The following is a 144,179-nucleotide window of genomic DNA, read 5'->3' on the forward strand; positions in this document are numbered from 1 at the left end:
TTGTTACCAAATCACCTTATACCACCCACCACTGCGACCTGTATGCTCTAGTCGGCTGGCCCTCGCTACATATTCGTCGCCAGACCCACTGGCTCCAGGTCATCTATAAGTCTATGCTAGGTAACGCTCCGCCTTATCTCAGTTCACTGGTCACGATAACAACACCCATCCGTAGCACACGTTCCAGCAGGTGTATCTCACTGATCATCCCAAAAGCCAACACCTCATTTTGCCGCCTTTCCTTCCAGTTCTCTGCTGCCAGTGACTGGAACGAATTGCAAAAATCGCTGAAGTTGGAGACTTTTATTTCCCTCACCAACTTTAAACATCAACTATCTGAGCAGCTGTACATAGTCCATCTGTAAATAGCCCACCCAATCTACCTACCTCATCCCCATACTGCTTTTATTTGATTTACTTTTCTGCTCTTTTGCACACCAGTATCTCTACTTGCACATCATCATCTGCTCATTTGTCACCAGTGTTAATCTGCTAAATTGTAATTATTCGCTCCTATGGCCTATTTATTGCACACACTGAATATAGACTTTATTTTCTCTACTGTGTCATTGACTTGTTTGTGTTATTGGCTTGTTTATTGTTTACTCCATGTGTAACTCTGTGTTGTTGTCTGTGTCACACTGCTTTGCTTTATCTTACAAATGAGAACTTGTTCTCAACTAGCCTACCTGGTTAAATAAAAGTGAAATAAAAAAATGTAAAAAAAAAAATACTCCTTAGCCAAATTTAAACTCAGTTTTTCACAATTCCTGACATTTAATCCTAATAAAAATTCCCTGTCTTGGGTCAATTAGGATCACCACTTTATTTTAAGAATGTGAAATGTCAGAATAATAGAGAATTACTTATTTCAGCTTTAATTTCTTTAATCACATTCCCAGTGGGTTAGAAGTTTACATACACTCAATTAGTATTTGGTAGCATTGACTTTAAATTGTTTAACTTGTGTCAAATGTTTGGGTAGCCTCCCACAAATTTGGCCCATTCCTCCTGACAGAGCTGGTGTAACTGAGTCAGGTTTGTAGGCCTCACGCTTTTTCAGTGCTACCCACACATTTTCTATAGGATTGAGGTCAGGGCTTTGTGATGGCCACTCCAATACCTTGACTTTGTTGTCCTTAAGCCATTTTGCCACAACTTTGGAAGTATGCTTGCGGTCATTGTCCATTTGGAATTCACAAACTTTAACTTCCTGACTGATGTCTTGAGATGTTGCTTCAAAATATCCACATTATTTTTGATCCTCATGATGTCATCTATTCTGTGAAGTGCACCAGTCCCTCCTGCAGCAAAGCACCCCCACAACATGAGGCTGCCACCCCCGTGCTTCACGGTTGGGATTGTGATCTTCAGCTTGCGACTCCCCCTTTTTCCTGGTCATTATGGCCAAAAAGTAATATTTTTGTTTCATCAGACATTTCTCCAAAAAGTACGATCTTTGTCCCCATGTGCAGTTTCAAGCTGTAGTCTGGCTTTTTTATGGCGGTTTTGGAGAAGTGGCTTCTTTGTTGTTCATCTGCCTTTCAGGTTATGTCAATATAGGACTCGTTTTACTGTGGATATAGATACTTTTGTACCTGTTTCCTCCAGCATCTTCACAAGGTCCTTTGCTGTTGTTCTGGGATTGATTTGCACTTTTTGCACCAAAGTACATTCTTCACTAGGAGACAGAACGCGTTTCCTTCCTGAGCGGTATGACGGCTGCGTGGTCCCATGGTGTTTATAATTGCGAACTATTGTTTGTACAGATGAACGTGGTACCTTCAGGCATTTGGGAATGGCTCCCATGGATGAACCAAACTTGTGGAGGTCTACAATTTTTTTCTGAGGTTTTGGCTGATTTCTTTTGATATTCCCATGATGTCAAGCAATGAGGCAATGAGTTTGAAGGTAGGCCTTGAAATACATCCACAGGTACACCTCCAATTGACTCACATTAGCATATCAGAAGCTTCTGAAGCCATGGCATAATTTTCTGGAATTTTCCAAGCTGTTTAAAGGCACAGTCAACTTAGTGTATGTAAACTTCTGACCCACTGGAATTGTGATACAGTGAAATAATCTGGCTGTAAACAATTGTTGGAAAAATTACTTGTGTCATGCACAAAGTAGATGTCCTTACCGACTTGGCAAAACTATAGTTTGTTAACAAGAAATTTGTGAAGTGGTTGAAAAAGGAGTTTTAATGACTCCATCCTAAGTGTATGTAAACTTCCGACTTCAACTGTAGTAGAAAGTCTACATGGCTACTTGATTATTTTTAGTGGCAGTTTAGACCCGAAACAGACATGTAAGTTCGCCGCACTCTACCTTCTCAGACTGTTATCTTACGTTATCTTAGTCGTGGCTAATACAAAATAAGTTGAATATGTTAGCTAACGTTCGCCACCATTCACAAACGTTTTACCTTGTTGAATGCAACTCTGTAGGAAACGTAAGGCTGCACTACAGACATTTCCACAGAAGAACGTTATTTCTTAACGTTCTATGAACTATTTGAGAGTATTCCCAATGTCAAACCAGTTAGAGAACGTTCCCAGAACATGACCAACATTTTTATGAAATGTAACCATATTTTAACTTTTAGGAAACGATCTGTTAAAGCAATGAAATACCAAGAAAATGTTTTTTTTTTTTGTCAAGTTCCTTAAATGAGAATATGAGAATATACCAAAGCCAAGCAACTATCCTGCACCATTACCTGAAAATTGTGGGAAGGTTGTATGCAAAATAACCATAGGACAACCACGTTCTCACCCAGCTCTAAGAAACATATGGTTTTTAGAACGTTATATGCTAGTTTGTTATCTTGGGAAAATGGGGGCAGATATTTGTGTAACCCCCAACATTTGAAGTTAGGGGGAGGAATTGTGTGAATTGACTCAAACTTTAATATTGCACTTACTGTTCCTGTTCTTAATATAGCATTTGAAGAGGGGAGCAATTGAGTGTGTGGTTTATGTAAAAACAGAAAAGTCCGTTTTCATTTGTTCATCAGTAAAGTTATCATGTATCTATGACATTGAAACGATGTACAAAGAGACTACAAGCCACAAGGTTTGGCATCACTCTGTTACCTTGGAATTGCCCGTTTCTCATCGTTGGCTCACACCTTGTGGTTGTGTGGTCTCTGTACAACAGTATCCTTTCAATGTCATAGATAAATGATAACATTACTTATGAATAATGAAAACTGACTTTTCTGTCCGAATACATCATTCTGAGGCAGAGAAATGGATGGCTAAAGCAGGAGATCTAGATTCTAGTACATACATTTATACAATGTCTACACAGTCCTTTCTAGAAAACCTCCAGCTAAAACAGTATTGTCAAAACCTGAAGAAATCACCAAACTGATCTATAGATTGTAATACTAAAGCTGGATAAACAAGTCAAATTGATATTATCATTTTCAACAAAAAGTATGGTATAGTAGGTCACTGACCTACGCACGCACACACGCACACACGCACGCACACACACACGCTATGTTTTCCAACCTATAAACACCATTGATAGTCCAGAGATGAATGCAGTATCTTGCATTGTGTATTTGGCTCTTGCAGCATGTGGGAAGCTGACAGGGATCAGTGATCCAATTACCATTAAGACGTCTGGATCAAGGTTTGGATCCTGGATGACTGACCCCCTGGCTCCTGAAGATGACACTAGGGTAGGTCTGGTCCTGCAATGCCTATGCTATTCATTATACAGTTTACACAGACTCACAAAAAAACGTTCTTATCAATTATGCAAATGGGAGGACACTCAGTACAGATTTGTGGTGTTGTAAAATATAATCTGTAAGATGTTAGCTTGTATGTTTGTATTAAAAGGTTTGTATAAACCAGTGATTATTGACCAGATTGGATCACAACTTTAGTAATGTGTTCCCATGCCTCACTGTCTGGGATTTGCTCACTGGCCTGAAAAGAGACCTTAGTACCACAACACATTTTGATGCTAATCTGGAAGGTAGCTACATCTCCTGGTTGTCATTGCAATAAACTATGTCATTCTAGGGAATGAAAGACATGAATCACAGGATTGGATAAAAGTTGGATAAAAGCACAAACTAAGATATCACTGGTTGTCCTGCAGGACTTGTGTTGATTCATTGAGGAATACCTCTGACATTGGGGTGTACACATACTCTACCCATGTACTACCTGTTCTCTTGCTAAATTCAATATCATACTATACCAGAGATGTACGACTTTCTGATGCTCTTGTATTCATTTCTAGGTGTGGTACATGGATGGCTACCACAACAACCGATTTGTGCGGGAGTACAAGTCCATCTACGACTTCATGAATTCCGACAACTTTACATCTCACCGCCTCCCCCACCCATGGTCAGGCACTGGCCAGGTGGTCTACAACGGCTCCATCTACTTCAACAAGTTCCAGAGCCACACCATCATCAAGTTTGACTTCAAGACCTCCGTCATCAGCAAGTCACGCCAGCTGGACTACGCCGGCTACAACAACATGTACCACTACTCCTGGGGCGGCCACTCAGACATCGACCTCATGGTGGACGAGGGCGGGCTCTGGGCCGTTTACGCCACCAATCAGAACGCAGGGAACATTGTCATCAGTAAACTGAACCCCAACACCCTGCAGATCATCAAGAGCTGGACTACCAACCACCCCAAGAGGAGCGCAGGAGAGGCCTTCATGATATGTGGCACGCTGTATGTCACCAATGGCTACTCCGGTGGGACCAAGGTCTATTATGCCTTCAGCACCAACTCGTCCACCTACGAGTACATTGACATACCGTTCCAGAATAAGTACTCTCACATCTCCATGCTGGACTATAACCCTAAAGACAGAGCACTGTACGCATGGAATAACGGTCACCAGGTGCTTTACAATGTCACCTTGTTCCACGTCATTCGGTCAGAGCAGGAGCAGTAGATAGCTAGCCATGCTGTTACCTTCTCAGTCACCGGCAGACCTGGGTTAAAATACTATTGGATATCTTTCAAATACTTTTAACATTTGCAGCAGCCTGCCTGGAGTGCCAGATGGGCAGAGTTTGCAGTTTTGCAACAATTGTATTAATTCCATTATACCAGTCAAGCCTAATCAAGCCCGGCTAAATCAAGCAAATTTGAACCCAGGTCTGGTCCACGGATGCTTCAAAGTAAAGGAGATACTATATGTAACTGTGGAAGGAGAGAAGTATCCTATATTTTAATCAGTAACAAGAAATACAGTACCTAATGATATATAATGTATAGAAACAAAGAGTAGAAAAGGAACCGAAAAGGTCATGCCTTTCTTGTTTTGGATGACTTCAAATGTCTTATAATGATTGTGTTTTTACGGAATTACCCACTCTTGACTTGTTTTTTATTTGATCACAGATAGTGCAGCCTATTGTATCATAGTTTTGAATTGAATTACATTTGGAAATGAAGAAAGTTTATATCCTGGGCCTTGTTTATCAACCTGTATAAAGCCAAACTGTAGAACACAAACACACAATCATGACCATTTTCCCCAGGTGAGTGATCCTCATTTATTAATTAATTATATTACATGATCAGATGGTAAAGATGGTCAAATGTAGCAGCAATTTTCCATGTAACTCGATTCCCGCTTCTGTAAAGGTGGAGACTAGTGATCGTCCCAAAACACAGAGCCATGTGCAGAATAGAAAGCCAATTCTATCCCCATGTGTTGGTAGCAAAATATCTAATTGGAAAATGTGTAATGGTACCTCAAAACATGTACTCAGTCTTTCCTGCGCAATACAACCTCTCAGGAACCAATATAACACAACCTGTCGTTTGCATGGAGTCATCTACACGGACATTATAGGATCTGATTATGATTGATAAAGGAGGCCCAATGGAGCACAGTTTCAAGAATCCAGTCAAACCACGAGTCAATGACAAAATACTGTATATCTGGGAACACTGACTACAGACTGTTGGAAGCACCCTGTTTCATTTCTGTGTCTTTGTGATGGTACAACATATTTTCTCTTTTTCTATCTTATTTTTGCATGGGCATTTTTACCGACCAAAATGGTTTTCTTCTCCGGATGTATTTTGCAATATTTGATGCTGTAGTGCAGGAGACTAGTTTAGCACTGTTAGGAGACAGGCTTTTTACTTTCTTATTGTCATTGGGGTTGATATATGTTCTTATTGTTGGAATTGATATTTACTGTGATAGCCTGTCTTTGTAGATTGGATTGTATTGACATAATTTGTCTAGCTCATATAGTTCTGTCTGGCAAAAAAATATATAACTAGAACAATCACAAGAGAATGTACCAAACAATGTATCTATGAGCCAGTGACATACACACTGGCAGTTTTATTCCATTTGACTTCACAAGTCTACTGTCTGTTTCTTAGAGAGATCAATTGTGACATCTTATTCTGTTGAGCTTGCATATGTGTCGTATCTGCAATAAAATTCATATAAATGAACAAGATCTTTGTTCTACCATTGACTCTCTCAATCTCTGAAAATAAACTTGTGAATAAGATGAATTGATTCAATCGAAACCCTTTTTGCAATGCAGCTTTTAAAATGCACAGGTTTTCAGTTTAAAGAAGTGTGGGAAAGGGCATCAACCAGAGGATGATTCACCTTTGAATGAGCAGGTTACTTGTCAAAACAATGATTATCTGAGCTATTGTCTCCTATTTGCAATTTGTTAATTTCACATATATTTAGATAAGTGCTACAAATCTCAATGTCCAAATTACATGTTCAACTGTTTGGTCAATGAGGCATAGGACAATCTAACACAAAAACACAGTACAACCAGATGATAAAAAAATAGGACAGAAAGTACATTAAAGATGTAGTCCAACAGGGCACATAACGTTATTTCAAAGTGTATAATTTTAAAACGATTTAAAAGCACAACCAAATGAAATCAACTATACCAAAAATCAGACATTGCTTTATCTAAATGTGTAATTACAGATATCTCATCATGATATAGGAATGATAGAGTATGGTCACCGTTCATTTGCTCTGTTAAACCTACATTTTGGAATGACTTTGATAGCAACAGTGAATCTATTTCATTTTTAAGTAGAGCTCCTCTCACCAATCACGCCCCTGATCACACATTGGTAATAGTCAGTGACAAACCTCATAGCTAAGCAGGGCTGGGCTTGGTTAAAAACCTGGATGGGAGACCACATGGTAGCTGTACTGTAGATAGATAAATTCTCTAGTATAAGGTGCTGCCCAGCCATTGTTTTTTCCAATAGTGGATATAACGTTTTAAATGTGACGTTGTTTTAAAGGTACAAAGGTACAACGAACATATTTTGTCTATGTTGAAATTTGGTTAGCATGATGACATAATCCTGTGGTAGAATCTTTACCCTCAAAACAACAGTTGAGGGGGCGCTAGAGAGCGTGCTATGGAGTAGACGTGATTTGCTAGAGCTCCGCTCCATTTTGAAAGAAATTAGTATTTATCTTAACCTCTCACGACCTATATCTTCAAACAAATATGACAAAGGGAAAAGGCACCAGAAAAGGGAGCGCTAAAACAAGATCATTTGAATGAGATAGACAACGAACCAATTTCAACGTCGCCAACCCACGAGGAGTTAGCTGAAGAGGCTAGCTTCCAAGAGGCCCCCACAGAGCCTACGCAAAGTGACATACTGGCTGCCATAAACTCACTAAGCAAGAAGGTGGACACAAGGTTGGCTGATATCTCAAAAGAGTATTGGGACTTTGGCCGAAACTGTGAAGGCAACTCAGAGAAGGGTGCATGAGGTTGAGCAGATGACAGTCGATCACGAGGCCAGGCTACAGGACATAGAGAAACAGTGCGCAACATTCAAAAATGACAACAAAACCCTGAAAGCCCGACTGGAAATGCTTGAGTCGCATTCAAGACGCCAGAACATCCGAATATGTTGCATCCAGGAGGACACTGAGAAAGGGAAACCCACTAAATTTGTCTCGGAGCTGATACCGGCCCTGCTGGGGAGCGAACACTTCAAAACGGCCATCCTGATCGACCGCGCACACAGATCTCAGGCAACGAAGCCGGCCAAGGGCGGGCCACCAAGGCCATTCATTGTACGGCTGCACTATCCCCAGACCAGGGATCTCATCCTCAAGCTGGCTAGTCAAAAGTTCCCCCTTAACTTCAACGGAGCCAGGGTGTCTTTCTACCCAGATCTTACCTTGGAGGTGAGGAACCAACGGAAAGAGTTTGATGAGGTACGCAACAAATGCAGGGCGGCCAACATCCGATATGGATTCCTCTTCCCAGTCCGGTTTAAGGTGACAGTCGAAGGATCAACACGTACGTTTGACAACCCAAAAGAGGCCGATCTGTTCTTGACAAGCAAGCTCCCTGGCTGAGGATACAGAACGGCTGTGTCAGCCGGCTAAATGACCAAATACAGGCCAGGAATGTGTTTGGATTTCCGGACTATGTCTTTTCGATTAGAAGATCAGAATTTGGGACTTATGATTGGTGAGATGTTGTGGCTAATATAGCATTGTTTGGCACATCATGTTTTAGCGCTACTCACCCCCTAACGTGAGAGTTAAGTGTTAAGTGTTATTTAATATTAGCGTATATGCGGAGCATCTATAGACGACGAGTTAGTTCAAGCTGTATGTCTAGACACCCTAAAGTTTGTGTGTTAGCCAAGGAGTGCTTCGTTTGGGGAAGTCACTCAGTAAAGGGACGGGAGGGGGGATGGGGTATGTGTTTTATGTTCACATTTATTATTAGTACAGGTGGCATGACAAGCTCCCGCACGGCGGGACGTTTTTCTTCTGAGTTTTGTATGACAGCAACAATTTGCTCTAAAATAAGAAATGCCACATAGTGACAGAGCACAGAGTAGACCAGGTGGAATAAAGATAGTCAGCTGGAACTGTAATGGCTTAGGGCATGTGGTGAAACAAGCTAAGGTTTTCTCTCATCTTAAATCACAGGGTGCTGACAGTGTTTCTTCAAGAAACTCATATTAAACGCTCCACTCAGGCCAAGCTACGAGTCGGCTGGATCGGTCAGATATACCAGTCTAACTTTGATGCAAAAGCGAGAGGGGTAGCAATCCTGATAAGGAAAAACATTCCGTTTGTTTACTCATCCTCGATTTCAGATCCTAATGGTCGGTATATTATTGTGGCTGGTACACTGAATTTGAAACCAGTAACCTTGGTCAATTTATATGGATTTATATGGATTTATATGGATTTTCGTCAATTTATATCCAACTTCGATGATCCATTATTTTTTCAAAGGGTATTTAAGGACATACCAAATATCTCGGATACAAGTATTATTGTTGGAGGGGACTTTAACTGTACGTTAGATCCTCTTTTAGATAAACAGCTATCAAGGTCACTTCAACAATCAAATGCCAGTGTCTGTCTAAATACATTGATGACAAACCTTAACATTGTCGATATTTGGAGACTGATGCACCCAACAGACAGGGATTATTCTTTCTTTTCATCAGTTCATAAATCATATTCCAGAATTGACTATTTTTTGTTGGACTCCAAACTAATCTCAGCGGCTGAGTTGGTTACCTATCACCCTATTCTAATTACGGACCACTCTCCTGTGTCCATGGTGCTGAAACTCGACAATATGTCGACAGGTCGGCGACCGTGGCGCTTAGACGCATACCTGCTGAAAGATGAGGCTTTTTGTCAGTATTTGAAGGAGCAGATTGCCTTTTTCCTCGGAACTAACGACACGGGGGATGTTGACGACTCCACCCTTTGAGAATCTCTAAAGGCTGTGATTAGGGGTTACATTATTTCTTATACATCAGAGAGGAAGAAACGCGCCAATACTAGGCTAAGAGAAATTGAAAGAGAGTTAGGGGAACAGGAGAACGTTTTTAGGACGAATTCCTCGTATACAGTCCTTGAGAAGATCACAAAGTTAAAATATGAATACAATACCATCCTTTCGAAACGGGTAGGCTCTTTACTTGCTAGAACGCAACAAAGTTATTTTGAACTGGGTGACAAACCACATTAATTATTAGCAAGACAGCTAAGGCATGTACAGGCATCTAGAGCTATTCACAAAATAAAAGACAAGAAGGGTAAAATAGTAACAGATCCGCAGGATATTAATAAATGCTTTGCACAGTTTTACTCAGAGCTATACCAATCAAAATGCGATGCTACTGATCCACAAACTATGGAACGCTTTCTGGCTGAATGTGAACTTCCTAAACTAGACAGGGGGGCAGCTGCTGCACTCGATGCAGGGATAACTTTGGAGGAAATTAACACAGCGACGGCACAATTTCCAAACAGCAAGGCCCCTGGGCCCGATGGATATGTAATAAAATTCTATAAGAAGTACTGCGCCAGTCTAGCTCCGCTTATGTTGCGAATGTTTAAACAATCCAAAGAAAATGCCAAAGTCCCGCAAACACTGTATGAGGCTACAATAGCACTGATCTTGAAAAAAGATAGGGATTCCATGGAGATGTCATCTTATCGCCCCGTGTCGTTACTCCCCATAGAAAACAAGGTGTTGACAAAGATATTGGCAAACCGATTGAAAACATATATTTCCGACATCATACACCCTGACCAGACAGGTTTTATCCCGGGCCGACATATACACTACAATTTGAGACGTCTTTTCAACGTAATGTATCACGATCATAAGGTTGAGGCAGTGGTAATAGCTCTTGATGCAGAGAAGGCGTTTGACCGGATTGAGTTGAAATATATGATGTCGGTTCTGGAGCACTTCGGATTCGGAAAGGAATTTATTAATTGGATAAGAATTATTTATGCACACCCAATGGCGTCCGTGGTAACCAATCAAGAAATGTCGCAGTCATTCTGCTTGTTCAAGGGGTGCCGACAGGGGTGCCCTATTTCGCCTGCTCTCTTCGCTATAGCCATGGAACCCCTTGCTACTCGCATTCGGGCATGTGCCGATATAGCTTCTGTTAAAATAAAGGACACACAGCACAAAATTTCCCTATATGCAGACGATGTTCTTTTGTTTTTGTCCAAGCCTAAAACTTCTATTCCACCCTTACTTAACTTGATAAACACATTTGGCTCCTTCTCTGGCTACAAGATAAACTGGCAAAAAAGTGAGTTGATGCCTGTGGTTGGTCGTATAAACGCTATTAAAATGGTTGTCCTACCCAGGTTTCTTTACCTCTTCCAATGTCTACCCAATTTCATACCACAAAGCTGTTTTAAGAAACTGGATTCAATAGTAACTCCATTTTTATGGGATAACAAGGCAGCCAGAATTTCAAAGAAGCATTTATGCAAGTACAAAATAGAGGGGGGCTATGGCCTTCCTCACTTTAAACTGTATTATTGGGCTGCTAATCTGAACATTGTGTCTTCCTGGAGGGAAAGCTTACCTGCGATGAGACAGAAGGATATGCCTGCATGGCTTTTGATTGAGCAGGCCACCTGTCAACGTTCCTCACTCCCTGCACTTGTTAATAGCCCATCATATGTGAAAAAATCCACTTATGACTCTAACCCAGTCATTTGTCATACGCTTAGGATCTGGAAACAGATGAGGTATTTTCTTAACATACCCACTGTATACATTGACAGCCCAATTTGCCTGAATCATGCTTTCTACCCCGCATTGGATGATGTGGTGTTTTCACAGTGGAGGGAGAAGGGGCTCACAACAATTGGTAATCTATACATAGATGGTCAGTTAGCTTCATTTCAACAATTACAGGGAAAGTTCAACATGCCAACAACACATTTTTTCAGATACCTCCAAATCAGGAATTTCGTAAGGACACATATCCCACAGTATGGCATGAAGGCAAATAGTCCTACATTAGATAGCTTTATCCTTGTCAAACCCCATTCAAAAGGGTCGGTCTCTAGATTGTATGATGTGCTACAGGCCCACATAGAGGTATCCACAGACACCATTAAAAGGGCTTGGGAACAAGAACTTGGCTCAGAAATCTCAGATGAGGACTGGGTAGAAGCTCTCAGGAATATAAACCACAGTTCAGTGAATGCCAGACACAACCTTGTACAGTTTAAGGTGATACACAGGTTACATTACTCAAAAGTAAAACTGCATAAAATATTCCCGGACACCTCACCACTGTGTGAGAGGTGCAAGCAGGATGAGGGGACGTTGACCCACTTATTCTGGACATGTCCTTAGTTACATGTTTACTGGCCTCTCATTTTTGATTATTTATCTAGAGCCTTTGATAGAGTTCTAGCCCCAGACCCATTGACCGCTCTGTTTGGCACAGTTGATGGGAATAATCACGAAGGGAAAGCTGTCTCTCTTTGTACTCTATTAGCCAAAAGGCTCATATTGCAACTTTGGAAACTGGAGACTGTACCTACCTTTGAAATGTGGTTACGGGATTTAGGAAATGTAATACATATGGAAAAGATTCGATACAATACCTCCAATAGAAGTCCAATATTTTACAAAATATGGCAGCCGATACTGGATAAATGGTCTAGTCCCGCTTCATAACTGGGTTGATGATCTGCTGCTACTCTGTGCTGTACTCCACTCAATATTTATTTTTGGCTTAACTACACTGCTTGTAATGACTATATGCTGTCTTCCTATACATGTACCACCTAATAGGATTTTGTTTTACTTTGTGTATGTGTGAGTTAAGTTTTGTTTTGTCCTCTACATTGGCCATCCTATTCAACAGTACAATGAATGTCATTGTTAGTATTGCTGTCTTTTTTATTTTATTTTTTATTGTAAAATAATAAACATATTATAATGTTTTTTTTTAAAAACAACAGTTGATTACATTTTTCAAATCCAATGTATTTTCCATGTAGATTCCATATCACAATATATTGACAAATTGCGTTGACAAAATGCATTGAAAAAATCATTGATTCAACCAGTTTGTGCCCAGTGGAGTTTCTCATTTTGCTATTGTAGCTCATCTGGACCCACAATTACCTCTCCATGGCAACGGAGATAGACTGTAATAACATCTTTCCGTCTGGCAGAGGAGAACAGCTGGTCTGGACACAGTGCCGTACATCGCTGACTGAACTTCTGCCACAAAACACAACACGCTTTATTAGCTGTCCCCACTTCTCCCAACACTGAGAAAATGATTTGTTTCAGTTTGTGAATAATGATGATGAACAACACAGAAGCAACGATGCCTATGAATGAAGACATCACACATCAGCATCTCTACCTCCAGGTTGTTGCACACCATTCACTGCAACTGTTATGTGGGAATGTTGAATCTTATGTAATATCTTGAATATGGTTATTTGGTTAATACATGATCATTCCTGATGCTCCATGAATTCAGTGCAACCATCTCTTTCTCTAGAAAGAATACCTTAGAATACTTTATCTAATGCATGCTGAGTGAACTCTAGCAGGCCATTATAAATGTACTGACCACGTCTTCATATTCTGCTGTCTGCCCATTACATAACCTATCCTGTGGTAGCGGTCTTGTTTTAATAACACAATCCGGACACTTATAAGAAATCCCGCCATGCCCTCAGATGAACCATCAAACAAGCAAATACATGATTAAGATTGAATCCTCCTGCACTGGCTCTGACGCTCGTAAGATATGGCAGAGCTCGAAAACTATTACGGACTACGAGCTGCCCAGTGACACGAGCCTACCAGATGAGCTAAATGCCTTTTATGCTCGCTTCGAGCCAAGCAACACTGAAGCATGCATATGAGAGCACCAGCTGTTCTGGATGACTGTGTGATAACGCTCTTGGAAGCCAATGTGAACAAAACCTTTAAACAGATCAACATTCACAAAGCCGCTGGGCCAGACGGATTACCAGAATGTGTACTCACAGCATGCGCGGACCAACTGGCAAGTGTCTTCACTGACATTTTCAACCTCTCCCTGACCAAGTCTGTCATACCTCATGTTTCAAGCATACCACCATAGTCCCTGTGCCCAAGGAAGCGAAGGTAACCTGACTAAATTATTACTGCCCCGTGGCATTCACGTCGGTAGCCATGAAGTGCTTTGAAAGGTTGGTCATGGCTCACATCAACAGCATCCTCCCAGACACCCTAGACGCACTTCAATTCGCAGACCGCCCCAACAGATCCACAGATCCGCAATCTCAATTGCACTCCACACTGCCCTTTATCACCTGGACTAAAGAAACACCTATGTGAGAATGCTGTTCATTGACTACAGCTCAGTGTTCAACACCATAGTGCCCACGAAGCTTGTCACTAAGCTAAGGACTCTGGGGCTAAACACCTCCCTCTGCAACTGGATCCTGGGTGTGTACTTAGTCCCTTCCTGTATTCCCTGTTCACCCACGACTGTGTGGCCAAAAACACGACTCCAACACCATCATTAAGTTTGCTGACGACACAACAGTGGTAGGCCTGATCATCGGCAACGATGAGACAGCCTATAGGGAGGAGGTCAGAGAACTGGCAGTGTGGTGCCAGGACAACAACCTCTCCCTCAATGTGATCAAGACAAAGGAGCTGATCGTGGACTACAGGAAAAGGCGGGCCGAACAGGCCCCCATTAACATCGACGGCGCTGTAGTGGAGCGGGTTGAGAGTTTCATGTTTCTTGGTGTCCACATCACCAACAAACTATCATGTTCCAAACATACCAAGACAGTAGTGAAGAGGGCATGACAAAACCTTTTTTCCCCTCAGGAGACTGAAAAGATTTGGCATGAGTCCCCAGATCCTCAAAAGGTTCTACAGTTGCACCATCGAGAGCATCCTGACCGGTTGCATCACCGCCTGGTATGGCAACTGCTCGGCATCTGACCATAAGGAGCTACAGAGGGTAGTGCGAAAGGCCCAGTACATCACTGGGGCCAAGATTTCTGCCATCCAGGACCTATATACTAGGCGGTGTCAGTGGAAAGCCAATAAAATTGTCAGAGACTCCAGTCACCCAAGTTCTAGAATGTTTTCTCTGCTACCACACGGCAAGCGGTACCGGAGCACCAAGTCTAGGACCAAAAGGCTCATCAACAGGTTTTACCCCCAAGTCATTAGACTGCTGAACAATTCATAAAAATCGCCACCGGACAATTTACATTGACACCCCCCTCCCCCTCCTGTACACTGCTGCAGCTTGGTACAGGTGCCCCCTGTATATAGCCTCGTTATTCTTATTCTTATTGTGTTACTTTTTATTATAACTTTTTTCTGCCTACTTGGTAAATATCTTCTTCTTCTTGAACTGCACTGTTGGTTAAGGGCTTGTAAGTAAGCATTTCACAGTAAAGTCTACACTTGTTGTATTCGGCTCATGTGGCAAATAAAGTTTGATTTGATTTGATTGATTTGACCAGAGTGTAGTGGGTAATCAATCAAATGTATTCCTAAAGCCCTTCTTACATCAGCTGATGTCACAAAGTGCTGTACAGAAACCCAGCCTAAACTCCAAACAGCAAGCAATGCAGGTGTAGAAGCACGGTGGCTAGGAAAAACTCCCTAGAAAGGTCAGAACCTAGGAAGAAAACTAGAGAGGAACTAGGCTATGAGGGGTGGCCAGTCCTCTTCTGGTTGTGCCGGGTAGAGATTATAACAGAACATGGCCAAGATGTTCAAATGTTCATAGACTACCAGCATGGTCAAATTATAATAATCACAGCGGTTGTAGAGGGTGCAACAGATCAGCACCTCAGGAGTAAATCTCAGTTGGCTTTTCATAGCCAATCTTTCAGAGTATCTCTATCGCTCCTGCTGTCTCTTAGAGAGTTGAAAACAGCAGGTCTGGGACAGGTAGCACATCTGGTGAACAGGTCAGGGTTCCATAGCCGCAGGCAGAACAGTTGAAACAGGAGCAGCAGCACGACCAGGTGGACTGGGGACAGCAGGGAGTCATCAGACCAGGTAGTCCTGAGGCATGGTCCTAGGGCTCAGGTCCTCCGAGAGAAAGAAATAAAATTAGTGAGAGCATGCTTAAATTCACACAAGACACCGGATAAGACAGGAGAAATACTCCAGATATAACAGACTGACGCTAGCCCCCGGACACATAAACTATTGCAGTATAAATACTGGAGGCGGAGACAGGAGGGGTCAGGAGACACTGTAGCCCTGTCCGATGATACACCCGGACAGGGCCAAACAGGCAGGATATAACCCCACCCACTTTGCCAAAGCACAGCCCCCACACCACTAGGGGGATATCTTCAACCACCAACTTACCATCCTGAGACAAGGCCGTGTATAGCCCACAAAGATCTCCCCCACGGCACAACTCAAGGGGGGCGCCAACCCGGACAGGAAGATCACGTCAGTGACTCAACCCACTCAAGTGACGCACCCTTCCTAGGGACTTGGTAATCCACTTGAATTTGACGCCTCCCCACACGACAACATGCTCCTCCATCGATTTTGGCCTGATTGCCTTCCCTTTCATGCCTGTTACTGTGTTGTACACACAGTTTATTGCAATGAACCCATATTTAAGATGGAAACAAATCATCAATAAATAGTTATTTTAAAATATTTATTTAGGAGTATGGTAGCTTGTACTCCACATCCCATACCACCCATGTGGATAGGCATATCCTTACACCTTGTTGGTGTCCTACGAACAATGTTCTAGTCATTCAGGTCTGAGTAATTACTGTACATCAGCACAGATGGTGTGTTTGTATTATGGATCCTCCATTAGCTTCCTGGGGTCCGGTAAAATATTTGTTTAAACTTTTTTTTAACTAGGCAAGTCACTTAAGAACAAATTCTTATTTACAATGACAGCCTACTAGGGAACAGTGGGTTAACTGCCTTGTTCAGGGGCATAACGACAGATTTTTACCTTGTCAGCGCAGGGATTCGATCCAGCAACCTTTCAGTAACTGGCCCAATGCGATAACAACTAGGCTACCTGTCTCGGCACAATTTCAAAAACGTTACAATACATTCATTGATTTCACAACACTCTGTATGCCCTCAGGCCCGTACTCCATCACTACCACATATCTACAGTACAAAATCCATGTGTACGTGTGTGTATAGTGCGTATGTTATCGTGTGTGTGTATGCATGTGTCTGTGCCTATGTTTGTGTTGCTTCACAGTCCCCGCTGTTCCATAAGGTGTATTTCTGTTTTTTTTATCAAATTTTACTGCTTGCATCAGTTACTTGATGTGGAATAGAGTTACATGTAGTCATGGCTCTATATAGTACCGTACTAGTACTAGTCTGTTCTGGACTTGGGGACTGTGAAGAGACCTCGTGGCATGTGTTGTGGGGTATGCATGGGTGTCCGATCTGTGCAACAGTAGTTCAAATAGACAGCTCGGTGTATTCAACATGTCAATACCTCTCATAAATACAAGTAGTGATGAAGTCAATCTCTCCTCCATTTTGAGCCAGGAGAGATTGACATGCATATTATTCATATTAGCTCTCTGTGTACATACAGTACAAGGACCAGCCGTGCTGCCCTGTTCTGAGCCAATTGCAATTTTCCTAAGTCCCTTTTTGTGGCACCTGACCACACGACTGAACAGTATTCCAGGTGCGACAAAACTAGGGCCTCTAGGACTTGCCTTGCTGATAGCGCTATTAAGAAGGTAGAGCAGCTCTTTATTGTGGACAGACTTCTCCCCATCTTAGCTACTGTTATATCAACATGTTTTGACCATGACAGGTTACAATCCAGGGATACTCCAAGCTGTTTAGTCACCTCCACAAGCTCAATTGACATTTTATTTAACATAATTTAGTTGAGGTTTAGGGTGAATGATTTCTCCCAAATACAATGCTTTTAGTTTTAGAAACATGTAGGACTAACTTATTCCTTGCCACCCACTCTGAAACTAACTGCAGCTCTTTGTTAAGTGTCAAAGTAATTTCAGTCACTGTAGTAGCTGACATGTATAGTGTTGAGTCTTCTGCATACATACACACACTGGCTTTACTCAAAGGTATGTCATTGGTAAAGATTGAAAAAAGTAAGGGGCCTAGACAGTTGCCCTGGGGAATTCCTGATTCTACCTGGATAACGTTGGAGAGGCTTCCATTAAAGAACACCCTCTGTGTTCTGTGAGACAGATAACTCTTTATTCACAATATAGCATTGGGGTGTAAAGCCATAACACATACGATAAATGTCAAAAGCCGCACTGAAGTCTAACAAAAACACCCCCACAATCTTTTTATCATAAATTTCTCTCAGCCAATCATCAGTCATTTGTGTAAGTGCTGTGCTTGTTAAATGTCCTTCCCTATAAGCATGCTGAAAGTTTGTTGTCATTTTTTTTGCTGTGAAGCACTGTATCTTATCAAACACAATATTTTCCAAACGTTTACTAAGGGTTGGTAACAGGCTGATTGGTTGGCTATCTGAGCCAACCTCTTAGGGCGCTAGCAGGACACCTGTTGACAACATCCAGTGAAATTGGAGTGCGCCAAATTCAAATGACAAAATCGTATGAACATACAAGTGTCTTTACTATTCTTAGGTAGCGGAATGATTTTTGCTTCTCTCCAAGCCTGGGAGCACACTTTCTAGTAGGCCTAAATTGAAAATAGCAATATCATCCGGTATTATCCTCAGTATTCACAATAACAATGCCTACAAAGGCATTTCCTTTCAGAGCCAGAAAAGTTCAATCCAATTAATTTAAAATATTTATCACCAGGATTGAGTCTTGCATCTGTTGAATTTCCAGATATCAATGTGAAATAGATTCTGCTCTGGATATCAGCTTGTCAGAATGTCCACAGTGTACATAAGCACATTAAGCCTTCATAGAATCTGTGCAGTTGTTTATGAAAAAAGACGACATCAAATATAAATACGGTATCAATGCCTAATGTATACCTCCTTCAAGTCTTAGTTGTCTGGAAATTATATATTTTATTATTAGAGGCTATGCTACAATATGTTACATTAGAAAGAGTTACAGTGCTTAGAAAAGGAGGTCAGCACTAACACATAAATCTCTAAAATACAGAGTGAATCTCTTCCCTGTGGAAATGCCTTAAATGTGCACTTTGTTTTTCCAATCCTCACAACATCAACTGTACTGATTTTACATGCTCTTCATCCTCTTATGACCTGGGATGGCAATCACTCATTCATTCTGGATTTTCTACCATTTCAAAGTATCATCTCTAAATGTTCAATCCATAACAGTTTACGTAATTTATAAATGGATATGTACTGTACGTGGAATATAAAACATTACATTTTAAGTAATGCACACTAGTTCAGGCAAAAGTTTTTCCTGCTTTTTCACCCATATTCAGCCTTACTACTTTCTCTAACACTTCTGTCATCATCCAGCTATCACCTTGAGCTTTGTCAGTGTGGTAAAGTGTTAAAAGGACGTCTCCAGAGCCACACCTCAGACTACTGATAATGGCTTGGGGTAAAAAATAAAATAATGTATTTGCTCTGTCTATTATTACCTCTTTCACACATCTCCCTGTGATGGTTTTGACTGGGGGGGGGGGGGGGGTGGAGAGGAGCACAGAACCTTCAAGACATGCAAAGAAGCTAAAGGAGGCACGCAAGGAAAAATAAGTAAGTTCTCTTGCCACTAATAAAGAAGCTCCATGCAAATTTTCCCGGAGATTATGGTCAATGTCATGGCTTCCCTGAAAGATCACTGCGTATTACAGGAGGGGGTTTGTGATGCAAAACAGTAGTGTGTGTGTGTGATGCAAAACAGTAGGGTGTGTGTGATGCGAAACAGGAGGGTGTGTGTGATGCAAAACAGTAGGGTGTGTGTGTGATGCAAAACAGTAGTGTGTGTGTGTGATGCAAAACAGGAGGGTGTGTGTGATGCAAAACAGGAGGGTGTTAGTGATGCAAAAGAGTACGGTGCGTGTGATGCAACACAGGAGGGTGTGATGCAAAACAGGAGGGTGTGATGCAAAACAGGAGGGTGTGAAGCAAAACAGGAGGGTGTTTGTGATGCAAAACAGTACGGTGTGTGTGATGCAGCACAGGAGGGTGTGATGCAAAACAGGAGGGTGTGATGAAAAACAGGAGGGTGTGATGCAAAACAGGAGTGTGCGTGTGATGCAAAACAGGAGGGTGTGATGCAAAACAGGAGATGCAAAACAGGAGGGTGTGTGTGATGCAAAACAGGAGGGTGTGTGTGATGCAGATTTGTTTTGTGTCACGTTGATGTTAAAATATTATTTCCCACAAGGTGTGAGAAATGAAACTTCTATCCAATTCTCTGTTCAGCCTTATACATGTGAAAGGTCTGTACTTGTATGATATCTCTAAGGGCTTGAGTGAAAATCTCAAATCTAAAGGAATTTCAGATGATGATGTACAGTACAGAGCTGTGATGTTGATGTCTTGGGAGAGTCAAAGCACAGACTACAAAGGCATACCGACAGTCAGGATGCTAAAGATTCTCACAGAAGGAGAAGTACTGTAGGAGCTGCTGCTCTTAATCCTCTTGGAAACGTGTCAGAGAACTGGGCCATGTCTACTTAATAGCTGTGAAAGCTTCTGCAACAACATGTAAACTATTCAATAAGTGACAATAGTGAACATACACCTCTGTGTCAGCCACCACATCTCTTGTGATTCTAAACATGGGGTTGGCATATTAAGTATGTTTCCCTGTTATGCAGTAAGTCACATGGGGACTTCAGACATTGAAGTAACAAATCCTTATGAAATGCAAATGTTGGTATTTCGCTGCACTAAATGTTGGTATGAATCAGTAATTAGCAGTAACATACAAATAATTCATTTTCAAAACTAAGACAACCTAGTATACTGTATGAAATACTTTCTCCCATTCCTCAAGTCCACACTAAGAGAAAAAACAATGCCATGATTGCAGCCTCATTCACTGCCATCCATCAATACTACAGCATGCAGGTAAACTACTACATGCAGGTAAACCACAAAAGCGTGATAAAAGTCAAACATGTACGACAGTGGCCTTTACAGTGACATTGGGAAGCTCAATACAAGTGTTTATTTTAACAGGGAAGAGACGTAGGTCTCCTTTCCAAATTTGCCCTGAATAGTACAATATAAAAATACACATACTGTACATATTAATAAAAAACAGGCATGGGAAGCACAAATAAAACATCACAAATCACCCAAAACAGTTACATTCCTCCACAAGTAAGTCCCCAATCAATACTTTAAATTGTTCGAACGGCACCAGAACATCAAGATAAAATGTATTTATAAGTTTGTTCCAGCAATACGATGCATTAAAACTAAAAGCAGATTTACCTAGCTCGGTGGAGACCCTAGGAACCCCAAGAGTTAACCAATCCTGTGAACAGGTTAGGAAATTCAGGTGTCTATAGGTCAACAGCCAAATTTGATAAGAAAGAAGTTTATGAAGCAGGGCCTTGTAAACAAAATGGAAGTAATGTAGAGATCAATGGGTCTTTAGCGAAATCCAGCCAACCTTTTGATACAGTGATGAGTATCAAAACTGTCGCCTGTAACAAAACGAAGAGCACTATGGTAGATGGCATCCAAAGATTGAAGAGTAGTAGCAGCTGCACATAATAAATAATATCACTATAATCAACAGCAGATAAAAAGGTTGACTGAATAATCTACTTCCTACTGCTTAGAGAAAGGAACGATCTGTTTGTAGAAATAGACAACTATAAACCTTAGCTTCTTAACCAGCTAATCTATATGTTTTTTAAAAGTCAAATCTATATCAAGTATTTCTTGCGAGAACACATTAAATTGGAGAACCATCTAATGAGTGAACATTTAATTAATCTGAAACATTCTTACGAGAGTTAAAAAACAATGTGAATTTTGTTTTGCCCGTATTAAGCACAAGTTTTAAATCAGCAAGGGATTCCTGCATAGCTATACAATCTGACTGTAGTTTTGACACAGCCAGATCAAGTCGGGGCAATAGCATACATAACAGTATCATCCGCAAATAGATTATTTTTCATTTTTTACAGATTGACCAATGGTGTTTATATAAATAGTGAAGAGAACAGGTCCCAAAATCAACCCCTGTGGTACACCTTTATGGACTTCAAGAAATTCAGACTTAAACCCATCAATCACAATGGCCTGAGTTCTGTCACTAAGATAATCATAAAACCATGAACAGGCGTTAGAGCTGAGGCCTATCGAGGACAACTTATTCAATAAAATAGCCTGATCAACAGTATCAAAAGCTTGTGACAGGTCCATAAACAAAGCAGCACATTTTAGCGTCTAAAGCATGAACAATAAATAGTGCTATGTAATAGTAATAGTGTTATTGTCACGTGTGCTCCCTCTCAGGCTGCTCGTTATGGCACACACCTGTCACCATCGTTACACGCACCTGCGCGTCATCACTCACCTGGACTCCTTGATTACCAGCCCTATATACAGTATGTCACTCCCTTTGGATACTTCCCCAGGTGTCATTGTTTCTTGTCTGTGTGCTGTTCAAGTTTCTTGTTTTGTATTTAGTTGCGTTTATTTATTAAAACACTCAATCCCTGAATTTGCTCCCCGACTCTCAGCACACTCATTACAGCTATGCCCAGGTCTAACCCTACAAAGGTGTACATTTACCAAGAATTTGAGAATCTTAGCTAGACAAGGAAGCCTTGAAATGGAACGACAATAATTAAGATCACTACTATCCCCACCATTATGGAGTGGCAGCATCAGAGCTGATTTGCATATTTTTTGAATATTTCCTAATGACGATGTTAAATAAAAAAATGTGGGTTATTGAGCCAACAATGCACACTTAATGTCACGTTTGTGTGGAGAGACGGACCAAGGCGCAGCGGATGTTGAGTTCCACATAATTTATTAATAAAGTTAAACTTTATATTTTTTAAACAATAAATCAATAAACTAACAACGAAATGTGACTACGTGGTGCACATGCACAAAACACAAAATAATATCCCACAAAACAGGTGAGAACAGTGAACCCTTAAGTATGATCCCCAATTAGAGACAACGATAATCAGCTGCGTCTAATTGGGAACCATACTCAATCCCAAAACATAGAAACAAAATGACTAGAACACCCCCCTAGTCATGCTCTGACCTAAACCCCCCCCCCCAAGGTGCGGACTACGGCCGCAAAACCTGAAAACAAATGGGGAGGGTAGGGGGGGTGCCTAGTGTCGGTGGCGGCTCCGGTGCGGGTCGTAGCCCCTGCCCAGACCCCGGATCCGGCCATGGCACCGGGCTGAACGCTGTGTCTGGACTGGGCATCGGCGCAGAGGAATGCTCCGGCCTTGGAGGCACAGGACGTACCGGACTGGGGAGGTGCTCTGGAAGCCTGGTGCGTGGAGCCGGCACAGGTGGCACCGGACTGGTGACACACACTTCAGGGCGAGTGCGGGAGCAAGCACAGGACGTACCGGACTGGGGACACGTACTTCAGGGCGAGTGCGAGGAGGAGACACAGGACGCACCGAACTGGGGAGGCGCTCTGGAGGCCAGAAGCGTGGAGTCGGCCCAAGTTGCACCAGACTGCTCATCGGATCCTCTGGTCGGATGTTGAGCAGAACACACTTGCACAACATCTCTCTCATCTCTCTCTCTCCCAACTTCCCCATTGCCTCCCTGACACTCTCTGGCTCTTCAGGGCGAGTGCAGGGAGCAGACACAGGACGTACCGGGCTGGGGAGGCGCACTGGTGGGCTGGTGCATGGAGCTGGCACAGATGGTACCGGGCTGAGATGGCGCTCTTCAGCACACTTGCGCTGCAGCATACTCCTTGCCAGAACCTCTCTCTGGTATCTCTCATTAAATTCCTCTATCGACTCCCACACAGGCTCTGGCGCTCTCCCCTGCTCGACCTCGAGCCCCCTAGTCACGCTCTGACCTAAACATCATAGAGAACCAAGGGCTCTCTATGGTCAGAGTGTAAGCAGACCAGGATCCAAATGGTCTGCTCCTGTGGATTTCTTGTTGTCGATTGCTAGCAAAGCATCCAGGACTTATTTTTCTGTAAATTTCCGAAAATAAATGCTTTGACTATAATTTCTCTGATCATTCATCAAGTTTTCCTTATCAGCATCCACCCCAATATCATTGTGAATAGGCTTAGAAGTTATTTCAGAGATAGTCCTCTGAAATAAAATGGTGATTAAATGCATTAATGATGTAATTTTTTCCGTAATGAGGCCAGTGCCTGAATTAATTTGTTGTGGCAGAGAGGAGGAAGTAGAACCCTTCAGGGATTTGACAGTTTTCCAGAATTTTGCCCGGTTCTCATTACAATCTGAAAGAGCGGTTACATAATAATCAGATTTAGCCTTTCAGATTTATTTTACACAATGATTAATCAGTTCAGTTTTCCAGTCCGGGCCTATGCCTGTGTTCCTGGCCTTAACCCAAGCATAATATATTTCATGAATGACTTCTGATAATTCCGGAGTATACCAGGCATTCGATCTACCTTTAACCCTTCATTTTTGGAAGGGAGAATGTTATCCACAATAGTACTGAAGACATCTGCAAAAAGGCTCAAAATCAGGTTCAGGGACAGCTGAAATACAGTCAAGGTCACAGAAATAAAGATTGTGTAAAAAAGCCTGTTCACTGAAGTTTTTTATGTTCCTCTTTGTGATGACACAAGGCTTAGATTTTTGTATTCTCACATCTCTAACACTTACAACTGGACAAGGATAACTAATGTCTTGGGTGAAGACACCAGTAGATACATATTTATCTGGTGTATTCATTAAAATAAGATCAATCGGAGTTTAGAGTTTACTTGAAGGGTCTTTAGGGTTGGGCCGTGTAGGCTTAGTCACCATCCGGGTCAGGTTTAGATCCTTACACATGTTTTTTTTTATTGTAGATTGTCTGAAGCCTGCATTTCCCAATCATAATTCAGGTCACCCAGAATTATAACTTCTGATATCGTGAGAGAAGGCAACCAACTAGTTAACCCCTATAACAGTTATAGATACGTTTTTCCTCAGATAAAGGCTTAAAGATAAAAGGTTTAAAAAAAATGGGCAAGGGAAATGGATTTCAGTAAAGAGACAGAGAAAACATGTTTTAAATAAAAATGGCCATTCCACCACCTCTACCTTCTACCATGTAACCTTCAATATTAATATCCAAGTCCAGAATGTCCCCAGAGATCCAAGTTTCAGTCAGTACCAGAATGTCCGGATTTGTCTGCATAGCCCAGATCTTAATGTAATCCATTTAGGAAGTAAGCTCCCAATGTCCAGATTCATCAAGTCCTTTACAATTTTTTAAGTCACATGCAAGCAAGCAACGTTCAATAGGCAGTTGCGGGCCCTGTCTCATGGTTGATATTGATATACTGTAGTTGGTATGGCTATAAGATTGCATAGAACTACACCATTTGGTCTATCCCTATTAGTATTAGAGGAAGGACAAAACATTTGAATGACTTTTCTAAAGTTAGCACCAAAGGGCCTGAGGCCCCAGCCAATGTCAATATGAGGATCTCTCGGAGTAACCAATGATAGAATGTTATATTTGGTTGCTATCGTGCAACAGCCCACGCCCTCTACGTGATTTGAAAACCGAGGCGGTATTCAAGTTTATGGAATTCACATTTGAACTAAAAGCACTGGGTAAGCAGACCCCAGTTGGCTTCTCTTTTGAGCTAACAATAGCAGATCTAAGAGTGTGGTTCAAAGAAATGGGTGCAAGATTACTGCTGACAACACCCCTGGCAGTATAGATAACAGCACGACGATAACGCTTAGAGAGGATTATTGCCTGAGCGGTTTTGGTCTGTCTCTGAAGTGACCGCTGAAGTTTTCTAACAGAGGTGTACATTCTCTTTGATCTTTAGCATTACAGACCATATCAACAGGGCATTGTGCATAATGCCTTACTATGCCAGGCCACATCTGCTTAGTGACAGCAAACAACACGGCAGGCAGTAACTCATTAGACCTCTCAAGTGATTAGGATATTTAGAAACCCCCAAGAGCGACAGAGAACAAATTATATGATAACATGAATGGAAATGAACTGACTGAACTACTGTTTTATCAAAGCTTTGTAAAAACTCACATAGGGGTGTTCTTTTCAGATAAATAGCCAGCTTAGCCTATAGCTTAAGGGCAATAACTGTGCTGCACCTTCCAAACAGTATATTGTGAAACAAATTAAGGAGAATGAACAGTATTCAGTGAAAGCAATGAGCTTCTCTTGCTCTAAGGGGGATGCATCAAAGGCAAAATCAAAGGGGTAATATGGAGATATACTTGGGGGAAATTAGAATGCTCAGATAATGTGAGGATGGTTACACGGAAGAGGATGGAATATAGGAAACTAGAAATGAGCTGTTTAACGCAGGGGCTCAACTCATCATCCACAATTATAGCCTGGACTGACAGTTGGAACACATGCAAAATGTGATCCCTTCCAATATATAAAAACATGATGAATACCGATTATTATAAATAAATGATACATGTAGTATTTCTGTTTTGGCCGAAGTCTGCTCATAGTTTCTCATTTGGTTGACATTCTGGATGAGCTCCAGTATTTGCCTACTCAACTGAGGAGAGGAGCAGGGCAATGTGCCATAGAAGGGCTAAGGCCCAGATGGTCTCTGCACTTCAAATGCCATATGTCAGAGGCTCAAGTCCTGTGGTATGTGCAGGTTGGCACTCTGAATTTCTGGTGAGTAATAGGATGAAAAAGGAAAAACATTAACGATATGAAGGAATTGTGGAGGAGACCAACAATGTTCTGTCAGGAATCAAACATCACCTGCCGCCTATCTATCAAAGATTGTTACAAAAACTGACAGCTGAGAAAACTTATTTTCACATTATTCCATTCAAGTGGGTTTTTGCATATTTTTTTATAAGGTTTTCCATTCCACCAGTATTGACATTGAGCTAGTTAATCACAAAAATAGCAACAATGCTTCCAATTTCCAAATGTAGAAAAGGGGTAGGTAGGCCAACAATATAACGGTCAAATCTGATCAGTCTTTTGGCCCTATATTCACTCAGAATACATAACCAAAGAAAGGGCCACATTGGCAAACGATGCCCTGTGGAAGGGAACACAGTCATTCATATTTTAAAGGCTTCCAAGAGAAAGGAGACAAGTACTGGGGAGTGCTCTCTCTTTTTGCTTTAGCTGAAGCCAAGACAATGAGAGCTAAGGACACTTTAGGCACATAGAGACTACCCTGGCATGGCATGGTCGTAAGTGTATTCCACAGCTTCTATTCCTGTGTCAAGAGACTGAGTTCTCCTCAAATAACCTAGTTGACAAGCACAGCACAGTTCTCCATGGGGGAAAGACTGTTGCGAAAATCTACATTTGATGTTTGTAATATTCTATACTACAGCATTTGCTGATGGGTTTTGTTCAAAGCTATGTAGCCTAAGGGTTGAGAACAAGTCATGTATTTTCCTTGGTAGCCTAGTCTTTTGCAATCATATTATGCTGTCCAACATTGTAGACATACTCATCCAGCACCAGTACCACTAAACTCATGTTGTCAATACATAACTAGTGTATCCACAAAGGCAACTGAAAGTGCATTTTTAAGGGTTACATGTAATGCATTCAATAGGGTGGTGCCAAAAAATCTAATCAAAGGAGAGAAAAACCTGCTTTGAAGAAACCCTCTCTCTATAAATAATAGAAAGATTATTATAAATTAATTGATGTGACTCCAATCCCATTTCCAGTTCATTAGGATCAAGACAGATTTAATTGTCTGACTGAGGAAGTGCAGATGTTGTTGTTTTTTTGTCAACGCTACAGGGAGCTATAATACAGGACTAGTAAAGGGTCAGTGCACAACTTTTGTGAGAAAATCCTTTTCTTGATATATATATATATATATATATATATATATATATATATATATATATATATATATATATATATATATATTGTTTTAAATATATATGTTTTTACATTCTGATTGTTCGGGGGGGGGGGGGGGGGCACCCCTACTTCCTGCGGCTAGGTGACTGACTCACATTCCGCAGCCAAATCAAAGAGGTATTCCATCCACATATTGGCACAATGCAGCCTGCAGAGAGTCAGCTGTTTATTCACCCGCACCTGCCCACAATTGCTAATAACCCATCTGCAAACCCCTGCTATGTGTGATAAAGTGGAAATCTGAGGCCTGCACCTGATCCTAACCCGCTAACATAGAAAATGCGCTGTAGGCTAGTCAAAGCAATTTAACAATAGTTTGACAGGGGGTGCATGATTTTTTTGTTGTTGCCCGATTTTTTTTCCCCGACATTTTGGTAGGGTATTTGTTAGTCAACTTGTCTATAATTAGGTACATGCCGCTTATACTGTATGTTGCCCTAGAAGACTAAATAAGCCCTTGCTCACCAGATTGTCATAAAATGATTTAATGAATGCTTCAATCTACAACAAAAATATAAATGCAACATGCAACAATTTCAAAGATTTTACTGAGTTACAGTTCATATAAGGAAATAAATTAATTTAAATATATTTATTTGAACCCTAATCTATGGATTTCACATGACTAGGAATATAGAGACCTTTAAAAAAAGTAGGGGCGTGAATCAGAAAACTAGACACATCTCCTTGCATAGAGTTGATCAGGTGCTAGATTGTGGCTGTCCCATTCCTCTTCAATGGCTGTGCGAAGTTGCTGGATATTAGTGCGAACTGGATTATGCTGTCATACACGTAAATCCAGAGCATCCCAAACATGCACAATGGGTGATATTTCTGGTGAGTATGCAGGTCATGGAAGAACTGGGACATTTTCAGCTTCCAGGAATGGTGTACAGATCCTCTTGTTACGGTATCTCTGTGCATTCAAATTACCATCAATAAAATCCAATTGTGTTTATTGTCCGTAGTTTACACCTGCCCATACCATAATCCCACCACCACCATGGGGCACGCCGTTCACAACATTGACATCAGCAAACCGCTCAACCACACAACGCCATAAAAGCCATGTCTGCCATCTGCCCGGTACAGTTGAAACTAGGATTCATCCATCAAAAGCACACTTCTCCAGGGTGCCAGTGGCCATCGAAGGTGAGCATTTGCCCACTGAAGTCACGATTCTAAACTGCAGTCAAGTCAACACCCTGGTGAGGACAGAGAGCATGCAGATGAGCTTCCCTGAGACGGTTTCTGACATTTGGACGTACTGCCAAATTCTCTAAAATTACATTAGAGGTAGCTTATAGTAGAGAAATGAACATAAAATTATCTGGCAACAGCTCTGGTGGATATTCCTGCTTTTATTGTCCCCAGCACAAGGTGTACCTGTGTAATGATCAATCTGTTTAATCAGTTTCTTGATATGCCACACCTGTCAGGTGGATGGATTATTTTGGCAAAGGAGAAATGCTCACTAACAGGAATGTGAAAAAATTTGTGCACAAAATGTTAGAGAAATAAGCTTTTTGTGCATATCTGGACAGTTCTGACTTAGAATACGTGGACAACTACAAATACCTAGGTGTCTGGTTAGACTGTAAACTCTCCTTCCAGACTCACATTAAGCATCTCCAATCCAAAATTACATCTAGAATGGGCTTCCTATTTTGCAAAACAAAGCATCCTTCACTCATGCTGCCAAACATATCCTCGTAAAACTGACCATCCTACCAATCCTCGACTTCGGCGATGTCATTTAGAAAATAGCCTCCAACACTCTACTCAACAAACCGGATGCAATCTATCACAGTGCCATCCGTTTTGTCACCAAAGCCCCATATACTACCCACCACTGTGACCTGTATGCTCTCATTGGCTGGCCCTCGCTTCATACTCGTCGCCAAACCCACTGGCTCCAGGTCATCTACAAGTCTCTGCTAGGTAAAGCCCCGCCTTATCTCAGCTCACTGGTTACCATAGCAGCACCCACCCGTAGCACGCGCTCCAAAGCCAATTCCTTGTTTGGCCGCCTTTCCTTCCAGTTCTCTGCTGCCAATGACTGGAACGAACTGCAAAAATCACTGAAGCTGGAGACTCATATCTCCCTCACTAGCTTGAAGAAACAGCTGTCAGAGCAGCTCACAGATCACTGCACATAGCCCATCTGTAAATAGCCCACCCAACTACCTCATCCCCATACTGTATTTATTTATTTATCTTGCTCCATTGTACCCCAGTATCTCTACTTGCACATTCATCTTCTGCATATCAATCACTCCAGTGTTTAATTGGTATATTGTAATTACTTCGCCACCATGGCCTATTTATTGCCTTACCTCCCTTATCTCACCTCATTTGCACACACTGTATATATACTTTTTCTACTGTATTATTGACTGTATGTTTGTTTATTCCATATGTAACTCTGTGTTGTTGTATGTGTCGAACTGCTTTGCTTTATTCTTGGCCAGGTCGCAGTTGTAAGAACTTGTTCACAACAACTAGCCTACCTGGTTAAATAAAGGTGGGAAAAAAAAGTAAAATAAAAATATATGGGACTTTTCTGGGATATTTTATTTCAGCTCATGAAACATGGAATCAACACTTTACATGTTGCGTTTATATTTTTGTTCAGTATAGTTGACATCTTCTTTCATAGAGCAAAGATACTTAGGGACCTTGGACAAAATGCTGTAACAAAAACAATATGGAAAGGTTTTCTATGCAAAATGTCCAGATTACATTAGTTTGACCGGTTGTATTGAAATAGAAAACTGTGAAAATGACCCAACATGTTTCTGATAAGATTTCAGTATGGCTTGGATGCATATTTTATGTGGTTGAAATACTATCATGAGTTTGCCTACATTTGATATCTCATTTCACTGCAGGAAATGCTTCATTTTGCAGTATTAATATTAAGGCTATGTGAGAGGTTATAGACCTACAGTCAGCGTCCAGATTTTAGTTTCCACTAACCCATCTGAACAGTAGAATACAGTTCCATTAAATTTCAGAATTTGAAGTCCCATCTTTTGACTGTCACGATCATCACACATAGGCTTAACATAGCTAGCTAGCACTGCTATCATCCTCTTTTACCACTTCACCAAACATGACTTTTCTGGCCCTCCCTTCTCTTTATTTTCAACTCTCCATTTCACAGCTTTTCTCTTACTGAATTAAACCCAACATTGTCCTTTTTGCCTCCATGGATTGATAACCTTTTCTGCCCGTTCTGAAAAGCATTTGGCGATTTGCATGTAGGCTACTTGGCACACATACAGTTTGGCCCTAAAGCTTAGGCTTATGCATTAATGCCAGATAGCCTCAATGTAGCCTATAAACAGAAATTGCACTATAATGATTTTTTAAGGTATTGTTTTCTATTTACTCAAACTGCCCACCATCCACCAGCCCTTCATCCACACAATATTTAATGACCCTAAACCTGTCTGTTGTGCTATGCGGGCTATGAGTCAAACAGTGCATCACTACAGTCTAACACAAAGGTGGCCATTTTGAAAGATACATAAATCCCCTTTGTCTGCTTTCTGTAATACCTGATTATGGCACTCTCCCAGATACGTTGGTTATAACAATGGGGCGGCAGCGTAGCCTAGTGGTTAGAGTGTTGGACTAGAAACCGAAAGATTGCAAGATCAAATCCCCGAGCTGACATGGTACAAATCTGTCATTCTACCCCTGAACAAGGCAGTTAACCGGCTGTCATTGAAAATAAGAATTTGTTCTTAACTGACTTGCCAAGTTAAATAAACAACAAAATGTGTATTTTTTAAGAAAACTTCCACTGTCCTACCAAGAGTTACAATATCTTTCATCTTCAGTTTGCTCCATTGTTCTTGCATCTGTAGGCAAGCACTTTCTAACCATCCATAATGCTAGCCCACTGGGCACACCACATCATTTCAGCATGGACATTTGGGTAATATTTAGTGGAAGTATTGATCAATGAGATTTCAACCTTTATTCACCCACTCAAAAAGACAGCCAGAAGTTTGTTAAATCCTCACTATGCTTTTGACCATCTAAAAGCACAACCAAATTCCAATGGAAAAACAATGTCAAATATTTGGCTTAGTTGTCATCTAAATGTGTAATTACTGCGCTTTCAACCATTTAAAAGCACAACAAAGTTTGAATGGAAATACAATGTCAGATATTTTGTATTTACAGTATACAATAACTTAATGTGTTATCACTGTGCTTCATCTAATGATCTGGATTGCATTTGAGATGACATTAAAAAATGAAATATTACTGCAAGTGATCAATGCTGTTCAATATTCTGTGCAGATTTTTAAAGCAATTGGGAAGATTTCCACAGAACTGTGACCTGCATGCTATCTTGAACACGTTTGCTTTCTATGATTACATAAGAAGACATTTATAGTTACAGTAGGCTAATCTCAAAATGTAGCCATGGATGTGTTACTCATTTTAAGGTTGAATAAATACTGTTACATTAGTTTGTAAGCCTTAACTTTAGGCTTTTTAATGTATTACAAAAAAATAATTGAATTTTGTTTAGTTGGCAACTTTTAAAGGATATCTAATGCTTGGATAGTTTCATTTTAGCCACTGGCGTAATCCTATTCTTAATCCTATCCTAACTGTTTCGTTTAGTTGGAGATGTGAATCCAACATATCATTTATTAACTTGTTAATTTGTTAAAGTACTGCAAAAGTGATATTGAATTGTGTTTTGTTGTCAACAAATTCCACTTTGTCTACAAATGTATGATTTATATATTGGATTCACATCTCCATCTCAACCAAGAATCAAAATTGAAGAATAAGATTAAATTAAATCAAACTTTATTTAAAGTGCATTTAAAGTTTGAAATGATTTGATTTAGCCTATTCTTTAATCCAACATATAATTTATTAATTTGTGCAAACTGGAATTGAAGTCAGACTAAGTCAGTGGTACAGATGGCACTGTCCAAGCGAAGATACATCTCCTTCAAATGTTGATATTTGGTTGTGTTAACAACTAAACACAATTCAATACCCAGTTTGTCTGCAAATTAATAATTGATATGTTGGATTCATGTCTCCATCTTAACCAAAATTCTAAGTTAAAGAATAGGACTAAATCTAATCACTTTAAATGCACTTCAAATAAAGTTTGATTTGATTTGGTGTTTTTTTATTTTATATTTGGTTAAGATGGAGACGTGAATCCAACATATTAATGATACACTTGCAAATTAAATTTGAAATCAACCAAAGCTTGAAACACTAGGCCTATATGTATTGTCTATTTTTATTTGTACCCTGGGTTGAATTGAAACTGTCACACCCTTATCTGTTTCACCTGTCTTTGTAATCAACCATCTTCCCTATTATCCCCCGTGTATTTATACCTGTGTTCTCTGTTTGTCTGTTGCCAGTTCGTCTTGTTTGTCAAGCCAGACAGCATTTTTGTCAGCTCCTGCTTTTCCCCAGTCTCTCTTTTCTTGTCCTCCTGGTTTTTGACCCTTGCCTGTCCTGACCCAGTACCCACCCACCTGATTACTCTGCCTGCCAGACTCTGAGGCTGCCTGCCGTCCTGTACCTTTGCTCCACCTCTGGATTACCAACTTCTGCCTGACCTGACACTGAGCCTGCCTGCCATCGTGTTCCTTTGCTCCTGTTGCTGTAATAAACATTGTTACTTCGACACGGTCTGCATCTGGGTCTACCTTGATTCCTGATAGAAACAATAGCTGTTGATGACTTTGCAAATGCAATATCAATCTAAGCAGTTTCATTGATGATATATGACTTATAAAGTATGGTACATTTAATTTGCTCATTTGCCCTTTGGAATGACTTCGATAGCAACAGTCAATATATTTAGATATTGAGAGGTCTCTCAATAATCTCTCTCATGATAGCACATTGGTAGTAGTCAGTGACAAACATAAAAGTTGGACTTGGTTAAAACCCTGGATAGGAGGCCAAATCAACAGCTGAAGATCAACTCTCCAGTAGGAGGTGCTGCCAAGGCTATTATTTGTATTTTATTTTATAGTGTATATAATGTTGAAGATCTGATGTTGTTTCAAAGGTACAAATTCAGCAAAATTTCAACTGAACTTTATATGAATCAACAATATTGGATCAAAATGCCTCAGCTTACAGAAGGAGACATCCAAAACAAATGTATCCATAATTAATAATAGTGGCCAGCCATACTGTGTTATCAAGTATCCTTATTTTCACAAAATCTGCTGGATTGGATCCAAAGCCTAAAAACATAGTTAGCACTGGTGTAGAGAGCAGCAATTGTGGGAATGGCAGGATTAGTTTTCAGGAGATCAACCGTGCAAGGACAAGCTGACAGCTCCATCTGCTTCCTTATCACACACAGACAAATAGTTGTAGGATGTCAGAGGAGTCTCTAGTAAAGTGCATCTGTGTATAGCCAGTGTGTGTGTAGGTACTCAGACAGATTTGACAGGAGGTCAGTTTAGAGGTTAACAAAATGCAAAAGTATGATCAAACCTGATGTGCTTAGATTCCTTGATGCATTCTTCCAGGGCACATTCTGTGCCACTTCTTTAGTGTTTCAGTATTTAACTCACCTGTCGTATCTTTGGGAAACGAACCTTGCAAAATTACTTCCTCTGATGTGTTTAGATGACTGCATAATCTGTAGTGCAAATGGTATGTCTTATCTATAGTATAATCAAGGTGGAAAGTTACACCAAGTCAAGGGATAACAACTGTTATAACTCCTGGAACCTTGAAGGGTTCTAGTCAGCAACCACAGTCCATTGATGTTGTAGCAGGATACCAAAGAGTATACGCAGCAGTATACGCTGGGAAGGTGACATCTATTTCCACCTCCACTTCCCTGTACACTTTTTCGGTTTTTGACCGAACTTGAAGTTAGCACTGTCATGGCACTGTCCAGGGTTCTGAATGACAAGTGATTTCCGCAGGCTAGTTAGATGTCTTCATTTTACCTGTGGCTTCCACAATGTAAGGGACAACAGATGTGTTTACTAAGGATTGTCTTACAATGCTCTGCCTTCTTGTGTCTGTGGCTTGGCACTAGACCGTAACCAAGATGAACGTAGCTGGGGCTATTTTGGCTGCACAGACCTCCGTTGTTCCACTTCATCAGCATTCAGTGTGAGAAGCTAGCAAGCCTCCCATCCAACCGCATCAACTCTTCATTATCAGCGTGGATTAAATCCAAAACCCTTTACAACTCTACACACAGCCTCACAACCAGTGTCGGTTAAAGAAATAATAGGCATTTCATGCAGTCTGACACTGACCAACTGAGATAAATATGGTCATGAATTCAGTAGGCTACTAAATAACATGTGAGTGGCGTGTATTCATGGATGCCAAGGGAAGCCAGGCTTCCCCAAATATTTGACCAATAAAAAAATATTTAATAATAAAACAAATCTCTTTTGTCTCTCTATGTTTTCATAATTTTCCCATCAATTCGTAAGTGTCTGAATCTCACCTGAGAAATCATCCAAGCGAGGGAAACAGCGCCCCTCTGTCTCAGTTGTTCTGTAGCATTTGATTGATTGATGCCAGCAAGTGCATGGCCTCCCTTTATAAAACAAATTACATAAGAATTAGCCAATCAGTGTTGAGCTGAGCAAAACCTAATTTTAATTTCTGCTCTGCTTGTGTTGATGTCCTGCAGTAGCTAGCTTGTGTTGATGTCCTGCAGTAGCTAGCTTGTGTTGATGTCCTGCAGTAGCTAGCTTGTGTTGTTGTCCTGCAGTAGCTAGCTTGTGTTGATGTCCTGCAGTAGCTAGCTTGTGTTGATGTCCTGCAGTAGCTAGCTTGTGTTGATGTCCTGCAGTAGCTAGCTTGTGTTGATGTCCTGCAGTAGCTAGCTTGTGTTGTTGTCCTGCAGTGGCTAGCTTGTGTTGTTGTCCTGCAGTAGCTAGCTTGTGTTGTTGTCCTGCAGTAGCTAGCTTGTGTTGATGTCCTGCAGTAGCTAGCTTGTGTTGGTGTCCTGCAGTAGCTAGCTTGCTAAATCTGCCCTTTCCTAAGCCATGGATTTGAACTTGTGGTTTTGACTTAATTCCCTGTACAAGCCAATGGTTATGATGGCGATTCTGATTTAACCATAAATTCATATGTTGTGCCACTGTCCTGAGACGATTGAAGGTCAATATGTAGCCTAAATGTAGACTAGTAGTCTCATGTTAACTAGCTAGATAACTTAGCTGGTTCATTGTTGCCCCATGCAAGGAAGTTATAGTAAGCATTTTAGCTAGGTAGTCTAAGACAACAAAAACTAAAGCTTGTTTTTTTTTTACCTGCGTGTACCCGCACGCGCACACAAACACACACACAGAGGCAGAAATCAGTACCATAGACAGCCACATCATATTTAGCAACATTGATTGGACTAAATTGTTTTTGGTATCTTTAAGTTTGTTTTCAGTGTATTAAACTGAGTATATATAGCATTGTTGATTTGATTATGTTTAAATGTTTAAAATGAAATGTTGCTGAAATAGCGGCTGCAGTGCTCCGATTGACTTTGTGCTGATTTGCAGTAAGTCTGTACTTCTAAATCAATAGTTTAGTAACTTTCTTGACCATGTTGCAGGTCATGTAATACTTATTTTCCACCATCATTTGCAAATAAATTAATTAAAAATCCTACAATGTGATTTTCTGGATTTTTTTTCTTCTCATTTTGTCTGTCATAGTTGAAGTGTACCTATGATGAAAATTACAGGCCTCTCTCATCTTTTTAAGTGGGAGAACTTGCACAATTGGTGGCTGACTAAATACTTTTTTGCCCCACTGTATGTATATATACACAATTAAGCATAATGATTATGTTTTAGGTATTTGAAAAAGGCTAAATTCTCTACCCACCCCAGAGCCCTCCTCACGTTTTTTTTGCACCCTCAGATTTTGGGGGTGCATGATGTCCCTGATAGCAGTAGCATTGCCAACCCAAGCCTGTCAGATTTCTGACAGTCATTACTGAGCTGAAAATGGGTCTAGTCTCTGTGGAGAGTGGGAGAGCTCTACACTCTAAAACAGAGGAAAATGTGTCTGTGACCGTGCTAGGGCTTTTGGGACAGTTTCCTCTCCGTGCTACACCTAATTATAATCTGTAGCAGACAAAGGAAGCATTTAATTTGAGATGGTTCAAATGTGCCCAGAAATAAGCTTTTGGAGAACAGGAGTTGTAAGGAGAAATGGCAATTGTAAACTTAATCTTACACTGTAAGGGGAACTACTATTAGAAATAGCAGACAAAGACATGCAGTCTAGTTGTGCAATGTGATATATTGTATTGCACACTGAGTATACCAAACATTACAACCCCCCCCCCCCCCCCCCCAGGGATGCTGGCCCATGTTGACTCCAACTTTTGAGCATGAAAAAACAGGCGTCTTTAATGTTTTCTATACTCAGTGTATATTGATATGTGTCTACAATTAATATTGAGCACACATTCCACTCTTAAATATGTGATCTATGATATAAGGGATCGATCCCCAGATTTACTCAGTGGGCCTCAGAAGGGAAACGTTGCTTACATTATGCTAGATAATAATACTAGCATTTAAATAATGCTTAGAAAAAAGCTTTCCAAAAGGGTTCTGCGGCTTTCCCCATAGGATAACTATTTTTTATATCAGGTAAAACCCTTTTTGGTTTCAGGTAGAACTCTTTTGGGTTCCATGTAGAACCCTCTGTGGAAATGGTTGTGCATGTAACCCAAAACGCTTTTACCTGGAATCAAAAGGGTTCTACCTCTCACTGGGCGCATACTGGTTGGGACATTTTCCTCTTCGTGATACATCTAATTATAATCCGTCATGTGTTGCTGCCATGTTGTGTTGTTGTCTTAGGTCTCTCTTTAAGTCTTTCTTAATTGTTGTGGTCGCTCTCATTATGACATGTGTTTTGTCCTACATTTTTATTTTTAAACCCAGCCCCCATCCGCGTAAAAGGAGGCATTTGGCCTCGTGGTAGGCCTTCATTGTAAATAAGAATTTGTTCTTAATTGACTTGCCTAGTTAAAATAAGGTTAAATATATAAAACATGTTTAATCAATGTTGACGTTGAACCAACGTGGAATAGACTTTGAATTGATGTCTGTGTGGGCTGGAACCAAACGGGGTTATTCTCCTATTGGGACAGCCGAATAACCCTTTCAGGTTCTAGATAGCAATTTGTTTTATAATTGTGTATGGCTTCACAGATACGACATGGCTTCATTGAGTCAAAGTATAGGGTGTACAAGCATTTTTTTGTATTTTGCATATTTTTTTAGATCAGCTTTAATATTTCAGATTGTGGGTTCCATCAAATGTAATTGTCTACATAATTTCCAATCCCCCATATATATATTTTTTGTAAATATATATATATATATATATAAATATTTGTTATATATTCTCCCCTAACCCTACTACCCCTCCCCTAATTGACGTAAACTAATAGACCACAACACTTAGGCATCTATTTCCAGCTTATACAGTACATACTATGTACATTTTATGGACACAGCATATTTTACAATAGTTATCTTTTGTTTGTTTTTTAGTTCCATCCTCCAGCTCCCCTCAACCCCTCCAAGCATTACTCAAAAGGAGCTAACGCACAGATATACCTACTCTATGCTGTTGTACACTTCCCTCAAAATAGCCCTGTGAAGAGGGCATTTCACTACTATTCTCTTATTTTAACATTTACACCGTGTACATTAGTTAATTCATGTTCATCAAACAAAATGTCTTAATATCGCCTTGGATTATTTGCTAGTGATTTATTTTCCTTCTGATACGGTCTTGGTTCACTAGTTTCCTAGCAACCACTTTAAGACACTATTTTGTGTTACTTGTGTTACCATGACCCAGTTTTCTGGAATAATTCAAGGTGGTTAAATATAATTTGCAGGATCAATTTAAACTTAGATAGAATATCTATCGAATTCCAAAAACTTGTACAAATCTTCTGTTTGAAAGGTACCAGGAGTTGGATCAATTCTTATCCTTTACACAATAATAGAGAAATAAAACAGACTAAATGTACAAAACATTATGAACACCTGCTCTTTCCATGGCAGAGACTGACCAAGTGAATCCAGAGGAAAGCTATGATCCCTTGTTGATGTACTTGTTAAATCCACTTCAATCAGTATGGATGAAAGGGAGGAGACAGGCTAAAGAAGGATTTTTAAGCCTTGAGGCAATTGAGAGGTGGATTGTGTATGTGTGCCATTCCGAGGGTGAATGGGCACGAAAAGTGCCTTTGAACGGGTTATGGTAGTAGGTGCCAGGCGCACCAATTTTGTGTCAAGAACTGCAACGCTGCTGGGTTTTTCATGCTCAGCAGTTTCCCGTGTATATCAAGAATGGTCCACACATTGAATACTATGTGGGAAGCATTGTATTCAACATGGGCCAGAATCCCGGTTGTACGCTTTCGACACCTTGTAGAGTCCATCCCCCGACAAATTGAGGCTGTTCTGAGGGCAAACTCAATATTAGGAAGGTGTTCTTAATGTCTTGAACACTCACCGTATATAAAAACCTTACCCCAACATCAGTCTTGGCCACAAGGTGGACATCTAACATCTTGCTGACTCTTTTGCTGTGCGTTAGCTCCTGCATGTGCCAGCAAAATAGTCAGCAAGTTGTTAGATCACCACCTTGTGGCCAAGACTGATGTTGGGGTAAGGTTTTTATTGAACCAATCACCAATGGTAGGTGGGGTCTAATAAAACAAGGTGAATGTTCTGTATGATGTTTAAATACTCATTATAGGAATTGATCCTTATAAAAGGCAAATAGAATGAATGGCATACAAATGTAGCAATGAAAATGAATTAAGGTAGGTGGAGTAATGTTTTCAATTCCTTGGACCATTCCCACTGTCGTATGCATAATTAAAGTTGATCCTGTCTTGAAACATGGGGATGGTGTCGTGTCCTGTGATTTTGCTCTTCTCAATGGACGTGTTGAAACCGTTATCTCTGAACATCCCACTTTTCAGCATGTGTTCTGAAAACTTCCGATAACTGCCATTAAAAGTTGTCTGATGGGATAGGAAAAATGAAACAAAATCAGGTTCAGACAGATCAGTGCAAATAATCATGTTTTTTTTGTTTGTTTTAGATTTCCATACGGTTTATGGCATCTTTCTTACAGGCATTTCATGAACGGTTGGTCTCTTGCTTCCATATATTTGGCTTGATGTCTGGTAGAATGGGTGGTTTTTCTTCGTACTGAAATAGACAAATATTATCTCAGTGCATTGATCATCAAAAGCAAACAACCTTTTTGGTGCATAACATTTTTAGCAAAATGGTTAAAGGACCAATGCAACTTTTTATTTCTCAATCTGTTTGTAACATATTCTAGTTTTGGGAACATATAACTGTATTGAGATCAAATGTTTAATCGATGAGAACATGTGCAGAATGTTGGCCAAAAACCATCTTGCATCATCTTCTCCGACTACCGGCCACTGGGTTTCCTCTCATCACCATATTTGGTGGTGAGTGGAAATGCCAACTGGATACTTCAGATTTATACATCCGGTGAAACATCTGGCTCATTGTTCTATCTGTGACAGCAGTGATTGTCAGACCAGGAGACATTCAGAAAATCTTCTCACTAAAACATCTGTAGCGTCCGACCGGTTTGGGCTACACCAGGGATTCTGATTTTCCATGTATGAAAATGTTATTCGATGCATTTCTATGGGCTAATAGCAGTAAGACCAAATTCAATGTTCAATTAAATATATTTTTATTTTCTACCCACAGGGGTCCTAAAATTCTAAATCAAATAGGAAAACTATCCTTGGTGACCATCTAAAAACAGTTCCATATGTTAGCTTAGTAGAAAACCCTCCGATATGACTTTCTTTAGTAAAATAAATGTGCTGCTGATAATACTGCTATAGTCGTCAAGGAAAAGGCAGAGGACATGTACAGTTGAAGTCAGAAGTTTACATACACCTTAGCCAAACACATTTAAAATCAGTTATTGACAATTCCTGACATTTAATCCTATTAAAAATTCCCTGTCTTACGTCAGTTAGGATCACCACTTTATTTTAAGAATGTGAAATGTCAGAATAATAGAGAACGATTTATTTCAGCTTGTATTTCTTTCGTCACATTCCCAGTGGGTCAGAAGTTTACATACACTCAATTCGTATTTGGTAGCATTGCCTTTAAATAGGTTAACTTGGGTTAAACGTTTTAGGTAGCCTTCCACAAGCTTCCCACAAAAAGTTGGGTGAATTTTGACCCATTCCTCCTGACAGCTGGTGTAACTGAGTCAGGTTTGTAGTGCTCCTTGCTCGCACACGCTTTTTCAGTTCTGCCCACAGATTTTCTATGGGATTATGTTCAGGGCTTTGTGATGGCCACTCCAATACCTTGACTGTGTTGTCCTTAAGCCATTTTGCCACAACTTTGGAAGTATGCTTGGGGTCATTGTCCATTTGGAAGACCCATTTGCGAACAAAAGCTTTAACTTCCTGACTGATGTCTTGAGATGTTGCTTCAATATATCCACATAATTTTCCCACCTCACGATGCCATCTATTTTGTGAAGTGCACCAGTCCCTCCTGCAGTAAAGCAACCACACAACATGGTGCTGCCAACCCCCGTGCTTCACAGTTGGGATGGTGTTCTTCGGCTTGCAAGGCTCCCCCTTTTTTCTCAAAACATAACGATGGTCATTATGGCCAAACGGTTCTATTTTTGTTTCATCAGACCAGAGGATATTTCTCCAAAACGTACGATCTTTGTCCCCATGTGCAGTTGCACACCATAGTCTGGCTTTTTTTAATGGCGGTTTTGGAGCAGTGGCTTCTTCCTTGCTGAGCGGCCTTTCAGGTTATTGGTGTATGTAAACTTCTGACCCACTGGAATTCACTACAGTGAATTATACGTTAAATAATCTGTCTGTAAACAATTATTGGAAAAATTACTTGTGTCATGCACAAAGTAGATGTCCTAACCGACTTGCCAAAACTAGAGTTTGTTAACAAGAAATTTGTGGAGTGGTTGAAAAATGAATTTTAATGATTCCAACCAAGCTGTATGTAAACTTCTGACTTCAACTGTAGGTGTTGCCCATGTATCTGATGCTCTCTGGCCAAAAGGAGTATGGCATGTCATATTCATTTTGGCCAGACAGCATCAGATACGTGGGCTACCTATAGTAAGCCAGAAGGGTGCTCTTTTGCTCACTCGGATGCTTTTTCTAATGAGATCGTTTCAGCCACTTGCGAATTGAAGGAAAGTTGGCGGGTGCACAGTGCACTGTTAGAATTAGAATTATTTTGGATGAACGTGTGAAGGTAACCTACATTTTCAAGTGGTTTGTCATCAGATGAAAACATGACTGGTTGTGTTCATGGCACATGACTGGCCTCTGCCTGGGGCCTCCAAATCACTAAGTCCGCCCCTGCTAATGGGAGGGATATGTAACCTGAAAACTAGCTGTTACTGGCAGATATGTTTGAAACTCTCTTTGTTATTGGTCTATTAAAGAGTATCCTGTACTTTTCAATACTTTTTCGCCTGTAGTTCTGAAAGTAGCACTCATGAGCCGAAAGTGGTCCCCGACAATTGCACATCTCTGTCTGTCTGTCTGTCTGTCTGTCTGTCTGTCTGTCTGTCTGTCTGTCTGTCTGTCTGTCTGTCTGTCTGTCTGTCTGTCTGTCTGTCTGTCTGTCTGTCTGTCTGTCTGTCTGTCTGTCTGTGTGTGTGTGCATGGGAAACATTGCCAAAGCAAGTAAAATGGATCAACAGAAGTGATGTAAATATTGCACTCATCCAAGTTCCAAAATAATAGACTTCAAAATGTCAAATTATGTCTATATACCGAGCTGTTACAACATGCAAATAGTTAAAGTATAAATATGGGTTGTATTTACAATGGTGTTTGTTCTTCACTGGTTGCCCTTTTCTTGTGGCAACAAGTCACAAATATTGCTGCTGTGATTGCACAATGTGGTATTTTGCACAATAGATATGGGAGTTTATCAAAATTGGATTTGTTTTCTAAATCTTTGTGGGTCTGTGTAATCTGAGGGAAATATGTGTCTCTAATTTGGTCATACATTTGGCAGGACGTTAGGAAGTGCAGCTCAGTTTCCAACTAATTTTGTGGTTTGTGTGCGCATAGCCTGTCTTTTCTTGAGAGCCAGCTTTCTCAATAGCAAGGCTATGCTCCCTGAATGTGTACATGATCAAAGCTTCCCTTAATTTGGGGTCAGTCACAGTGGTCAGGTATTCTGTTGAAGCAGATGCTAAGCTACAGGACTGTTTTGCTAGCACAGACTGGAATATGTTCCGGGATTCTTCCGATGGCATTGCGGAGTACACCACATCAGTCACTGGCTTCATCAATAAGTGCAACAATGACGTCGTCCCCACAGTGACCGTATGTACATAACCCAATCAGAAGCCATGGATTACAGGCAACAACTGCACTGAGCTAAAGGGTAGAGCTGCCACTTTCAAGGAGTGGGACTCTAACCCGGAAGCTTATAAGAAATACCGCTATGCCCTCTGACGATCCATCAAACAGGCAAAGTGTCAATACAGGACTAAGATTGAATCGTACTACACCGGCTCCGACGCTCATCGGATGTGGCATGGCTTGCAAACTATTACCGACTACAAAGGGAAGCACAGCCGCGAGCTGCCCAGTGACACAAGCCTATCAGATGAGCTAAATTACTTCTATACTCGCGTCGAGGTAAGTAACACTGAAGCATGCATGAGAGCATCAGCTGACTGTGTGATCACACTCTCCGTAGCCGATGTGATTAAGACCTTTAAACAAGTCAACATTCACAAGGGCGCAGGGTTACCAGGACGTTTACCAGGACGTGTACTCCGAACATGCGCTGACCAACTGGCAAGTGTCTTTACTGACATTTTCCAACTCTCCCTGCCTGAGTCTGTAATACCAACATGTTTCAAGCAGACCACCATAGTCCCTGTGCCCAAGAACACTAAGGTAACCTGCCTAATGACTACCAACCCGTAACACCCACGTCTGTAGCCATGAAATGCTTTGAAAGGCTGGTCATGGCTCACATCAACACCATTTTCCCAGAAACCCTATACCCACTCCAATTTGAATACCGCCCCAACAGATCCACAGATGATGCAATCTCTATTGCACTCAACACTGCCCTGGACAAAAGGAACACCTATGTGAGAATGCTATTTATTGACTACAGCTCAGCGTTCAACACCATAGTACCCTCAAAGCTCATTACTATGATAAGGAACATGGGACTAAACACCTCCCTCTGCAAATGGATCCAAAACTTCCTGACGGGCTGACCCCCAGGTGGTAAGGGTAGGTAACAACACATCCGCCACACTGATCCTCAACACTGGGCCCCCACAGGGGTGCGTGCTCAGTCCCCTCCTGTACTCCCTGTTCACTCATGACTGCATGGCCAGGCACGTCTCCAACACCATCATCAAGTTTGCCGATGACACAACAGTGGTAGGCCTGATCACCAACAATGATGAGACAGCCTATAGGGAGGAGGTCAGAGACCTGGCTGTGTGGTGCCAGAACAACAACCTCTCCCTCAATGTGATCAAGACAAAGGAGATGATTGTGGACTACAGGAAAAGGAGGACCGAGCACACCCCCATTCTCATCAACTAGTTGAAGTGGAGAATGTTGAGAGCTTCAAGTTCCTTGGTGTCCACATCACCAACAATCTAACATGGTCCAAACACACCAAGACAGTCGTGAAGAGGGCAAAGTTTATTCCCCCGCTTCTTTAATTAGAACAACAGTTTTCAGCTGTGCTAACATAATTGCAAAAATGGTTTTCTAATGATCAGTTTGCCTTTTTAATAAAATGATACACTTGGATTGGTTAACACAACGTGCCATTGGAATACAGGAGTGATGGTTGCTGATAATGGGCCTCTGTACGCCTATGTAGATATTCCATAAAATAATCTGTCGTTTCCAGCTACGGTAGTAATTTACTAAATTATCAATGTCTACACTGTATTTCTGATCAATTTGGTGTTATTTTAATGGACGGAAAATGAAAATTCTTTCAAAAACAAGGAAATTTCTAAGTGACCCCAAACTTTTGAACGTTAGTGTACATATTACCTCGACTAACCGGTGTTAGTCGCACATTGACTCTGTACCGTTACCCCCCCCCCCCCCCCGCTAAAGCCTCGCTATTGTTATTTTACTGTTACTTTAATTTTCTATTTTTTACTTAACACTTTTTCTTCTAAAAGCATTGTTGGTTAATTAAGGGCTTGTATAGTAAGCATTTTACTGTAAGGTATACTACACCTGTTGTATTCGGCGCAAGTGACAAATACAATTTGATTTGAAATAGTATTCTAGTTTGCTCAGTTTTTTTGTTCATTCGTACCAATGTGTCAAGTAATTATCTTTTTGTTTTCTCATGATTTGGTTGAGTCTAATTGTGTTGCTGTACTGGGGCTCTGTGGGGTCTGTTTGTGTTTGTGAACATAGCCCAAGGACCAGCTTGCTCTTCTCCAGATTAATCTCTCTGTTGATAATGGCTTTGTTATGGAAGGTTTGGGAATCACTTCCTGTTAGGTGGTTGTAGAATTGAACAGCTCTTTTCTGGATTTTGATAATTAGCGGGTATCGGCCTAATTCTGCTCTGCATGCATTATTGATCTCTCTCTCACACTCCCTCTCTCTGCTGTGTCCACTGAGCAGTTGGGCTAGCCCTGCAACCTCATTGGATAATACTTGGCCGGCCTCTTGCTAGCTGTCACTCAAATGCTAGGGGCTCATTGGCAAGAACTCGAATTGCTAGGGGGCTGGCCCACATTTGGGAAAATGGCACAGCAGTTTCAAGAAAACAGTTGCTTTCAAACTAGGGATTCCATGGCTAATTGAGGTAAAACAATAATTCTGCTCATAGATTATGCATGTATGAACTACACATTGACACATCTGGTACAAAGCGGTTGGTTTAAAAAAATACTTTGTCACCAAAACATATTGACATTTCAGGCAGTCTTTTCCATACAGCAATTACACTAAAAGGGCATTATCATTTTCACAGTATTATTCCAACCTCATAGTGTATACACTAACCTACCAGGCGATATTATTTAAAATTAGGTTAGTCTTGTTATTGTGAACGTCTAGTTTCAGGCAACTGAATTGCTGTGAAATTTCAATGTTGCCCACACACAATTTTCCTGAAAATTGGAAACATCGAGGCTACCATGTGAGTGGTGATATTGCAATGGGGGGACACAGCGTGCATAACCGCATTGCGGGTTCGATTTAAATGAGCACTTTAACATGCTGTAATTAGGATTTACCTGTAGCCTTGAAAGCAATCGGGGTTATTAAAACGCTTAGGAAGATTTTTGTCCACTTTGTAAACGTCACTGGTTTTCATAGCTTCATTGTCGTCTGATGGATGAGTTTCCACATAGTTTTCAGAATCCATGATTATGAGACGAGGGTTTCGGGCCCGATGCACACGACAACAAGGAGTAGGGTACTGTTTAAGTTAGTTGCTACCAACACAACTGTAACGAGGTGACGTCGGAGGGTTGGAACCATAGAGATCCTATTTCACGTGCCATAGAAGTAGGAATTAGAATACTAGAATGATCATGAACCTTATGATGATATAAAAGTCAGGTAGTTGGTCAGCCATGGTTTGCCAGTGCTGTGATAAGATATTGTGTGAAACAATATATTTGAAGAATTATCTGTACTGTAAATGTTTCCAATTAACTGCCAATATGACAACATTCCATAAAAAGAAATGCAGCCAATCCACAGCCATACAGTGGCTTAATAATTTGATGAAATGATTTAGACAAATTGTAAATGCAACAAGTGATGATATTGTATCATATAATAGCACTCACAGCTTTCCACAAAAAATACAACATTTAGACATTTATGGTCTGTTTACATATGCTGTATTTTAGAGGCTATCTATACAGAACATTTGTATAAAATCCATATAAACTGTATTTATAATTATATAACAATATTGTAGGTTGACAATAATTATATTACACAATTTCAGATATATCCCATGCCTTACTTTTATTTTCCTGTATAAGTAAAATCAGGAAATGCATCACCTCTGCCTCTACTGCCATTCATTCCAATTGGTTTGGATTTCTCCCTAACCACAATAGGTTTGGATTTCTCCCTAACCACAATAGGTTTGGATTTCTCCCTAAACACAATAGCTGCCATTTTCACTGCATTCTGGAACTTTGAGGGTTTATGACATAGCCTCTCTATTAAAAAAGTGTCAATGGGTGCATCAGGGTCACTTTGTTCAGAGACTGATTGTGTATTCAATTTCGTCTCTTAGTGTAGAATTGAGTTGTCAATTGTAATGACCATTTATTAAACAGACAATTACATTGCAGTGCCTATTTCAAAACATGTCCAATTAGGAGAGTTGGCTATAATGTTTCTGAACTTTATTCAATTACAGGCCCATTTTTTGATATTTGAGAAAAAAAATGTTTTTCCTACAAAAAATTAAGACATAATAATAGGCTGTAGCCTAATATGACTGTTTCATTGTACTAAAACAAGACATATGTAGTCAACATAAATATAACAGTCACAAGGCACAGGGAATTTCTTTTGCAAGTATAAATAAGATTTACCATTTAGAGTTAACATTTTCAAATGTCAGTGTAACATTCAACCACACATTTAAAGTAAATAATTCAACAATAATATTTAAGTAAACTGGCTAGTCAATTTCTTCACTGGATATGAAAGTATCCTAAATGATTATATTTAAATGCTGTCATTCTGACACAAGGGCTGAGTTTTCATCACATTTCCTGCTTCACATCTGTCTATACAACGATGAGATGCATAGGATTATGGAGAACTGAGGTGCTGTCCGTCTCTCGTTGGCAGTGACAGCCACAGTGCATTATTACTCACGGTACGAGTTTGAGACTGGCCGAGCGCGTACCAAAAGTAATAATGGACCGTGAAGCAGGCAGAAACTCTTATCTTCGGTTTATCTGTGGGGGAAAAAATCCCAGGTTTGATCTGGCTATGAGAAGCCAACAATCCTGTATATCCCATTGTACAATATTGTAAAATTCCATTGGGCATTGAGGTTGGGGTGTGAGATTGTAGCTTCCATCTATCTGAAACAAGAGAAGAAAAAATGTAATATTAGCCAACACAACCCACTGGGCACATACTGGTTGAATCAACGTTGTTTCCAATTCACTTCAATGAAATGACGTTGAACCAATGTGGAATAGATGTTGAATTGACATCTGTGCCCAGTGGGAATTTGCTGAGCTTTACCAATATCTAGCCTATATTATTGGGCTGCATTTTGAATAGCAGAACTATAGCAGAACTAAATAAATCAGTCCTAGAGGGCAGCATGCATAGCCTAATACAGTGGTTCCCAACCCTTTTCCGCTACTGTACCACCAACAGTATTTTGCTCTGCCCAGAGTACGTCTGTTGTACCCCCTCATGTGCATTTTACCATTAGGAATAAGTCTTCTCAAGTACCCCCTGTGGATAGGCCAAGAACCCCCAGGGGTCCTTCTCCATAAAGCCTGCCCACTGTTCACGCCATGTTCATCTAGTTTTGAGTTACATTTGGATGAGTTTTCAACTAATGTCAATTCAATGTGAAAAAATAAATAAAAATTAACAAGTCATTGGGTTTAGGTTAAAAGTTGGCAGAAAAAAACACGAAATGCCCTTAAATTGATTACTTTTTGTGAATCCAATCAGTTTACCACGTTGATTTTGTTAAAATGACATGTTTGAGGGTAGGTCAACTGTAAAATCACAAACTTTTTTTGCATCAAGGTGGGTGTTTACATCACTGGCTTCAATTCAAAACAGGCCAATGTATGATCATTGTAATGTCTAATAATAGTGTATGACCTGAATTCGTTGATGCTTTTAAGCTTTAAATGTTCAATATATTGTGCTTATCAATGGTCTAACAAGTTCCTTGGTTTATTAGGCCAGTGGTTCCAAGCCTACCCTCAAACACAAATGTCCCACTAATGACTTCACACTATTGCAATAATACCTTGAAAATGCAAACATCATTCTCCTCCGGGCAAACACTGGTTGAATCAATGTTGTCATTTGAACAAAATCAACGTGGAAAGCTGATTGGATTCACAAAAAGTAATCAATTTAAGGGCATTTCGTCTTTTTTTCTGCCAACTTTGAACCTAAACCCAATGACTTGTTGATTATTATTATTTTATTTCACGTTGAATTCACGTTAGTTGAAAACTCATCCAATTGTAACTCGAAACTAGACGAACATGACGTGAACAGTGGGTAGGCTTCATGGATAAACATTTCAATGTTTCAGGTAATCAAAGGACAAATCACAAATGTAATTTTCTGAATTAAAAACCACAGAGTACTAGTTTTGAATATATGTTACCTTTGCATATCACAACTGCATCATGATAATACTGACTCTTATGTTTTCTCTGGGAAAAATAAAGTATAATCTATAATGGTGAAATGTCCTCCCTACTTACCATAGAATGGAGAACACAATGCCAAGCCTCTTGAGTCTACCTGGTTGCAGCTGCCACATCACCTCTATTCACTTGACTGACTTGTTGGGCTATTTTGCCATCGCGACCATCTCCCAATATTAGTTTAATCACAGTATAGGCTACAAATATGTATTTCCCTTCTGTTCCGTTGCTGCCGAATGGAGTGGAATGGTATAGCCTGCCCGTTTTGGAAGTGCTTTTTATGCATACCTTCCTGTTGCGGCCGGGAACTGGACGGTCATTCCCAAGCCGGAATTCCTGTGTGTGTTTCCAACTGATAAAATAAGTTGTAAAGCGCAAACACCCTCCATCCTGCTGAAAATGCTTCACGAATGACATCTTCAAAGAAGTACGTGCTTTCTAGCATCCATGTGTAAAGCAGCTTGAGTTATAAAATCCATTGTTTGTGTTTGTAAAAAATCAATTAATTAGATCATCCCATTGCATATTGCCATTAATTAGGCCTAAAGATGTTCAGAATGAGGCTGATTATGAAGGCATATAAAGGCAACTTAATGTGTCAACTGAAATGACTTACTCTACATTAAAATACATATATGGTTATACATGCCATAGCCTAATGCAGCATTGATCCAATAAGACACAACCGTGATTGTTATCACCAGCGTGGACTATTTAGCTTTTTACCCACTAGCACATTAGTATAATCGTGTAGTAAGTCGTCTACTTGTGTTGTGTAGAACATTAAGTAGTTTTGAGTTTGCAAGAAAGGCATTTCACTGTACTTGTGCATATGACATTAAAACTTTAAATTTGAGACTAGTACACTATAAAGGCCTAGTTAACATATGCTGCTAAGTCATTTTTTCTAAAGGACGTTTTTACTACAAGTCTGGGGTATAAGTGAGTGTGTGGATGAAAACAGTGATTTATCCTGCTTCCTTAGGGTATGTGCCATTGGTCTTTATAAAACTCTGTCAGGCCCCCTCTTTGACGCAGATCCGTTTCCTGTGTGAAGGAGACTTTGTATTGTTCTGAGGGCCCACGATGCAGTATCACCATCCTCCAGTCACTTCCCGCTTCCTCTCAACCAGGAAATGCTGCATTGCTATTTTCCCCCAATAATCCAGATTTAAATTCAACATTTTAAGGAGAGGATTTGTAAACCTATTGACCGTTAAATGGTGAAGGAGTCTCCCATTGTAAGCGTTGGTGTGTTAATACACCTAGGCCTGGGCCAGATTTACTAAGCATTCAGCAAGGAATAAACACCAAATTGAAAGGCTAAACCATGACACTTCATGTACACTCTAGCTTGATACAGTGCATTCGGAAAATATTCAGACCCCTTGACTTAACACATTTTGTTACCTTATAGTCTTATTCTAAAATTAATTGAATTGTTTTTTTCTACTCATCAATCTACACACAATACCCCATAATGCATTTTTTCTAGTCATCAATCTACACACTACCCCATAATGCATTTTTTCCAAATGTATTTAAAAAAACAAAAACTGAAATATTACATTTAGATAAGTATTCAGACCCTTTACTCACTACTTTGTTGAAGCACCTTTGGCAGCGATTACAGCCTCGAGTCTTCTTGGGTATGACGCTAGAAGCTTGGTACACCTGTATTTGGGGGAGTTTCTCCCATTCTTCTCTGCATTACCTCTCAAGCTCTGTCAGGTTCGATGGGGTGCGTCGCTGCACAGCTATTTTCAAGTCTTTCCAGAGATGTTCGATCGGGTTTAAGTGTGGGCTCTGGCTGGGCCACTCAAGGACATTCAGAGACTCCTGCATTGTCTTGGCTGTGTGCTTAGGGTAGTTGTCCTGACGGATGGTGAACCTTCGCCCAGTCTGAGGTCCTGAGTGCTCTGGAGCATGTTTTCATCAAGAATCTCTCTCTGTACTTTGCTCCGTTCATCTTTCCCGCAATCCTGACTAGTCACCCAGTCCCTGCTGCTGAAAAACATCCCCACAGCATGATGCTGCCACCACCATGCTTTACCGTAGGGATGGTGTCAGGTTTCCTCCAGGCGTGACGCTTGGCATTCAGGCCAAATAGTTCAATCTTGGGTTCATCAGACCAGAGAATCTTTTTTCTCATAGTCAGAGACTTTAGGGGCCTTTTGGCAAACTCCAAGAGGACTGTCGTGTGCATTTTACTGAGGTGTGGCTTCCGTCTGGCCACTACCATAAAGGCCTGATTGTTGGAGTGCTGCAGAGATGGTTGTCCTTCTGGAAGCTTCTTCCATCTCCACAGAGGATTTCTGGAGTTCTGTCAGAGTGCCCATCGGATTCTTGGTCACATCCCTGACCAAGGCACTTCTCCCCCGATTTCTCAGTTTGGCCTGGTGGCCAGCTCTAGGAAGATTATTGGTGGTTCCAAACTTCTTCCATTTAAGAATTATGGAGGCCACTGTGTTCTTGCAGACCTTCAATGCTGCAGAAATGTTTTGGTAACCTTCCCCAGATCTGTGCCTCGACATTATTTACAGTAGCTCTTACAGTGAAAGCAGACCATGCTATTGTTTGAGGAGAGTGCACAATTATGAACTTGAAAATGTATCAATAAACCAATTAGGCACATTTGGTCAGACTTGATACAACATTTTGAACAGAAATACAATGGTTCATTGAATCAGTCTAAAACAGACCATGACAAACAAGATTCTCTGGTCTGACGAAACCGAGAATGAACTCTTGTGTCACACCCTGATCTGTTTCACCTGTCTTTGTGATTGTCTCCCTCCCCTCCACATGTTGACCATCTTCTCCATTATCCCCTGTGTATTTATACCTGTGTTCTGTTTGTCTGTTGCCAGTTCATCTTGTTTGTCAAGTATACCAGTGTTTTTGTGTCTCCGCTCCTGCTTTTCCCAGGCTCGGTTTTTCTCGCCCTCTTGGTTTTGACCCTTGCTTGTCCTGACTCTGAGACTGTCTGCCTGACCACTCTGCCTGCCCCTGACCCTGCCTGCTGCCCTGACCTTTGCCCAACCTCTGTATTTTTGACCTCTGCCTACCCTGACCCTGATCCTGCCTGCCATCCGGTACAGTTGCCCCACCTCTGGTTTACTGACCCCTGCCTGCCTTAACCTGTCTATTGCCTGCCCCTGTTGGATTATTAAACCATTGTTAATTCAACGTTGTCTGCATCTAGGTCTTACCTTCGTACCTGATACTTTGGTCTGAATGGCAAGCGTCACGTCTGGAGGAAACCTGGCACCATCCCTACGGTGAAGCATGGTGGTGGAAGCATCGTGCTTTGGGGATGTTTTTCACCGACAGGGACTGGCAGACTAGTCAGCATCGAGACAAAGATGAATGGAGCAAAGAACAGAGATCCTTGAGGAAAACCTGCTCATTATGAGGAAAACCTCACAATGAGGCGAAGGTTCACCTTCCAACAGGACAACGATCCTAAGCACACAGCCAAGATAACACAGGAGTGGCTTTGGGACAAGTCTCTGAATGTCCTTGAGTGGAGAAACCTGAAAATAGCTGTGCAGTGACGCTCCCCATCTAACCTGACAGAGCTTGAGAGGATCTGCAGAGAAGAATGGGAGAAACTCCCCAAATACAGGTGTGTGAAGGTTGTCGCGTCATACCCAAGAAGACTGCTGTAATCGCTGCCAAAGGTGCTTCAACAAAGTACTGAGCAGTGGTGGAAAAAGTACTACGTTTTTACACTTGAGTAAAAGTAAAGATACCTTAAAACTTCTTTGGGACTGGGGCAGTATCGAGTAGCTTGGATGAATAAGGTGCCCAGAGTAAACTGCCTGCTACTCACGCCCAGTTGCTAATATATGCATATTATTAGTAGATTTGGATAGAAAACAGTCTAAAGTCTCTAAAACTGTTTTAATGATGTCTGTGATTATAACAGAACTCATATGGCAGGCAAAAACCTGAGAGAAAATCCAACCAGAAAGTGGGAAATCTGAGGTTTGTAGAATATACAGTGTCTATGGGGTCATATTGCACTTCCTAAGGCTTCCACTAGATGACATAAGTCTTTAGAACCTTGTTTGATGCTTCTACTGTGAAGGAGGGGGGAATGAGAGCTGAATGAGTCATGGCTCTGCCAGAGGGGCATGAGCTGATCACGCGCCCTCACGTGAGAGTTAGCTTGCGTTCCATTGCATTTCTACAGACAAAGGAATTCTCCGGTTGGAACATTATTGAAGATTCATGATCAAAACATCCTAAAGATTGATTCTATACTTCGTTTGACATGTTTCTACGAACTCTAATATGACTTTTCGTCTGAACCTTCGCCTGGTCCTGCCCCCGTGTACTAAACGAGCAAACAAAAAGGAGGTATTTGGACATAAATGATGGACTTTATCGAACAAATCAAACATTTATTTTGGAACTGGGATTCCTGGGAGTGCATTCTGATGAAGATCATCAAAATGAATATTTATAATGCTATTTCTGACTTTGTTGACTCCATAACATGGCGGATATCTGTATGGCTTGTTTTGTTGTCTGAGCGCCATACTCAGATTATTGCATGGTGTGCTTTTTCGGTAAAGCTTTTTTGAAATCTGACACAGCGGTTGCATTAAGGAGAAGTGGATCTAAAATTCCATGCATAACACTTGTATCTTTTAGCAATGTGTAATATGAGTATTTCTGTAAATTGATGTGGCTTTCTGCAAAATCACCGAATGTTTTGGAACTACTGAAAGTAACGCGCCAATGTAAACTGAGATGTTTGGATATAAATATGAACTTTATCAAACAAAACATACATGTATTGTGTAACATGTGTAACATGTATTGTGTAACAAGTCCTATGAGTGTCATCTGATGAAGATCATCAAAGGTTAGTGATGAACTGTATCTCTATTTCTGCTTTTTGTGACTCCTCTCTTTGGCTGAAAAAAATTGCTATTTTTGTGACTAGGTACCGACCTAACATAATCGTTTGGTGTGCTTTCGTCGTAAAGCCTTTTTGAAATCAGACACTGAGGCTGGATTTACAACAAGTTTATCTTTAAAATGGTGTGAAATACTTGTATGTTTGAGGAATTTAAATTATGGAATTTCTGTTGTTTTGAATTTGGCGCCCTGCACTTTCACTGGCTGTTGTTGAGGTGGGACGCTACCGTCCCGAATATCCCAGAGAGGTTAATAGAAAATGGCTCAAGTAAAAGTGAGTCACCTAGTAAAATAATACTTCAGTAAAAGTCAAAGTATTTGGTTTTAAATATACTTAAGTATCAAAAGTATATGGAATTGCTCAAATGTACTTAAGTATCAAAAGTAAAAGTATAAACCATTTCAAATTCCTTATTATGCAAACCAGACGGCACAATTTATTTTTTATTGACGGCTAACCAGGGGCACACTCCAACACTCCAACATAATTTACAAACAAAGCACTTGTGTTTAGTGAGTCCGCGAGATCAGAGGCAGTAGGAAGGGCCAGGGATGTTACAGTATCTTGATAAGTGTGTGAATTAGACTATTTTCCTGTCAAAATGTAATGAGTATTTTGGGTGTCAGGGAAAATGTATGGAGTAAAAAGTACATTTTTTTCTTTAGGAATATTGTGAAGTAAAAGTTGGCAAAAATATAAATAGTGAATTAAAGTACAGATATCCCAAAAAATGACATAAGTAGTACTTTAAAGTATTTTTTTACTTTAAGTACTTTACACCACTGGTACTGAGTAAAGGGCCTGAATACTTATGTAAATGTGATATTTCAGTTTAAACATTTTATAAATTAGCAAACATTTCTATAAACCAGTTTTTGCTTTGTCATTGTGTGTAGATTGAAGAAATAAAAGCGATTTAATACATTTTAAAATAAGGCTGTAACTAACAAAGTGGGAAAAGTCAAGGGGTCTGAATACTCTCCGAAGGCACTGTATATTCAGCCTGTAATCTTAGTAACATGACAACTAGTCTCTGGGAGTGGTCTTGGTCTAAATGGAAGGCTCTTGGTCATTTTAACAGCACACAAGGAATGTAAAGACATTCCTTGACTGCACAGACACATCTCCAATGCATAAATCCATAGGAGTCTAAATATGTGTGCGAGCGTTAAGGGTACAGTATAACTAAAGTCCAAGTCCAGCATAAATGATTCCCACATTTTAATGAACACCTACAGAATGTTTCAATACATTGTCTTGCATGGCCTTCATTTTGAGCCTAGATCAGCACAGTTGAAGACGTGTTAACATTTTTAGACACAAAGATGTGTATGAGGGTGGTGTAAATCACCTCTTTCAAATAAAGGCGGGTGGGGTCTCAATCCAGAGCTGTGACATGATTTCCAGCGCTAGGAGCCAAACAGGAATTCCTGGCTCCCCATAGCAAGTCTCCGCTTCCTCTTCAGAGAACACAGAGCGACCTCGTAGGGGGGTGGCTGCACATTCCCCAGCTCATCTAAAGCAGCATTAACGGTATCATTGTGCAATTTGGGACTCATAATTAGGAACACAATGAGCCTACTCTGTCCATTTTGATCCTCAAATCACCATCAACACACAGTTCAGTCTTCAGAAGGGGGATTCTTGCCCCAGGGCTGAAATCTGCTAGAGTATTTAAATTAGACAAGCTCAAATGGTACAGCTTGTGTTAGGATGGCTCATTCATGCTCCTAGATCGTACATTAGTAGAACAAGCAGCCATTCTAGAAGGTTCTGCTGTCTGTATGAATGATCCATGTAGCCAAGGGCCGAAAAAGACTGAGTTCATAATGGACAAGAGGGAAAGGCAGGAGCAGCACAGGATGTATGATGGGTGTGGTGCAGACACAACCTAATTCTCACACACAAACAAAACGCCAGGGCTACTGGGTAAAGCATAGTTACTAAACTCTTTTTGAATTCCTTTGATCGAGGTACTGAGGCCCATTGCATTCTACAACTTGAAGAACAAATGAAGGAAGTGATGTAAGAAGTTCCTAACTTTATCGTGGCCTAGCAGTCTTCACATGCTAAACCAATTACCCCCTCACCGTTCCGCATTGAGGGCTCAAGGGCCTACCTCCTCTAACACCCTTTACACAGTACTGAGTCCAGTCAAATCAAGCCTAGCCATACTGCACAGGCCTGGTTACGCATCTCCCATAGTTGTTGGAACCATGCTGGAAAGAAAATATCCAAGCCAGTACAGTGTGGTTCTTCTGGCACAATAGTGTGAAAAGGGTATCCAACGAGGGAATTGACACATGATGAGGACTATCAGTGTATCAGTCACCATAAGATACTATCTATCCTATCTACAGTGAGCTCCAAACATATTGGGACAGTGACAAAAACATTTTTTGGTGGTGTACTCCAGCACTTTGGATTTGAAATAATGAAATGACTATGAGGGTTAAAGTGCAGACAGCTTTAATTTGAGGGTATTTGCATCCACATCGCTTAAACCATTTAGAAGTTACAGCACTTTTTGTACATAGCCCTCCCATTTTAGGGGACCAAAAGTATTCTGACGAATTCACTTGTGTATTAAAGTAGTCAAAAGTTTAGTATTTGGTCCCATATTCATGGCACACAATGATTACATCAAGCTTGTGACTCTACAAACTTGTTGGATGCATTCGCTGTTTGTTTTGGTTGTTTCAGATTATTTTGTGCCCAATAGAAATGAATGGTAAATAATGTTTTGTGTCATTTTGTAAGAATAAGCATCGAATGTTTCTCAACACTTCTACATTAATGTGGATGCTACCATGATTACTGATAATCCTGAATGAATCGTGAATAATGAGCGAGGCCTAAATATCATACCACCACCAACATTTGAACCTTCCATGTTATTGTAATGGTAAGAGGTTAACATGTCTTGGGGGCATGATATGTGTTTCTAACTTTCTCACTCATCATTATTCATGACGCAGTCATAATAGCATCCACATTAATGTAGAAGTGTTAAGAAACACATTCTATTCTTATTTATAATAAAAGTGACTCCAAAATGACACAATACATTATTTACCATTACTTTCTATTGGGCACAAAATAATCTGAAACACAAGCTAGAGTCACAAGCTTGAAGTAATCAATGCATGCAAGGAATATTGGACCAAATACTCAACTTTGGACTACTTTAATACACAAGTGAATTTGTTCCAATACCTTTGGTTCCATAAAATGGGGGGACTATGTACAAAAAGTGCTATCATTTCTGAATGGTTCACATGATATGGATGAAAATACCCTCAAATGAAGTATGAAGTATGACAGTCTGCACTTTAACCTCAGACATTCTATCACTCCAACGTGCTGGAGTACGTAGCCAAAAAAAGAACATAATTGTCACTGTCCCAATAATATTGGAGCTCACTGTATGTGACGTGCATGTTGAGCAAATTATATTTTTGTGGTGAAATAATCCATCTAAAGATTAAAGTAAGCATTCAAGCTAGCACGCACACACACACACACACACAATCTCTCTGGGAAAGAACAGGCAACCAGGATTTGCTGGGACAAATACGCCATCTAGTGGGTTGAATAAGTGTTAGGACAAGTTGTACCTGCCTACATAGATACAGTTGAAGTCGGAAGTTTACATACACCTTAGCCAGATACATTAAACTCAGTTTTTCACAATTCCTGACTTTAATCCTAGTAAAAATTCACTCTTAGGTCAGTTAAGAATGTCAGAATAATAGTAGAGTGATTTATATCAGATTTGATATCTTTCATCACATTCTAAGTGGGTCAGAAGTTTACATACACTCAATTAGTATTTGGTAGCATTGCCTTTAAATTGTTTAACTTGGGTCAAATGTTTCTGGTAGCCTTCCACAAGCTTCCCACAATAAGTTGGGTGAATTTTGACCCATTCCTCCTGACAGAGCTGCTGTAACTGGGTCAGGTTTGTAGGCCTCCTTGCTCGCACACACTTTTTCAGTTCTGCACACAAATTTTCTATAGGATTGAGGTCAGGGCTTTGTGATGGCCACTTCAATACCTTGACTTTGTTGTCCTTAAGCCATTTTGCCACAACTTTGGAAGTATGCTTGGGGTCATTGTCCATTTGGAAGACCCATTTGCGACCAAGCTTTGACTTCCTGATTGATGTCTTGAGATGTTGCTTCAATATATCCACATAATTTTCCTCCTTCATGATGCCATCTATTTTGTGAAGTGCACCAGTCTCTCCTGCAGCAAAGAACCCCCACAACATGATGCTGCCACCCCCATGCTTCGCGGTTGGGATGGTGTTCTTCGACTTGCAAGCCTCCCCCTTTTTCCTTCAAACAGAATGGTGGTCATTATGGCCAAGAAGTTATATTTTTGTTTCATCAGACCAGAAGACATTTCTCCAAAAAGTACGATCTTTGTCCCCATGTGCAGTTGAAAACCGTAGTCTGGCTTTTTTATGGCGGTTTTGGAGCAGTGGCTTCTTCGTTGCTGAGGGGCCTTTCAGGTTATGTTAATATAGGAATCGTTTTACTGTGGATATAGATACGTTTGTACCTGTTTCTTCCAGCTTCTTTACAAGGTACTTTGCTGTTGTTCTGAGATTGATTTGCACTTTTTGCACCAAAGTACGTTCGTCACTAGGAGACAGAATGCGTCTCCTTCCTGAGCGGTATGACGGCTGCGTGGTCCCATGGTGTTTATACTTGAGTACTATTGTTTTTACAGATGAACGTGGTACCTTCAGGCGTTAGGAAATTGCTCCCAAGGATGAACTAGACTTGCAGAGGTCTACAATTTTTTTCCTGAGGTCTTGGCTGATTTCTTTTGATTTCCCCATGATGTCAAGCAAAGAGGCACTGATTTTGAAGGTAGGCCTTGAAATACATCCACAGGTACACCTCCAAATGACTCAAATGATGTCAATTAGCCTATCAGAAGCTTCTAAAACCATGACATCATTTTCTGGAATCTTCCAAGCAGTTTAAAGGCACAGTCAACTTAGTGTATGTAAACTTCTTACCCACCGGAATTGTGATACAGTGAATTATAAGTGAAATAATCTGTCTGTAAACAATTGTTGGAAAAATTACTTGTTTCATGCACATTGTAGATGTCCTAACCGACTTGCCAAAACTATAGTTTGCTAACAAGAAATTTGTGGAGTGATTTAAGAATGAGTTTAATGACTCCAACCTAATGTAAACGGTATGTATTCATCATTCATCAGGCTTATCTAAAGAATATAATACATCCCTTATTTCCATTTCATAGTGTCATTTATTTCCAAACTCCAACATAGTATATCAGATTTCAGAAAACATTTCAAGGTGAAACAAATCCCAACGTGGAACAGAGGTATTATTCTTCTCAAAATAAAGAAAACGGGCATTATTTGACTAAGAAAAAAAATAAACATGATTCCAAGCTTTAGCATATAGTTATCACATATCGCACACCAGAGTATATAATTACATCATTAATGTCAACAGTCAAGAAACAAACCTTGCTTTCACACCAGTTTTGTACAATATAAGGAACAGTACACAGTGAATTCAAAGCACAAAATACTTCTAGAATACACTGAAACTTCAGTTCGGTAATATGCATCTCTATCAGTAGACATACAAATACTGCCATTTGTCAGTGTGGGTTGGTAATCAGCTAATGCAAAGAGCTGCAGCTCCCAGATTAACTTCAGTGAAAATAAGCTTTAAAACAGAAGTGAGATATGAAACTGTCAGTGTCTCTCTGGAAGATGGCAAAACTGCATGGACATATCAACAATTCCTTGAAGCAAAATGGTCATGCTTGCATTGACAAAAGAAATCACAAACACGTTTTGTTAAAATGACAAAACCACAGGCACAAACACAGGGTAAGAAAGGAACAAGGTAGGACCCCATAAGTGATGAGTTAACGTAATAGATAGTCAGACTCCCTATAGGACTGGCACAGGCATGACAGGGCAAGCATGCGTAGAGAAACAAAGCGCCAACCGAAGAGTAGCTTCCGCCACCACAAGTAGCCAGAAAGAGAGAGAAAAGGAAAAACAAAGTGTGAGAGACGGACAAAGAGTTGTGAGACAATCACCATAGTTACTGCATGTATGGCGGTGTAGCCAGAGAGAGCAGCTGTCACTCATATTGAAAAGCAATAGGAGAAAGCAAAATGAGAGATCCGTCATCTCCGCTCAGATTGTATGCTTACCAGTAGACCTGCACCGAGTGCTTGAGTTAGACTATAACACAATGCACCCATTTGTCAAAGTTTCCAACTAAAACTCAAAAGTAAAATTGGTGCCAGAACAAATTTGTGCAGATTTGTTGCAAGCCAACAATCGGTGTCATTTAAGTATGATCGGTATATAACCTATATACCCCAAAATAGAAACATGGGTGTGTACAGTAATCGTGAGGCATTACTGTGTTGAATAAGAGCTGGAATTGAATTCCCCTGGAAAATCAGCAACATTGTTCCAGTGCTAAGAAAGACTTGGACTGTTTTATCTAATTGACATTACTGTAAACATGTTTTTTTGTGGCGCAGACACAGTGGCTTTGCAATGGGGATTAAGCAATTGAATTCCAGCCCAAGTGTAGTGGTGTTTTCCATGGGTATTTTCCTAAGTTTAGTGTTTGTTGTGATGATAGCTTGAAGGCAGGTTTGGAATAGTCAATATGTAACAAGGCCATCTCAGACTCCCCCCTCCCCTTAAACAGGTACCGCCCCTGGGCTCAAGGTACAGTAGAATAGCAAGCAGCCACAACATGAACATACTCATCTGCAGTTAGAAAAACAACAAGCAAGCTTGCAGAAACAATCAATAGGAAAATGACTAGAAATGGTGGTTGCCCCGCAATGTGTGTTGTTTTTGCTCCATTCAACAGAACCCCACAATGGATTCCTGTACTGGGTCACAAACTGGACTGCCTTGCAACTTGTCCCTTTAGTCTGTCGTCTCTCTGACTACAGTTTTAAGAGGAGGGCGCTTTTTGAAGGACCTGTGCCCTGCCATCCCTGTGCGAGCCAAAGACTTTTAGGAATCTGCAATAAGAAAAAAAGCAAACAAAAAAAGCAAACAAACAAAAATGACACGACATGTTAGAGGTGATGCATCAAGACACGAGGAAAGTCATTCCATGACATTCCTTCACATTCTGAAAATGATTGTGGCAGATAACGTTTCTCTAGAGTTGAGTCTATGCTGCACCAGAGCAGGTTTCTGACCGTCAATGGCAAATCAACATACAGAAAACTTGAGGCTACATGTGTTAATCATTTTCCAAACAGAGGAATATCACCTGGTTGCAATACTATGTTCATTCATCTGATTTGACTTACTTTGACTTATCAATTGGCTCAAGCATGCAGAACAACTCCGTATCAAATAAAAAAAAGCAAAGCAGGGATATATTATTCATTCTAAAAAAAAACAATGAATCACATGCCAATGATAGAATGGTGGTGGGTGCGTTACCATGTGTCTCAGAATGAAATGAACGCTTGTCTGTGGAGAACACCACTGTAAACCTAGCACAACATTCAGTCATTTAGGCGCTTCAATGAAGCCCCTTTGTCAGATTTTGGAGGAAAGTCAACAACAGTTTGTAGAAGAGAATATGTTACTAGTCTGTTGTACCATCCTAATCAAGATAACATGCAAGCCATGTTCTTTACCTTTACTGTGTGAACAGGCATGTCCTCTTTGAAACATGCCACATGCAACAACTGATTTAATTTGTGAAGCAGAGAGGCAATCTTTCAGTAATCTCCTGCCAATGATGGTTGCTCAAGTGCAGATTTGCGATGTACTGTCAATGCAATGCAGTGGAGGCTGGCAGAGCATAACGAGCCTCCCTTTAGGCATGCAATAATAGCTATTCCAAATAGGAATTTATATGTTTAGATGCAATGCTCTCTAATATGAGAAACTGTATTTTGTTGGTCAAATAAATCAATAAATTGACATGGGTTATTATTATTAGTGCTAGAAGTTAAGGCGTAGCTGATATCGACAGTGGGGTCGAGACAACTTAACTTGGTTCTGACAACTTATCACATCCACACGTCTTCATACACACAAACAAACACTTCTCCACAATGAGTTTCAACGGGAGCAAAATGGTAGAACGTAAAAAGCCCAAGTATAAATGTAAATACAGTCCGTTGATCTGAGAGTTCCGTCTCAAATCATTCTGTGATATTTCTGAAACACCAGAGTTCAGGGGGTTTGAAATGTCAGGATATTTGTTTTTGCTGCTCCACCCATTTCCCCTCTCTCAAACAATGACAATTATATGTATGTCATAGCACCTTTGGCATTTGTGTCGAAAAAGACCTTGATGTAAGATGTGGGTACGTATCCCTCTTCATCCTCGTTCCTGCGCACCCGCGTCCACCCGTCACCCTTATCCTCCTCGATGACATACAGCAGCTCCCCCTCGGTCATGGAAATGGTGCCTTCGTTCTGACCTGAGAAGGGGAAACAGGAAAGGGAAAACAGCAAGTTACTGTTATTTTGCAGCTGACAGTGTTAAAATGTTACTCACATCCAAAATGCCTATGCTGCACCAACAGTAGATCGTTAATGTGAAAAACTCTCGCAGGGTGATGCAAAGCACCAAGTTCATTTGCAATCATTTAACAAAAACCTATGTAATGATATAAAGTTTACATTTCTGAATATGCCCCGATGATTTAAATCCTCTTTGCAGACCTTTTTTTTAACATGTCGGAAGAAGCCGCTTCCCTGTTATTTGACCCACATCTGTTCTGAAAAATACATCGAACCCCAATCTAACAACAACAACACACATTTCCAGAAGGGGCCTTGGCATACCTTCGAAAGGGTAGAGTGATTTGCAGGTTCCGATAGTGGGGAGTGGGTCCTCGTAATCAAAGTCGTCATCAAAGTCGGTGCTCCGAGATTTGAGGTGATGCTCTGTGCTATGATCCTCTGTGTAGCTTCCGTCCGGGCTAACCACATGAATAGCAACAGTAAAGACCAACAACATGGATACTATATGTGTCATTTTTCAAGTCACCGGCCTCCACTGGTGCAAACCCAAATATATCATTCAAGGTTACACATATGGCCCTGGTGAGATTTGTCAAATCCATAAACTCATACATTTAAAGCAGTATTAATACGCATACATTGAGTCAATTGACAGTCCTTGTCAGTTATATTTAGAGCATAATAGATCATGTGCAACAAGCCCACAAACAAGTTTTAGTCAAAACATATGGTAATCTCTTGTGACAGACATGGTTAGCTAGCTAGTGCGAGGTTTGGTTGTGTTTTTTCCCCGTCTGCTAGTCCACTGTTTCTGAGATATAGTAAGGGGCACATAGGTTCTACCTCTCTCGGTTGACATGTGCACAGTTGTTGTTCACTGGTGTAGTAGTCTGGGAGTTGTACAATCCACTTGGTGGTCTGTGTTTGTCACTTTTCTCTGCTAACCTGGTCTCCACCTCTACCAGCCAGGCCTGCAGACAAACATCAAAAGGTTTAGACTCAACAATACTTGATTTGTACTTGATGGTACATTTCAAGGTTTATTCATCGTCCAACAAAATGCTCACCTTCTCGACAATGCAACAACCACAATAGAATATAAGAATACAGACATACATGAACTAGTGTGTGGAACACCACACCCTTCTTTATTTTGGATCGGCGTGGGAAAATGAAGGGAAAGTCAGCAGTGAAAGACTCAGACACAGGATTCAAGCCCAGATCTTAGTGTGTGGTCTGGAGTCGTCAGCACCACCACTATAACATACTCTGGCAAACATAAAATATCTAACATGCATCGACATGGATCCTTTGTAACATTTCAACTTACTTCATATTTCCTTGCATCCAGTTGTAACTTGTCAGTATTTTGGCAGATCTCCTCTAATCGTGGGTCCACACTGTTGGCGTCCCCCATGTGTGGGTTCTTTATGTACACGTCCTTCATTGTAGACAGAGCATCCCTACAACGCATTCACACATTCATTTTGAAGAATTGTTCCCGTTTTTAGTTCGTTTAAAACTCCTTATCTAGATTCACAATTGGACTTTCACACATGTACTCTACCTCTGATCCATCTCTTTTTGTATTTCCTTGTTGATGTCATTGATTTTGGCCTGTAGCTTCTTCCTCCTCTGTTCAGGAGGCAGGTGACTACAATCTTCAGGGCCAGAACCCTATGAAAAAACAAACCACCAAATAAACACTCAGACATCCTCCTACTAAAAGAAGCCTAACGCCATGGAGCAGTGACTTTTATATATGTTTACTGTCTTTATCTACCTTGCTGTGAAAATGTTTTTTCCCCTTCTCTAATTTTCTCTACTTTTGCACATTTTCTGTACTGAATGTTATCAGATCTTCAACCAAAACCTAATATTAGTTCAAGGGAACCTGAGTGAACAAAGAAGAACACAATAATTAACATACTTGAAAACCGATAAATGTCACTGAGTTACAGCAGTTCTGCGTGGAAGAGTGGGCCACCATTTCTCCACAGGGACGTGAGAGACTGATAAAACAACTACGGGAAGCATTTGGTTGCAGTCATTGCAGCTAAAGGTGGCACAACCAGTTAGAGTGTAAGGGGGCAATAATGTTTTCACACAGGGGAATTTGGCATTGCATAACTTTAACTACATAAATAAAATAAGTATACTTTTTTGTTGTTGTTATTTGTAAACTCAGGTGCCCTTTATCTAATATTAGGTTTTGGTTGAAGATCTGATAACATTCAGTGTCAAACATATGCAAACATAGAGAAAATTCTGAAAGGGGGCAAATACTTTTTCACTGCACTTTATTGTTGTCAGCAACAATGAGATCTGAGATGAGCATATTTAGTTGAAAGTACACCCTTTAGATTCATCTATAGTGATGTAGATTGCATTTGTAATGTGTGCATTACAAAATCACAATCATCAACCATCTGAAGAGTTATGAAAACAGTAGTGCTTACCAGCTTGAGAGAAAGCTTTCCAAGTGAGGGGAGACAATGGGACGAAAAAGACACAATGTCAACATACGCTTGAAACTTTGAGACGGAAGTATGACACTGTACAAGCAGCAATGAAGGGTTGTGGATATTAAGGTACATGGCATGTCAGTCTGAACAGTTCATTCGCCATTTGCAGCATTTTGTCCACCTACAGTATAAACAAATCTTAAACCACATGACACACACACACACACACACACACACACACACACACACACACACACACACACACACACACCAATCGTAAATTGGAAATTTGGACACAGTGCCAGAATAAACACAACTTCCATACGATTGTCTGCAGGTGATAGGCCAGGTCAGATGCCATTTAAAGGGAACGAGCAACAGTAGGAGCCACTATCAGTTGCCCATAGGCACCACGTCAATGTCATAAGCACAGAGTCAATCTCCCTGTACACAATCAACTTACCCCACGCTTCAGACTCCTTAAGCATTGCATTTTATGTTTGGAGGTCATGAACTCGTTGAGGCGGTGGGAGAGGGGCTCACTGGGTTGCTGGGGAGACTGGGGGCCGTTGTGCACGGCAGCAGGTGATGGGGAGGTAGGGGGGAGAGGGGGTGGTTGGCGTGGGGAAGCTAACAAAGACATAAGCTATGGGTAAGGGTCATGGAGTGGTATGGAACAAAACAATAACAGAACGAAATCAGGAAAAGTAACACCAAAAATATTGAAATGATGGAAGAACAACAAAGAATATGGTTACCAACACTTAAGACAGCAGCGGTTAAGACACTGTGTCCAGTACAAGTTAAACATTTAGATAAATAGTGTTTCCAACAAGCATTTATTTCATATTAGGAAAAAAAAAATCCTTCTGCAGTCCAGTCGGGACACCAGGGCCGCGTTGAGTCAGACACCAGCGCCGCGTTGAGTCAGACACCAGCGTCGCGTTGAGTCAGACACCAGCGCCGCGTTGAGTCAGACACCAGGGCCGCGTTGAGTCAGACACCAGGGCCGCGTTGAGTCAGACACCAGGGCCGCGTTGAGTCAGACACCAGGGCCGCGTTGAGTCAGACACCAGGGCCGCGTTGAGTCAGACACCAGGGCCGCGTTCAATGATGAGAGTGGACAGGATTCCTTATACTTCATGTCAGAGATGTGCGTGTGTTCGTCAACATGTGTTTGTGCCTGAACCTTCCACAGCGTGGTGCCCTGCCGAACGCGACCCTGGCTAGTACAGTAGGTTGAGGACAGTCTTGTGGACTGATGGTGTTATCCTTACCTTGTTTCTCTTGATGAAAGGCCACAGTTTTCCCCTGCTGTTGCTGCGGCTGGGCTTGGTCTCCCCTTGCGAGTTTAGATAGCTGGACTCTGACACTGTCCGCCTCATAGACAGACTATAGTCCTCAACCTCTACGTCGCCGGGTGGCTCGAAGCCAGACTTGTAGGATTCCACCACATGCTTGGTGTCCTGTAGGGGATAGTGAGTTCATTAATGTATAACAGACAGAATATTATGAATATTTACCAAATGCATTTCAGCTTGAGGGCACCAAAATGAACCAAATTGCAGAAACTCATTTGCACTTTACAGTACAAGTATTCCTCACGGAAGCCAACTTCAAAACTACGGCATTTTAAACTCTTATCTGGCGCAGGGAGACACAATTACAGCAAAGCCATGGCTCTTCAAACACACCACGGAAAGCATTTTAGAGTACAAGTGCTGATCTAGGATGAGTTTTATCTTCACTATAATAAATTAATGGGGGTTGGGGGGCTGATCCTAGACCAACACTGATCTCAGATACATAGTAAAACTGAGTTCACGCTACTGTATTTTTATTTTTTTATTTTTTTTATCATAGGTAAATGTATATGTCAACAAATGCCCCAAAACTGGATTCCTTTGAGATATAGAATAAAACTGGTCACTATTGGTTACGACACCCGTGTTGACTTTGTTGCTAATCACATTTCATTCATGTGAAAGTGGGACAGCCATCAAAGCACCAAAGTCAGCGTTTTGATGGTGTAAATAATTGATCTTCTCCTCCTATATTTAGTGGGCTGCTAACCCTTTACCGCTTCAGCAAATAGAACCACGAACAACTGCAATAATATTCTCTCCGCTCCTTTATATAGAAATCCAGTCAAATGATGACACTGAAATGTAGAACTGATTTTTCTATGCACTTTCCTGGCAGTTTGTCACTATGTAAAATGACTGTACATAACAAGAACCATGTTATAAACATGCAGTGCCCTACTAACCATTTTTGGCTCTATGGATTCTGCTGCTTTGGTCATACCATCTAAACATTTGCCAACAATAGGTAGCACTTTCCGATCGACCTCTGCGTAAGTCTTCATAGACTCTCCCACTCTCTCTATACGTTTTTCTTCCATCTCCTGTAGTTTCTGCAGTAAAGAAGACATTCTTAGATTAAAATAGAATTGTGATTTGCAAAACACATACAAATCAGTTATATTGTGAACAGGGTGGATGTGAGTACTGGCAGTACTTTACTAGGACTGAAATAGGTGCCGGTACTCATTTTGGGTGCCTGTACTGTTGATGTATTGGTGCAGGAGCTCCATAATAGTTTTGAGCAAATCCTCTATGAGGTGCAGTTGCTCAAGCAGTAGAGATGTTGAGGAGCTCCAGTGAGCTCCTGCCCAGGTCAAGCACTGAGCACTGGTGAATGCAATGAGTTTCACCCCGAAGCGCTTCCAATAACCTGTACTGTGAGTGAGGTGAACTACCTGAAAGATGTGAGGTATGAGGGTATGATAATGTGCATTCTGCTCTTTGTTGAACTTCTGCAGGAAGGTGAGGTATTCATTCTTGCTGTCCTCTGCCACTTGGTGTTTCATCTGGGCCTGCTGTCTGGCCTGTATACCGAGAGGGAGTTCAGAGAGGGTTTAAAGATTTGCACGTACGACAACAAGTGGGACTGTAAAACCTTGCGTAGTTCCACAGAACATTGACACAGTACATTGTGTGTTAACACGCATAACACTGAACAAAGCAAAGTCAATATTTAAAAAATTATAAACAGAATGTGAATAATATTGAACTGAAATCCCCATACAGACATACAGTATGCTTGAGTTAAAGCACAAAAACAACACAAATCTCAAAACCACACATATAAGTACCACTGTCGTTATGGTCCACAGCGTGTTGTAAAAAAAATAGCCAAGGGTGGCCTAGGACTGTATACAGTGTGGAGACTTTATTCATCCCCAAAATAAATATTTTCATCAAATGATCATGAGAGAGTAGAACCAACCCACCCGTATCCTCTTATTACAGTTACATTTATGCACCTGACATTCCAGGATCTTAACAGTGTCAATGAATATTTCATATGGCTCTGCCACTTTGAACAAGACAAGGAAACACGGCTAGGGGAAGCGCTTAGGCCATAGATACATTAGTGGCAGGATACGAGAATTCTGTGGCTTTCCTTTCCTCTTGGAGGGAGAGAGGAGTGTTGATAGTGGATATAGTAAAGCATAGTAGAGTTATACAAATGATGACCTGAGGGTTAGTATGTGTTTCAAAGCTGAACTATGCGGTGTTACTTTGCTGGGAGTGGGCCTCCCCTATAGTGTCAAGAATGTGTATTTTACCATGCCAGGAAGTCAAGACCATTAGTTAATGTCATGTAATGCAGCTCCTCGATTCACATTTAATGTTTATGATGACCAGACGAAGGAAACATTGACCATAACAAACAACAATAACAAAAGAAAACAGGTTAATTTAGCATGCACATACTCCACAAAGATACAGTATGAACACAGACAAACTACACTGACAGGACAGGATCTGGATGTTGTTTCAGCAGACCGTTGAGGACTGTATCCATAGCATAACAGGACTCAGATTGGTCAAACAAAACATTTTGTATGCATGACATTATACCTTGCAATCGAAACAATAATGCATTTTATTTGTGCCTATATTTATTATGTGTTTCTATATGAATATGTTTATAGATGCGTCTATTCACTGTAGTGTCATTCCATTACCATTTAGGAATAATGCACCCACTAACTAACCACATCAGTTTCTTACTTTAAATACCCATTCCAATTCATAACTGTGTCCCTTCCAAGTCTTTGAAGATCTTATTTTGAAATGACGTTCCGAGTGAAACCAGCAATAGTACACTATATATACAAAAGTATGTGGACACCATTTGGCTATTTCAGCCACAGCCATTGCTTACATGTGTATAAAATCGAGCACACAAACATGCAATCTCAAACATTGGCAGTAAAATGGCTATACCGAAGAGCTCAGTGACTTTCAACGTGGCAAGGTGATAGGATGCCACTTTCCAAAACGTCAGTCAGTCAAATGTGCTGCCTCGGCCAATTGGAAGAGCTGTTATTGTGAAGTGGAAACGTCTAGGAGCAACAACAGCTTAGCTGCGAAGTGACAAACCACACAAACTCACAGAACAGGACCGCCAAGTGCTGAAGCACATAGTGTGTAGAAATGGTCTGTCCTCAGTTGCAACACTCACTACTGAGTTCCAAACTGCCCCTGGAAGCAAGAACTGTTTGTCGGGAGATTCACGTAATGGGTTTCCACGGCCGAGCAGCCGCACACAAGCCTAGGATCACCAAGCGCAATACCAAGCATTGGCTGGAGTGGTGTAAAGCTCGCCGCCATTGGACTTTGGAGCAGTGGAAACGCGTTCTCTGGTGTGATGAATCACACTTCACCATCTGGCAGTCCGAAGGACAAATCTGGTTGTGGTGATGCCAGGAGAACACTACCTGCCTGAATGCATAGTGCCAGCAGCATACCACCCTGCATCCCACTGCTGGCTTGCTTCTGAAGCTAAGCAGGGTTGGTCCCGGTCAGTTCCTGGATGGGAGACCAGATGCTGCTGGAAGTGGTGTTGGAGGGCCAGTAGGAGGCACTCTTTCCTCTGGTCTAAAAAAATATCCCAATGCCCCAGGGCAGTGATTGGGGACACTGCCCTGTGTAGGGTGCCGTCTTTCGGATGGGACGTTAAATGGGTGTCCTGACTCTCTGAGGTAATTAAAGATCCCATGGCACTTATCGTAAGAGTAGGGGTGTTAACCCCGGTGTCCTGGCAAAATTCCCAATCTGGCCCTCAAACCATCACGGTCACCTAATAATCCCCAGTTTACAATTGGCTCATTAATCCCCCTCCTCTCCCCTGTAACTATTCCCCAGGTCATTGCTGCAAATGAGAACGCGTTATCAGTCAGTTTACCTGGTAAAATAACGGAAAAATAAAAACTGGAAAGTTTGGTGGAGAAGGAATAATGGCCTGAGGCTGTTTTCAATGGTTTGGGTTAGGGACATCTTAACGCTACCGCATACAATGACATTCTGTGCTTCCAACTTTGTGGCAACAGTTTGTGGAAAGCCCTTTCCTGTTTCAGCATGAGAATGCTCCTGTGCACAAAGGGAGGTCCATACAGAAATGGTTTGTTGAGATCGGTGTGGAAGAACTTGACTGGCCTGCCCTGACCTCAACCCCATCAAACACTTTTGGGATGAATTGGAACGCCGACTGCGAGCCAGGACTAATTGACCAACATCAGTGCCCGACTTCATTAATGCTCGTGGCTGAATGGAAGCTAGTCACCACAGCAATGTTTCAACATCTAGAGGAAAGTTTTCCAAGAAGAGTGGAGGCTGTTATAGCAGCAAAGGGGGGACCAACTCCATATTAATTAGAGGTCGACCAATTATGATTTTTCAACGCGATACCGATACCGATTATTGGAGGACCAAAAAAGCAGATGCCCATTAATCGGCCAATTTTTTTTCTTTATTTGTAATAATGACAATTACAACAATACTGAATGAACACTTATTTTAACTTAATATAATACATCCATAAAATCAATTTAGCCTCAAGTAAATAATGAAACATGTTCAATTTGGTTTAAATAATGCAAAAACAAGGTGTTGGAGAAGAAAGTAAAAGTGCAATATGTGCTATGTAAGAAAGCTAACGTTTCAGTTCCTTGCTCAGAACATGAGAACATATGAAAGCTGGTGGTTTTCCTTTTAACATGGGTCTTCAATATTCCCAGGTAAGACGTTTTATATTGTAGTTATTATAGGAATTATAGGACTATTTCCCTCTGTACCATTTGTATTTCATTAACCTTTGACTATTAGATGTTCTTATAGGCACTTTAGTATTGCCAGTGTAACAGTATAGCTTCCGTCCCTCTCCTCGCTCCTCCCTGGGCTCGAACCAGCAACACAACGACAACAGCCACCATCGAAGCATCGTTACCCATGCAGAGCAAGGGGAACAACTAATAGAAGGCTCAGAGAGAGTAGCGTGCGCTAACTAGCTAGCCATTTCACCTCGGTTACACCAGCCTCATCTCGGGAGTTGATAGGCTTGAAGTCAGAAACTGCGCAATAATTGACGCACAACGAAGAGCTGCTGGCAAAACACACAAAAGTGCTGTTTGAATGAATGTTTATGCGCCTGCTTCTGCCTACCACCGCTCAGTCAGATACTTAGATACTTGTATGCTTGTATGCTCAGTCAGATTATATGCAACGCAGGACACGCTAGATAATTTCTAGTATTATCATCATAGTTAACTAGTGATTATGATTGATTGTTTTTTATAAGATATATTTAATGTTAGCTAGCAACTTACCTTGGCTTACTGCATTCGCGTAACAGGCAGTGCAACGAGAGAGAGGCAGGTCGTTATTGCGTTGGACTAGTTAACTGTAAGGTTGCAAGATTGGGTCCCCCGAGCTGACAAGGTGAAAATCTGTCGTTCTGCCCCTGAACGAGGCAGTTAACCCACCGTTCCTAGGCCGTCATTGAAAATAAGAATGTGTTCTTAACTGACTTGCCTAGTTAAATAAAGATATAAAAAATATATATATAAAAATTAAAAAACATCGGCGCCCAAAAATACCGATTTCCGATAGTTATAAAGTTGAAATCGGCCCTAATTAATCGGCCATTCCGATTAATCGTCGACCTCTAATATTAATGCCCATGATTTTGGATTGAGATGCTCAACAAGCAGGGGTCCCCACATACTTTTGGCCATGTAGTGTATGTCTACGGGTGTACATTGAACATAGAGACAGATCCTTAGAGACATACAGACGCCTGGTAAACCTACCTTGAGATAGCACCGCTATAAGACGTGATGGAAAACAAAAACAGAGTTAGTTTCAGAGCACTACAGACAGGTTTTAGATGTCCTAATTATGTGAAAGTTGTATTAATTTATTAGTAATGTACTGAATGAACTACTAATGAACATCTAGACTGCAAAAAGGCTTGAACTACAGTAGCAGTCAACATTTTGGCCACACCTGCTCATTCAAGGGTTTTTCTTTATATTTACTATTTTCTACATTGTAGAATAATAGTGAAGACATCAAAACAATGAAATAACACATACTGTACGGAATCATGTAACCAAAAAAGTGTTAAACAAATCAAACTATATTTTCTATTTGAGATTCTTCAAAGTAGCCACCCTTTGCCTTGATGACAGCTTTGCACACTCTTTGCATTCTCTCAACCAGCTTCATGAGGAATGCTTTTCCAAAAGTCTTGAATGAGTTCCCACACATTGAGATGGTTTGGGATGAGTTGGACTGCATATTATGCTGATCACTGTTGGCTGCTTTTCCTTCACCCTGAGGTCCAACTCATCCCAAACCATCTCAATTGGGTTGAGTTCGGGTGATTGTGGAGGCCAGTTCATCTGATGCAGCACTCCATCACTCTCGTTGGTCAAATAGCCCTTACACAGCCTGGAGGTGTATTTTGGGTCATTGTCCTGTTGAAAAACAAATGACAGTCCCACTAAGCGCAAACCAGATGGGATAGCGTATCGCTGCAGAGTGCTGTGGTAGCCATGCTGGTTAAGTGTGCCTTGAATTCTAAATAAATCACTGACAGTGTCACCAGCAAAGCACCCCCACACCATCACACTTCCTCCTCCATGCGTCACGGTGGGAACCACACATGCGGTGATCATTCGTTCACCTACTCTGCGTCTCACAAAGACACGGCGGTTGGAACCGAAAATCTCAAATTTGGACTCATCAGACCAAAGGACAGATTTCCACTGGTCTAATGTTCATTGCTCGTATTTCTTGGGACAAGCATGTCTCTTCTTATTATTGGTGACCTTTGGTAGTGGTTTCTTTGCAGCAATTCCACCATGAAGGATTGATTCACGCAGTCTCCTTTGAACAGCTGATGTTGAGATATGTCTGTTACTTAAACTCTGTGAAGCATATATTTGGGCTGCAATCTGAGATGCAGTTAACTCTAATGAACTTATCCTCTGCAGCAGAGGTAAGTCTGTTCCTTTCCTGTGGTGTTCCACATGAGAGCCAGTTTCATCATAGCGCTTGATGGTTTTTGCGACTGCACTTGAAGGAACATTCAAAGTTCTTGACATTTTCTGGATTGACTGACCTTCATGTCTTAAAGTAATGATGGACTGTAATTTGTCTTTGCTTATTTGAGCTGTTCTTGCCATAATATGGACTTGATCTTTTACCAAATAGGGCTTCTGTATACCACCCTACCTTGTCACAACATAACTGATTGGCTGAAAGGCATTAAGAAGGAAAGAAATTCTACAACTTTTAACAAGCCACACCTGTTAATTGAAATGCATTCCAGGTGACTACCTCATGAAGCTGGTTGAGAGAATGCCAGGAGTGTGCAAGGCTGTCAAAGACAAAGGGTGGCCACTTTGAATAATCTAAAGTATATTTTAATTTGTTTAATATTTTTTTGGTTACTACATGATTCCATATGTGTTATTTCATAGTTTTGATGTCTTCACTATTATTCTACAATGTAGAAAATAGTACAAATAAAGAAAAAACCTTGAATTAGTAGGTGTGTCCAAACTTTTGACTGGTACCTAATGTGGAATATAGTTTTTTATACTTTGACTATGGCATTGCTTGTATGGTTTTCAACTAATTTCATAGGGAAGGTGAATTTGTACAACAGTAAATGACACGAAAATGTATGTTAACGTTTAATGATAACTTATTCTGTTAGGTTAGTCCATGTTAGCTTTCTGAGATTCTTGACTTTAGGTGGTACATTTCACTGCGTGATGTCAATAGTGCCTGAGAAGGTTTGCAAACTGTTTGCATCTTTGTACACTTGTAGGCAACCGTGCAATGTCATGGCTAAATCAACTGAAATCAACTATTTGACTTGGTTTAAAGTTACAGGTGATTTGGCTAAATGTTTTTAACACTGTACATTTGCCCCCATCCCTACCATTGATTTTTGGTTAGTGGTGGTTTATGTTAACTGGAATTAGCAGTGGCTGTTTAAACTCAATTCTGTTGCCACTACTGTACATTGAGCTAGCTTTGTTTCTACGTTGGACAGATCAGATACCTGATAGACATGCTAAACTGTTTTTTGCAATCAATAGTGAATTAGCACCGTTATCTAATCAGTACTGAAATAATAGCAATGTTTTTTGGAATCGGCATTGCACTGGTACAGTAACACGGCTTGGATAGCATCTGAGGAATAGAGTATAGAGTGAACAATGAGAAAAGCCCATTGCTGGAGCGCCATGAAGCACTATACCATTGTCTACCAGCAGTGATTCATATTTGGCTCCTACCCTACTTCCAAGAGGGCCACAGCATTCTCTTGTCAGTGCAGCTGTTGCCACGCAAACCATGTTCACAGCTTTATGAGTAGGAGTGGAGTGGCGACTAAGAGTAGCTTCACATTCTCTCACACACACACACACGCACACACACACACACACACACACACACACACACGCGATGAGCTCAAGTCAATTGTGTGTAGGAGTGAACATTTCTACGTCAGTCTATAACTTACCTTTTCGACGTCTGCTTTAGTCACGTTGATGTCAGCATCTATCTTGTCGAAGTACTGCTGGGCTCTATCCGCCTCCTTACAGTCTCTCTCAAATCTCCGTTTACTCTGAAAAGAAGCAATTCACATGTCAAGTTGGAATGGTTCAGTCATGTATCTCTTCAATTACTCCTACCTCAGGAGGACACTTACGGATTCTAGTTGTTTCCAAGAATTCTCAATGTGTTGCTGAGCTCTGTGGCCATCATGGAAATGCTGCAAAAATAATTGTATATGTTAATCTGTTAAAAGGTGCATAAACAGCAGTAGAATCATTTGTGGTTTGAACCCTGAACAGTTTAGTATCTAGAACTAGACAGTCACGAGACATCTACATCTCTTATGAAATATCGTATGACACTCCTTATGGTGAATGGAAGAGCTACGCACTGTAGACTACAAGCACATAACATCCCCACCAAAAAATACACATCTACTCCTTAGTCATTCCATGGAATCAAAACTACTGAGCCAAAACTAAACTGACTAAAGAGATTTGCTGATGTGTTTATTCTTGACTAATGTAATGCTCCTCACAGCATATACAACCACCTCCAAGGGCCCTTACGGAATCTCAAAAATTCACCTCTGCTTTTGTTGCGAGTTGAATTTAAATGATAGGAGACTTAGAAAGCTAATGTTCAATGCCTGGTATCAGGACCTCATTTAACTACGCCATGTTCTAGTTGGGAATTTTATAAATTAAAAAAACATTACGTCGGAGTGAGCTATCGATCAAATCTACCTTTACTACAGGTTAGAAAATCAAAATAATGCAACAGGAATGGCAGGCCTGAAATAAGCTGGTTTCAAAAAACTAAAAAGGACTAACTCTCTCGCTCTGAGCTGAGCCACGGTCAAAGACCATGCGGTCAGACAAGAGGCCAAAACCAAAGCTTTACAAAAGTGTGTGCTATACATTGCTTTCATCATACACACCCCTCCCCCCATGTCAGTTCCAGCCACCCAGCTCCAGACAAAGGCCTGGTCCACTTATCAGCAGTGGAGGCTACTATGGATGGGTGGGGACACTAGAGTCAACCTGCTCCCAATCCATTGATCTGGATACTTGACCCAGTTCTACCCCCGGGATTTACTGGATGGGCTGGTGTAAAATGAGGATCAACACCATGACAGATTATCAGCTTGATCCCTGGCTGTGTCGGACACACCAATGACATAATAGCATTTTTGTATCAGCTCCAGCAATTAATTTTGCACATTTGTTGATCTGATTGTTATGTTTTCCAAAGTACCATGAGGTGGTTGACCCAGGATTGGCTGGTTTGGTTCAGATCATGTGACATCCATAATCTCTGGATAGCCTCACTACAAAATGGTTGAGCTGCCAATGATCACGATCTGGGAGAGTTCAAGTCATGTCTGAAGGAGCGATACACAGGAAAAGGGATGTTTTACCGATTTCCTCTCTGCTTTTAACTCCTGGATGTACCGCGTCAGCTCACAGATGATGTGAGTGGTGAGATCCTCAGCCATGACCTCGTGTTGTCCCGCATAGTCGTTCAGCTCGTTCAGGGTCATCAGGAAGGCCCGACAGGACGTGTACCTGGTAACAAGACGAGATGTGACCACGAAATGTGTTTAAAAACTTTTTTCACATTTAAATCACGACAGCTTTATCATTATACATCCTGAGAAATATTAATGTCATACTTCTACAGAAGATTATCAGCACATTCCACTATCAGAGAGGAATATATTTGGTCATATAATGTGATAAGAAAAAATGTATAAGTACTGTATATTATGGACTATATAATATTCAAAATTATAGAATTTACAGACCACTTTGACAGGGTCTTTGAGCGACAGGACATACTTAGAATTCGGTTTTTGTGATTTTGTGATTAAGGAGGGGAAATAAGACATGGATAACACCCTCATTTGGAAAAGGTTATATGGACATCCCTGATGCTTAAACCGATATTTCACTTCAGAATTGGGTAAAATTAGGTCACGGTTAGGGTAAGGATTAGGGTCAGGGTTAAGGGTGGCTAGTCGGTTTAAGCATCATGAGAGTCCATATAGCCCTTCCCCCCTCATCTGGCACTACTTTCTTCAAAGGCTTCCTCCCTTGCCTTAAGAAATGACTCTAATTTTCTCTCAAACAGTCACTATGCACATGTGTCTTGGAATTGTCCAACTGTTTAGCACATACAACAAAGGATAACTTCTTGATGAAAAAAAATTATCCATCTGGAAATAATAATAATAATCTCCAGGGCAGATATGGAGTGTTTCACAGCAAGCCATGAAAGTCTAGCCATGTTAATCTGAAATAGCTATTTTTACCCACTAACAGTCGGTAACGAGTGGAGATGGGAAATCAGCTAATTAATTACATGACTTCATGAATTCATCACAAAAAGAATAGTCACATTAATGTGCACGGTCAACCTGATATAGTGAACATTAATCCTTGATGCATTTACATTTCACTCACTTGTATTCATCTTCCTCTCTTGAGTTTTTCTTGGGCTGATATTTTTTCGATAGATTTCTGTTACGGAATGGAAACAAAAGTCAGTACAGGTGTAGAAAACATTCAATACACTGTAAATGGGGTCACTGTGGAGAGATACAGAGGGACACGTAAACAAAAATAGAGTATATTTGTGTACTCATGGGGAAGGGACGCCCAGTGACAGGATGTCAAAATCTGCTGATAAATGGACGGGCCTTTAGCGGAGTGACAGCCACCTGCCTAAGCCTCAGGAGAAGGTCACTCACAGTGCTAAATCCTGCTTTATGGTGACCCCTAACAGAGAGGGGTAATCCAGAGGCCTACTAATATATTTAATGGGCAACTAGAATTTTGATCCTGACAAGTGACAGATTATCCTCTGTGTACCTCTGCATCTGGGTCTCATATGTACAGATCTCTATGAACATCCAACTGGGGATAGAGCCTTCCTGTGAAAGCACAACTGTGTGTGCAAGATTCATCTTGAAATATCATCATACTATCTGTACTAGAGGTCGACCGATTATGATTTTTCAACGCCGATACCGATTATTGGAGGACCAAAAAAGCCGATACCGATTAATCGGACGATTTTTTTATTTATTTGTAATAATGACAATTACAACAATACTGAATGAACACTTATTTTAACTTGATATAATACATCAATAAAATCTATTTAGCCTCAAGTAAATAATGAAACATGTTCAATTTGGTTTAAATAATGCAAAAACAAAGTGTTGGAGAAGAAAGTAAAAGTGCAATATGTGCTATGTAAGAAAGCTAACGTTTCAGTTCCTTGCTCAGAACATGAGAACATATGAAAGCTGGTGGTTCCTTTTAACATGAGTCTTCAATATTCCCAGGTAAGAAGTTTTAGGTTGTAGTTATTATAGGAATTATAGGACTATTTCCCTCTATACCAATGCAGGACACGCTAGATTATATCTAGTAATATCATCGACCATGTGTAGTTAACTAGTGATTATGATTGATTGTTTTTTATAAGATAAGTTTAATGCTAGCTAGCAACTTACCTTGGCTTACTGCATTCGCGTAACAGGCAGTCTCCTTGTGGAGTGCAACGAGAGAGAGGCAGGTCGTTATTGAGTTGGACTAGTTAACTGTAAGGTTGCGAGATTGGATCCCCCGAGCTGACAAGGTGAAAATCTGTCGTTCTGCCCCTGAACGAGGCAGTTAACCCACCGTTCCTAGGCCGTCATTGAAAATAAGAATGTGTTCTTAACTGACTTGCCTAGTTAAATAAAGGTATAATTATTATTATTTTTTTTTACATCGGCAAATCGGCACCCAAAAATACTGATTTCCGATTGTTATGAAAATTTGAAATCGGCCCTAATTAATCGGCCATTCTGATTAATCGGTCGACCTCTAATCTGTACAATGACACTTATGGTTCAAAAGAAAAATGTAAGATATTATGCATCTTCTGAGTGGACTATCGAAAGCAGATACAGAGGCTACCATGAAATGACACAGGGGCAAGAATTCCAGAATACATTTCTCCCCATGAATCACTGGTAGCCTCCACTCACTGTGCTCTGCTCCAGACTATCTATTCTTATGTGTTGCTAAGCAGATTGCCAGACGTGCCAACCACCTTTTTGTCTGCTTGCAGCCACATGACAAATCTGGATCCTGACACAACAGCACATGGTGCAAATTCCATACGCCCAGATTCACGTTAACCCTTTGGAAATAAAATGACTCATAAGACCCTAGTCTGTCTTCTCAGGCCAGTTTAAACCCCTGCTTTTCTTTTGGGGCTTTTTGCCTAATTTATAAAGGCTTAATTCCTCCATTCAGTGTCCAATCCGTGCTGTCCATATTCTGATGTGTTTAGTCTATGGTTTCCTAAATCAATATACTACCAACTGTACAATCAGCATATGTAAAGAATTCAAATCTATTATGGTTGGTGTTGAAAAGTCACAATTTAACAAGACACCTCATATGCAATCTAAAATGGTGCCATTAGTGATACTGGCTAGAGAACAAAACACACCCATAGGACAATCCAGTTCAGAGCTGATTGCAGCACTATTGCTGAGGCACAGAAAACACCTTATAATGTTCTCCAGATACAAGGTTAATGTTGGTTGATTATGCATGCAGGAATTTGCTGGTGTGTATTCCTTGGTGAGTGAACGGCAGACAGCGATGCAACTCATCCACTGTCCCCGGGGACGACTCTGTCAGAGACTATCACTGTCTGGCAAGTACTCCCATATTATACAGTGGGAAGCTCCCAAGACCATTGCAGGATAACAAATGTGGGTCATTGCTACGGATAACCTAGTAACCATGGTATTGTGTTACCTATGCAACCCACACTTCTGGTTGCATCGAGTTAAAGACCTGTATCTGTTTCTAATCCATCTCACTTTGTTGTTACATAAACTACCACCATTATGTGTTCTAAATTCACCTCTGAATTTAGAACATCACTTTGAAGTGGGCTGATATTTATACCTTTATTTGTGCCCTTTATTGAAAAGGCTTTCTCTTTCAACTACAACATTGTAATGTGCAGTGATGGACTAGCGCAACGTAATATTACTGTACCACTGGGCCCTGTTGGCCTGGTGTATGCATGTCAGAAAAGTTTATCAAAATCTGAATACCACAGATAATGGTGTCACTGTTTGCGAGCATTACCTTTTGACATTGCACTTGATTGTAACATGACATAGATGACATTGGCGATACAGGCTCTGTAGTGTTTTATCAAAGTTACTCAAATCAACGAAACATACCAAAACATGTTTTAGTAGTCCTGTACTCAAGCGGTCACGCCTCCGCCATGAGAGACAGACAGTATCAAAATGGGGAGTGATGAGGATAATGGTTTCCCAGCCCTTACCTGATTTGCTTTGCATAGCTGATTTCAATTTCAGATCTCTCTTTGACAAATTTTGTATACTTCTCCACAAACTCAATGCCCCAGTGGGTGTGTTTTTCCAAGTTGTCAAACTGGTCCTGTAAGAAAAGTAAGAGAAATTAAAATGAGAATAAATTATAAAACAAAGCAATAAGTTAATTCTAAAACTCACAAAAAATAGCTAGCCCTGGCAAGACTGGCTCTGAAGCGGCATGTAGCCTAGTAGTTAAGAGCGTTGGTCCAGTATTCGAAAGGCTGCCGGTTCGAATCCCCTAGGTGACAATACTGCCTATGTGAGCATGGCACTTAATTCTAATTGCTCCTGTAAATCGCTCCAGAGTGTCTGATAAATTACTTAAATTATCTCAGTGGCTTTTCTTCCTAAAGAACATTATTTTATTTTGCAGGCTTGAGACAATGTTTATGAAAAATGAATAGCAATGAGCTATTATGGTTAAATTAGAGAGGGATAGTGTACAGCAGTCTTTGTTGCAACACTAGGTCTGTAATTCTGCTGCTACTTTACTTTCTGCTGCTGTACAGCTACAACTGTATGTAGGCCTACAACATAAGATACAGGAGGCAAATTGTGAACATAATAGGACTATTGTCGTTCAGTCAGTGCGGTGGGATATGTATTATATGTTATGCACTCAAATGAACAATGTGGTGGCGGGTTACTTTTGCATCTATGCAATGCATCCAATAGCCTATTTGTGCACACGCGTAGGCTGCCACATCTAAACAACTCAGTAAAATAAAAGAGCAATCCTATTGAACTATAGGCTAGATTTCATTTTCCAAAAGAAAACAATCGTTGCAAATATTGAATTCGTTATGTTGGACTTCACCCTCTCCGAGATTTGCCTTTTGTGAGCGCAAAAAATGTCGTGTTCGCTGTTCTAGAGTGCCAATAGCCATTTAATGTATTATTCTTATTATTATTATTATTATCATCATTATTATAATAAGGTGAAATGAGACAGACAACTGGGAAGAAACACATTCTCAAAATGCGTTGCCTACAATACCGCGCTCGCTACAAGGTTACAAATGAAACATGTTGCCAGAGTAGCTGTAGCTACTGTATCTCAATGCAGCTGTAGCGTAGCTGCTGTATCTGCAGAGTATATACCAGTGGTATGAACCCCATTTGCAATGGCTTCTTAGTGATTATAATAGGTTAATAGGGAATTATAGTGTAAGCAACTCTAGCTTTACACGTGGACAACATGGGGGATAGATATTGAGGTTCATGGGAAATAAGTATATCCATCACCGTGACTAAAACCCGATTCTGTAGCCAACAGCGCAACAGTCGACCAGTATAGAATCCGCCACTGTTACTAGCCTATACCTCCGATAATGAAGCCTGCATGCACGCGCAGAGAAGCATCATGAGCGTTATGCTCCCTCGCTACTTTGTTGTAAAGACATACACAAATACTTAGTACCTCAACTGATCATAAGGTTGACCATCAGATAAAAGCAAGAACGAGCTTCATTAACGGAAATATTTACGCAGTTCTACGTACCCACAGCTCCGTCCCCCATCTGCAACTCATGGTCTCAGAGCAATTTCTACCAAATTATCCACGATTTCTAAGCATGCGCCCAATGGTATTGTTCAGAACTATATCTGAGTACAAAGGTTTGTGTAGCTTTTCACCGACACATCCAGTCATTAAAAATTGTGATTTGCCGTCAGATATCGGGTTGATTTTTGCTCCTACATGTGGGGCACCCATCCGTGTAGCCCGATAACAGCACGCGGCCGCGCGCTTCACTGGGGAATCTCCCCTAGCTGCTGCTACCGGTAGTATAGAGCGCTTGTTGTGATGTATAATGAATGGATAGACGTTGTGATACTCAAACGGTGAATATTTGTTATTTAAACTGTGAATATTATTTACACGTGAAATTATTCAACCCTTTTCCACATGAGAAACAAGATTCTCTGGTCTGATGAAACAAAGATTGAACTCTTTGGCCTGAATGCCAAGTGTCACGTCTGGATGAAACCTGGCACCATCCCTACAGTGAAGCATGGTGGTGGCAGCATTATGCTGTGGGGATGTTTTTCAGAGGCAGGGACTGGGAGACTAGTCAGGATCGAGGGAAAGATGAACAGAGCAAAGTACAGAGATCCTTGATGAAAACCTGGTCCAGTGCTCTCCGGACCTCAGACTGGGGCGAAGGTTCACATTCCAACAGGACAATGACCTTAAGCACACAGCCAAAACAATGCAGGAGAGGCTTCAAGACAAGTCTCTGACTGTCCTTAAGTGGCCCAGCCATAGCCCGGACTTGAACCCAATCTAACATCTCTGGAGAAACCTGAAAATAGCTGTGCAGCGACACTCCCAATCCAACCTGACAGTTTGCGAGGATCTGCAGAGATGAAATGGGAGAAACTCCCCAAATACAGACTTGAGGCTATCGCTGCCAAAGGTGCTTCAACAAAGTACTGAGTAAAAGGTCTGAATACTTATGTAAATGTAATATCAGTTTTTATTTATAAATTTGCAAACATTGCTAAAAAAATGTTTTTTCTTTGTCATTATGGGGTATTGTGTATAGATTGAGGGAGAAAAAAACAATAATCAAGTTTAGAATAAGGCTGTAACGTAACAATGTGGAAAAAGTCAAGGGGTCTGAATACTTTCCGATTGCACTGTACAGAAGTTGTAGCTGTAGACCACAAATACAGTAGAATATAAATACAAAATAAACATCGTTACATACAGGCCTATGCAATGGTGTAAAGTACTTAAGTAAAAATACGTTAAAGTACTACTTAAGTAGTTTTTTGGGTCTCTACTTTACTATTTATATTTTGACAACTTTTACATCACTACATTCCTAAAGAAAATAATGCACTTTTTACTCAATACATTTTCCCTTACACCCAAAAATACTTATTACATTTTAATGCTTAGCAGGACAGGAAATGGTCCAGTTCACACTTATCAAGAGAACATTTCTGGTCATCTGTACCGCCTCTGATCTGGTGGACTCACTAAATAAATGCTTTGTTCATACATTTTGTCTGTTTTTTTGTGTGACCCTGGCTATCCTTAAATAAAAATAAAAAAACTAATTGTGCCATCTGGTTTGCTTAATATAATGAATTAGAAATGTATACTTTTACTTAAGTATATTTTAGAAATGACATTTACTTTTGATACTTAAGTATATTTAAAACCAAATACATTTAGACTTTTAGTATTTTACTGGGTGACTTTTACTTGAATTATTTTCTATTTAAGGTATCCTTACTTTTACTCAAGTTTGACAATTGATTACTTTTTCCCACCACTTGGCCTATGTGTCTCTATACTGTAAGATCTTCAACTGGTACAGTATGTAATAACACTGGCTAATGTAATAACTTTTAATCATTTTAATAATGTCATGTTTTTCATTTTCTAGGATAATGTGACAGCTAAATCACCTAGATAAGGCAATAAAACTGTTGAACAGATAAGGTGATACGTTTTTCTGGATAAGTTTAATAACCAACAGCTTACTCTTAGGACATGTAGGCCTATACAGTATAGCAACTAGTACAGCTGATAATAAAAACAAACAACTGAAATAACCACCATTTTGACTGTCACTATAGCAATCCATGAAGCACAACGTGACACTTTGAATTATGTTGAGCTTGTCGTGTTGACTCTTCCAAAGCTTGTTGTGCTGTGGATGGCATGTTTTGCCAATTGAGCTATCTCCTGTGGGATCAGAGAGAGGTTGTTTAGAGGTTTAGCTGATCAATTACTTGGAGAGCGCTGACCTATACAATAAAGCAATAAGAATCAGACGTGTAGTAGACTTACATCTGAACCCCCCCAAAAAATGTAACTTTTGTTATATTTAATCATTAAGGCACGAGAGGGTGTGGTATACGGCCTATATACCACAGCTAAGGGCTGTTCTTATACACAACAGAATGCGAAGTGGCCATATACCACAAACCCACGAGGTGCCTTATTGCTATTACAAACTGGTTACAAATGTAATTAAAGCAGTAAAAAGTTATATTTTGTCATACCTGTGGTATACGGTCTGATATACCATGTCTGTCAGCCAAACAGCATTCAGGGCTTGAACCATCCAGTTTATAATTAAGCAATAAAGCCCGAGGGGGTGTGGTATATGGCCAATATACCACGGCTAAGGGCTGTTCTTAAGCATGACGCAACGCAGAGTGCCTGGATATAGCCATTAGCCGTGGTATATTGGCCATATACCACAAACCCCCGAGGTGCCTTATTGCTATTATAAACTGGTTACCAACGTAATTAAAAACAGTAAAAAGTTATATTTTGTCATACCCGTGGTATAAGGTCTTACATACCATGGCTTTCAGCCGATCACCATTCAGGACTCGAACCACCCAGTTTATAAATACCTTAAAATCAATATTAGTCTACATTAACTGCTTTTTAGGCACAGTCAATGACTTACCTTATTTGATGAAAACTGCCTCTCAATCTGCTCCAAGACATCTGGTATCTTCTCAGCAACTAACTCGGGTATGACATCACCTGGGAAAACAGTCACATACAGGGGCTATGGTTTTCTGAAGGGAAAATTATAGCACTACATTCAAGGTGAGGAGTGTACACTAACCATAACGGGCCATAGCACTGAGAAGGCTACAAAAGTTCCCTACGATCTCTGGGTTGTCATGGTGTTGGAGTTCTGCTTCCTTGACAATAGCTAATCCACTTCCTCCATTGGGGGTGAGGAGAAGCCTGAAAGCAGCCAACTCTAAAAGGAATAGAGGAACAGGGACAGTTCTCATATGTTCTGATATAAAGTCTCAATGTTTATGTTGACTCACCTGAGCTTTTGACAAGACTGTCCAGAGCAAGGAAAGCATACTTCACCACATAGCTATGCTTTAAATGTGCTTGGAGTGCGTGCATCAACAGAAGGGTGGAATCCTCAATGTCCTGGTCTTCAGATAAACCTATCAGTGGAGAATCCGCCAATCAGTTAGTCAATCAATCGATCAATCTGGTGATGAATCAATAATTTGGGTGTGCTGATGTGCAAAGACAAGCTGTGGAAACTACATTTCTGACTAATTTGTATAATTTGACTTAGGGCGTTTTCACATATAAAATGTAGTACCCTGGTTCGGTACCCTGGTTCGGTTTCCTGGAGCGTTTGTGAGAATTCTACAGAACATGTTTTGCTTTCACAATACCTGAAAATAACAGTTTGAGGGTGCAATCAGCAACAAGCACATTCTACATGATGCTAGTGAGCTAGCTTATTTACAACGGGCAAAATAAAATAATGCAACTCACGCTGCCGTGTCACAATACCTGGATCTTGGACCCGCTACTCAAGCAGGTCCAGGATTTGTTTAAGCCAGGGTTCGTTTGCGTTTCACACATGCTTTATAGCATGGATCTGGGTCTGGGCCATAAGGGGATATGTGAAAGCGCCCTTAATATTCTGAAGGTCTTAGCCTACCTTGTAGGGTCAGGGACGACAGGGCTGCACACACAGACTCCATCACTGTGCTGTCCTGCATGTGTGCCTCTGCTGCCACACACACAGCCTCCACAGCATCTTTCAAAGGTACAGCTCCAAGGCAATGTCCTGGAAAAGCACAATATGCTGTTCACACATACAACACTTTGGCTGGTGGTGTGTGCAAATTATCAAGAAATTGCAGATCATTTCATTTACACAATGACAGCTCTCACTTTGTGTCAGTATGCTCCATAAGCATTTGCAACAGGGCACGACAATGTCACAATCCTCTGGAAACTTCCTCAGTGTGTTCAGCACCTCTCTGATACCGTCCAGGTCCAGCACCACTCTGGCTGCCTGCTCTGATGAAAGGGAGGTATGTCAGTAATAATATAGGGAGGGGCTTGCCAGTGCTGAAGTACCCTCAACAATAGGCTTAGCACCCCCATTTGCACTAACCTGGGTACCAGACTGATAGCTAATATTTCACTCATAGTACTCCGTGACATATGCCAAATTCATGTTTAGCATGACAAGGAGTGGGAAGGTGTGGAATGATAGCTAAACAGACTGTGCAACCCCAAGTAAAGAATGTATTAGCACACTGTGCATTTGGGAAAATCCGGGTAACCTGAATCTAAAATGGTAGATTACCTATTATTAAAGTTTTACTGACCATCCCCGGAGATACAGAAGAGAAGCTGAAAGGCATGAGAGAGCAGTGGTGCTTTCTCAGGGTGACTGTGCACGGCGTTCAGGACACAGGTGATCACTTCCTTGGTAAGCAGACAGGAGCCATCCCCAGCTTGGCCCAGCACTTCAAGGGTATTGCAGAGAGATGACAACCTTGTCATCTATACAACCAAACCTAATACCAACATGGCAGAGGAATCTAACCCATATTAGTGCAACCCACCCCAAGTGTTCACCTACCTGCAATTAAACGCTGGTGTAGGACCTGGCAACCATTTTGCTGAACACCTGCACAGTCCATGTGACTTTGCATGGCAGTGGTGACGGCTATAACAACGTCAGTTACCCTATAGAATACTACCATAACAATTTAAAGTTAAAGTAGAGGCCATGTTTTTCTAAAGGAACATTTGTAATATCCTGGTCCCAGATCTGATTGTTTGGCATGACAAGGACCATGAGTTGCCTATTTTTATTTAACCTTTTATTTAACTATGCAAGTCAGAACAATAAGAACAAATTCTTATTTACAATGACGGCCCACCCAGGCCAAACACGGACAATGTTGGGCCAATTGTGCCCTCCCTATGAGACTCCCAATCATGGCCAGATGTGATACAGCCTGGAATCAAACCAGGGACTGTGGTGACGCCTTTTGCACTGAGATGCAGTGCCTTAGACCACTGCGCCACTCGGGAGCCCAACCTATATAGCACAAACAGATCTGGGACCAGGCTAGATTTGTATGATAAGAATTTTAAAGATCATATCGCCCATAATGAGCAAAGTAAACTGCCTTACCGTTCCTTTCCTCAGACAGCAGGTATGACAGAGCTGACATCTGGACAGATTCCACATCTCTGTAGGTCTGCATGAACTCTGCAAATTACAATGGACCACTATTCGTCAGAACACAACTGCAAACTCTTGAGGACAAGTAGGCTATAGGGATTAACCTCTGCAGTAATTTAGACAGGTACATTCATTCGCACAGTATTGTACAAAAACATACACAATTTTAATAAAACTAGTAGGGAACGGAGGACAGTAAAAATAAGTACCGACCGAGCACACTGTCAAAGCCTTGGTGGAATGGCAGCCCATGGACACCAGGGGGCAGTGTTTTCTTCATGGCATGTAGAGGGGAGCCACACAACAGCAGACAATGCTTCACCAGATCCTCATTCACCAGTTCCCTTTATTGGAGAGATAATCTCAGTTGACCCAGAACTAAAATCTTGTGTCATTTTGTCAGATGGTACCATTTATGTTTACATAGTCTGTTCACAAGACATTAGTGAAGGGATAGCATAACACTAGTTCATCCTATCCCCCCCTGTATCTAGAACTAAAGTTCAAGTTTAATTTATATTGCCATTAATAAGTACAATACATACATTGAAATGTCTCTGATGAGAGCTCAACCAGACCTCAACCTTTGAATGTCTCTGTGATGAGAGCTCAACCAGACTTCAACTTTGGAATGTCTCTGTGATGAGCTCAACCAGATTTCAACCAAACTGTGACAGCTGACAGTCTAGGGCACATGTCCCAAACTCATTGCATGAAGGGCCGATTATCTGCGGGTTTTCGCTCCACCCTTGTACTTGATTGATGAATTAAGGTGACTAATTATTAAGGAACTCCCCTAGGCTGGTTATAGAAGTCTTAATTGAAAGGGAAAAAACAAACCCGCAGACACTCAGCTCTCAGTGGAATGAGTTTGACACCCCTGGTCAAGGGCGACTACACTACTCACCACACGCTGGTCCTGGTCTTTGGGTTGCGGTCCAACATCATAGTGAGGACTTGGTGGAGGCCCTTGAGGACGATGACGTTCAGTGATGTCTGGTCCTCTCTGATCTTTAGCAGCTGAGAGATAGATCCCTCCACCTGTGTATGGGAGATCAGGGTCTTATTCATTAGTCCACACTGTAGCAAAATGTTTTGCAACGGAAAACAAGGATTTTTTTTGGGGGGGTGGGGGGACAAGTTCCCTGTTTCAGTCCGCTTTCTTCTGTTTGGTGCCAACCGTCAGTAATGTTTCTGAAACCTCTCTTCCAGTACCATCAGCCTTCCCACTTCTTTGATTCATTTCAGCACACCTTATTCAACTAGTCAAACCAGGTGTGCTAGTAGGGGAAGTTGGGGAAGTTGCACAACTGAATGCATTCAACCGAAATGTGTCGTCTGCATTTAACCCAACCCCCAACCCCTGAATCAGAGAGGTGCGGGGGGCTGCCTAAATTGACGTCACCGGCGCCCGGGGAGCAGTTGTTGTGTCGGTTAACTGCCTTGCTCAAAGGAGGAAAGGCCAATTTTTCCACCTTGCCAGCTCGGGGATCCGAACAAGCAACTTTATGGTTACTGTCCCAATGCTCTAACAGCTAGGCTACTTACCGCCCCCGATAGTACTGGACTAGATTAAATGATTTACAGTACATAGATGGGATACTCGAGGAGAGCGTTTTGGGAAATGCTGATCTACAAATCAATCCCACCTCTATGGTAAATGAAGAGTAACTAGTTAGTGATAGACGTACATCAAGCATGTGACAGGTCAGCATGTCGAGAAGGACACACCCCAGGGACCAAATGTCGGACTTCTCAGGCATCTGATGATGGGTCAGGCTCTCTGGAGCCATCCATCGTTTGGCACCTATAGAGATACAGTAAATAGCAAACAAAGTAAACTGTACTGTTATTAATTACTACATAATTCCATTTAATAAAATAAAGAAATATTCTATACATACAGTCCTTTACTCTTTTGTGTAACTTTACTCTATCTCCTGTGATGGAGGCAGTTCCAAAATCAAATATGACAAACTTGGCCTCTTTTGTGATCAGAATATTTGATGGCTTCAAATTCCTACAAAAAAAAGGAGAAATTGTACTCTGAAATTATCATTTTTAGAAACAATAGGCTATTCATTCACACAAACTATACAGGCTTGCCTGGCAGCACATTTCAATGTGAGGGGCAGGTTACCTGTGAGCAATACTCCGTTTGTGCAAGTAGGCCAAAGCATCCACCATTTGTCCCAAAAATGTCTTGATGACCTGGTTGGAAAACAACACTCATTGCCCTCGATGCTTAAGGGGTTGATAACATACAGTATGTGTTAATACGTGTTCAACTAGTGATGGAAATATCTACTGAGTTGTTGATGACCTTTTTGTTGATCTTCTTTTCCTCCTGTCTGTGATAAGTGACCACAGTGGACAGGGTTGTCATGTATGGGCAGTCCATTACCATTGAAAGAAAGACAGAAGATACCTGAGAAGGCAAAATGATTTAATGAGACTGACATTCATGTTTTAACATTTGTAAATGTTCATTTTAGTCATTTAGCAGACACTCTTTTCCAGAGCAACTTCAACTAGTCGGCTCTGAGATTCAAACCAGCAACCTTTCAGTTACTGGCCCAACACTCTTAACTGCTAGTCTACCTGCTGCCCTATGTGTCATATACAGGATATATACTTCATCTGTAAATAACAAACTTACACTTTCATCCCAAAAAATGAATAACTTCTTATACGTGACAATGTTGGGATGTCTCACATTCAGCAGACAATGAGCCTGATGGAAAGAACACATGACTTTGATGGACACAGTGACAGTGTGTACCAAAATGTCAACAGATAGGCCTATCAGATGGAATAGCCAGATGGTGACATGTGGATCAAGTAGCTGACATATACTAGGCTTTCTACTGTACTATTGCAACGTAGATTATTAAGTAACTTTGCATAGTATCAATACTAGTTTTGTGAGAGGTCTACAGGATCTCACCTCCTGGTATGCTTGGTTGGCTCTGCCTTCATCCAAACACTCAACCTGTGGGGGGCAGAATTATATCAGCATGTCAACATCTATTCTAAAAAGAACCAATGCAAATCCTTATCAAATGTGTGCCCACTACACGACTGTATAACGTTACCTTCTTTAGTGTAAACTCCAGATCAGACGTTCTTTCCTTCACAAATAGAACTGTCCCAAAGCATCCGGGGCACATTGCATCCAAAATCTTAAAAACACTTTACATGTTACAGTAATGCAAATAAACAAAAACATAAGCTAATAATTATGCTGTAACAAATGGGCACGTTTTAATGTAACCATTGCAGGCCCCTTGATATCACGTCTGTCAGAAAACGACATTGAGGTTAACTGTTGAGGCAGAAACTTGAAACATGAAAATATACATATTTACCATATAATCGTCCATGGTGCAGTGTGTTCAAGGTGTAGAAATCTGTGGGCTGCTTTGGCAGCAGTGTTCAGTGTTGTGTTTCGAATAAGTGCATAGAAACAAGACTGTGACGGTTATGAGGGGATTGCATATGCGCATGCTCAATTGCGTACACGCGTATTCAGATATTAATCAATATAACGTCTCAGCCTGGGACACAAAGCAACTCCACAATTATGTTTAACCGTTCAGGATACATCACATTCAGTTTAGCCTTTGCCACAGACTTTCAGTTCATCTTCAGTAATGTTAATGTTGCCATTATGTTGGTAACAAAACACTTTTTAAACGTGAGCGAAGGTTGGGAGCCGAGGCTATACTTTGAGATAAAATTAACTGAACAGTGGTAGTCATGTGATTGTGACCTACCGGCTGCGAGCGTGTGATTGGTTGCAGGCACACACTGTTAACTGTAAGTATTTTGAGTACAATTTGAGTTGGTGGCTGTGTGTACTTGAAGACTGAAGAAGGCAATGTAATGCCCGAAACGTTTGTGGTTTACCCAGTGCATTTCTGGAATATATAAAGTTAGCGACTCTCTTTATTGTATAGTCTTTTACAGGTAGTCAGCACCGCTATTATCTTTTTTTGTGGTGTGCGCAATGTCTTTTACTGGACTTGGAGACTCCCAATAAAGGTCATTCTTATGTATGGCTATTACTTTTTTTAAAATTATTATCTAAGGGCTGGCCATGCATGGCACACCATAGTTCCACCTTTTTCATATTTATTCCTGTACGTGTGTGTTAGACTTGCTGCCGCCAGGTGGCGCCAGATGACGGCAGGTAGCCTAGTCGTTAAGAGCGTTGAGCAAGTCACTGAAAGCCAGACTACTTACCCGTGATGATCTGGGGGTACTTCAGCAAGGCTGGAATCGGGCAGATTTGTCTTTGTGAAGGACGCATGAATCAAGCCACGTACAAGGTTGTCCTGGAAGAAAACTTGCTTCCTTCTGCTCTGACAACATTCCCCAACTCTGAGGATTGTTTTTTTTTCCAGCAGGACAATGCCACACAGCCAGTCAAGCAAGGTGTGGATGGAGGACCACCAGATCAAGACCCTGTTATGGACAGCCCAATCTCCAGACCTGGACCCCATTGAAAACCTCTGGAACGTGATCAAGAGGAAGATGGGTGGTCACAAGTCTTCAAACAAAGCCGAGCTGCTTGAATTCTTGCCCCAGGAGTGGCAGAAAGTAACCCAACATAAATGTGAAAGACTGGTGGAGGGCATGCCAAGACGCATTAAAGCTGTGATTGAAAATCAGGGTTATTCCACCAAATATTGATTTCTGAAGATAAAACATTAGCATTGTGTTGTTTAAAAATGAATATGAACTTATTTTCTTTGCATTATTCGAGATTTAACAACACTTCATCTTTTTGTTATTTTGACCAGTTGTCATTTTCTGCAAATAAATGCTCTAAATGTCAATATTTTTATTTGGAATTTGGGAGAAATGTTGTCAGTAGTTTATAGAATAAAGCAACATTTTTAAACACATACCTATAAAGAGTAAAACCAGAGAAACTGATAATTTTGCAGTGGTCTCTTCATTTTTTCCAGAGCCGTATATCTAAATTAGGGGTTCAAAAATGGGTTCTTCTAAAATCATATGGGTTCTTGCAATAAAAAATGCCTCTAATGGTATTTCTTATTGAACAGACCCCAATAGTTGGTGGGGTTCTTAGAGGAACCCAACTGAAAATGAACTAGGCAAGTCAGTTAAGAACAAATTCTTATTAACAATGACCACCTACTGGGGAACAGTGGGTTAACTGCCTTGTTCAGGGGAAGAACAACAGATGTTTGCCTTGTCAGGTCAGGTATTTGATCTGGCAACCTTTTGGTTAGTGGCCCAACACTCTAACCACTAGGCTACCTGCCACCGCAAATCTACAGTGCCTTCAGAAAGTATTTGTACCCCTTGACTTATTCCACATTTTGTGTTACAGCCTGAATTCCAAATATATTAATATGCTTATTTTCTACAAACAATACCCATTAATAACAAAGTGAAAACATGTTTTTATAAATTGTAGCCAATTTATTGAAAATGAGAAACTTAAATATATCATTTACGTAAGTATTCACACCCCTGAGTGTGAATGTTAGAATCATTTTAGGCAGCAATTACAGCTGTGTCTTTCTGGGCAAGTCTCTAAGAGCATTGTACACCTGAATTGTACAATATTGCACATTAGTCTTAGAAAAATTATGCATGCTCTGTCAAGTTGGTTGTTGATCATTGCTAAACAGCCATTTCCAAGTCTTGCCATAGATTTTCAAGCATATTAAAGTCAAAACTGTAACTTGGCCACTCAGGAACATTCAAAGTCATCCTGGTAAACTAGGGATTTGATTAATTTGTCACTAAAATTATAACATCATTATACAAAGTGTACTTGGCAAGTATTCAGACCCCTTGACTTTTTCCACATTTTGTTGTTGCAACCTTATTCTAAAATGGATGACAGTTTTTTTCCCCATAATGACAAACCAAAAACAGGTTTTTCAACATTTTTGCAAACAAATAAAAAAGTGAAATATGCCATTTACAGCACCATATTCAGACCCTTTACTTTTGTTGTCAGTTAAGATTAAGATCAAATTCAAATCTTTCCATCTTTCTTGACGGCCTACCCTAGCCAAAGACAGACGACGCTGGGCCAATTGTGCACCACCCTATGGGACTCCCAGATGTGATTCAGCCTGGATTCAAACCAGGTGTCACCTCTTGCACTGAGATAGCTGCGCCACTCGGGAGCCCAAACAACACAACATTTTCAGTCACCTCTTTGTCTGAAGGACAAGTGGATAAACCAGTAAACGTTTTATTTTACCTTTTTTTATCTAGGCAAGTCAGTTAAGAACAAATTAATATTTACAATGACAGCCTAGGAACAGCGGGTTAACTGCCTGTTCAGCGCTGCCTGTTCAGCTCCCTGACCAAGGCCCTTCTCCCCCGATTGCTCATTTTGGCGGGGCCTGCCAGCTCTAGGAAGAGTCTTGGTGATTCCAAACTTCTTCCATTTAAGAATGATGGAGGCCACTGTGTTCTTCGGGATCTTCAATGCTGCAGAAATGTTTTGGTACCCTTCCCCAGGTCTGTTCCTCGACACAATCCTGTCTCGGAGCTCAACGGACAATTCCTTCAACCTCATGGTTTGGTTTTTGCTCTGACAGGCACTGTCAACTATGGGACCTTATATAGACAGGTGTGTGCCTTTTTTAATTGATTTTTTATTAAACCTTTATTTAACTAGGCAAGTCAGTTAAGAACAAATTCTTATTTACAATGACGGCCTACCCCGGGCCAAACCAGGCCTTTCCAAATCATGTCCAATCAATTGAATTTACCACAGGTGGACTACAATCAATTTGTAGAAACATCTCAAAAATGATCAATAGAAACAGGATACACCTGATCCCAATTTCTAGTCTCATAGCAAAGGGTCTAAATACTTATGTAAATTAGGTATTTCTGTTTTATTTGTTATGAATTTGCAAACATTTCAAAAAAACTGTTTTTGCTTTGTCATTATGGGGTATTATGTGTAGATTGATGAGGTGGGGAAAGTAATTTCATCCATTTTAGAATAAGGCTGTAACATAACAAAATGTGGAAAAAGGGAAGGGGTCTGAATACTTTCCAAATGCACTGTATGTATATTTTGTATATATATATATATATATATATATATATATATATATATATATATATATATATATTGTGTATTATTATTTATTTATTTTTATACATATTTTATTTATGAATTTTCGGTTTTACAAACATACAGATAATGACAGAAAACAATACATTGAGAATACCCCCTCAACTGAAAAATAAATAAATAAGGAATTAAGGTATTGGCACCTTGCTTCGTTGATATTTGACCTACTGTAAAGTATAAGGACTATGCTGGGCATTAAAAATAATGACAGTGGATCAGGGTTGGTTGCAGGTTGTGTGTTGTGTTTCCCATCATCATATGAAAGATACGCGATAAAGGGCTGCCATATCCTAACAAATGTACAGTTGAAGTCGGAAGTTTACATACACTTAGGTTGGAGTCATTAAAACTCGTTTTTCAACCATTCCACAAATCTGAACGTACTTTGGTGCGAAAAGTGCAAATCAATCCCAGAACAACAGCAAAAGACCTTGTGAAGATGCTGGGGGAAACAGGTACATACAGTATATATATCCACAGTAAAACAAGTCCTATATCGACATAACCTGAAAGGCCGCTCAGCAAGGAAGAAGCCACTGCTCCAAAACCGCCATAAAAAAGCCAGAATACGGTTTGCAACTGCACATGGGGACAAAGATCATACTTTTCTGAGAAATGTCCTCTGGTCTGATGAAACAAAAAACTGTTTGGCCATAATGACCATCGTTATGTTTGGAGGAAAAAGGAGGAGGCTTGCAAGCCGAAGAACACCATCCCAACCGTGAAGCACGGGGGTGACAGCATCATGTTGTGGGGGTGCTTTGCTGCAGGAGGGACTGGTGCACTTCACAAAATAAATGACATCATGAGGGAGGAAGATTATGTGGATATATTGAAGCAACATCTCAAGACATCAGTCAGGAATTTAAAGCTTGGTCACAAATGGGTCTTCCAAATGGACAATGACCCCAAGTAAAAAAATAAATCTCCAAAGTTGTGGCAAAATGCCTTAAGGACAACAAAGTCATGGTATTGGAGTGGCCATCACAAAGCCCCGACCTCAATCCTATAGAACATTTGTGTGCAGAACTGAAAAAGCGTGTGCGAGCAAGGAGGCCTACAAACCTGACCCAGTTACAGCAGCTCTGTCAGGAGGAATGGGTCAAAATTCACCCAACTTATTGTGGGAAGCTTGTGGAAGGCTACCCAAAACATTTGACCCAAGTTAAACAATTTAAAGGCAATGCTACCAAATACTAATTGAGTTTAAATGTATTTGGCTGAGGTGTATGTAAACTTCTGACTTCAAATTGTAATTTCAGCTAACCAGGTTTTAAAAACAGGTACTGTCTCCTTATTCCAAAGGCTTAAAATGTTTATTTTTGCAATAACCATGCCATATTGTATCTGTTCCCAGTGGGTTAAAGTCGTTAGATGAGGTGACCTGCCTAAAACTGCAGTGTCCAGGGCTGGTTTGAGGTTGAAGCTGTATACACCTGAGAAGCACTTAAACAATTCTGCCAGAATGTGTGCAGTTTGGGGCATGACCAGAAGAGGTGACCCAGGGTACCCTCTGCAGATGTGCACTTAGGGTATATCGGAGAGACCAAGGGGTAGAACGAGTGTAATTTGGTACAGGAATAGTGTAGTCTGTGAATCACTAAGTTGGTGTCAGGAGTTTATCGAGCACAAGTGAATATCTCGAAGGCAATCAGCCCAACAGTCATCAGTAATCTCCATACCAAGGTTTTCCTCCCAGGTCTACCTCAAATGTTGTGAGGATACAGCGTAATATGCTGTAAAGTGATCTACAAATCTGGAAATCAAACTCATGGAGCCAGGAGCAAGGTTCATGAAAATATACAATTCGCGGGCAGGTGTAATTGCCTCAAAATGTGGGATATTTAAACGAAAGTAGTTTCTTATCTGAAGATATCGGAAGAAGTCCGATACAGGAGGTCGTACATTTCCCTCAACTGTGCAAATGTGGCAAAAATTTTATTGATGTAAAGGTCTGCAATAGTAGTAATGCCCTTCCTCTTCCAGCATAAAACGTCTTGTCAGTTAGTGAGGGGGAGAAAGCATGGTTATGGCAAGTAGGTGTACAGACAGGGGTCTCTGGGAGACCAAATACTTTCCTTATTTGATACTAAGTTTTTAATGCATTTTTTGCATAAAGTTATTGCCAGGAATACATGTATGGGATTTAGCTGATGAAAAGAGAAGTGCTGGAAGAGAGGTGTTGTGCATATCTTGTTCAATAGCGAGCCATGAAGGGGTGGAGGGATCCACCACGCCAGGGTATGCATCCTGCTAATAAACCAGTGCTCTAGCATTTGCTGCCCAATAATAATGCTGAATATTTGGCAGACTCAGGCCCCCTAATTCTTTGGGCTTGATTTTATGTTTTTTAGAGATATAGTGTACTTTGCATCCCCACACAAAAGTCAAGATAATAGAATCCAGGGATTTGAAACAAGCTTTACTCAAACAATATAGGCAGATTCTGAAGAGATACAGGAATCTAGGGAGTGTAACCATTTTAATAGCATTAACACGGCCAATCATAGATAGAGGCAACACTCTCAATGTTACGCTTCAACTTCTCTATCATGTCGAGATAGTTCACTTTATAAATCAAGTTAGGGTCCTTAGGGATGACAACCCCTAAATATTTAATTTTGTCTTCTGTGACTTTAAAATGAATATGTTTAAGGAACTCTGGGTTTAAGTCACCTTTAAAAGGCATACATTCGCTTTTATCCCAGTTTTTGGTGTATCCATAGAGTTCTCTAAAATGATTCAATGAGCTCCAACAGTGGTGGAAGTGACTCTTCGGGGCGTGAGACGAACAAGATGATATCATCCGCATAGAGCGAGATGCTGTGATCAACCTTTCTTATGTTTAGCGGAACAATGGTAGGATGGCTTCTGATCCTGATAGCTAGGGGTTCCATAGCAATGGCGAATAGCAACGGACTCAAGGGGCATCCCTGGCGGCAGCAACGTTGAAGTGAAAACGGAGGTGATTTATTGTAATCAGTGAGAACTGAAGCCGTCGGGCACGCATATATTATTTCAACCCAAGAGACAAAACTCTTGCCCAGACCAAACTCATTTATCACTGTCAGGATGTAGTTCCATTCCACTTGGTCAAATGCTTTTTGAGCGTCAAGTGCAAGTATTGCAACTTTAGAATCTTTGTCATGTTTGGAATACATGATATTCACCAGTTGCCTAACGTTGGAAAATGAAAATCTGCCTGTCGAAATGCATTTATTTAGTCTGTTCGCGAGTAATTTAGTAAAAACCTTGATCGCATCCGAGGAGGGAAATAGGACGATATGAAGATGTTTCTTCTTTATCTTTCATTAATATTAGGGAGATATTAGCGGAGTATAAAGATTCTGGGAGTCTGTGAGTTTCAATAGAGTGTTTTAACATCCTGAACATAAGAGGAGTAACCTTTTCTGAGTAAGCTTTGTAAAACTCGATACCAAAGCTGTCAGGGCCAGTCGCTTTTGCATTAGGGAAGGAACAATTTTTATTTATTTATTTCACCTTTATTTAACCAGGTAGGCTAGTTGAGAACAAGTTCTCATTTACAACTGCGACCTGGCCAAGATAAAGCAAAGCAGTGCAACACAAACAACACAGTTACACATGGAATAAACAAACATGCAGTCAATAATACAATAGAAAAGGTCTATATACAGTGTGTGCAAATGAGGTAGGATAAGGGAGGTAAAGGCAATAAATAGGCCATTGTGGCGAAATAATTACAATATAGCAATTAAACACTGGAGTGATAGATGTGCAGAAGAGGAGTGTGCAGGTAGAGATACTGGGGTGCAAAGGAGCAAAATAAATAAAATAAATAACAGTATGGGGATGAGGTAGTTGGATGGGCTATTTACAGATGGTCTATGTACAGGTGCAGTGATCTGTGAGCTGCTCTGACAGCTGGTGCTTAAAGCTAGTGAGGGAGATATGAGTCTCCAGCTTCAGTGATTTTTGCAGTTCGTTCCAGTTATTGGCAGCAGAGAACTGGAAGGAAAGGCGGCCAAAGTGGGAATTGGCTTTGGGGGTGACCAGTGAGATACACCTGCTGGAGTGCGTGCTACGTGTGTGTGCTGCTAAGGTGACCAGTGAGCTGAGATAAGGAGGGGCTTCACCTATAGATGACCTGGAGCCAGTGGGCTTGGCGACAAATATGAAGCGAGGGCGAACCAACAAGAGCATACAGGTCGTAGTAGTGGGTAGTATATGGGGCTTTGGTGACAAAATGGATGGTGCTGTGACAGACTGCATCCAATTTGCTGAGTAGTGTTGGAGGCTATTTTGTAAATTACATCGCCGAAGTCAAGGATCGGTAGGATAGTCAGTTTTACAAGGGTATGTTTGGCAGCATGAATGAAGGATGCTTTGTTGCAAAATAGGAAGCCGATTCTAGAATTAATTTTGGATTGGAGATGCTTAAAATGAGTCTGGAAGGAGAGTTTACAGTCTAAACAGACACCCAGGTATTTGTAGTTGTCCACATATTCTAAGTCAGAACCGTCCAGAGTAGTGATGCTGGACGGACGGGCAGGCAGGTGTGGGCAGCGATCGGTTGAAGAGCATGCATTTAGTTTTACTTGCATTTAAGAGCAGTTGGAGGCCCCGGAAGGAGAGTTGTATGGCATTGAAGCTCGTCTGGAGGTTAGTTAACACATTGTCCAAAGAAGGGCCAGAAGTATACAAAATGGTGTCATCTGCATAGAGGTGGATCAGAGAATCCCCAGCAGCAAGAGCGACATCATTGATGTATACAGAGAAAAGAGTCGGCCCGAGAATTGAATCCTGTGGCACCCCCATAGAGACTTCCAGAGGTCCGGACAACAGGCCCTCCGATTTGACACACTGAACTCTGTCTGAGAAGTAGTTGGTGAACCAGGCGAGGCAGTCATTTGGGAAATCAAGGCTGTTGAGTCTGCCGATAAGAATGTGGTGATTGACGGAGTCGAAAGGCCTTGGCCAGGTCGATGAATACAGCTGCACAGTATTGTCTCTTATCGATGGCGGTTATGATATCGTTTAGGACCTTGAGCATGGCTGAGGTGCACCCATGACCAGCTCGGAAACCAGATTGCATAGCGGAGAAGGTACGGTGGGATTCGAAAGTCGGTGATCTGTTTGTTAACTTGGCTTTCGAAGACCTTGGAAAGGCAGGGTAGAATAGATATAGGTCTGTAGCAGTTTGGGTCTAGAGTTTCTCCCCCTTTGAAGAGGGGGATGATCGCGGCAGCTTTCCAATCTTTGGGGATCTCAGACGATAGGAAAGAGAGGTTGAACAGGCTAGTAATAGGGGTTGCAACAATTTCGGGGGATAATTTTAGAAAGAGAGGGTCCAGATTGTCTAGCCCGTCTGATTTGTAGGGGTGCAGATTTTGCAGCTCTTTCAGAACATCAGCTACATACTGCAGAAACAACCTCTTCTAAAGTTCTCTGGATTTAGCTCCATTTGAGCAGCACCCCATAAATTAGGTAGGGAAAGGGAATGGAGGAAATCAGACATTTTCGCGGCATCTGCAGGTGTAGAGGTCTTGATAACACTTTGTGTTCTTTTGGGTCTGTAGTAACAGCTCCTGTACTAGATGTAATTATATGAATAGCTCTATTGGCCTGTATACCTCTCAGCTGGCGTGCCAGTAGTTTATCCGGTTTGTTAGCCAACTCTAAGTATGTTTGTTTAATCTTTAATAGCATTGTGTTTACTTGGTTAGAGAGAATAGTATTGTATTCATATTTGAGTTTTATTATGTCATTCAACTTGGAAGATAAGGGCGGTTCCATATAGACTCTCTCAAGCACCGGGAGCTGGGCCTCAATTTCTAATAATCTTCTCTGCCTACATTTTTTCATGGTAGCCTCATATATTATATGCCCACACATAACAGCCTTAAATACCTCCCACAAAGTCGAGTCGGATACATCAGCAGTATCATTCTGAGACATATAGTCCGTAATTAAATTGGCTGTTTGTTGGTGAAATTGTTCATCATTGAGCAATGTTGGATTAAATCGCCAACTGAATTGCGGCCTTGTTCTGCCGAAATCCATTTGTAATAAAATGGGGCTGTGATCGGAAGTTATTATATTATAGAGGTGACGTTAGATGTCAATTTAGAGCCTGTTTAAAAAGTAGTAAATTCTTGTGTATGATTTATGCACATGTGAGAAGAAAGAATAATCCTTATCCGTAGGGTGTTGTAATCTCCACATATCGACAAGGTTCATTGTTCCAATTAAATGATTCAAGACAGTAGTGGAATTCAGTGAAGTGGTAGGGCGAGTAGGAAGCCTATCCATATAATGATCCAAAATGAAGTTCAAATCTCTGCCTGTAATTAAATGTGTGGTTGATAAATCTGGTAAGAGACTGAAGACATTCAAAAATAACCCTGGTTCATCGAGGTTCGGTGCATAAAGATTTATAAATGTTACATGTCGTGATAGAATGTGGCCTATTACTATAATAAAGCGGCCATTGTGGTCGCTTATAGTTGAAATATGTTTGAATGGGACAGTTTTTCGAAATAATATGGCTACACCTCTAGTCTTGGATGAAAAAGTTGATTGGTAAATCTGTGATACCTAACTACATTTTAATCTCCATTGCTCTGTATGCTTCATGTGAGTTTTTCGTAGAAACACAATATCTCCAGATAAAGATTTCAAATGTGAGAAAATGTTTCCTCTTTTCAAATTCATTCTCAAACCTTGTACATTCCACGAAAGAAGGGTAATGTAAAGAAGTAATTATCAGTAGTCATAAGAAATAATTATTTGGTCCTCAAATACATTATAATTGTAACAGTAGGGTTGGCGCAACATGTAAAGAGCAAAGGACAAATGAAAAAAAATGAAAAAAAATGAAAAAACATTCTCCACCTCCCTCCCCCGTCCACTTCCCCAAACGAAGTGGAATATAAATTCCCACATAAACATTGTGGAACTGCTGGACACTACAGGGAGGCATAGGTTTGCTAACCAATGTATAGTGAAACTAAATTTGTGTACCTTCAGGTGGTCCGACTGGGCCCCCTCACTCTTATGTCTATAACAATTGCTCTTAGAAAATAACTGAATTGAGCCAAACAATGTTGTCAATATGTCCCTACTGAAACAGGGAAATCGGTCAGGTGCAGATTTACCCGCCTGTAGGACTATGACAGCACTGTCATATCTGAAAACTGCGGGATAAACCGGCCCACCGATCACTGTGAACAGCTGCTCTGGCCGGCCCTAATGGTCCTAGGCCTTGGTGGCTATAGAAGTAATCCTGTCAATGAAAGACTTGGCATCCTGTGGTTTTTAAAACACCTTCTCTACCGTACCATGGGTAAGAATCAGCCAAGCAGGGAAGAGGAGGCCATGTCTGATTCCTGCATCTCTGAGCTTCTTCCGAGCTCCATCAAAGGCCTGGCGCTACTTGGTTACCTCAGCAGTGTAGTCTGGGTATATGTTAACCTGAGCTCCGTTGAAGGATATGGGGAATTGCTGGCGGGACAGGCGCAGAATCTTTTCCCTCTCGGGGCCGTGGTGTATTTTGGCAATCATGATGCGGGCAGCGCAGCGGAGAGCCACTTTCGGCCTTGGGGGAAATGGTCAATCCCTAACAGTTTTGGTATAAATACTGCCAAGAACTGTGTTGGTCTGCCCTTCTCAATTTTTTCTTCCAAGCCTGTGATTTTGATATTTGAATGCATTGAATGTCCCTCAAGGTCAATTAGCTTGAGTTTCAAAGCTTTGTTTGCTGTTAGTAGCTCTTCATACTGTCCCTCGAGGGTGGCGAGGCGTGTCTCGTGGTCACCTGCGTTTCCTTCCAGATCAATAATGCGGGTTGTATATTCAGCCATGGAGGCTTGCACTGACTGTAAGGATGAGTGGAGATGATTAAATTGAGTGTTCATGTCCTCCTCCATTTTCTTGATAGCTGCTAATATAATAGTCGGTGAGGGCTCTGAGTCAGGGTTAGCCATGCTAGCAATTACAGCCAGGCTAACGCAAGCATCACCATCCTCGTCTTGTGCTGTGGTGGGGACTTTGCCGTCTTTCATTTCTGTTTTTTGATTAATTAGTTTTCCCTTGGCCTTGTTTCTCATGGAGTTGCTCATTGTAACATTTTGGTCGGGCAAAAGTAGAATTTAAATCAAATTTAAGCAGGGGTGAGGAGAAGGTAGTCGTCTACTCCATGTGGTGCTCACTAGCGCCCCGTATTATTATTATTTATAAAGAGAAAATATATATATACTGTATATATATATATATTTACAAAGAAAATATATGATGCAGACAATTACATTGATGGAAGCTATAATCTATCTGCTATATTAAAGCTGATCTACCCCCTAAAACAAAAACTAAAATTATTTGTTGGTAAATGACAAGTCTGTAATGACTGAACAATGTGTGTGCTATATGAGATAAGACAACCTTTCACATGTTTAGGTCTGTTGCTCAACCAAGGAATTATGATCATATGACACACAAGTGTACACTTTCCCACAGACTGGGGATTTATGTTCTCCTTCCTTCCTATGATGACACAATGGAATTGGTTGTGATTGCAAAACTCTAGTTCCACTTTCAGCTTGTTAAATGACAATAGCATTAGAACTAGTTTAAGACAGGTTCTACAGGTTGCTACAAGGAAAATGGACGAGAAAACACCGCTAATAATCAAGCCCACATCGCGCACAAGGTAGGCTACAATCATATAATTTATGTGCTGCTTTCTATCAAAGCCATCAGAGATTCTGACCAAATGCTATTTAAAATAAAATAAGTTGTTTATTCGTATTACTTCCTTTTTTTCATTCACAGCAATGCCAGGCTATACCTCGCTGTTTTTTCTGCTGTTTTGGGGAATTTCAATTTCGGCTATGCCTTGGTGTACCCCTCCCCAGTGATCCCTCAACTCAAAAACAGTGATAACCCCCAATTGAGAATGGACACAGAACAGATAGCCTGGTTTGGGGTGAGTGAGACAGAGCGGGAAAAACAACAGATGTCTTCTCATTCATTCAGTGTCTCCTTCATTAAGAGAATGTTGTCCGATGACAGCCAATAAGATAATGCCTTAACTCAATGATAATGTATATATATATTTTTTGAAATAAAAGTACAGATATATTGTCAAGTCAATCAGACAATCCATATACTTGACCCATTCAGTATAAAGTGTGAGATGTAAGTGTAAGTAGCACTATGTCCTGAAACATTCCTCTTTAGTTTTAAGCATGTCCCTATTTGACTGTGCAGTGACTGTTTCTTTTATTAGTCTATTTTCACACTGGGGGCAGCAGCAGGAGGACTTGGTGCCATGCTTCTGAATGACCTGATTGGCCGGAAGTTGAGCATCATGGTGTCAGCAGTCCCCTCAACAGTAGGGTACGTAAGCTATGTACACATGTTCTGGATGGAAATATACATTTTCTGGTTATTTCCTGAAAGAACAAGGAACAAATACATTACTTTGTCATTAAGTGTAGATTGATGAGGGGAAAGAAAGTAATTTAATCCAATTTAGAATAAGGCTGTAATGTAACAAAATGTGGAAACGGGGAAAGGGTCTGAATACTCATATACACTACTACCAAGATGGCACCGATAGAGTTGGCAGCATCGCTTCTAATCCTTAAGAAAATGTGCAGTATTGTTTTTTTAATGTATTATTTCTTACATTGTTAGCCCAGAAAACCTTACGTGTTATTACATACAGCCGGGAAGAACTATTGAATAAAATTAACTGAAATTAAGCAGGAATTCATTGACAAAATGGACGAAAATGCAGAGATGCAGTTGGCAGAGCTACAAATTCAGGTTAGCCAGCTGAGAGAGGAGCTGAAAACTTCCACTGAACAGGCTAGATCCAACCAGAGAGACGTCAACTTACCATCACAACCAGCACTACGACCAGGAATACCACTTTCCCAAAGTGGACCCATTTGAACTGATTCCAGAGGCTGACCCAAAACAACGCTGCCGGAGGAGAGGGTGCCGGAGCGGTCTTCTAGTGAGGCTTCGGATGCGTGCCCACCACCCACCGTATCCTAGTACTGTATACTACTCGTTAATGTTCAATCCCTAAGTTAAAAAAGTCAACAAAATCAGGGCAATATTTGCTTTCCAAAGGCTCAAGGGTGGAGCGGCGCCATGTGAGACATTCTTTTCTGAGCTCCTCACTAGAACATTTAAATATTTGATTGGTATCGTTGATTGTTGGCGTAGAGCTGGTCCCGGCCCCGGGCGCTCCAGTTGATAGATGTAACTGTTGCTGTGAAGAATATCTATCTATGCGCTCATGCTCGATACCGTTATCTAACAAAATACCGTTTGTTCTTGCAACACTACGTTCTGAATGTGCCCCCCCAACTCATTGCACTGTTCCTGTCTTCATGTTATTCTGTATTTTTCCATCATGAGAAAGGCCCATGGCCCTGAAACTGTTAACAATGTTTCAAGTCAGCTATGTTGCATAACACGTATATACATCCACACAAGCCAACAGCAGATATTATTCAATCACATATATGGTAACGGGCTATAGTGCATAACACAGAATGGCGAATGGACAAGAAGGTATTCTACAGGCATTAACAGAAATTAAGCAGGAATTCATTGCCAAATGGACGAAAATGCAGAGATGCAGTTGGCAGAGCTACACATTCAGGTTAGCCAGCTGAGAGAGGATGACCGCATGACCAGCCTGGAGACAGCCAGCCTGGAGACAGCGGCTAATGGCCACTCAGACTCGATCACCACGCTGGAAAGGCATGTTCTCCAAATGAAAAAAAGGAAATCAAGTAACTTCAAGAGAACAACTACAATTTGGAGGCTTTATCCCGTCATACGAATTTACGTGTGGCGGGTGTGAGAGCGAGACAAGAGGATGGCAAGCGCACTACAGAGTTCATGGCAGAGATGCTACAATTGGCACTCGGACTGGATAAAGTCCCACTGCTAGACCGCGCACATCGCGCTCTACGAGAGAGACCGGGAGATGACCAGCCACCACAAGCATTCGTGATAAGATGCCACTACTACCAAGAGAAAGAATAAATCCTCCGCAAAGCAGGCGAGGTCAAACAAGTGATATCCACATTTGGATTCGAATCTACCCTGACTACACTCAAGCGGTTACCAAGCAGAGGGCTATGATCAGGGGCTGTGAGGGAATCTGTTATGCCCTGTGGTACCCTGTGGATTTGAGGATAACAACCCCAGATGGCGTTCGGAAAAGCATCTCAGAACCAGCGCTAGCTAAGGGTTTCATTCTGAAGAATTTGACACACAAGTGAAGATCGAACACAACAGTAATTCAGTTCTCTTTCTAATGTTGGGTGAAATGTTAGCCTAACAAACCAAGCTAGGAAGCAACGGGCTATTTGGCAATCAGGAGGTAAACTATGCTAGCCAGTTTAAGGACTGAACTGGGCCATCCAGCTGCACGGGCGTTACTGTTGTTGATCTGTTAACAGACTGGTTACTTGTGCTGCAAGGGACTGTAACTCCACCTGGAGAAGATGGGTAACTAGCTATGACATTATGTGAATTTTCCCAGTAATCATCATTTTTGATTATGATGGCCCATGTTAATGCCAGATTAGTTAGTTAGCTAACATTTATGTTACAGATCTGACCTTTTTAGCTAACTTTAGCTGACATCACTTGTTCTCAATCTCAGATAATTCGGACAAGAGCACATCAGCATTAATATTCATGATGCTTAGACCAAAAGTGAAATAATACTTTAGTAATCTTGTTATTTTGCTTAGATGGCTACATAGTACAACATATATTGCACATTATGTACATCTAACGATCTCACTAGTTTGTTTAGCTGTCATTTTTTGAGGCAACCATTAGTTTACATATAATTTACAGCAAAGCGTTTCCCTTTTTTGGTTTAATGCTGGTCTTTTGCTTCTGTATCGTTAATCCATGGTGCAAGCGCAACGCAGCCATAGTTGTTATCTTTCCCCTGCATAGTTTGGAGTTATACATCTAAATTATCGTTGTAGATCATGGGCTTTCTACAAATCTTTGCATTACATGTCATACCAACTAAATTCACTAGAGGGTATACAAGTTAATGGTATATTTATTGACCTGCACAGCCCTGCTATTTTAGCAGTAAGAGCTGTTTGAACTGGGTGTTTTGAAAGGGGCTATTGTGAATTGCGGCACGTTACAGTATACTCAAATCTGTTTGTTATTGTTATATTTTTAAGGGAGTTTTGTTTCCTCTCCTTTTAATAGCCTGTTGACTGTAATGTGAGGTTATCTTAAATTAACAAAACATAATTGAAGTGTTACAGAACACAAAAGTAACAGGGTAACCACACTGAGATATTTACTCTCAGACACTATAAATTACATAAAAATGTACATTGAAAGTTTGGATGTTATGCCATATGGCAAGTGTAACAGTACAAATTTAGACCGTCCCCTCGCCCATAGCCGGGCGCGAACTAGGGACCTTCTGCACACATCAACAGTCACCCTCGAAGCATCGTTACCCAAAAGCCGCGGCCCTTGCAGAGCAAGGGGAACTACTACTTCAAGGTCTCAGAGCAAGTGACGTCACTGATTGAAACGCTATTTAGCGCCCACGCTAACTAAGCTAGCCGTTTCACATCCGTTACACAAGGAATTCACTAATCAGTGTGTGTGTGTGTGTGTGTGTGTGTGTGTGTGTGTGTATTTGGATAAATTCGGGTGAGGCTCAGTCTCTCTAGGTAAGCTGTTATCGGTATGCGGTGTAAGTGTGTACGAGGGGTTAGTGCAGCATCTCATTTGGGGAGAGGCCAGTACTGTTCATACTAGTTCTCCTCAATGTGAATGTATGTTTTTAATTAAATGTTTTATTATAATTACTATTATTTATTTTGTTTTATTTATTTATTTTTATTCCTCTCCCCACCTCCCTGTCCCCCTTGCAGAGGTTTTCAAAGGTTTTAAAGGTCCTTACTCTTAACTATGGCATTGCCAAATAGGCTAGGCAGGGCAGTAGCTAAATTTTGTCAGTTGGAACACCGCATTTGAACCACCCAGTCAAATGTAGTAAGGTATTTTCCCATTTACAGAAATTAAAGGCAGATATAGAGTATCTCCAGGAAACACATTTTTGCATTACGGATCATTCTAGACAGATTCTCACAGATATTCCATTCCAAGTTTCATGCTAAATGCCGTGGCTCTGCTATTTTGATTCCCAGAGATGTTCTGTTCGTAGAGCCGAAAGTGATATCGGACAAAAATGTATATATAAATTCAGCAAAAAAAGAAATGTCCTTTTTTCAGGACCCTGTCTTTCAAAGATAATTCATAAATATCCAAATACCTTCACAGATCATTGTAAAGGGTTTAAACACTGTTTCCCATGATTGCTCAATGAACCATAAAGAATTAATGAACATGCACCTGTGGAACGGTCGTTAAGACACTAACAGCTTACAGACGGTAGGCAATTAAGGTCACATTTATGAAAACTTAGGACACTAAAGAGGCCTTTCTACTGACTGAAAAACACCAGAAGAAAGATGCCCAGGGTCCCTGCTCATCTGCGTGAACGTGCCTTAGGCATGCTGCAAGGAGGCATGAGGACTGCAGATGTGGCCAGGGCAATAAATTGCAATGTCCGTACTGTGAAACGCCTAAGACAGCGCCCCAGGGAGACAGGACGGACAGCTGATCGATCGTCCTCGCAGTGGCAGACCACGTGTAACAACACCTGCACATGATTGGTACATCCAAACATCACACCTGGTACAGGACACCACCACGACTGGTACAGGATGGCAACAACAACAGCAACAACAACTGCCCGAGTTACACCAGGAATGCACAATCCCTCCATCAGTGCTCAGACTGTCCGCAATAGGCTGAGAGAGGCTGGATTGAGGGCTTGTAGGCCTGATGAAAGGCAGGTCCTGTTGCTGTACATTATGTACTGTCTTAATATCTACTTTTAAAAACCAATAAAAAACTATTGCAAAAAATGAGTTGCTTTCCAAAGAGATATCCGGGATTGTAACATACTCTGTTTCATGTAAACATGGCTAGCTGGGGACAACGATGAGACAGCCTACAGGGAGGAGGGGAGGGCCCTCGGAGTGTGGTGTCAGGAAAATAACCTCTCACTCAATGTCAGCAAAACAAAAGAGATGATCGTGGACTTCAGGAAACAGCAAAGGGAGCACCCCCCTATCCACATTGATGAGACAGCAGTGGAGAAGGTGGAGTTTTAAGTTTTAAGTTCCTCGGTGTACATATCACCAACAAACTGAAATGGTCCACACACACAGACAGTGCCCCTTTAACCTCAGGAGGCTGAAAAAATGTGGCTTGTCATCGAAAACCCTCACTAACTTTTACAGGTGCACAATTGAGAGCATCCTGTCGGGCTGTATCACCGCCTGGTACAGCAACTGCACCGCTCACAACCGCAGGGCTCTCCAGAGGGTGGTGCGGTCTGCACAACGCATCACTGGGGGCAAACTACCTGCCCTCCAGGACACCTACAACACCCGATGTCACAGGAAGGCAAAAAAGATCATCAAGGGCAATAACCACCCAAACCACTGCCTGTTCACCCCGCTTCCATCCATAAGGCGAGATCAGAACAGGTGCATCAAAGCTGGGACAGAGAGATTGAAAACAGCTTCTATCTCAAGGTTATCAGATTGTTAAACAGCCATCGCTAGCACAGAGAGGCGGCTGCCTACCTACAGACTTGATATCATTGGCCACTTTAATAAATGGAACACTAGTCACTTTAATAATGCCACTTTAAGAATGTTTACATATCTCGCACTACTCATCTCATGTGTATAATGTATACTGTATCCTCCAGTATCTATTGCATTTTAGCCACTCTGTCACTGCTTATCCATATATTTTATACTTATGTATTCTTATCTCATTCCTTTACTAGATTGTGTGTATTAGGTTTTGTTGTGCAATTGTTAGATATTACCTCGGGTCTAGAACCATAAGCATTTCACTACACTTGCAATAACATCTGCTAACCATGTGTATGTGACCAATAACATCTGCTAACCATGTGTATGTGACCAATAACATTTGATTTGATTGTATTTACAAAAAGCCCCAATGCATTAGGCCACATTACATCATAAGGTAATTATTAACAAAGTTGTTTGGATAAAAATAAAAATATTTGTTGTATACCTCCTTCCAACCCTTACAGGTACATTCTGATGGGAGGGGCACAAGCTACTTGGATGCTACACCTAGGCAGGTTCCTGACTGGTATCGCTGGTGGCATGACTGCTGCTTCCATACCTGTAGGTCTGATAATGTTGTGTGCTCTCAGTGGTGGAAAAAGTACCCAATTGTCATACTTTAATAGAAAATGACTCAAGTAAAAGTCACCCAGTAAAATACTAGAGTAAATGTCTAAAGGTATTTGGTTTTAAATATACTTTACTGTCAAAAGTAAATGTAACTGCTAAAATATACTTAAGTATCAAAAGTAAAAGTATAAATCATTTCAAATTCCTTATATTACCCATTTTTATGTTTATTTATTTATTTATTTATGTATAGCCAGGGGCACACTCCAAAACTTAGACATCATCTACAAGTGAAGCATTTGTGTTTAGTGATTCCGCCAGATCAGAGGCAGTAGGGATGACCAGGGGTGTTCTCTTGATAAGTGTGTGAACTGGAACATTTTCCCGTACTGCTAAGCATTCAAAATGTAACAAGTATTTTTGGGTGTCAGAGAAAGTGTATTGATTAAAAATGACATCATTTTCTTTAGTAATGTAGTAAAGTAAATGTTGTCAAAAATATAAACAGTTAAGTCATTTTTGGGGGTATCTGTACTTAAGTAGTTCTTTAAAGTATTTTTTACATAAGTACTTTATACCACTGTGTGCTCTTCTGATGCTTTATCCAATAACAAAGAGTTGGACCATTTAGATACTGCTGTGGACTTCAGAATATGTCCTTAGTAAACTGGTTAACCTGATCTATTGATGTGTCCTGAAATCCCCTCTCCAGGAAATATAAACCCATCTTAGACAACAGGCTTATGGGCTTACTGTCACACCTTACATTAGTGATGATGTTGTTGTGTTCTCTTCTCTTGCACTGCTCCAGGTGTATATATCGGAGATCTCCCACCCCAAAGTTAGGGGGGCTTTGGGATCGTGCCCTCAAATCACTGCTGTGTTTGGAGCCCTGTCACTCTATGTCCTTGGTAAGAACCAATCTCCCTCTGACACATCTCGTACATGGGTAGATACTGTAGGTGGCCATCCAGGAGGTCTATGTTGCTGTTAAGATCTGTGAATTTGTATGCGTTTGGTGAAGGGCTGGTGGTTCCATGGCAGTGGCTGGCTGTGGTGGGGGAGATCCCAGCTCTGCTCATGCTGCTGCTGCTGTGCTTCATGCCCAACTCTCCCCGCTACCTCATCATCTGTGGCAAACAGGAGCAGGCCTGCAAGGCCCTGGAGTTTCTGAGGGGGCCCGACTCAGACTTCATGACAGAGTTCAACAGGATTGAACTCAGTATCTCGTCTCAGGTACACAGACAGTACTTTGGTTTGACTGCCTCCAAAGACTTATTGGAGATGTTCGGATTGAATACATTTGGTGTTTCTCCTTTCCTCCAGGGGAGAATCAGGTGGTCCGATTTGACAACAGCATTTTACTACAAGCCCATCCTGATCTCCATAGTGATGAGGTTCCTTCAGCAGATGACTGGCATAACTCCCATCCTGGTGTATCTGGAGCCCATCTTCCACAAGACTGATGTCTTCCTGGTACGTGTCTTTTGTTTCCCTGCTATGGGGCTTTTCACACTACTGAGCCAAACCAAGCTGCACTGAGCTGGTCTGGTTACGCATCTACCATAGTTTCTGAAACTGCTGGAATATTTAGAAATATCTGAGCCAGCACAGTTTGGTTCAGGTTGGAACGATCGTGAAAAAAGGGTAATGGATTAGGTGGGATCAAGTTAAACTGTATCGGTGTAACAGGCATTGTGCTGCTTAGCAGTATTGCTTCCCTGCTCACATCTTTACCGGTATTTGGTCTCGTGCCCTCTGCCTCGCCAACACACGTATCCGCCCTGTTTGTCAACGTACTAACCAGCTGCGCCACAGAAAAGCTAGCAATTCGGCTGCGCCAGTGGAGACATTTCAAGCTGTGGGGTGAGTTTACGACACAATCTGTTCAAGCTGTGGGGTGAGTTTACGACACAATCTGTTCAAGCTGTGGGGTGAGTTTATGACACAATCTGTTCAAGCTGTGGGGTGAGTTTATGACACAATCTGTTCAAGCTGTGGGGTGAGTTTATGACACAATCTGTTCAAGCTGTGGGGTGAGTTTATGACACAATCTGTTCAAGCTGTGGGGTGAGTTTATGACACAATCTGTTCAAGCTGTGGGGTGAGTTTATGACACAATCTGTTCAAGCTGTGGGGTGAGTTTACGACACAATCTGTTCAAGCTGTGGGGTGAGTTTATGACACAATCTGTTCAAGCTGTGGGGTGAGTTTATGACACAATCTGTTCAAGCTGTGGGGTGAGTTTATGACACAATCTGTTCAAGCTGTGGGGTGAGTTTATGACACAATCTGTTCAAGCTGTGGAGTGAGTTTATGACACAATCTGTTCAAGCTGTGGGGTGAGTTTACGACACAATCTGTTCAAGCTGTGGGGTGAGTTTATGACACAATCTGTTCAAGCTGTGGGGTGAGTTTATGACACAATCTGTTCAAGCTGTGGAGTGAGTTTATGACACAATCTGTTAGATCAGGAAATGGCTCCTTTACCTCAGTACCTTGATGTTACAGAACATGTCATTTATAACCCAGGACATTTTATATTACCTTTGCCAGTTGAAAAAAATGCATCCACTTTGATCTAGGAACCTAAGTATGATGCTGCGCTGGTGGGAGCAATTCGACTGCTGTCTGTGGTGATTGCTGCCAGTTTGATGGACAAGGCCGGAAGGAAGGCCCTCCTCTATACCTCAGGTGGGTGCGTTCGTAGGCCAAGTGACAATAACATGTTACGTACTCTGACAGGGACCAGAGTCATGATTTTCAAACAAGTAAAGCCATAAAATCATCACTGAGCTCTGCAAATAGGCCTTTCAGAAGTGACCCACAGATTTAATCAGTGTACCATAAGTGTAACTGTGTTATCGTGAATTTTTTAAATAAAAAAATATTTTTTTTATTTCACTTAATTTCTGTTCACTTGTTCTTCCTCTGCAGGGTTCCTGATGTTTCTCGCTACCCTTACAATGAACATGTACTCCCACACCACACCCTGCCCCTCCGGTAACCTGACTGGTACTGTGCTCCCCACAGACCTCATAGCACAGCAGGGGGAAGCTGCCTTCAACACCATCACCCTCATCCCATTAATAAGCACCATGGTCTTTATATTTGGTAAGATTCTGAGTCTTGATTGAGGAAATACAGATTTAATGCGTAATTTCCCAAACACACTCAACACACTTGGCTGGTTTCACATAGGCCTGCTGTAATCTTTTTTGCCCGTGCTGCTCCTTTCTCATCAAGGTTATGCTCTGGGATGGGGCCCAATCACTTGGCTTCTGATGTCTGAGATCTTGCCTCTGGGAGCACGGGGGGTCGCGTCAGGCCTGTGTGTGGGGGTCAGCTGGTTGACTGCCTTTGTCTTGAGTCATGTCTTTATTCATGTGGTGGTGAGTTCATTGCTCCATTACTCTGACTACTAATCCAATGTATGGGTACATTTTAATGACAAATATTTAACATACTACAATTAACATAAATCCTCTTACTATGACATTCAAAAACTGTAATTCCCCTACCCATCTCTTTAACTGAACTTGAGGGGATCTGGGTTAGCATTTATTGCATTCAATTTGGAACCGGACTGCCTCCTGGGCTTGAGCAGGGTGCCAGTTCTGGCCAACTGCGAAGTTGGTTAAGTATGATTCAGTGTGATTCTGTGTTTTCACATGCAAAAGTGATTGCTTTTGATTAAAATGCTTTATCTGCCTCCCCAATGAAAAACTAGTTTTAAAATAGAGCATGTATTTTATGGAAAAGAGATGTATGTATCTGAATGATGCACTGTTGCATTGTTGACATTATGATAGAGCAGCTGCAGATTAGCGGTCACGTAACGGGCCATAGCTCGGCTCAGCCTGGGACAGCTTAATCTAATCGCATCCGTGTATGTTGTTAATGTGAAATATTCATCCTTGTCCCTTATACATTATTACTCACCACCAAACAACATCCCAAATTACAATCCTACATTCAACGACTAATAGAAAATGGTTTTGTGTTACAAAGCTCTTGTAATGAGATGTTGTCCATGTTTTCTACAGGAGACCTATGGACTGTTTGTTCCGTTCCTGTTCTTCTCGGTGGTGTGTGTGGTGAACATAATTTTCACCGCCGTGTGTGTCCCTGAGACCAGGAACAGATCACTGGAGGAGATTGAGAACTATTTCCGGACTGGACGCAGTTTCACCATCATTGACACATAGCACCTCTTTGCTGTTGCTTACTGGAGCATTGTGGACTTCATCAACATGATGCAGTCATTTGTATGAATTGATTTTATTCAGGTGTTCAATTCCGGGATTTAAATGTTTTTTAAAGGACAAAGACACTGTTCTTGGATCTTAATGATATAGTTGTATTAATCACATACATATATTTAATTGTAAAAGGACTTTACATACATACACATGTAAAAATACCATTGTCTGCCTGTCAACTTCATGTACCTGTAACAAAAGGTTATAGATTTGAACATTGGGAATGGAGGTTAGACTTTTAAGTAACACAGACAAATTAACCATAAACCAGTTTCAGAATTAGACGGCTCAATTCCCTTTAGGTATTCAAACTCAACCTTACCCTTTTGCCTTCTTCTACAAACAGCAATGAGACGTTTCCTTTTACAAAAAAAAGTGAAGATGATCATACACAATTACAGTGGCAAGAAAAATATGTGAACCCTTTGGATTTACCTGGATTTGGTCATCAAATTTGATCTGATCTTCATCTAAGTCACAACAATAGACAAACACTGTGCTTAAACTAATAACACATTATTGTATTTTTCTTGTCTATATTGAATACATCATTTACACATTCATAGTGTAGGGTTGAAAAAGTATGTGATCCCCTAGGCTAATTACTTTTCCAAAAGCTAATTGGAGTCAGGAGTCAACTAACCTGGAGTCAGGAGTCAGCTAACCTGGAGTCAGGAGTCAGCTAACCAGGAGTCAGGAGCTAACCTGGAGTCAGGAGTCAACTAACCAGGAGTCAGGAGCTAACCTGGAGTCAGGAGTCAGCTAACCTGGAGTCAGCTAACCTGGAGTCAGGAGTCAGCTAACCTGGAGTCAGCTAACCTGGAGTCAGGAGTCAGCTAACCTGGAGTCAGCTAACCTGGAGTCAGGAGTCAGCTAACCTGGAGTCAGTTGACCTGGAGTCCAATCAATGAGAAGAGATTGGAGATGTTGTTTAGAGCTGCCTTGCCCTATAAAAAACACTCACAAAATGTCAGTTTGCTATTCACAAGCAGCATTGCCTGATGTGAACCATGTCTCGAACAAAAGATCTCAGAAGACCTAAGATTAAGAATTGTTGACTTGCATTAAGCTGGAAAGGGTTACAAAAGTATCTATAAAAGCCTTGATGTTCATTAGTTCACAGTAAGACAAATTGTCTATAAATGGAGGAAGTTCAGCACTGTTGGTACTCTCCTTAGGAGTGGCCGTCCTGCAAAGTTGACTGCAAGAGCACAACGCAGAATGCTCAATGAGGTTAAGAAGAATCCTAGAGAGTCAGCTAAAGACTTACAGAAATCTCTGGAACATGCTAACATCTCTGTTGACGAGTCTACGATACATTAAACACTAAACAAGAATGGTATTCATGGGAGGACACCACAGAAGAAGCCACTGCTGTCCAAGAAAAACATTGCTGCACGTAAGAAGTTTGCAAAAGTGCACCTGGATATTCCACAGCGCTACTGGCAAAATATTATGTGAACAGATGAAACTTCAGTTGATTTGTTTGGAAGGAACACACTACACTATGTGTGGAGAAATAAAGGCACAGCACACTAACATCAAAACCTCATCCCAACTGTAAAGTATGGTGGAGGGTGCATCAGTTTGGGGCTGCTTTGCTGCCTCATGGCCTGGACAGCTTGCTATTATCATCGACGGAAAAATGAATTCTGAAGTTTATCAAGACATTTTGCAGTAGACTGTTAGGCTATCTGCCGCCAATTGAAGCTGGTGTATGTAAACTTCCGACATCAACTGTCCACATGGGCAGCAGGTAGCCTAGTGTTTATAGCGTTGGACTACTAACCGGAAGGTTGCAAGATCGAATTGCTGAGCTGACAAGGTAAAACATATGTTGTTCTGACCATGAACAAGGCAGTTAACCTACTGTTCCTGGGCTGACTTGCCTAGTTAAAAATAGGGTCACTGTGGGAATGATGTCATTGTACTTATTGATGAAGCCAGTGACTGATATGTACTCAATGCCATTGGAAGAATCCTGGAACATATTCCAGTCAGTGCTAGCAAAACAGTCCTGTAGCTTAGCATCTGCTTCATCTGACTACTTTTTTTATTGACATTGTCACTGGTGCTTCCTGCTTGAATTTATTCTTGTAAACAGGAATCGGGAGGATAGAGTTATGGTCAGATTTGTCAAATGGAGTGCAAGGGATAGCTTTATACGCATCTCTGTGTGTGGAGTAAAGGTGGTCTTGAGTTTTCTTTCCCCCCTGGTTGCACAATTAACACACTGATAGACATTTGGTGAAACAGATTTAAGTTTCCCTGCATTAAAGTCCCCGTCCACTAGGAGCGCCACCTCTGGATGAGCATTTTCGTGTTTGCTCATGGCGGAATACAGCTCATTGAGTGCGGTCTTAGTGCCAGCATCAGTCTGTGGTGGTATGTAGACAGCTACGAAAAATAAAGATGAAAACTCTCTAGGTAGTGTCACAATGTGGCTCTTTTGGGGTATATATCGTGGCTCCCCCCCCTCTCACTCTCTCTCCCACATCAGGTTTTTCAATGGTCATAAATTCCTGATAGAAACTCTCTCTCTTTGCTGCCATGGAGTGTGGAGGGAGAGAGCCTATGGAGAACAAAGACATTATTCTTCCCAAAACGTCTAATCCCCAAAATTGATGAAGTAAACAATATTTATATTTTTGAGAATAAGGGAATAGTCTGTGGACACTTAAGGGACAGTCATGTCAAGTGTATTTCATTTGGTGATCTCATGAAGGACAGGAAACACACATAACTATATCTTTTAAAGTGTACATTTTCCAGCTGTCAGGTTTACTTCTGAATGTAAGGAATGTAAGGAATAAGAATACTTTTGAAAAGGTAACAATGTGATTTAGTCTTCTAAATGAGAATTGGTTGTTTTATGGTAACTTATGCACAGTCAGAGGTCCACGCCCAGTTGGGCACAAATTTGATGAGACGGCCCCTTTGCTACCCAAGTATAAAAGCCCCCGTGACGCAATTTACATTAGACCATGCAAACCACGGTGTAAGCTAAGGTTGCAAATGGTTGAATTTCTAAGACCAGAAAATATAAAGCGGGAGCTACAGTGAGGGAAAAAAGTATTTGATCTCCTGCTGATTTTGTACTTTTGCTGACTGACAAAGAAATGATCAGTCAAAAAAATGTAATGGTAGGTTTATTTGAACAGTGAGAGATAGAATAACAACAAAAAAATCCAGAAAACGCATGTCAAAAATGTTATACATTGATTTGCATTTTAATGAGGGAAATAAGTATTTGACCCCTCTGCAAAACATGACTTAGTACTTGTTGGCAAAACCCTTTTTGGCAATCAGAGGTCAGACGTTTCTTGTAGTTGGCCACCAGGTTTGCACACATCTCAGGAGGGATTTTGTCCCACTCCTCTTTGCAGATCTTCTCCAAGTTATTAAGGTTTTGAGGCTGACGTTAGGCAACTCGAACCTTCAGCTCCCTCCACAGATTTTCTATGCGATTAATAAAGGTCTGGAGACTGGCTAGGCCACTGCAGGACCTTAATGTGCTTCTTCTTGAGCCACTCCTTTGTTGCCTTGGCCGTGTGTTTTGGGTCATTGTCATGCTGGAATACCCATCCACGACCGATTTTCAATGCCCTGGCTGAGGGAAGGAGGTTCTCACCCAAGATTTGACAGTACATGGCCCCGTCCATCGTCCCTTTGATGCGGTGAAGTTGTCCTGTCCCCTTAGCAGAAAAACACCCCCAAAGCATAATGTTTCCACCTCCATGTTTGACGGTGGGGATGGTATTCTTGGGGTCATAGGCAGCATTCCTCCTCCTCCAAACACGGCGAGTTGAGTTGATGCCAAAGAGCTCCATTTTGGTCTCATCTGACCACAACACTTTCACCCAGTTGTCCTCTGAATAATTCAGATGTTCATTGGCAAACGTCAGACGGGCATGTACAGTATATGTGCTTTCTTGAGCAGGGGGACCTTGCGGGCGCTGCAGGATTTCAGTCCTTCACGGCGTAATGTGTTATCAATTGTTTTCTTTGACAAGATTCTCCTGTGTAGTTATGGGCTGATTCCTCTCCATTCTCATGATCATTGCAACTCCACGAGGTGAGATCTTGCATGGAGCCCCAGGCCGAGGGAGATTGACAGTTCTTTTGTGTTTCTTCCATTTGCGAATAATCGCACCAACTGTTGACACCTTCTCACCAAGCTGCTTGGCGATGGTCTTGTAGCCCATTCCAGCCTTGTGTAGGTCTACAATCTTGTCCCTGACATCCTTAGAGAGCTCTTTGGTCTTGGCCATGGTGGAGAGTTTGGAACCTGATTGATTGATAGCTTCTGTAGACAGGTGTCTTTTATACAGGTAACAAACTGAGATTAGGAGCACTCCCTTTAAGAGTGTGCTCCTAATCTCAGTTTGTTACCTGTATAAAAGACTCATGGGAGCCAGAAATCTTTCTGATTGAGAGGGGGTCAAATACTTATTTCCCTCATTAAAATGCAAATCAATTTATAACATTTTTGACATGCGTTTTTCTGGATTTATCTGTTGTTATTCTGTCTCTCACTGTTCAAATAAACCTACCATTAAAATTATAGACTGATAGTGCACTAAGGAAGTCTCAAGGTTTTGCTCACCTGAGGTAGAGTATCTCATGATAAGCTGTAGACCACACTATCTACTGTCGTGTCTGTGACTACACTATCTACTGTCGTGTCTGTGACTATCAACTCTCTATGTGTAATTATTATTATGTGATTAAACTAATCATGTAAACTTTAATTAACTCGGAAGTGTGGTCTACAGCTTATCATAAGATACTCTACCTCAGGCGAGCAAAACCTCGAGACTTCCTTAGTGCACTAGTTGTTGTTTACAAATATACATAGTCTGGCTCGTCGGACTCGTTAAAGGAAAAAAAAGCTTCTGCCAGTTTGTGGTGAGTAGTCGCTATTTTGATGTCCAGAAGTTATTTTGGTCATAAGAGACAGTAAAGGCAACATTATGTACAGAATAAGTAAAGAAGTAAGTTACAAACAATGCCAAAAAACAAACAAAAAAACATAGTTGGTTAGGAGCACGTAAAATGTCTGCCATCTTCTCAGGCGCCATGATACATGGCCAGTACATGATCGAATATCCTGGTAGTTGGTAAACTTCATGATGCCGTTGACCTTAACTTAACAAGGGCCCCAGGACCAGTGGAATCACAATAACACCGCCTAGAGAGTGTAAAACGGCATTGGCACTTGGATTGGAACCAGTGCTATTGTCAAAAGACATGAAAATAGAGGTCTTTGTCCATCCAAACCTGCGGTGGATTTGGCCTTTGCAAAAATATGCATAAATATCCTAGTCCTTACTGTAAAAAACTGGGGAAACAGGGGATCCAATAACCTATATTCTATTTTCGTTTTGTATTACTTGTTAAACAAAATCTCTTTCTCTGAGCAATTGTATTAGTATAAAATTGGAGCATACAAATACTGAGCTATATTGTATGTATTTATTACAGTCTTTTTTTCTCATCTTTATCAAGGGATCCAATAATTCCCGGACCCCACTGTATATCTGTTTCAGTGAAGACAATTTAAAGGTGATGTCACATTGGGATGTAACCTACAGTAACCTACATGCTGTTTAGCTAGAAGATCTTGTAACTGTACCTGCTTTGTCTCCCCTTGATGACACAGGATTTGTTGATGTTGATCATTGCTTGGCAATATTCTTCCTCGCTTGTCTTTTGAAATGTATTCAGGAAATTCTCCTCATCACTTGACCACTGGCTGATGAAGCAATAAAGCATCAGTAACAGGGTTCAGATCAGATGTTATAGCTGGCTTTAAGGGACACAAATGCATAGTTAGAAGTACACAGGTACTGCCTTGGAAAAATTCCAATGCAGGCGCTTTTATCTCAATATCAAATCATATCTGGTTAAGTACCTTACTTATATTATGTATTGTGTGTTCATTGGAGTTTTTTGTCAACTTAGGGCAGACTGTCGTCCTCTCCCATTTATAATCTGGGCTCGTTTGCTCATTTCTATCACCTGAGACCTGAACTACTAGCGGTCATAGAGCTGGAAAGAGGGCACACCTCCTACCTACACTCTTACAGAAAAAGCTTTTAAAAGGACTCTATCAATTGCTTCATATATGGCACCTCTAAAGGTTCTATACAAAGCCCAATTAACCCTTTCCTCCATAAAGCAATAATGTGCTTCATATATGACACCCCTAAAGGTTCTATATAAAACTCAAAATAAAACTTGTTTCAAGAAATAGTCTATATAGAACCTTTAGGTGTCAGATATGAAGTACACGATAGAAACCTTTTGGGTTCTATATAGAAATTTTTTTTCTATTTAGAACCTTTCTGAAAAAGGCTTTGTTGCAAGTGCTGTCCATCTCTATGGGTGGATTCAAGGTCTAGCAACAGAGCCAATAAGATCTAAGAACAGCGCACCCTGCTGTTGCGTTGAACATATATATCAAATCACATTTTTAGTTGTCATATGCACGGGATACAGCAGGGTGTATACGGTACAATAACATAATTACTTGTGAGCTATCCTCTCAAACAGTGCAGTATCAATATAAAAAATATATATTCAATAAAGGCAATAGATTGGGAAGAGGTACTGTATGCACAGATGACCACTATTTCCATATTTGCTTGTTTCAACACTTTGGTCCATGGATATTTTACAGTCTTTACTCCAGACCTCCCACTCCCAGAACTTTGTCACAAATATAAAATGTGTCGTAACAAAACCAGAAATGATTCCACTCAGAAGCCAACTCGGAAAGAACTCAGAAGCCAACTCTATACACACATTCTGCTTATGTTAGTAGGCCACATTTCCTCTTTCCCCTCACAGAGTTCCTAAATTAATGACTTTAGCTCATTCTATGGGCAATTGTAATCCTGTTAGGTCACAAAACACAAATGGCAAATCATGTGATAATCAGTGTGCCGTGGATTTAAGAGGATTGTCCAGTATTTTACCCTGTGTAAACACTGTAATGTTATACAGGTCAGAGGTAAACATTCTAAATTATAGGCCTAGCCCTAGTATACCTGTGCAATATGCATGTATTGTACACACCCCATTCTAATGATTAACCAAGTGGCTAAGAAGATTATATGATAAGTTTGAATTGTGACACTGCATTTTACTTTAGTGGTGTTACTGGTGTAAAAAGAATTGCTGGTCATTAAAGTGAAATAGACCAGATTTGTTTTGGTTGGGGGGTTACCCTAATTGTTCTGGAATTATTGATCAATAACTAACATGTTTGAAATATATACCAAATATTATCTTATCACTCTGCTAAGATAACAAAAAATTGCATCAAGTTTAGCAGGCATTATTTCGTTCAAAGAGTTCATCTTCTTGTTCATTCATTGGGTTACACTAAAGTCATGATTTATATAATTATGCAAGTAGCCTACACTCTAGTCCTCAAAAGCGATTGGTCGACCAGAAATAGGAGGATTGTCCCCTGTAGAGCGAATCCCTCATCGCCTGCCATCGACATAGCTCCCATCCGTGAGTTTCGTAAGGGTCTTGTGTAAGGCTGTTGTTACATAGCCTTCAATGGCTATTACATATATATGTAGTAGCTATCTACAGTGTTTCCAAAAGTCCGGGAAAATTGTCAGTCGCTCACGTCGCATGTGAAGATGTATCCAAAAAGAAAAAGTGCATTGGATAGTCAAATTATTTCGGCAGAAATTGCTTTAGGTCTTGTTCTGTGTACAGCATATCGGATCATTTCGAAGAACATTTTCAGTCAACGGGTAGGCTATGTTTACATTACTTTTGATACAAGCTGAATTTATAATGCTAAAATGAAATAACATTAGGTAGAGGTTAGGAGAAATATAAAATGAAAATGTAAGATGTTACTGCATGAGTAAGAAATCAATAGGCCTAGTTTTTGTCTTTTGACATATGCATTTTGAAAGTGTTATTTTCCCTTTTGTTCATGATCATTTCAAATTATAGCCCACTGTTTCATGTCTATTGATTCTTGAAGAAGCTTTTCTCTTATAACATCAGTAACCCCATACGGTTGATTTAGATCTATTGCTGCGTTCATGTGCTAATCGGAACTAGGAAACTTACATTTTCTACTTGCAAATACAGTATGTTTGAACGCGGCACGTATAACAACAACCAGTAAGTCGAAGATGTCCAAGAGTCCTAGTTCCCGACTAGCATATGAACGCGGCATATGTGAGTCTTTGTAAACCTTGTAAACAAACAGTGTATACAGTAGCTTCAAAATATATATATATAAAAAAAACTGGCATCCATCATCTATCATCCATCATCTATCATCCATCATGTATCATCCATCATCTATGAATCTGACATTGTTTCCATTTCTTCAGACACATCCCTCATCTTAATAGCAAACCAAGTGGCAGGGCTGCCATTTGTTTGCTTGAATTCAGGATTGTGACTTTAATCTGTGCATTTATTTTCTATTTCTTAGGAGGAGAGTCAACCTGTTGACAGTGAAAAGTTTGAGCTAACAAGGTCACTAGTGTGTGTATGGCTTGCAAGCAACATAAAGTTCCTACTCATTAAATGCAACAGCAATCCAGTTTCACTGTCTGCACATTCAACATCCAGGCTGATTGTGAGTACTCCAAATCTCTCCTGAATTCATTAATTCATTGATTGTTTGTTTTTGACCAGGTAAGTTCACTGAGAACACATTCTCATTTACAGCAACAACCTGGGGAATAGTTACAGGGGAGAGGAGGGGGATGAATGAGCCAATTGGAAGTAGGAATGATTAGCACCACAAACATAGGCACGGACACATGCATACAAAAACACAATATTGTGTTGTAGATATGTGGTAGTAGAGTAGGGGCCTGAGGGCACACACTTAATATGTTGCGAAATCTGTTGTGAATTTATTAGAATGATTTTAAAATTGTAGAACTGCCTTAATTTTGCTGGACCACAGGAAGACTAGCTGCTGCCTTGGCAGCAGATAATGGGGATCCATCATAAATACAAATTAGGTAGCCATGATGGTATGAGGGACAGACTGTAAATTTGCCAGGACACCGGGGTTAACACCCCTACAATTACGATAAGTGCCATGGGGTCTTTAGTGACCACAGAGAATCAGGTCTTCCGTTTAACATCCCATCCGAAAGACAGATTGATTGATACAACCTTTTATGTTATCACTCTGCTAAGAAAAAACTAATTGCAGCAAGTTTAGCAGGTATTATTTCGTTCGAAGAGGTCATCTTCTGGTTCGTTCATTGGGTTACAATAAAGTCATGACTTGTATAAATATGCAAGTAGCCTACACTGAAATCCTCAAAAGCGATTGATCGACAAAAAACAGGGGGATTGTCTTCAGTAGATTGATTGATTTATTGAGTAATTGTCTATTTACAGGCATTTCTGGCACTTCTACTGGATAGCTGCTACGGAATTAATTATCAGAGACTATATACTAACGAAGTAAGTCACCCACTATTATTTGGTTGATACAGTATTGAAAGGTTAGAAATGCTTTTATCATAGGCTACTTGCTACTGCAAATGTTATTTCAAGTTGGTAATAGATTATTATTCTCAGCAGTGCCATATAACTATGAATAGAATAAGCCAGGGGTTCTTAAACGTTTTGAGCACAAGTCCAAAATGAGAAATTGACCATACCATGACCAAAATCGTCCTCCAACGACCCAATTTAAGAAGAAATTGTGTGTATTATAGATGTATTCTCGTAACTCGCAACCCACCATGCCCAGGGCCCACTTTGGCTTCCTACCCATAGTTTAATAAGAAACCCTGGGTTAGGTTGTATGTGTCTGTCAGGTTTTAAGGGCATAAATATTTTTTCTCTCTAATGTTTTAATGATTTAATGATTAGATGTTGGATTGCGATTGTTTTCACTGACAGTCATTTTTTTATCCTTCTAGCGGCCTACAGTGGACATGGCCGTGTGTTCTTTCTTCATAGTGAGCAGTGTTGTCCTCTTCTTTTTGGACCACAGCCAGCTGCAGAGCAGAGTGGACTTGCGCATGATCTTCAGTGACTCTCAGAAGTTCTTCCTTCAGATGGACTTTTTTGCCACCTTTGTCTTTGGCCTCCTCTGGCTGGCCTTCCCCGATTGGCTCCTAGGATTCCAGGTAGGCTCTTAGTACCATAGAAATACTATGGGGCAAGATTTCACATTGTGGAGATGCGGGATGACCTAGAAAAGTCAGTAGCTTCCAGGTTCCAGTTTGAGAATGTGCTGTTACAAGAGGTGAAGAATGTTTCTGGAATAAATGTTTAGTTCACTCTTTCAGCCCATTACAGGTTCTGAGGACATCTTCCATCTTCACCTCAGTAGAGCCTTTGGCGCCATGATGGTGGGTGACAGTTTTGTCTCTTTTACAACACAGAATTTCCAACCCAACAAAGAAAAGCCATCCGTGTTCATAAGCCGAGCAGTGGTATGTGATATTTCAGCAATCTCTCATTTTTTTGTCTTTTTTTTTTTTTTTTACAATAAAGAGTTCTGATGCTTCCATATAAATACATAGAATCCATTGAGAATAATACCCCATCATACACACCCCTCCCCACCCACACAAAAAGTTAATGTCAGGCAAGGCTGTGACTAGGTGGCAGTTTCACACAATGAAGGCCTACATGCCATGCTCCTCCCTATTCTGACTTGAGACCTGCATGCTTAACTGGAATTATCATGCAAGTCTGCCATTGATGTCACTGAATAATTTATGTGAAAGGTGACTGCAGTGTTTTCTCTTGGTTTTTCAGGGCAGCTTGGTGCTGCTGGTGTTCCTGGTCCACTCTCAGCTGACCACCTCTGCCTGGGCCCCTGCCCAGATCTGGTTTGGCCTGGTGGGAGCCAGCCTCTGGACAGGAAACTCCATCTTAGGTTACCTCAGCTCTAAACAACAAAATATGTAAGAAGTCCATTCACACAGACACTGAACACAACAGTCACAACATAACGTGCAGAAGTTACATTGAACCCTCTTCTGTGTCCCACAAGACTGTTAGCCCGCTTAAGTGAAGCTGATCACGTGAGCATGGTTAATCAAACCACAGCTGTTGCACAGAAAGCAGAGGCAGATTCTATGGGAACCTGGAGTGACTTCGAATGAGTGATTATTTATTGTTAAACCATTTCCATCCTATGTTGTTCAGTCTTATGATTTTCATACTTCACCATCAATGAGATGGTGATGGTCATTGCTGACAGAGGTGGAAAGAGACTCTTTGGAAATCTAAATGTCTAAATATACTGTACTGTACATTTGTAAATGTGTAACTCCTCTGAGAAGAGGTTAGAAGCCATCGGAGATTGTAAAAGACACTTGACCCTACCATTCCACTGTACAGAAGTGAATAGTAAGTATGCAGGCTCAGCCTTAGAAACATAATTATGAAATAACTTTTTAGGAACTATTGATGGGAAGCGTGGAGGTGTTGTAGCTGCACCCATAGATGTAACTGACATTGAAATTCTGTCAAGGAATAAAAGTGAAGTGAAATGTTACTCAGAAACATTGTGATATTCTAATCTAGTGCTTCCTTTTTATTTATCCTGCTCCAAGGCTAGAACTCTCTGTAACCACTAGATGGTGGTATGCACATGGCCATGGAGTGCCTCTGAATGGATTTGAATCATAGGGAATCTATGATTTAATAGCCCATCATTCCTATCATTATATTTCCATGACATAATCTAACCAGTTGAATCCAGGTGAAAGCTATCATCCCTTACTGATGTAACTTGTTAAATCCACTTCAATCAGTTTAAATGAAGGGGAGGAGACAGGTTAAAGAAGGATGTTTAAGCCTTGAGACATTTGAAACATGGCTTGTGTACGGGGTGAATGGGTGTGAAACAGCTAGCTTAGTTAGCGGTGGTGCGCGCTAAATAGCGTTTCAATCGGTGACATCACTTGCTTTGAGACCTTGAAGTAGTAGTTCCCCTTGCTCTGCAAGGGCCGTGGCTTTTGTGGAGCGATGGCTAACGATGCTTCGTGGGTGACTGTTGTTGATGTGTGCAGAGGGTCCCTGGTTCGCGCCCGGGTATGGGCGAGGGGACGGTCTAAACTGTTACATGGGCAAGACAAAATATTTGAGTGCCTTTGAACGGGGTATGGTAGTAGTAGGTGAGTGTGTCAAGAACTGCAACACTGCTGGGTTTTTCACTCTCAACAGTTTCCTGTGGTCTACTACTCAAAAGGACATCCAGCCAACTTGACACAACTGTAGTAAGCATTGGAGTCAACATGGGTCAGCATCACTGTGGAATGCTTTTGACACCTTGATACCTCGGCAAATTGAAGCTGTTCTGAGGGCAAAAGGGGGTGCAACTAAATTCTAGGAAGGAGTTCCTGTTTTGTACACTCAGTGTATATGTTAGCTGTTGTGAATACTTCAAATTATATAGCACAATGAGTATATATTTTGATGATTGTGCATTGACAGTAATAGGTACACTCACTTCATAGTACAATTTTGGTTGTGAGCTAAAAACACTGACAGGTGCCCTGGCTTTCTATAAAACATCCTCACAACTGTTAGTCAATACTGACACCTTGACCTTGACCATGATCATGCTTATAAGAATTCACAACAACACAGCATCAGAGAACTATAGAGGTTATTTAAATCAGTACAACTGCCAGTTGAGTACAGCAGAGAAGATTGAGGTTGAGGAAAAGGTTACTTGGCTCCACTGGTCCTGACTGCTGATGTGGTTGGATTACCAAACTTCCATTGCTCTTCATGTGCACTTCTCTCAGCTCGCCACATCCTTTGTAGTCACCCTAAGAAAAGGTGACTGGACAATGAAAAACGGATACCAAATGGCTGACTGTGCTCCGGTGTCTAATGAGCACACAAATGAAGCAGGTAAGCAGTTTACAGAGGAGAGGACAAACCTGGGACAATGAGCAAAACTGGTTGGAAAGATGTCTTTTTAACCAGTTTTGATGTTGAAAAGACATATTTCAAACCAGTTTTGACTTTGAAAATACGTATTTTTTAACAAGTTTTGCTTACTGTGGGGTGGTAATGGGTGCATCTGCAATGGCACTTTATTCCCTACGTAGTGCACAACTTTTGAAGTTGAGCACTACAAAAGGAAATGGGGTGCCATTTCAGACAACGTCTAAGTCACAACATGTCCTTACAGATTTCAAATAAATCAGTGTGGGTTAGAATGATCCATCCTCATGAATGATGCAGATATTCTGTGAATAATAACAACACAAGTGTACTTGGTTATAACAGATATTTAAACATTTTAATAAAGCTGCTTTCCTCTCATCAAGAGGTCAAGCAGGAAGTAGCACTCTATATATTTTGAGTTTGGAGTGTTGCGCTCGCAAGTCAATAAGAGCCAGTGAGGTTGTTAGAGCCAGTGTGATCACACTTAGTGATTCACAATCACATGACAAAGGCATTGGCAGCAAAGTATCCCCAGAGCCCAGCAATTCAAAAGTTGTCTATCTGGATTAACGCCTATAGGATAAGATTAAATGCATAGAAATATAATGAAAAGAACACGAGTCCCCATTCTAGTCAATTATTTGTCCATTCTATTCATTTCAATCCTATCCAATAGGCAAAATCCTGATAGGTAACTTAAATCCCTAACAAAGGGATAGTTGATATATACAATTAAACATGTCCCCATTAATGCAAATCCACTAGGCACAGATGTCAATTCAATGTTTAGTTTTGATTTAAATCTGGTTAAGTTGTCAACTAACGTGAAATCAACAACAACAAAATCATAATGTCATTGGATTTAGGTTAAAAATGCGAAATTCCCTTACGTTGATGACTTTTATCAAATCCAATCAGTTTTCCAAGTTGATTCAACGTCATCACATTGAATTTATTTTGTTTAAATGACGTGTAAACAGCGTTGATTCAACCCGTTTTTGCCCAGTGGGAAGGCTTTTGCACACCAATCATTTCCTGGTGTGAGAGGATTAGACTGTGCTGATAGCACACAAACACAAATCTGAAAGGCAAAGGCAATCAGTTGCTTCAAACTGCACTCCCGTGACATAATGTTTCAGTGTGTGTATCTTCTTCTCAATGGCATCTGTTCGCTCTTCCACTCATTTCTATGTAACAATTCACAAATCACAACTTTATATATAAAATGATCCTGTGAACCCTGTCAATGTTTGTTTCCCCAACAGTTCTAATAAGAATCTGGCAATAAACTATCCTATGTCAATAATATTAAACTCTGAGTTCTGAAAAACATTTTTAAAATAAAAAATGTTAACGTCATTGTACAGCACTTTGCTCCTCGTGACTCACTCTTCCTGTCTGCCAAAATTTCTAGGTAGATAGAAAACCCACATTTTCCCAAAGTATCATCACCCTGCTGCTACAGACAGGATTCAATTAGTATTTGCTTGCCAAATACTTTAGCTGCACTTGATTGAGCTTGTCTGGCGCAAAGTAGTCAATGGAGTAGTCCTGAAAGTGGAAAACCCATCTAAGCCTTCCAGGTAGGCTCAATCAAACACATAACATTTTAAAAAGAAAACAAATAATATTCAAACCCCGGTCTTTCATGCTAATGAGTAGGGAATCATGAACATTCGGTAGCCTGTGACCAAGTCTGGTCTGCCTCAGCGATCAACACATGCACACATTCGCCTCTAATCTGTCTGCCCTCTCATTCCTATCTGTATAATAACAATACAATAGGAGAGCAGAGTTGTAACCTATATCGTATGTTGATCATAGGCCTTTGCCTTCAAAGGTATTATTTTCCACTAACAATGTGAATTTGCCAGCTGAAAAACGCATGTTGTTGCTGTCGGATGAAAACAGATGAAGAATTGAGAAAAAACATTGCTATATTTACCATTAACAACAAAGAATTTCAAAACTTCAGAAGCTATTTTAAATTAATTGTATTGGTCCTAGAGTCATGAAATGTCCAGAGCATATTGAGGAGAGTTACTAATTTGAATACATGTAAAACAAAATGAAAATTGTCAAAGATTGAGTTTCAAGGTTTTCATCAGACAGCGACGATGTACATTGAGTGTACAAATAAGGTGAATCCAGGTGAAAGCTATGATCTCCTATTGATGTTACTTGTTAAATCCACTTCAATCAGCTTAGATGAAGTGGAGGAGACAGGTTAAAGAAGGATTTTTAAGCATTGAGGCAACTGATACATGGATTGTGTATGTGTGCCATTCAGAGTTTTGTACACTCAGTGTATATGTATACCTGTGTTGTATGAAAGTATCCTCAAGATTCTTGTGTTTGGGGTTGAGTGAAATTATGGATGAACAACAACTTCAGGTAGAGTAACCTACAGAGCATAACCACTGTCATCCCCCAATCACCAGCTGACCACCTTACTGCTGTAGGTTTCCATGTATTCAACCTGTGATTTCTGTCCCAGGGCCTTCCAACCCCATGCCCCAAACATACATAAAGTAAATATACTAATTTTCCATCTTTTAAACAAATTACTGCTCTAGCCTTCCAAGGTCAGAAGAGACAAGAGTGGTTGTGATGAAGTTAAGATTATTGTCTGAGCTGTTCTAGCAATGCCCTTCTGTTAAACACTCCTGTGTGAATTATAATGACAAATGAATTCTGCACAGCTGAAGGAGGTATCATTGGTCTCTAGTACTAGCACATTGTGAGAACCATAATCATCCTTAGCTCTGGTGGTCTGAATCTGACCAGTCATTTTTCCAATTGCAATTCAAGGATGTATGGCCGGGGTTGCCTGGTTCCGGGCAGGAGAGCTCAGAGGACCAGGTTCAGTTTTGTAATTAATTTGTAGCAATTTCTCTGTGCGTTTGGCAGCTGTTTAAAAAGGCAAACTCGGGGAAATTCACACATGTTTTATTGAGATTTGTGAGCTGCTCATTTAATCTACTGTAAGTGTGTCTCTCAAAATGACTAGAGGTCTGCTGCCAAATCTCAAGATTAATAGAAATGAAACACATTTAAGGGGTTGTAGAAAGATTTCTGGCATTGAAAGTTACAAGTATAGCTAAATGATAATGTACTTTTGGGCCAATGTCAATTTTTTCACATTCACTAATTATCCAGAGGTCAGGGAAACATAATTTGAATATAGTGATCTTCCTTGACATATCCCTTTAGGTATTATCACCTCTCACTGCATTTGCATAATACTCTATAATATTACATTCACCTGTCCTTTAGTTTGATTTGATTTGCCATAGGGGAAACATTAACAAAAATTAGGTAAAAAAAAGAAGGCAATCAAAACTTTCATACAGTTTGTTGTCCCCATCTGTACAATGAGATAGGTATACAGTTACTGCCAGTACCAAGGGATTATACTGTAAATATGAATCTATGAAATATACAGAATGCTGCTGAATGTGTCTGAGAGATGAGGTCATCTACACCCTGCCAACACTGTTTGAGCTATATGAACAGTGATGCTGGCATACCAGATCCTGGGCTGTTGCTGCATTCTGTGTTTTTTGCTGCTGTGTTCTATGCTGTGTTCTGTGTTGCTGTGTTCTGTGTTGCTGTGTTCTATGTTGCTGTGTTCTGTGTTGTGTTCTGTGTTCTGTGCTGCTGTGTTTTGTGTTACTGTGTTCTGTGTTTCTGCGTTCTGTGTTGCTGTGTTCTGTGTTATTGTGTTCTATGTTGTTGTGTTCTGTGTTACTCTGTTTATGTTGCTGCGTTCTGTGTTCTGTGTTGTTGTGTTCTGTGTTGTGTGTTCTGTTTTCTGTTTTGCTGTGTTCTGTGTTGCTGTGTTCTATGTTGTTTTCTGTGTTGTTGTATTCTGTGTTGTTGTGTTCTGTGTTGCTGTGTTGTGTTCTGTGTTCTATTTGTTGAATTCTTTGTTCCGTGTTGTTGTGTTATGTTTTGTTGTGTTCTGTGTTGCTGTGTTGCTGTGTTCTGTGTTGTTGTGTTCTGTGTTACTGTTTTGTGTCTTTGTTATTTTTTCTGTGTTTCTGTGTTGTGTTCTTTGTTGTTGTGTTCTGTGTTGCTGTGTTCTGTGTTGTTGTGTTCTGTGTTGTTGTGTTCTGTGTTGCTTTGTTGCTGTGTTCTGTGTTGTCATATCTATCCTGTGAGGATCAGAATGGGTCCGATCAGACCGGCGAGATTGTGACAGTAACCAGTTCTCTCTCTCTCCCACAGAGGGGAGAGGGGGAACTGCTGGGTGGGCGACAGTTCACACTCAGTCATAAATTACAAGAGAGGGAGGTTCTCTTCCTTGCTCTTTAGTATCAACCATAGGAATGTCTTCGTTCACAAACATTTTTGCCAGCCGAAAATCCAATGTTCAAAAAGTGATAATGGAACAATATTGTTAACATACCAATGTGGGAAGTGGTCAGTGGGGAACTATGGAAAACTAATGTCATATTGTTTGTCATTTTGTAATGTTCTAAAATCTGTACGGACCAAATACTGTAACTTGTAAAGCATACACCCTTTATCTGTTCAGTTTTCATTCAATATGTTGTGAAAACAATATGAAAAGTGATGAAGGAATTTGTCTTAAGATATGAATGTGATTTTATTTTTCCAATTAGATAATAGTTTTGATATCCTTTGCACATTAAGTAGCCACGCCCCAAATGAGGTCACAGAGCTTGTCAGCATGACGGAACACACCTTTTGACCAAGATTGCATAAAGGCTTTGAAGAGGAATCAACCTTTATACCAAGAAACATGAAGCGGAGAGCTACACATTTGAAAATGTTGAAACTTTCAACCTCAACAAGAGGTGAATAAAATTAACTCACCTACCAGACCAGGACACTGCCAGTCTGCAGCTGCACGTGTAAAGTGATTTGGAACTTTGACTAGCTACCACTGGTACAGTAAGTAAGTAGCTGTTCTGAGGAATGAACACCGATGGACATTGCGACCTCAGATGGACAATCAGAGCATGTACAAGTGGCCCACAGGAAAGGCCCACCAAACCCTTTCCAAGAAGGCTTGGTTCTGACAGAGATAAACGACAAATGAAGGCATTCGGCAGGGTAGCCTAGTGGTTAGAGTGTTGGACTAGTAACCGAAAGGTTGCAAGTTCAAATCTCTGAGCTGACAAGGTACAAATCTGTCGTTCTGCCCCTGAACAGGCAGTTAACCCACTAGGCCGTCATTGAAAATAAGAATTTGTTCTTAACTGACTTGCCTAGTTAAATAAAGGTAAAAAAAATTAATAAATAAATCCTGCATTAATGATTTCTTACTCCATAACGGGCGATGGTTCGTGTGGAAACTATTTTATTTTGATCTTATTTTATTAGGATCTCTTTTGGTCCCTATTTGGACTAGTCTTCCAAGAGTCCTTAAACATTAAAATACAATTTATAATAGGATCATATTTTCAGATATAACACACTGTTACCAACAGACATAATACGCTAACATATTGACCAGATAAATACTCTAACAGTATAAAAAGATAGATTGATTCTTTATCTACCATAGTCCAGCACAACTGTCCTATGTATTATATTTAAATGGTTTAAAGTATTGTTGGAATTTATATATTGAAAGGTTTCTGGTTTGCTCAGATGAATTATTAAATTTCTTTATTGATCTAAATCAAAATGTTATTTTTCCCATTTCACTTTTCTGTCTGGATAACACATGGACAATTGATTCCTAGTATTTACTGAATGTCTGTCTCTTACCAACTTAATACTGTTGTGACTAGAGTTTGGCCCTTTTAAATGGTGTATATTATGAAATAAAATAAGCATGTTTTTTGATTATCTTGTTGATTGATGACCAACCATGAGAATTGAGCATGACTACAACAGAATAACCATATCTCCACCTTAAAACAATCCTTACTGCTTTGTTCCGTTCAATTTGCAGCCTCCTAATTTCACGTTCATTTCCCCAGACCACAGAACAGTAGTTCACCTGACTCCCAATTAATGCTTGGGTTATTTGCTTACACTTTCCTGGTAAATATTTAGCTATCCTTCTGATCATGCATGCAGTTTTAATATTTGTTTTTACATAGATTAGTTATTTGAGACGACCATGATAAGCAGTTGTCTAGCTGCACTGCTAGTATTTTGGTTTCTGCCACTTCCTCAATTTCTAATGTGTGTGTTTCTAGTTCTGACCATGCAGTAATATCTAACAAGTAATCTAACAATTTCACAACAACTACCTTATACACACACACAAGTGTAAAGGAATGAATAAGAATATGTACAAATAAATATATGGATGAGCGATGGCCGTGCGGCATAGGCAAGATGCAGTAGATGGTATAGAGTACTGTATTTACATATGAGATGAGTAATGTAGGGTATGTAAACATTATATAAAGTGGCATTGTTTAAAGTGACTAGTGATACATTTATTACATCCAATTTTTAATTATTAAAGTGGCTAGAGCTTGATGTACCTGTTGAACGGATTGTCTTGCTCTATAAATTGTAGTATCATCTGCAAATATAGTAGCTTGAGTTTCAGATAAGGCATAAGGAAGGTGGTTGGTATATATTAAGTAAAGAAGTGGCCCAAGGCAGCTGCCCTGCGGTATTCCACAGTTTAAAGCACGAGGGGAAGAAAATTAACCATTGATATAGGTGGACTGTTCTTGTCAGTTAGATATGACTGTACCCAATTCAATGTTACCTCCTTAAAACCATAATGCATTCATTTGGTCAAAATGTATCCACTAAATCAAATGCTGCATTAAAATCTAAAAATAGTACACCCAAAAGCCTGCCCTTATCTATAGCATTGAGCCACTGACTGAAGTTACTGTGAGAATAATTCTGAAATGTCTAAACAATAAGTGTGCATTTCTCCCTCTCCCTCTCTCTCTCTCTCTCTCTCTCTCTCTCTCTCTCTCTCTCTCTCTCGCTCTCTCTCTCTATCGTCGGAGTGCATGCTGGGAGTGAGTCGGAAAGCAGGAACTATTCTGAGAGCGACTGAAATGTTTTCTCTTTATTGGGTTTTGGTGTTTTCAGTGTGTATATATCTATATATTGATTTGTTTATTTGTTTTATGGTTATATTTGTCTCATTGTCACTAAGCACGTATAGGGGAGGTGTGATAGTTCAGGTTGTTTTTCTCGAGGGCGCAACCAGCAAATGGGGCTGGTTGCAATGGCCCCTTGCGGAGGGTTGGGGTTTGAAAAGCTTAGTCAGCCGCATGGAGTAAAGATTCCTGCTGCAGCAGGGTGTTCGGTGGAAGAATGCAGCTTAGCAGCTAGCGCTATCATTGGGTATGAAAAAATCTGCCTCAAGGATGAATAGCGCTGTAGTGATATTCTTAGATTCCATTGAAAAGGTGAATATGATAGTTGAGAGTGGTGTTGTATTACGGGATACGCAGACGTTGATATTTCCTCTTATAAATCCGGCAAAGAAAGTTATACTTTATAATGTGCCACCATTCATTCAAGATTAAGTGTTGGAGCGAGAGTTATCTCCTCATGGTCAAATTGTATCTACAATAAAAAATGTTATTTTTGGATGCAAATCTCCTTTGCTGAAACATGTCATGTCTCATAGGAGACAAGTGCACATTATTTTAAAGAAGGATACTGACAAACTGAATTTAGCATTCAGTTTTAAGATTGACGGATTTGATTATGTGTTATACACTTCTACTGAATCAATGAAATGCTTTCGCTGTGGAAGAGAGGGGCATTTGGTACTTTATTGTCCCGAGAACAAGCTCGCAGAGCCCGGTAGCAGCTCTAGCGCTGGTGCAGCTAATGCACCACCGCGAAGGGATGAATGTGCCAAGGATGCAGGGGAAGGGAGAAGGTGGGCAGATGTGGTTAGAAAAGTAGGAAAGGAGAGCGGGGTGACTATGGGGGAAATTGTGGTGGACCAGAGCAAAGATAGAGGGCAAATAGCCAGTGAGACGGCGACTGGGGTCGCTGACCAGTCGCTGAGTCTGTGTTGGAAAATGAAAGTGGAGTTCAAGATGAGATTGAAACAATGGAAAATGAAGCAGCTGTATTTAAAAAACAGAGGATTAAGATGAAGAATTCAAAGGGTGATGAATGTTATAATTCTAAGAGAAAGGTAGAGATTGATAAACCAGTTGAGAATAAACAGGTTGTAGAGATGGTGGAGTTTCCTCGGGGGAGGATAGCGAGAGTGAGTCATCTGCTGCATCATAACAACATAGTGAGAGAAATGGAGTGGAAGGGAGCTATGGGATTGAGAACGTATGTCAATTTCTGAAATTGACAAAATAAATATAAGAAGGCTAATAATTTAACAGATTTTTTTCCTGAAAGTAATTTGTTTATTGAATCAGCAAAGGTTTTGATATAAAAAATAACGGGGGGAGGTTTGACAAGCCCTGAAATAGCTAGACTCAAGAAAGTTGTTATGACAAGTTATATAAATTATAAAGGAAATGAAAGAGTTCAGTCACAGTCTTAACTCTGTAAAGAGATATGTTTTCTGTCTCTTCCTCTGTATTTTTTCCAGCCATGAGCAGTTTTAAGATTTCTTCTTTAAATGTAAATTGGGCGAGAGATGTTAAAAAAAGAGCTATGGTGTTTGAGTTAATGAAGGGAAAGGGAAGTGACGATTTCTACAGGAAACACATAGTAATATTGAAAATGAAGCTATGTGGCAACAGGAGTCTGTGTTGGGGACAGTGGTGTGTAGTCATAAAAGCTCAAACAGTGGGGGTGTGGCTATCCTGTTCTCAAAGGGTTTTTTGCCTTTGTCATATGAGGTTGAAGAGGTAGTTGAGGGGAGTTTATTAAAAGTTAGAGTGAGGTATGAAAACATCACTATGTGTTTAATAAATGTATATGCCCCAGTAGTGGCAGTTGAGAGGGTATGTTTTTAGAGACATTATGAAATACCATTAAGAAATGTAACACTGAGGATGATCTATTTCTTGCTGGGGATTTTAACTGTGCAGTCTGTGATTTAAATAGAAACCACAAAGAACCTCATACATCCTCAAGGACTTTTTTTAAAACGCCTTATTGTAACACATGAAATGTGTGATATTTAGCGGAGCCAACATGGAGGCACGAGACAGTACACATGGGGCCAAGTGAGAGAGAACATCATCTCTATGGCCAGGTTAGATACGTTTTATTGTTTTGAGCATCAATCTCAGGTCTGTACATTTTCTGATCATTGTTTAATAAAAGAGGTGGTGTACATTAACGCTGTAAAACCCCAAAGTGCATACTGGCATTTAATATAACTTTATTGAGTGATGCTCTCTTCAGGAAATGTTTTAGTTTTTTGTGGGAGAGGTGGATGTCTCAAAAGGATAGTTTTCAATCCCTTCAACAGTGGTGGGATATAGGGAAAATCCAGATTCAACAATTCTGTAATCAATACACGATGAGTGTCACCAGAGATATCACCAGATCAATGAACGCTTTAGAGTATGAAATAGTGGAACTCCTGACGTTGGTTGAGACCACAGGAGATCAAGGCCATATTCAGGCCCTCAAGAGAAGAAAAGCTGCATTGGCAGACCTGCTGGGTATCAGAGCACAGGGGGCGAGGCATTGGTGAGAAGTAAGTTTCAGGGAATCTCTGAAATGGATGCCTCATCCAAATTTTTCTTTGGTTTAGAGAAGAAGAATGGACAAAGAAGAATTATTAATTGCCTCAAATCAGTTGTTGGACAGGAGCTCACTAGCCCAAGTGAAATTAGAAAGAGGGCAGTAGAGTTCTATGCTGAGTTCTGCAGGTGTGAGTACGAAGAGGATATAACAGTGACACAACAGTTCCTTGATGGGCTCCCACAGGTGGCAGCAGAAGCTCAGGTTGAGCTAGATCAACCATGGTCTTTGCAGGAGCTATACACTGCATTGAAAGGCATGGAAAATGGAAGGGATGGGCTTCCTGTCTTTTTGGACTATGTTGGGAGAGGATTGGCAAGCAGTAGTTAACAATAGTTTGACCGGAGGGTACTGGTGATATGCAATGCAGGGTTTGATTGCAGTTAACACATTTGTTTCTTTCATTAACTCAGATGTTGGAGATGGATGTCCTTTTTGTCATATAAGAGAGACAATGTTTCACTGTTTTATGAAGTGTGAGAGGATAAAGCCTCTCTTTGAAATAATAGAGTCTTTGTTTACAGCTGAAGGGGAGATTTTCAGTAACACTGTTTTAATTTGTGGGTTTCAATATAGTAAGCAAAAGAAAATAAAATATTTCAACTGTAAAATGTTATTTTGGGACAAGCTAAGATTTTTCTGAGTAGGAAATAGACACGGAATATGGGCAGGATGTAAGATGTGTTTTGAAGGGATTAGTCAAAGCGAGAATAAAAGGGGATTTTGAGTTCTTCTTGGGTGTAAAAGATTTCCCATTGTTTGAGGAGAAGTGGGCTTAAGAAGGAGTTTTGTGGAGGAGGGGGAACTACATGTATTTTTTGTTGATGAAATTAGTTGAATGCTTTTCTTATTTTTAATTTTAAAAAATTATTTTTGTATATATTTTTTTATAATTACATGTGTGTCACGCCCTGGCCTTAGTATTCTGTGTTTTCGGTATTATTTTGGTTGGGCCAGGGTGTGACATGGGGATTTATGTGGTTTGTTTTGTCTGGGGTTATTTGTAGTTATGGGATTGTGGTTAGAGTAGTACTCTAGGTAAGTCTATGGTTGCCTAGAGTGGTTCTCAATCAGAGGCAGGTGTTTATCGTTGTCTCTGATTGGGAACCATATTTAGGCAGCCATATTCTTTAGGTCTTTTGTGGGTGATTGTTCCTGTCTCTGTGTTTGTTTTCACCAGATAGGCTGGATAGGTTTTCTCACGTTTATTGTTTTGTTAGTTTGTTCATGTGTAGAGTCTTTAAAGAACCATGAATAGAAACCACGCTGCATTTTGGTCCGCCTCTCCTTCATCGGAAGAAAACCCTAACAAGGTGTTGTTTAATTTCTGAAAAGGCACAGTGTGCCATTATTTGTGTTAATACTTGAGTATAAAATAAAGGTTTATTAAAAATAAAAAAAACTCTATCTTTCTGTTCCCCCCTCTCCATCTATGTTGTAACAAGCCGTCATATTTTGTCAGTCCACTAGGGACCTTTGTCTCATGTAAAGGGTGTATGTGTATTCTGTGTTACTATTTAGTTAGCTAGTAAATACATAATTAAACCTATTTGTATGGTACTGAAAAATGAGCAAGGCTTGGGTTTTTGCAGATCCAAGAAGTTTATGATCGTTCAGAATGATGATATGATAAGAGGTAATGATTAATAAGAACTGTTTATCGATGAAATAGGTAAAGACGTTATAGAGTTTAATTTGGGAGATGGTAACTCTCTAAACAACTTCTGTGGTGCCCTAAATACTAATGAGTTAATTGTTATGTGATTATTTTCATTTGGTAACAATTAAACATAGTTAGTGGAATAAATAAATAGCAGTCATCAGTTTAATGAAAGTAAAGTCATGACAGTGTTCTCTGTTGTTGTATTGTGTGTTTCTGCGTTTGGTTTTCTGTGTTTCTGGGTTGTTGTGTTCTGTGTTCTGTATCGTGTATTCTGTGTTGCTATGTTCTGTGTTGCTGTGTTCTGTGTTGTTGTGTGCTGTGTGCTCTGTTCTGTGTTCTGTGTTGTTTTCTTTGTTGTTGTTTTCTGTGTTGTTGTGTTCCTTGTTTTTGTGTTGTTTTATTCTGTGTTATATTCTGTGTTCTGTGTTTTGTGTTGTGTTCTGTGTTGTTGCGTTCTGTGTTACTCTGTTCTGTGTTTCTGTGTTGCTATGTTCTGTGTTGTTGTATTCTGTGTTTCCGTATTGTATGTTGTTGTGTTCTGTATTGTTGTGTTCTGTGTTTCTGTGTTGTATTCTGTGTTGCTGTGTTCAGTGTTACTGTGTTCTGTGTTTCCGTGTATTGTGTTGCTGTGTTCTGTGTTGTTTTGTTCTGTGTTTGTGTGTTGTTGTATTCTGTGTTGTTATATTCTGTGTTGTTGTGTTCTGTGTTGCTCTGTTCCGGGTTTCCGTGTTTTGTGTTCTGTGTTGTTGTGTTCTGGGTTTCCATGTTCTGTGTTGCTGAGTTCTGTGTTCTCTCTTGAAGTGTTTTCTGTTGTTGTGTTCTGTGTTCTCAGCACTTTGACACTATCAGCCAGCCCACTGCAGCTGCAACAGATATTGTTGCTTTCTGTTAAGTGTTTGATGGAATAGGTGTTACTGGCTGCAGATGTTAAGCAATCCACCATTGAAATGTATGTTATTGGGCCATCAATGCAACATTTAACATAATAGATTATTGTCTTCAATTCAACTTTTGCTTTCAAAAGCTGCTCAAATATAGAACATGTAAGAATTAACTATAGCCATTGAATTCTACCGTGCAAATATACCTTGCATTACAGGTAAATATCGCACACCCTAGAATGCCATTAAGCCAACCACAAATGAGCATTCAACAATGCCATGGTATAAACTGCAGCTAAACTCAGTTCAGGATGAAAGGCTCATGTCCTGTAAAGTATATAAAGGATGGGTTGGTACCATATTCTTGGCCATGGCTATGTTGCAGGGGAACGACCTAGTGACAGTGTTCTGACCTGTTGTCACTAAAAACAGTGTGGTCGTCTATCCCGTCAGAAAGCTTTGTCTGCATTAGAAAGTCTGTGGAGAGAAAAGGCTGGCGGCGCTCTCACTGAGCCAATATTCGGGGCTCATTGTAGTCGTAGACATTGTAGATCAACACCATTTAGTAATCCCCCCAGCATCCTCAGTTAACCTCTAGTGGAGATTTTTTATGGCTAATATGGAAGTAATTTCCTCGTATTCTCTTCCTCTGCCCTCGCTGCCACTTTCAGTAGAGGGATGTATGTAGTCTCTCTGTGCACGGCTAAAACCACAACCACAGCATGCATGCAGGAACAAAAACAAAACTGCCAGAATGATCAAATCTCCTCCCCCTTCGCATACTTAACTGAGCCACACTTTACTTCTGAGTGAGACGGAATCTGTTTCCAAACGTATGCATGTTTTAATCTTTATTTAACTAGGCAAGTCAGTTAAGAACAAATACTTATTTACAATGACGGCCTACAGCAACCAAACCCAGACGATGCTGGGCCAATTGTGTACTGCCCTATGGGACTCCCAATCACAGCTGGTTGTGATACAGTCTGGAATCGAACCACGGTGTCTGTAGTGACACCTCAAGCACTGAGATGCAGTGCCTTAGACCGCTGTGCCACTCAGAGGCATATCATTTGGAGCATCCTACGACTCCCATTGTTTTGCACCCAACAATGCTACACCTTGGATCTACTCTGGATTCATAGACTGCGTTCTTGGTATCCATAAGGTGAGGTAAATGACTCCTTTAACTGACCACTTGTAGCAGCTAGAGGTAGCTATACGGTCAAGACTCTTTATCATGCTGAATAAGTCACTGGTTGGGTAGTTAAATGTTCCCTTTATTTTGGACTGTAATCTGCATTTTAAATGAGTTTCCACAATTAATTATGCATGAGCTTGAAAGTGTTATTGGCTCTGTTAAGTGCATTTTAGAGCTTTGTTTCTTTATTGAAAGTTCTGTTGTATTTGACAGTAGAAAAAAAGTGGTAGTTCATAATAGTCATTTATTACATCAATGGTTGGGTGATGTTTAGTATGAGGAGATACTCTCTCCCTCTTCCTCTCTCTCTATTTCTTTCTTGATTAATTATTTCCCTCTAATGTGTTCAGAACATGGGGCTTGTTCAACGACATCTGCCTGTAGAAAAGGAGCAGTGAAAGAGTCCTTGAGAGACGCTGCTTAGCCCCTTCCTTATGTCGCTGGGAAATGTGATCCTCTTCATCACAGCTAGAGGGCTGTTATCACAGTCTGCATTTGCTCAAGGCTTTATTTATTATTTAAACGCACAGGGTGACATTTTGACAGTACAACAATGCAAGATGTGGCCACAATGCTTGTGTAGCCTTCCAGCAACAAAGGTGAAGCATACTATAACCTCGAGAGACGCTCTCCCTCAGTTGCTGGTAGCAAACCAGATATCAACCTGCTTGCAATGACATCATTTCATCCAGATATCAATATGGTTGCAATTATGTAATTTCAACCAGATATCAAATCAAATCAAAGTTATTTATAAAGCCCTTCTTACATCAGCTGATGTCTCAAAGTGCTGTACAGAAACCCAGCCTAAAACCCCAAACAGCAAGCAATGCAGGTGTAAAAGCACGGTGAAATGTATGTTTTAGACCTCTATCCTACCAGGTTTTCCTTTGTCCTTTCAAACAAGACACTCATCCTTTGTGATCGTCAGACATTGTGGAGACCCAAGCACAGTGGACTATGCCAAATCCTCATCACTTCCTTCGCTGTGACATTTTAAAAGGAGGTACTGTGGGATCGACCGACCTGCATGTGGGTAGTCAACACTTCTCTTATTGGGGTTAAATCACCGAACCACCAGCATGCTTTTTCATTATGCGTTGCTGTGTTGATTGTGTTCAGCATACATCAAGAGAGAGGGAAAGATGGGTACAAACATTTATCCAAGAGCCTTTTGTAGAAGGACGTGTGATTTGCAAAGAGAGCTATGGAGGACATAATGGAGTGCATAGCCTTTTTCTGGAGAGAGAGAGAGAGAGAGTTATTTGATTTCTTCGAACAAACTCAGCCTCTCCTTGTCCACTGACTCAGCAGCAACCTGCTGAATGCATTCATGTCAATCTCCAGGCCGTGTATTCAGACGGGCCAAAGCTAAATCAATCTGCTCATATCTGGCCAAACAGCACATAAGCAAGAAAATACAGACAGCTTTATAATCTATGCTTTAGTCTGTTGCATGAATAGATTCACATTGGGATTTTATGTTGAGTTTTATCCCCTCAATTCCACCCCATACAAGCACACAATATTAATATTAATGCTGTTCTTGTTCAGTGTGTAATTTCCAACCCATTTGGCAAATCTGACCATAATTCTATCCTCCTGATTCCTGCTTACAAGCAAAAACTAAAGCTAGCAAAGACTGGAATATGTTCCGAGATTCATCCAATGGCATTGAGGAGTATATCACCTCAGTCACCGGCTTCATCAATAAGTGCATTGACGAAGTCATCCCCACAGGGACCATACGTACATATGCCAACCAGAAGGCTAGAGCTGCCGCTTTCAAGGAGCGTGAAACTAATTCGGACGTTTTTAAGAAATCCCGCTATGCCCTTAGACGAACCATCAAACAGGTGAAGCGTCAATTCAGGACTAAGAATGAATCCTACTACACCGGCTCTGACGCTTGTCGGATGTGGCAGGGCTTGCAAATTATTACAGACTACAAAGGGAAACCCAGCCACGAGCTGCCCAGTGATGCAAGCCTACCAGATGGGCTAAATGCCTTTTATGCTCACTTCAAGGCAAGCAACACTGAAGCATGCATGAGAGTAGCAGCTGTTCTGGATGACTAAGTGATCGCTCTCTCCGTAGCCGATGTAAGCAAGACCTTTAACCCTTTCATGAGTGAGTTCCAAATATCTCTAACGGTCGCCCCAGCGTGAGTTTTTTTATGCACGTGATGTTAGAACGTTCTTTCCATTCCAGAATGTGATTGTTCGGTAACAGTACATTTAATGTACTCTGCCCTCAAACCAAAGCACGCAGCCTGTTTTATTTGTCCATTTTTAATTATTTTCTAATAACAGTTTGAACTGAGGTGTGTTCCGCCTCATTCATTCACATACAGGTAGTTATTTTTACTTTTGCGGACCAATAAATTTTTTGGACATTTCTGACCCGGACAAAATTCCCCAAACACTTCTCAATTGTTTGTGCAGTTCAAGTCTGCAGACATTTGCTCATCTGCCGTCCTGCACACACGTGTTCATATTTTCCAACTGTCGCCTGCATCGCAATCAAAGTTGTTTTCGTTACCAATAATAACTTTGGAAATGTGTGCGTTTCTATCAAAGTGCCTTATTACGTTATAATAGTTTCTGCATGTCGTTTCTACTGTAGCATAATGTTTTTGTTTATATTCCTTATAACTGAGGACACGCGATGTAACGTTAATAATTTCATAACATTTATGGTGTTATACTCAATGACTAGGTAGCTAGCTACATTATTCTATTAGCTCTGGAAAACAATGCTAATTGCGTCAGGGAAGTATTAGCATGTGTTGTATTTTGAAGCTACCCTGGCCTTATGACTCCCAAGTGGCACAGCGTCTCCGTGCTAGAGGCATCACTACAGACACCCATCTTCAAATCCAGACTGCGTTTCTATCAAAGTAAGTGCCTTATTACGTTATAATAGTTTCTGTGTGTCGTGTTATACCGTTTATACTGTACTGCTACTGCTCACTGTGTGTATGGAGCATAATATATTTGTGTATATTCCTTATAACCGCGGACACGCTAGGTAACGTCACTCACCTTTTATGGTGTTATGTTCAATCGTGCTTATGTAGCTAGTTACATTCTTCTATTAGCTCTGTAAAACAATGCTAAACGCGTCAGAAGAAGATGTTGTATTTTGACCCTACCCTGGAAAAATGTAAATATATCTTATACCACTTGGATCTCTGCTCCAGTATTCTCTTAGGATGTTCTTCTTTACTGTCACCAGGAATGTATACATTTCACTAATTGTGGCTGTCCCCCCACTCCTGGCTCTCTCTTCTCCTGTAGCTCCAAGGCATAGCGATTGGTCTCTACTATGTCTCCCACCAGCTCTTCTGTCAGAAGCATCTTGAAGCACTCTGCCTCAGATGGAAATTGCAAGGGGCGTTGCACTCCAGACTGGGACTCATCAACACAAACAGCAGGGCCAGGAGGGGTGAAATGGCTGGCAACCTTCCAGCTACCACAGAACTCCTATACTATCGGTCTGCCTCCATCACCACCAGCATCTTTGAAG

At 40.7% G+C, this 144,179-nt stretch overlaps 6 protein-coding genes across 11 annotated transcripts in view; 3 read left to right on the forward strand and 3 right to left on the reverse strand.

The window, feature by feature from the left end:
• Nucleotides 1–6,489, forward strand: part of LOC110525319 (noelin) — a 16,651-nt gene extending 10,162 nt beyond the window's left edge. For both annotated transcript variants that reach the window (XM_036979466.1, XM_036979465.1), the window contains exons 5-6: nt 3,588–3,694; nt 4,267–6,489. In XM_036979466.1, the coding sequence (XP_036835361.1) occupies nt 3,588–3,694; nt 4,267–4,944 (785 nt within the window). In that variant the 3' untranslated portion in view covers nt 4,945–6,489. The remainder of the gene's footprint in view (nt 1–3,587; nt 3,695–4,266) is intronic.
• A 31,599-nt stretch (nt 6,490–38,088) lies between these two features.
• Nucleotides 38,089–46,701, reverse strand: LOC110525321 (UPF0691 protein C9orf116 homolog). The gene is made up of 3 exons (XM_021605341.2): nt 46,194–46,701; nt 40,009–40,087; nt 38,089–39,897 (listed from the first exon to the last, which is right to left on the reverse strand). The coding sequence occupies exons 1-3, from the start codon at nt 46,322–46,324 to the stop codon at nt 39,712–39,714; spliced, it is 396 nt and encodes a 131-aa protein (XP_021461016.1). The 5' UTR covers nt 46,325–46,701; the 3' UTR covers nt 38,089–39,711.
• Nucleotides 46,702–59,551: 12,850 nt separating this feature from the next.
• Nucleotides 59,552–82,368, reverse strand: LOC110525322 (formin-binding protein 1). Of its 2 annotated transcripts, XM_021605342.2 has the most exons (17): nt 82,127–82,368; nt 80,574–80,689; nt 77,669–77,725; nt 76,624–76,771; nt 75,358–75,420; nt 75,169–75,273; nt 72,440–72,454; nt 68,039–68,167; nt 67,547–67,693; nt 66,555–66,743; nt 65,741–65,923; nt 65,272–65,286; nt 64,380–64,489; nt 64,143–64,275; nt 63,656–63,783; nt 63,134–63,270; nt 59,552–62,766 (listed from the first exon to the last, which is right to left on the reverse strand). In XM_021605342.2, the coding sequence occupies exons 1-17, from the start codon at nt 82,154–82,156 to the stop codon at nt 62,588–62,590; spliced, it is 1,884 nt and encodes a 627-aa protein (XP_021461017.1). In that variant the 5' UTR covers nt 82,157–82,368; the 3' UTR covers nt 59,552–62,587. The 2 variants fall into 2 exon arrangements, with proteins under 2 accessions (XP_021461017.1, XP_021461018.1); XM_021605343.2 differs by lacking the exons at nt 65,272–65,286; nt 65,741–65,923.
• A 716-nt stretch (nt 82,369–83,084) lies between these two features.
• On the reverse strand, nt 83,085–91,393 carry LOC110525323 (serine/threonine kinase-like domain-containing protein STKLD1). 2 transcript variants are annotated; one of them, XM_021605345.2, is made up of 19 exons: nt 90,998–91,393; nt 90,725–90,811; nt 90,577–90,621; nt 90,289–90,363; nt 89,953–90,057; nt 89,770–89,840; nt 89,534–89,649; nt 89,321–89,436; nt 88,537–88,670; nt 87,843–87,973; nt 87,579–87,656; nt 87,018–87,134; nt 86,761–86,901; nt 86,318–86,446; nt 86,082–86,210; nt 85,441–85,569; nt 85,227–85,367; nt 85,062–85,141; nt 83,085–84,325 (listed from the first exon to the last, which is right to left on the reverse strand). In XM_021605345.2, exons 1-19 carry the CDS (start codon nt 91,010–91,012, stop codon nt 84,248–84,250), a joined length of 1,917 nt encoding a protein of 638 aa, XP_021461020.2. In that variant the 5' UTR covers nt 91,013–91,393; the 3' UTR covers nt 83,085–84,247. The 2 variants fall into 2 exon arrangements, with proteins under 2 accessions (XP_021461020.2, XP_021461021.2); XM_021605346.2 differs by lacking the exon at nt 90,289–90,363.
• An 11,909-nt stretch (nt 91,394–103,302) lies between these two features.
• On the forward strand, nt 103,303–114,619 carry slc2a6 (solute carrier family 2 member 6). Its single transcript, XM_021605347.2, has 11 exons — nt 103,303–103,456; nt 103,579–103,732; nt 104,036–104,145; nt 109,970–110,066; nt 110,887–110,986; nt 111,100–111,311; nt 111,402–111,551; nt 112,661–112,769; nt 113,013–113,189; nt 113,322–113,467; nt 114,122–114,619. The coding sequence occupies exons 1-11, from the start codon at nt 103,410–103,412 to the stop codon at nt 114,281–114,283; spliced, it is 1,464 nt and encodes a 487-aa protein (XP_021461022.2). The 5' UTR covers nt 103,303–103,409; the 3' UTR covers nt 114,284–114,619.
• Nucleotides 114,620–121,685: 7,066 nt separating this feature from the next.
• LOC110525325 lies at nt 121,686–125,864 on the forward strand. Of its 3 annotated transcripts, none has more exons than XM_021605348.2 (7): nt 121,686–122,112; nt 122,814–122,960; nt 123,743–123,808; nt 124,273–124,482; nt 124,645–124,791; nt 125,120–125,268; nt 125,358–125,864. In XM_021605348.2, exons 1-7 carry the CDS (start codon nt 121,996–121,998, stop codon nt 125,467–125,469), a joined length of 948 nt encoding a protein of 315 aa, XP_021461023.2. In that variant the 5' UTR covers nt 121,686–121,995; the 3' UTR covers nt 125,470–125,864. The 3 variants fall into 3 exon arrangements, with proteins under 3 accessions (XP_021461023.2, XP_036835364.1, XP_021461024.2); XM_036979469.1 differs by having other exon boundaries at nt 124,741–124,791; XM_021605349.2 differs by lacking the exon at nt 123,743–123,808 and having other exon boundaries at nt 121,800–122,112.
• Nucleotides 125,865–144,179: the final 18,315 nt, after the last annotated feature.

Source organism: Oncorhynchus mykiss, chromosome 6, assembly GCF_013265735.2.
Source record: "Oncorhynchus mykiss isolate Arlee chromosome 6, USDA_OmykA_1.1, whole genome shotgun sequence".
Lineage (NCBI taxonomy): Eukaryota > Metazoa > Chordata > Actinopteri > Salmoniformes > Salmonidae > Oncorhynchus > Oncorhynchus mykiss.

Coding starts and splice junctions, on each gene's coding strand:
- slc2a6 (XM_021605347.2), top strand. CDS start 103,410: ATGGACGAGAAAACACCGCTAATAATCAAGCCCACATCGCGCACAAG. Junction 103,457..103,578: donor AAGCCCACATCGCGCACAAG/GTAGGCTACAAT, acceptor TTTCATTCACAG/CAATGCCAGGCTATACCTCG. Junction 104,146..109,969: donor GCAGTCCCCTCAACAGTAGG/GTACGTAAGCTA, acceptor CAACCCTTACAG/GTACATTCTGATGGGAGGGG.
- LOC110525323 (XM_021605345.2), bottom strand. Junction 90,622..90,724: donor TGGAGTTTACACTAAAGAAG/GTAACGTTATAC, acceptor TGCCCCCCACAG/GTTGAGTGTTTGGATGAAGG. Junction 86,902..87,017: donor ACACCAGCGTTTAATTGCAG/GTAGGTGAACAC, acceptor ATACCCTTGAAG/TGCTGGGCCAAGCTGGGGAT.
- LOC110525322 (XM_021605342.2), bottom strand. CDS start 82,156: ATGAGTTGCAGATGGGGGACGGAGCTGTGG. Junction 77,726..80,573: donor AGCTATGCAAAGCAAATCAG/GTAAGGGCTGGG, acceptor ATTCCGTAACAG/AAATCTATCGAAAAAATATC. Junction 63,784..64,142: donor TGGATGCAAGGAAATATGAA/GTAAGTTGAAAT, acceptor GTTTGTCTGCAG/GCCTGGCTGGTAGAGGTGGA.
- LOC110525321 (XM_021605341.2), bottom strand. CDS start 46,324: ATGGATTCTGAAAACTATGTGGAAACTCATCCATCAGACGACAATGAA. Junction 40,088..46,193: donor GATTGCTTTCAAGGCTACAG/GTAAATCCTAAT, acceptor TGTCTATTTCAG/TACGAAGAAAAACCACCCAT. Junction 39,898..40,008: donor CAACCGTTCATGAAATGCCT/GTAAGAAAGATG, acceptor CTATCCCATCAG/ACAACTTTTAATGGCAGTTA.
- LOC110525325 (XM_021605348.2), top strand. CDS start 121,996: ATGTATCCAAAAAGAAAAAGTGCATTGGATAGTCAAATTATTTCGGCA. Junction 122,113..122,813: donor AGAACATTTTCAGTCAACGG/GTAGGCTATGTT, acceptor TCTATTTCTTAG/GAGGAGAGTCAACCTGTTGA. Junction 123,809..124,272: donor AGAGACTATATACTAACGAA/GTAAGTCACCCA, acceptor TTATCCTTCTAG/CGGCCTACAGTGGACATGGC.